At 42.5% G+C, this 144,179-nt stretch overlaps 5 protein-coding genes across 6 annotated transcripts in view; 1 reads left to right on the top strand and 4 right to left on the bottom strand.

The window, feature by feature from the left end:
* The window catches only part of LOC308302920 (voltage-gated delayed rectifier potassium channel KCNH4-like), a gene marked incomplete at its 3' end in the record, with an annotated part of 145,479 nt that extends 138,042 nt beyond the window's left edge, over positions 1-7,437 (bottom strand). The window contains 1 exon segment of the mRNA XM_080747238.1: positions 7,347-7,437. Coding sequence (XP_080603364.1) covers positions 7,347-7,422 — 76 coding nt within the window. The 5' untranslated portion in view covers positions 7,423-7,437.
* An 18,343-nt stretch (positions 7,438-25,780) lies between these two features.
* On the bottom strand, positions 25,781-38,072 carry ghdc (GH3 domain containing). Its single transcript, XM_080747881.1, has 11 exons — positions 37,899-38,072; positions 37,103-37,387; positions 35,033-35,229; positions 34,233-34,427; positions 33,632-33,751; positions 32,501-32,798; positions 31,047-31,236; positions 29,725-29,796; positions 29,484-29,617; positions 28,406-28,494; positions 25,781-27,114 (listed from the first exon to the last, which is right to left on the bottom strand). Exons 1-11 carry the CDS (start codon positions 37,981-37,983, stop codon positions 26,893-26,895), a joined length of 1,887 nt encoding a protein of 628 aa, XP_080604007.1. The 5' UTR covers positions 37,984-38,072; the 3' UTR covers positions 25,781-26,892.
* A 1,647-nt stretch (positions 38,073-39,719) lies between these two features.
* On the bottom strand, positions 39,720-50,946 carry LOC308302918 (FERM domain-containing protein 6; the record flags this gene model as incomplete). The annotated part of the gene is made up of 10 exons (XM_080747236.1): positions 39,720-39,742; positions 41,234-41,413; positions 41,903-42,077; positions 42,515-42,583; positions 43,676-43,831; positions 44,215-44,452; positions 44,570-44,628; positions 45,047-45,126; positions 49,604-49,718; positions 50,941-50,946. 10 exons carry the CDS (start codon positions 50,944-50,946, stop codon positions 39,720-39,722), a joined length of 1,101 nt encoding a protein of 366 aa, XP_080603362.1.
* Positions 50,947-62,670: 11,724 nt separating this feature from the next.
* gpam (glycerol-3-phosphate acyltransferase, mitochondrial) lies at positions 62,671-127,696 on the bottom strand. 2 transcript variants are annotated; one of them, XM_080746943.1, is made up of 21 exons: positions 127,562-127,696; positions 112,307-112,465; positions 109,507-109,626; positions 108,624-108,697; positions 104,013-104,126; positions 102,780-102,932; positions 102,353-102,452; positions 101,206-101,342; positions 97,955-98,054; positions 90,437-90,649; positions 89,769-89,882; positions 88,721-88,806; positions 84,898-84,995; positions 80,787-80,857; positions 77,794-78,061; positions 73,674-73,828; positions 72,772-72,849; positions 72,365-72,502; positions 69,196-69,385; positions 68,244-68,302; positions 62,671-67,396 (listed from the first exon to the last, which is right to left on the bottom strand). In XM_080746943.1, exons 2-21 carry the CDS (start codon positions 112,388-112,390, stop codon positions 67,280-67,282), a joined length of 2,469 nt encoding a protein of 822 aa, XP_080603069.1. In that variant the 5' UTR covers positions 112,391-112,465; positions 127,562-127,696; the 3' UTR covers positions 62,671-67,279. The 2 variants fall into 2 exon arrangements, with proteins under 2 accessions (XP_080603069.1, XP_080603070.1); XM_080746944.1 differs by having other exon boundaries at positions 72,365-72,499.
* Positions 123,853-138,571, top strand: LOC308302664 (uncharacterized protein). The gene is made up of 4 exons (XM_080746949.1): positions 123,853-123,902; positions 136,346-136,708; positions 137,361-137,498; positions 138,263-138,571. The coding sequence occupies exons 2-4, from the start codon at positions 136,396-136,398 to the stop codon at positions 138,307-138,309; spliced, it is 498 nt and encodes a 165-aa protein (XP_080603075.1). The 5' UTR covers positions 123,853-123,902; positions 136,346-136,395; the 3' UTR covers positions 138,310-138,571.
* The last annotated feature ends 5,608 nt before the right edge of the window (positions 138,572-144,179 follow it).

Below are 144,179 nucleotides of genomic sequence, written 5' to 3'. Positions count from 1 at the left end.
TTACTTGAGGATGGAATTTCTGAAAGTATTGCCAGAAATTCTTGTTTTTGAGATACAATTCAGAAATGTACCCACTACATCTATGATGAGTTGTGCTCTAACACAGTGGTTCTCAAACCCAAAATACAAAGGGAATACATAATTGCATAATTAACATCCACACCAGGGTGTCTAATGAAATACTGTCACCCTCATAGACACACGAAAACCAGAAAAAGAAACAAAACTATGGCACCACCTCTTTAAAACAGACTGGCTGCCGGCTGCTGCAGGAGGTCACGGACCGTTATCACATGCTGGGGGCGTGGCCAGGAATTACATCTCTATATTTATGACAGTAATCAGTGATGTACAGTGTTTATTCAGAAACAGGGGTCTCCATGTCTCTCCGTCTCCAAGCACTTTCATAAACAGAGACTGCGTTTTCAGGTCGGCGTGCCAATTTCATCCAATCAGCGGAGATAACTGATGCAGGATAAACAAGTGAAATTGGATGACAAAGAAAATGAGCAGACAAAATTGAAACAATAAAATCTAACCCGACGGGGTACTCTCTGCGGATTGGATGCAATTGGCAAAATGGCAACCCACCTGAACATGTGTTTCGTCACTGTCGGGCAGAAACCTCGTATCTCCAAGTTTCAAATTTGTATGTATTTTCGTAAAGTAAAGCCCTGCTTCATCACACAAGACTGTCGCACAAAATAAGTGAAAATAGCAGATCTACAAGCACACAAAGCCTTGTGATGCGAGGTGTTATTTTTAAAATGATAAATACAAAACGAACGGTTTTGGACATACAAGGTTTCCATCTGATAATGACGATTTGCTGTTTATTAGAGAGCTGGAAAGACAAGGAGACTGCTGTCACTGAATGCTCCTCAATGTGTTTAGTGACTAAACACATTGAGGGACATATGAACCTCCCTAATGTTGAACAACAGATTGCAAAAGAAGCCATTCTACAAGCTCATATCATTATAGGATAATGTCCTGAAAATGTTATCTGAAAATAAAGATGCATTGTGACCTTGTAGATCTACCTACGGTATTTTTAAGGTTTTTGAAATAGCATAGCGACATATACCCACAATAGGAAGGGATGCAAGGATTAGTGTCGAAAAATTGACCATTAACCACTTGAACACTAACCTCACCAGCCTTTCCACCGCAGAGGAAAGCCTGGTATTCGTTCCAAACTGGCCAGTGTGATCTGGTTAAGAACATTGGAGAAGTTTTATCGTGTTCCGGTGGTGGGTTTCCGGTTGGCTGTTTTTGTTCCCCCACATGATGTGAATAAATTAGTTTAGTCTAGCTGGTCGCGTCACGACTCACGAGTCAGAATAAAAGATAGACATACCAAACGATTTTTATACCAAAAGAAACCACACGATTATACCAAACTAAACACAAAACAGAGGTTCCAGTCGTTGGTTCCGGTCACCTGATGACGTAATAAATGTTATTTCCGCTCCGACCGGATCAGAAACCCGAAAAGGGTACTGATCCCAGGCTACTTGACCCCCAGCATCCGTATTCTGTGCAAAGCTTTCGCTGAAAATAGCAGATCGACAAGCTCACAGCGCTGTGGCGAAGATGATTTATGTAGAGCGAAAACAGAAAAGACCGTACTGAGCCCCAAGGGACTCAACCATATAGCAGGGGTCTTCAACAGGGGGTCCGGGACCCCTAGGGGGTCCTCTGAGTTACTACAGGGGGTCCTCCAAATTTTCCAATCCTTTTTATATTAACAACTTGAACCCTAGTGTCCATATTTTGAAAACTGTAGCCAAAAATAGCAGATCTACAAGCTATTTTCAGCAAAGAGGTTTGGTGTAGAGGGGATAAAGAGCAGACTAAGTACAGAGTAAAAGGTCAAGTTTATTAGGTAATGACGGCTCAAGTGGTTAAATATCTGAAAACACAAATTGACATGAATCCAAAATACACTGATGATTGTGCTGTCAAACGATGAAACTATATGGAATCTATGAAAAGGTTGTGGGGGTCCCTGATTCATCATCTCTCTCAGTCTCAACTAAAGGGTCCTTGGCCTGAAAACGTTGAAGACCCCTGCAATATATGGTTTAAGTGTTTGACTTCACATAACACAGAATGCCGTCTGATGCCGTGGAGTGCAAGGAAGGAGGCCCACAGGAACATGTGGGGTCAGCTGTGTGACATGTGGCTTTAGATACAATCAGCGTGTCTCAGCAGCCACAGAATAAAAGGTTATCAGTGACAAGGTGTGAAAAGGTTGGAAGAGCAGTGAATGCAAGCCTGCAGGTTTTTTGTCCTCTCCCGATAGGGAGAGGTAATTGCAATTGTAATACCCGGAATTCGAAACGGTTCTCCTATGTGGGAGACCAGAATGTATACACAGTAACAGTAGGCCTATATACCGTTCACCAATGTGGGAAATCTCGATATTCCTACGTACCATTTGTCCGACTAAAGCCCCTATCATAGTAGGCACCTCGGTGATAAGCTATCCACCGCGGTGTAGTCTTTTTAAGTCATAAAACTACAACATTACGTCATTACTTGCGGTGAAGAGCTATCCACCGCAAACCCGACACATCTCTCTGTTTTTACTATCAGACAGATCGGCCCTTCACCCTGTCCAATGATTGGTCGATCTAGACCAGTCAGTCACAGTGATAGGACTTCACCGTGACTGACTATGATGGCCTCCACTTGTTTTCTCACTTTAGGTGGATAGCTGATCACCTAAGATGTGTGGTGATAGGCTCTTCACCGCAGACTCTGATAAGGGCTTAAACATTAGGGTTAGGCTTAGGGTTAGGCATAGTTTTACTGAGGTTAGGGTTCACCAGGTTAGCATTCACCAGGTTAGCATTCATCAGTGTCGGACTAATGGGAGGTCGCAATATCGCTACGGGTCCATGCTCAAGCTCCCTCAGACCTATGTTCCCTCAGCCCTATGTTCCCTCAGCCTTATGTTCCCTCAGCCTTATGTTCCCTCAGCCCTATGTTCCCTCAGCCCAAAATAGGACCCTATGTTCCCTCAGCCCTATGTTCCCTCAGACCAAAAATCTCAGTCCCCCATGGCATTGTTTCTGACGTCTCATTGTTCTGACGCCCCATTCGTCCGATGCTGGTGAATGCTAACCTGGTGAATGCTAACCTGCCGACGCTGTTGAATGCTAACCTGGCGAATACTAACCTGGTGAATGCTGACCTGCCAATGCTGGTGAATGCTAACCCGTGAATGCTGACCTGCCGACACTGGTGAATGCTAACCTTTTGAATGCTAACCTTGTGAATGCTGACCTGCCGATGCTGGTGAATGCTAACCAGGTGAATGTTACCCTGAAGAATGCTAACCTGATGACACTGGTGAATGCTAACCTGGTTAATGTTAACCTGGTGAATGATAACCCTAACGAAAGAAGGCTAATAGCGACCGTCAGGTCGCAGTTACTATCAAAACCTCCACTGTTAGTCCGTCAGTCAGTCCGTCAGTCAGTCAGTCTGTCCGTCACACGCCACGTCACACTTTTGCCCTACTCATATCTCCGCCATCGTTGCCCCTATCCATGCCAAACTTTGCACACACACTCCTTGGCAGCCAAACCACAACCTCCACCCCTGAGCTCCAGGGACCCCCAGGGACGCCCTGCCGACGCCTGCCAAAAAGTAAAAAAAATGACCAAATAACCACCCCAACGGGGCTGCTCACGGGGAATTCCCGGGGACCACCAACTCCTTGTGCTACAGAACGGATGCAAAAGTGGTTGCAAAAGTGGTTCCTAGTGGAGGACCCCCGCCACTGCAGCGCACATAAAATGCCGTAACACGGCCTACGAGCGACCGGGACCCGCACGTCTGCACACTCCTTGACTGCCAAACCACTACCTCCACCCCTCAATTCTCACATGGCCCTCTTCTAGCGCCACCATGAGGCCGATTCTTGCAAAACACATTTTTGGACACTGCTCCTACAATTTTTTTCCCAAAATCACACAAATCGGTACACAGTATGTCTACACTCATGTCATCAACATGGATCTGTCCCATATAGCGCCTCCATCAGGCCAATTTCTTTTTAAATACATTTTTGGACACTGCTCCTACAAATTTTGCCCTAAAAATCACACAAATCGGTACACACTTGCTCTACGCTCATGTCATCAACATGGATCTGTCCCATTTAGCGTCACCTTCAGGCCGATTTTTAATAACACATTTTTGGACACTACTCCCACAGATTTTGCCCTAAAATCAGGCAAATCGGTACACAGTATGTCTACACTCATGTCATCAACATGGATCTGTCCCATATAGTGCCACCATCAGGCCGATTTTTTCAAACACAGTTTTGGACACTGCTCCTACAGATTTTGCCCTCAAATCAGGCAAATCGGTACACACTATGTCTACACTCATCTCATCAACATGCATCTGTCCCATATAGCGCCACCATCAGGCCGATTTTTTCAAACACATTTTTGGACACTGCTCCTACACATTTTGGCCTAAAATCACGCTGCGACCTGACCGTCGCTTATCTCCCGATTAGGGAGTCTTACTGGTTATTAAGGCCATATCTGTGAATGCATGGGTAACAGAGATCTCCATATATGGGTAACTGGTCCGATATATATTAATAAAGGATAACATAAATTAAAAGTTCACATATGGGTATTCCCAGATGATGCCCTGTTAGGGGAACCACACCAACAGAATCCATATATGGCCAAGACTGGTGGCCAAGACAGATGGCGCGACCTTGCCCAGTAAGACGCCCTTAATGGGACATCGGAACAATGAGATGTCGGACCAATGCCATGGCACCGTCTATTTTGGGCTGAGGGAACATAGGGTCTATTTTTGGGTTGAGGGAACATAGGGCTGAGGGAACATAGGGTCTATTTTTGGGTTGAGGGAACATAGGGCTGAGGGAACATAGGGTCTATTTTGGAATTGAGGGAACATAGGGCTGGGGGAAACATAGGGTTGAGGGAACATAAGGTATAATAAATTGTTGGGGAGTGAGGGAACATAGGGCTGAGGGAACATAGGGCTGAGGGAACATAGGGCTGAGGGAGCTTGAGCATGACCCCATCGCTACGCGCCCTCACCAATGTGGAAATCTACCCATGAGGTATTGGGCTTATAAGCTTCAGGCAGGGCTGTCAACAAGTAGGTGCCCTACCCTAACACCTGGGAGTAGGGAGAGCACCTCCAACAACTGCAGAAGTACTAGTTATTGTACTGCATTAAGATACCTTGCATACAGATCGGTAGCGCTTTAAAATAATATTGCAGGTTTTAAAAGTGACAGATTGCAGTTCTATTTCTTACAACAGGAGATAACATTATTTCACCTTTTAGGTGGGTGTTACGTGCCCTGCTTTCTTCTCTTGCACAGTTTCATGTGTGTCTGTTGTTGTTCCTTTGTGGTGTTTCTCTCACCTACAGCTCTCTCACTTCTACACAGGTGTTGTCAGTGATGTCAAAGCACCGTTCTCTTGCTTTGAAGGCACATATAGCGAAAATAGCCGACCTGTATGCTCAAAACACGTTGACTCTTCTGAGCTTCTAGATACACTATTTTCAACATACATTGTGTACATTTAGGGCCTGGATAGCGCAGTGTAGGACGGGACGTGGGTAGCCCACCACAGTGTTATTGGTCACAACACGACACATCGTGAGCTTGAGATGCTAGATGTTCACCTCAGAATATGGACACTAGGGTTCAGGGGGTAACAGTGGGCTAGGTTTGAAGATTGAATATAGGCTCTGTAGCTTGCATCATTTACATTATTACTTTACAGGGGTAATTTTTTGTAGCATAATAAAAGGCCAAGCGCTTAAGAAATATATACTGTATCATATAAGAAGTTTATCATTATAAAGATGACATTGGTTATATCATACAATGTTTTCAGTATCACTGAAATGTGTAAATCGTCACTGTCGGGTAGAAACCTTGTATCTCCAAGTTTCAAATGTGTATGTTTTTTTTTTGTAAATTAAAGCCCTACTTCATCATAGAAGAGTGTTGAACAAGAGTAGTGAAAATAGCAGATCTACAAGCAGTGTGCTTGTAGGTCGGCTATTTTCACTATTTTAAATCGTTTTCAAAATGATAAACAAAACAAACGGCTTTGGACATACAAGGTTTCAACTCGACAACGACGGTATCTGACATTGTTCCTGACATTAGTCTCTGTGTTGGTCTTGCGCTTTAAAAGCAACGAATGGCTTGAAAGCTGAAAACAGACCCTAATAAGCTACACGTCCCCCGTGCACGCACAATGTGATTGAGCCAACGTCGTCGTGCCCCAGTGCTTTGAGCTCTGGAGAGCTTTTGTAAAAACTCATTAAGAAGTGACTGACTCACTAGACTAGGCAAAGCTACAGTATAATGGTACACAATAACACCAGCAGGCTTTACTATAATGTTTACGGTCCCATTCACTGTGTGAACATCAGACCTGGCCTGGAAGGTAATTGCGCGAACAGACGCGACTCATTCAGCCGTGACAAGGCTTACTGGAGGATATCAAGGCTGTATTGACAGAGGAATAAACATGAGCATCCCATGGCATTTGTGTAAGAGGAGCCACAACCTCCCCTGAGGTGCCACAAGGTACAAAACAAGAGACACCAGTCATGCAGAAACTACACCGCTGCCTGATGCTGACATCCACCACAGTAGTTTACAGTTCAACAACGTTCTAGAACAAAACAGCCGCGAAAGGACCTCTAAATGTGGCACTTAAATCTAAGTTACGCTTGCCGAAAATACGCTTTTTTTCCACCTTTCTTTCAGTTAGTTAGTTCCCATGGGAGTTATAGCGTAACAGTCAAGTACAGCATGTATACATTAGGATTCAGTAAAACAGAATTATCCTCACTGTGGTGTGGTCACAGAGAACAGACAAAAAAACAAGCCGCTAGTAGATCTGTTTCACATCACATCACATCCGGGTTCATGCAGTGAGGCATAAACATATCAGATACTGTATATTTATTTGTTGTCCTAATACTAATCTGTTTCGTTCCCATTCCATATGGTTAAAATTCATGCAGTAACTTGTGATGGGCTTCATTTAAGCATAGATAATTGATTTTTTTAAGTAAAGTAAAGTAATATATTTTACAGTATGTTTTTTGTAAACTACATGCCAGGCAAGCATGTTCTCAATTACATTACTACAACTAATAAATAATTCCATAAGACTGTGAATAAGAAGCATGTAACATGACAAAAACGTTGATAAATAAAATGCAGGTCTCCATTTTGACACCCACTACGGCTCAGGGTAACTGCATTTGCCAGTAAACCTGTGCGAACCACATTGTGTACTTACGGGTGCCATCAAAGCGGGTGGCGATGGTGTCCAGAAAGGTGTTCTGGGGGGCCAGAAGGCCCTTCATCACAGGCATCTTGACCCAGATGTGGGGGGGCCGGCCAGCGGTCACACCATCCTAGAAGCACAGCGGGGGGCTTCTGAGGGGTCCCGGCGGGTCGCAGGGGGACACGGGGGTAACAGTGCGACGCCAAGCAGGGGACACACATCTAAAAGTCCCTCTCCACGCAACCGCGTCCTCCAAGTAGGACAATCCACCCTGGCAAGAGTAAGATATGGACGTCCAACAGCGCAGGTTTGAGAAGGATTCGGGTGGCCTGGAGGGGCAGCCTGTAGGGCAGGCAGAGAGAGTCGGTCATCAGCCTCCCATCAGCTATCCGGCTCGGCCAGGGGGAATCCAGGCCTTGGTGATGTTCAGAACCGGAGGAGGAGGTGTCACGCCGGGTCGCCCCCAGCTGTTTGTGGCTGATCTCCTCTCTTCAGCTGGAGAGATCAGCTCATCAACAGGCTGTGGGAGAAGTTATCCTTTAAGTCCACCACACTTCCCATTGATCACGGGCGAAAAAGAGGGGAAAAAAGAAAGAAAGAAAGAGCAAGGTTTTCTCTTTCTGTGGAATTCTGTATACGTCACGATTCAGCTCCCTGCCTCTGCTCTGTCAAAGATGTAGTGACTGATGCAGAGGAGTTACATCTTCTTAAGCTTCCTGGCTCGCTGTCCTCCTCTCCTCTCCACTCTCTCTCTCTCTCTCTCCCTCTCCCTCTCCCTCTCCCTCTCGCGCTCTCTCTGTCTCTCCTGCCATCTACTCCTTCGACAGCTCAGCCAATGAGATTCCCGGGTTGTGCACGTTGGCATTCTCTATAGAAACCTGTTCTCATCTGAGAGAGGGGAGGGGAGGGTAGGAGAGGGGAAGGGAAGGGAGGGGAGGGGAGGAGAGGGGAGAGAGCAAAGGAAAGATGAAAAGGGCAGGGGTAGAGGGGGGGCAGGGGCGGGGGGTGGTGAGTCCTTTTCGGAGCTGCTGACAGCACTATCGCACCCCACAGTGCAACTATCAGACTATGGGTTTTGTATGAAATGTCCACTGACGGGGAAAAAGATGGATTACCTGTGCTGTTGATCAATGCGAGCCATTGTGTTCAGCGTGACTGCATCCTATTGTTCTGTACAGTTCTCAGTGAGGGGAATCCAAGTTGGGAATCTGGAGGAAAGGAAAGATAGGTCAGCTTAAAAGACACTGCTGTGTTTTAACACACATGTACGATATACCACGCATGAACCACCATACTATACTGTACTATACAGTATGCTTGAACTATACCATGCATGAGCTATATATCATGCATAAAACCACACCATGCATGATACCATGCACGAACTATACTATAAACAAACTACATTTACCATACACTTATTGTACTATATGAATTATGCAGGAGCGGCAGTGGCTCGGTAGAGCAGCCGGATGGGATGGGATGGGATCCCGGGCTCCCCCAGAGTTTGTGTTGAAGTGTCCTTGAGCAAGACTCTGAACCCCTAATTGCTCCCGATGTGTAGGTTGGTGCCTTGCATGGTTTCCTCTGCCAGCGGTATATGAATGTGTGTGTGAATGGGTGAAATGTAATGCACAATCTACGTGAACCCCTTTGGATAAAAAAGCACTATATAAAATGCACCATTTATGTACAATAATATGTATGAACCATAACATGCATGATGAACAAAATGAACAGTTTATAATATAATATGTTTAATGTTCAAAAACCTTAACAATGTAATTATAAGAGAAGGCCAGAGCGGAATAAAATATGTATAATAATACATTTTTAAACTTAGAAGAGTGCACATACAATATTAAGACGCTGCTGAGACCTGACAGTGGCCCTCTGGTAATAGAAAAGGTACTATTTTCTGTCACAAGATGGCTTCCAATAGGAAGAAGGGAGCTGCCAATCTTAAAATACCATTCCTAGAGAGCATGTTTCTAACTTCTCACTGGACGCATTCATTCAGGCTTTCTGGAAGAATTAAGGCTCTGGAATGAAAGCTGCTGAGAGCGGATTTAAAAAGGATTTACCGGGAGATGTTTTGCTAAACACACCAAACTAACATTGTGTCTTAATTCACTCCCACCCAAGCAGAAAATAACAGCTTAGTGAAGACAAGGGATGGGAACACACAAGTTCTGTATTCCCTCCAACTTACAAGGCTCCGGATCGTTCTAATCTCCATGAGAGAAAATAAAAAGGCAATTGTTGACGTTTTTTCACTATTGTAAAGGTTGTGTCTGAATCCAGGTTTTGCTTAAAGGGGTAGACCACCCATTTTCAATATTGAACCATGTCATTAATATACCTTAGAGGAAAAAAAAATCCCCCCTTTCTGTGTTGCCTAGAACTGGAGGATTGATTTTGGAGTTATGTATTGTAAATCACACCGAGATGACATCACACCGGTGTGATTTACAATACAAATATTTATTCTAAATTCTAACCGTAAGACTAAGATTAATGGAAGCAATGGAAGATTAATGGAAGGAATGGAATGGAGAGTGGTGAGGTATTGTGTGTGTTGGCCTGTGTGAATACCGGAGGTTTTCCATCAGTGTCATTAAAGGACAACTTTGGTTTCTTACAAGCAACAAGGTTCACATTTTGGATTGAAGGATCATTTTAATGATTTTGATTTCAGTGGGTGGGAGGAGCATGCATACAAGTGGCTAAATGTGTATTATTCTTTAGACACAATAAGCCCATTTCCAAGCGGCACCACAATATTTCATGGGCAGATGTGACTTATGGGGCTAGTAGTGTTACTGTAAGCAGTAATTAAGAAATCGGCAGCTTATTGTGTCTAAAAAGACATATAGCTACATGACCCCACCCACTGAAATCAAAATCGAATATGCCATGTATGTACAGTATGTCCTACTTGTGCGCCAGCAGAGCGCGCCACGAGGTGCGCTCAGCACTGGTATTACCAGGAATGCTGGTCCCTCATTGGCTGCTAATGATGAGGTTGCCAGAAATGGTGGTCCCTGATTGGGCTATGGGCTTAAACAAAGAAGGACACAGACATACATACATGCCGATCGCAGTACTTGTGTGCTCTGCTGGTGCAAGGAAATATGAACACTTGTTGTAAAAAACGAAGTTGTCCTTTGTGTTCATTTTAACTCTGAGAGTATAATGAACGTACACCAAATGCTTTCGTACACAAATAATGGATCAATTGAGACTGAGGATTGTACTGTGCAACAATAATCGCAAAGTCTCCACAGGTCTTGTTTGACAGTATGAACTCACACTTCAGACACTCTTTTCAACACAAACCTGGTTTGCATGACAAAAGCTGTTCATGGTATACTGTAGGTATGGTGTACCACCACACCAGCTGGAAATGGAGGGGATTATTTGCAAACTGTGAGGGCATAGCGGAGGTCAGAGCAAGAGGGCAGGACAAGCAGCAGCAGCAGCAGCAGATGTCGGCCAGATCCAAGATTTTTATTTTGACATCTTCAGTGTGAGTGCAGTACAAATTATTAGATTTTGGTTCCTCAGCTTTGCATTGTAGCAGCAGCGATAACAAATAATACCGCAAGTAACAAAAAGTTATTTGATTACCGGCCGGACGGTTTGCCGTGTCATTTCCCCTTATCTAATTGGTTTTCCTGTCTCTCTCTCACTGCAGAAATACTGATACTAATACTATCAATCAATAAATAAAAGTAATAATAATAATAAAAGATATAATGTACATTAAAAACTTAAAAGCACACAGGTTCTGTGCGCATGGCTCCTACTTCTTAATTGCAACGCACTCCTATACTATCCAAACCTCCACCGGCTGTCAGTCCCTCCGTCAGTCAGTCTGTCACACGTCACACGTCACACTTTTGCCCTGCTCATATCTCCGCAACCGTTGCCCCGATCCATGCCAAAATTTCCACACAAACTCCTTGCCTGCCAACTACAACCCCCGGAGCTCCAGGGACCCCCAGGTCCCTGGGGGACCCCCAGGTGTAAAAAATGACCAAATGTGCAAAAATGACCAAATGACCACCCCAACGGGGCTGCTGCTCATGGGGATTTTTCTTTTGATTTTTTAAAACACATTTTTGGACACTGCTCCTACAATTTTTGCCCTAAAATCACGCAAATCGCTACACAGTATGTCTACACTCATCTCATCAACATGGATCTGTCCCATATTGCGCCACCTTCAGGCCGATTTTTTAAAACACATTTTTGGACACTGCTCCTACAGATTTTGCCCTAAAATCACGCAAATCGCTACACAGTATGTCTACAATCATGTCATCAACATGGATCTGTCCCATATAGCGCCACCATCAGGCCGATTTTTTCAAACACATTTTTGGACACTGCTCCTACAGATTTTGCCCTAAAATCACGCAAATCGGTACACAGTACGTCTACACTCATCTCATCAACATGGATCTGTCCCATTTAGCGCCACCTTCAGGCCGATATTTTTAACCACATTTTTGAACACTGCTCCTACAGATTTTGCCCTAAAATCACGCAAATCGCACAGTATCTCTACAGTCATGTAATCAAAACGCATCTGTCCCATCTAGCACCACCATCAGGACGATTTTGGAAAAACGTTTTTTTTGCCTATTTGTGGAGATAAGCGACCAACGGTCGCTTATCTTCCGATTAGGGAGTCTTACTGGTGTTATCCATGTGCGTATTTGTGCACTGCACACAGTATGTGTATAATTATCTATTTACAGTATATGCAGCTCGGATTTCCGGTTAGGATGTGAGCGTGAGTAGACACGCAGTAGGGTGGCTCTCTACAAAATTGACATTTAAATTGGATTAAAAGCATATTGTGAAGTAATTCAACTCGGAAGGGGAATTTAAGTGATTATTTCCCACTGTCTCATCGGAATGGCAGAAGCTCTCAGCAAGACAACATACAAGCTAATTTCACTCGACAGAGAAAGAACGCAGAGTGCAGAACAGTGGGCAGCATGACGAGTCTAGCCTCTCCAGCTAGCACGGCTAGGGCTAGCGGCAGCAACATTAGCACCTGCCTTTCTCTCGAAATGGAAAATCTTCGCCTAATTCTGACCGCATCAATTGAAGAAATGATTTCTCCACTGAGAAGAACCATGGAGGAGGTGATGGCAATCGTCGCGGATCAAGGCCAACGCATAGACGATTTGGAAGGGAACACAACAGAGCTAACTGAACGAGTCACTGCTCTTGAGTCGCTCTCTGAACAGCTCGTGACTCAGAACGATTCCCTGAACGAACGCATGGAGGACGCCCAGAACCCCTATTGTCGCTGCAATCTGCGAGTCACAAACATACCAGAAATTCGAGCGCTGGCGAAAAGAACGATTGTGTTCAGTTCATGCATTTCTTTTTTGTGCTAAAGTACTGGGAAAAGACGTGTATCCCTCCGTGCCTATCCTAGACAGAGCCCACAGAATTGGGAAAGAAAGGTCGGGGCCCCATGCGAGGCAGAGAGTGATGATTGTCCGCTGCCATTACTTTCAAGACAAGATGCGAGCCCTGAAGGCGGATCGGAACCAGCTCAAATGGAAAGGCCAAAAGGTGATGTTCTATCCTGATTATGCGGCTGCCACTGCCCAACTACGAGCCACATTTTCAGAGTACATGCATCTCCAGGGCTATACGTGCCTTTCTTTACATTGTGTGCATTTGCATTGTTTTTCTGTATGCAGTCTTGATATTCAAAGTGTCATGAGACCGTGTGCGTGGTATACAGGATGTTTAAAACACACCGGCTGCCTCTGCATGCAGACGGGCAGTCGGGCACATCGTCTGGCCTGGATGGAGGGAGGCTCACATCCGCTGATGTGCTCGGCTGTCCACAGCACACCAGTGGTTCTCAAACCTTTTCAAGTCAAGGACCCCCAAATTGATATGTATTTGGCCGTAGACGCCCATTTGAAAAGATTTGGCCAGGGACCCCAAAAGAGAAGATTTATGTTAAAAATAAAGTAATTATCAAAATTATTCAAAAGCAAAGTGACGCACTGTGAGCTTGTACAGTATATCTGCTATTTTTGAATAGCCAACATATTTAATGGACAAAGTGGTTAAACTGATTGTGATGCTACATTAATTAGTCTTGCTGGGGAACCCCCATGCATTTTCTAACTTCTTCAGTTGCCCAAGGTGAAAGAGGCGTTTCTGTGCCTTCCTCACCACACAATGGGTGTACAGGGAGTAGAGGAGGGGACTCCTGTGCTGAGGGTTAGGGTAGCAGAGGTGTTGGAGCTCATTCTCTCCAACTGGCGTCCCTCCAACAAAAAGCCCAGGATCCACCTGCACCGGCTGGGGACTACTGTGTTGAACGCTGAGCTGTAATCTATAAATAACATTCTCACATACTTTAGCAGTTCCTCTTTTTCCAGGTGGGAGAGGGCTGTGTTGTATATAGTGTTGTAGCTATGGCATGGTCCGCCTGCCAACCTGCTAATGATCAGCTCTTTCAAAATATTTTTTGCTAACCATGGGGGTGACAGCTACGGGACGCCAGTCATATAAACTGGAATTATCGTAGCGGATTTGAAACCGTGCCCTCAGAAAGTGATTGGTTGTAAATGTCAACAACAACAAAAAATCAAACCTCGGTTCGAAGTGGAGCGGTGAATCTGTGTGTGTGTGTGTGTGTGTGTGTGTGTGTGTGTGTGTGTGTGTGCGTGTGTGTTTGTGCCTGCACAACAGCGCCCCTCCTTTAACTTGTGTGGCCACTCAAGGTATTGCCAGGCTACAGACATACCCAGCCAGCCAGCCAGCCAGCCACATAGCCAGCCAGCCACAGACATACCTGTCTATTGGGAGCGCTTTCACCGCTCCAAAAACAACCGATGCCATGCACACGACTGGAATCCCATATGAAGCTGCAGCTGTGTGTGTGTGTGTGTGTGTGTGTGTGTGTGTGTGTGTGTGTGTGTGTGTGTGTGTGTGTGTGTGTGTGTGTGTGTTAGCCAGTTGAAAAACCTTGATTCACACATGATGGGGCGTGACAGTCTTGATTTTCTAAAAAGAAATCTGTCATTTTCAAAGAATGAAGGCTGCAGAAAGAGGCTGAAGACTGACAGTGGAACAATAGAACATGGTGTCAAGAATGGTGCTTAAAAACAAAACCGACTATCAGGCTCTGTCATCTCCGACATCGATCGCTAGTTGAGAGTTTGACCGAGAGAATTAAATATTTGAACATGATGTGCTTTGAAAATGTTGGCGAGTGTGGTCACTCGTGAATGATGCAATAGTGTATAGGTATTTCTAAGTGGGGAAAGGAAGTGAGTAAAGAATCTGGGTTTTGTGCAGATCTCAGAAATAAATCAAATCAAATCAACTCACCTACAATAATGCATGGTAGTGGTTGTTTGCTGAAGGAGGACATAGAGGGCTCTATTATGATCCAGGTCTTATGCCTTAACTTATTCTTTTACTATTTTGAAAAACATTTTTTAATACTTCAAATGCTGATCTACATCTGCACGTTGTGAGCTTGCAGATCAGCTATTTGAAATATTTTAAAAAAATATGTCTATATAGTAAAAAAAAAAGGCAAAGAAGTTAAGGCATAAGGCATAAGACCTGGATCATAATAGAGCCCAGAGAGTCTGCACACTGGTTAAGCTCCATAAGTTTATTGCTGGTTGTTTGCTGGCAATGAAATGGCAATCAGTCCAATATACACAAATAGAGCTACTCTTGGTGAAAACATGTAATTGAATCAGGGTAAGGAAGGAGGAAGAGGAATGGATGAAATTGCCTATGAACAGATTGCTAGATATCTATAAGAGAATAATTTGATTTACAGGTTCCAATCTGGCTTCAGAGAGTCCCATTCCACAGACACATGCCTCCTCTATTTGAATGATTACATCAAACGTGAGGTTCACGATGGTAAATATTGCGGCATGGTCGAGCTGGACCTCCAGAAGGCATTTGACACCTTTGATCACTCTATTCTGATTAACAAATTAAAAGCTATCGGTCTTGACAGCACAGCAGTGAGATGGATGCACTCTTACTTGGTGGGGAGGGGAACAGATGGTGGAAGTCAACAGAACCCTGTCCCCCCTCCCAGTAAACTGTGGAGTTCCCCAAGGAAGCATACTGGGACCACTGTTGTTCCTAATATACTGTACGACACGTCTGCTTGTGACTGTAATCTGTTTCTGTTCGCGGATGTCTCAGCACTCCTTGTCTCAGGCAGCGACATATTGCAGGTCGAAAAGGCCCTTAACTGTGAAGTAAACAAGATCGGCACCTGGCTCAACAGACTCTCAATTCACCTAAGTAAAGCCAATGTATCCTCTTTTGTATCTAGTCAAAAACTATTATACACAATTATACAATTATACACAAACAAATGTGGCATAGCTTGGAAGCCATAGTTCAGGCAGATGCACTCGAGCTTTGCATGTACACATCATATCACATTATGATGTGTCTGCAACACTGACGTGTCAAGCAGCTGACCGATTTTGGCAGTCTATTTAACCTCACCTCATTCAATGTTGTTCCTCTTGGTGCAGGTGTCACTGAAGGTTGGTACGTGCCCGTTTATTCCCAGCACCACCAGTGGGCTCTGCTTTCCCTAAGGGCAGTGGCGTCAGTTCAGAAAAAGCTAAGGTATGGCAACATGACTGGTGTCTTGCACGCGCGCCTTCGCGCGCGTGCAAGACACCAGTCATGTTGCCATACCTTAGCAACAGGCATGATGCATTTAAGTACATTCTATTTTTTTCCCCCCGTTTCTACGGTTTCTTGGGCTGGATATGGCAGCTTGGAACGGTTGTTGCATCTAAACTTGGCATGTTAGTAAACATGTCACAATTAACAATAATGAATTGCACCTGTGCAGCTGACCTGCAGAACCTGGGAATATACCATTCTGTCAAGATGGGGAGATTACAATTGTGGAGAGTGGCCATATTGTAAAATTTTGCATTTGTAGTTATTTTACTGTAATTTAACAACATAATAACCAGAACAGATAGACAAAGAGACATTCATGGATTTATATTTAAAGGTAACTTTTATTTTCCGCCCTGGACCCAGGGTATGGCAGCTGCATACCCCTGCCATACCCAATTGACGCCCCTGCCTAAGGGATCTGTTGGGCACAATCCCCATCCCCCAAAACCAGTCAACCACACACAAAAAGGAACCCCATACTCACGGTAAACACAGGTGTTATCAATGGTACTAATTAAACCACTTGAACCCCAGCAAGTGGCTCAGCAAGTGCTACCATCCAGGTCAAGTCAGGGTGCTGCTATTGTGCACGTTGATTCACTTTAGGGGCGGCATGGCTGAATGGGTAGGGAGCCCGCCTGGGGAACCAGAGCCCCTGGTTGTCCCAGGTTTGATTCCAGGGTATAGCAATGTCGATGGGTGTCCTTGAGCAAGACTCTTAACCCCTAATTGCTCACGTGCTCCTTGCAGCGAATCAGCTGGGTTGGGCTGAAAATACTGAATTTCCCTCGAGGGAGGAAATAGCTATCTATTATTGGAAAGAGGTGGGAAAAGGCTCTGCTACACTGCCTTAGTATCATTGTTAACACCTGTGCTGATCCTACAATTTCACCTCAATATGGATGCCCTGAAAAGGGTATATTTATACTTAATTGCATTGTTCTCTGCGCCTGCATTCCCCCCCCCCATCACAATAGTGACTTTTGTTTCAAGCATTTATTACACTTAAAGGTGGAGAACAAAGGCCTGGGCACTTTGAATACGCCCTCCACACGGTGCAGGTGAGCTATGTACTGTATTTGATTAGGAGGGGAAATAAAGGAGCAGTGAAAGTCCCTGGGCTGGATGGCAGACTGAAAGAGAGTAATGTTCCCCTTCTCGGATCCTATTCAGGCCCTGGTGCCTCTTCACTGTTATCCATTTTTAATGGCTTCTCATTGTCCTGCGTCCATGTACTGCATCCATCTTTGCTTGTCATTAACAAAGAGGCCAATCTATTATACATGTTCGTGATCTGCCGCCTGGTCTAATGCCACACTGCCACGGGCACAGACGAGTAGCTGTAATTATCCCAAGTACATTTCCAAACAGTTATAGCTTGATTTGGGTTGACATTTAAAAAAAAATAAAACAGACTCAAGCATTTTTTAACATATTTGTCTGTACTTTAACTTGTTGAGAAGCATCATCAGTCACAGGCCCAGTACTGTCCCACTTCAAAACTTTGCATCTAGCCAAGTTTAGTTCCAAACACCCGGACGTGAACTTGACCCACGCACTTTATCGAGGAAGCACTGGGGGCGCGACTTCTGTGCACTTGGAACAGACAAATATCCCAGAATGCATTTCACACCAACCAGTCAGCAACAATGGCAGAAGGGAGAACTCACAAAACAATCTCAAAATACTACGGTTGTTGTGTTACAAAATGTAGTTTTAAGTTGTTTAGATTATACAGTAATTTCGCTTTTCACACTTCAAATGTGAGACTGATGTATCAATATAGACTATACTTGGAAAAAATGTGCTCTTACTTTTTGCCAGACCCAGGGGGTCGGCCTACAAAAGGCTTTGTCGGTCTGTCAGTCTGTCGGTCTGTCGGTCGGTCGGTCGGTCCCTCTTTTCCTCAGTGTGCCTGTGTTTGCCTCTGACTGCTCATCTGCCCCTCCCTTCCCTTGCTCGGCTGATTGCCTTGAGTGCCGTCACCTGTACAGGACCAGCTGAGTTGAGTTGGCTGACGAGCTGCTGACACTATAAATTCCTCAGCCCATCTACAAGCTCACAAACATTTCCAGCTGCTCAGCCTATACAATCCTGTGTGTTCATGTGTTAGTTCAGTGCCATACTAGTCAAAACAGCCGATCTACAAGTTTTCATTGCGGGTCTGGCAGAACCAGGTGACCTGGTCTAGTTCTGAGAAACACACAGCTGATAAGAGCAGCGAGCTGCAGTCGGCAATCTCGTGACCTCAAGTAGAAATTCATCTCAAACTGGAAAGATGCCTTCTCTGGTATACTTGAGAGAATGTCCTCCATTTAGGCCTAGGATTATTGACTGCTTTAACTATTGAAAAATAGCAGATATACAAGCTCACAGCGCGGCACCGAGTGCCGCGCTGCGAGCTTGTAGATCTGCTATTTTTTGAAAAATCGTGATTTTTCTTTGCAAGTCTTTGAATATATCTATTTAAAAGCAAACATTTGTAACTCAAATATTTGCTTCTGGGGGGTCCCTGGAACAACATATTTTGAGATGGGGGTCCGTGGCTAAATACCTGTAATTTTGGGGGTCCTTGACATCAAAAGGTTTGAGAACGACTGATTTAGAGGAAGGATTTAGAAGTCGGGTCAAAGATCGGGTCAAAGATATTCAAAGACTTGCACACATTTTCACAATTTAAAAAAAATAGCAGATCTACAAGCTCGCAGCGCGGCACTCGGTGCCGCGCTGTGAGCTTGTATATCTGCTATTTTTCTAAAGTTAAAGCATACTATAATGGTTAAAGTGGTTAAAATCTAACGCGACTCGGGCGCGTTCCAGGTATTTGAGAGTTAAGTGAACTTGAGAAGATATGTCTGATAACGGCATGGCTTCCCTGTAAAACTGAAAGGCTTTGAGACAACTAAATGAATTATGAATTATCTGACTAAATTGAATCTACTCATATTATATGATGTAGTTATTATAATATAGCCTAAATCTTAAAATGTTAAACAAAATATTATCTTAATGTAGCAGGACAACTGCATTCCTTCATCCATTTAGATTGATATCTTGAATAATGCCTTCACCAACTATATGCTAACGTGAGATTTGTGTGCCAACATTGCGGAGCTGTGATTGGCATCACAGCATCAGCTGAGCTGTGTGGTTTTTTACTGTATGCATGTGGTCTACTTTTGTGGGACAGATAAGAAAATACATAAATACAGACACACACCCTCTTCTAGACAGCTGGCTCTTTCAGCACCACATGGGAGTTAGGATAATTTAAGAAGGGGGGATGGCTTTGTATGGTCCATGAAATTGGCTTAGTAGCCTACATGAGTAATTTTATCTTTGACGCAAAGTTGCTACTTAAAGTTATACTATGTAACTTTTTTTTATAAAACAAATCTTAAAATTGTCCTAACTGTTAAATCGCTAAAGTTTTAGAACCCCCACTCTGTTATTTTCAGCTTCTGAAGCCTTCTCTTTATATGTTTTCTATGAGTTGTGAGGGGGGGAGAATTTCCCGGCAAAATGATGTCATCTCCCACATGATACACTACCGGCCAATCACAGAGCCGATCATACACCACCGGCCAATCACAGCGAGTCTTGCTGTCTCTTCAGAAAATAGCTTCCCTTAGCAACTGTGTTTAGATTGGTGAAGGAATCTTGCATGCTACTCCCTCAATCCTGGTCTAAAAATGACGGGAGACGGCTCTATGGATTCGTATCGGCGAGGCGGTCGCGGGGGTCGTGGCGGCCGCGGACCCCCGTTCCGGTGGTCCACGGCGAAAAATGGCCGAAAAAAGCAATACCGCTACTGACCACTAGTTGAGCAGCTTCCACAGTCCAGCTTTAAAGCGTGTAACATGCTTTTAACGTGTACTGTAAGCTGTTGTAAAGATCCTGCTCAATTTTACGTTTTGGTCATGTTTATATACTTTTTGTTTTCTATACAAATAAATATCATAATTGAAGAGAAATGGGCAGGCAGTGTAATGGTTTTGGTTCCTTTTTTATGACAAGTTTGATAAGTCATGTAGGAAAGAAGAAAAAAAAAACAAGTTAACAAGAAGCAGCTTTTCCAGATTGAGAGGAAACTGTTGCTATAATCCTGCTTTGGTGCTTGGAGCAGCGGTATAGATAAGCCATGCACAGAGTATCATTCACACAAACACACACACACCATTAAATCCATCCTCCCTTCCCTCGGTAAAGCCATTGAGAAATCCAGGCCATCGCCATTCTTACATCCCTCACGCTGAACAAACGTGTGACAGAGACAGATGTGCTTGCTCGCTTGCTCTGTGTTAGTGTGTGTGTGTGCGTGCGTGCGTGCGTGAGCGCACACGTGAGCAAGAGGATAAACCCTCAAGGCGCATGAAGCTTACAGACAGAGACAGATACAGGCTCTGCTTGCGTGTATACAAACACAGAAATAAATATTACAACCTTGTAAGCCCTCATCAGATGGTTATGTGTATGAGCACGGAGCTCCATACATGGAGTTCCGTGCTATTATTTATTTGCTAATAGGCCTACATTTTGGAGATCTGTGCAAATGTTTTTGGCTTAAAAAAAAGAAACCACTCCAGTATCGCACCTGTATCAAACACAACACATGCATATCTCCTTGTATGTGCCGTTCTGTCCGTGACGTCAGTTATCACCATACATGGAGATCCATGGTCATACATATATACATACATACACACAAAGCCAAACATAGGAGCGGTTGGCACCGCTCAAAAAATGAAATACAAGGAATGGCATCATTCAGTTCTTGGTGACACCACCACCAACAAGTGCGAGCTTGTTGGTGGTCTCGAACACGTGGGCTCGAGACCAGTATGTTTTATCAGTAGGCTATGTTATGTATACCAAAGACCAAAATACCATAGACCAAGGTCATTCTCCTCAGTACAAAGGCAGGGCCCCTTAGCCAATGAGGAGCAGCCAAAGGGTAGATCTTTGTGCCCATACATGGTGTTACATGCAAGCCCACACTGTTTCGTAGGAACAGTATTTCTAGTTAGAAAGATGCAATTCTGGGGAATTGTAAGTGTAGTTGCAGTGACGCGAGGAATCCACTGGGAAATTAATTCCGTCTTACCATTTACATTATACTCTATATTGTGATGACAAGTGAGGCATGACCAAAAACATCACCTTTCTGTTGTGCAAAGGTTAACAGAAAGCAGGTTCACTTTGCTGGAAAAGAATTGTGGAAGACTTTTGTGGCCTAGTAGCAAATACTGTATTGGCATGGCCGCGGATCTGTCCAGTGGTTTGCGTTTTTGCGACACACACAGACCCTCTCAGACGGCTAGCTTCTTGCAGAGCCATGCAGTAAAAAGGTATTCTGTTCAGTGACCAGAAACAAGAATATATAGTGCCATAAAAACATCAACGCATGTTAAAATGTATCAGTTTTACTCACTTTCTGGAAAATTACCCCTTCCGTGGGACTTTGTTTTCATTGAACAGTTCTGGCCATCTGGTTCTGGTTTGTCATGGTAATTTGCTTTTGGAATTATTACGTAAAACAACTGCTTGTTCCCGAGAAAGAGAGAAAAACGGTATGTAATTTGCATCGGTAATGGAATACAAAAGGACAATTATTTCCAGTGAAAGAGGAATAAAAAACTATTTATTGCCAGACAAGTAATTACAAGAATTTTTCTTTGGCAACTGGCGCAGTGACAACCCATCAAAGAGCATTCATAATTAATGCAAAAATGAACAAAGTACATGGAGGTACAGCAGGACGGTAGATTATACATTAGGCACAAATCCATTCCGACAGACACAAAAGCCATTCAAACAGTATACTACCAGTAAGACGCCTATGGGTGAAAAGCGCAGGGCAGAATTGGCACAGGACGGAATTCATTTGCAAGTGTGATTCAAGTTACGGTTCGTTGTTTAAGTTGGACATATTTTCCCAAATATGTAAGTCTGACATCATAGCCCACTAAGTACGCCATCTAAAAGTGGTCTAATAGTGGTATAGATTTGAAAGTTTTTTAGTTGTCTAAACTTAGACTAGACGACTAATAGACTTCTAATAGTCGTCTAAATATAGACCGTCTACATTTAGACGACTATTAGAAGTCTATTAGTCGTCTAGTCTAAGTTTAGACAACTAAAAAACTTTCAAATCTATACCACTATTAGACCACTTTTAGACGGCGTGCTTAGTGGGAGATGTCTTATGTTATAGACCACATTGAGACTCACACAATATATATCCATATATGGGCATTCCAAGCTATGGGATTAATATTGATGACATCAGGGATCTCCATATATGGACATGCAAGGGGCAAGGACGGAATGTGATGTCACAACAATGTGATGTGTTAGGTCAGCTTTAGACATATATGGAGATCAGGGATCTCCATATATGGGCATACAAGGGACAAGGACGGAATGTGATGTCACAATACAACAACGTGACAACAGCTATAGACTATAGACATTGAGGCCTTACTTATCACTGACTCAGATACGGACAAGATGTCCCGGTTTTCATATTTAACTGCGACCTATGGTCGCAATTAGACACAGCATCCATACAGGCAGTGTAGTCTGTACATTAGTCTGTACAGTAATCTACATACTAGACACAGAATACATTCAGACAGTACACTATATTAAACACAGCATCTATTCTGACAGACTATACATTAGATACATCCTCACATCCATTCATACAGTAAATTATACATTAGAGAACATCCATTCGGACAGTAGACTATATTAGACACAACATCTATTAGACTATATTAGACACAGCATCCATTTAGAAAGTAGACTATATTTTAGGCACAGAATCAATTCAGACAGTAGACAAAACAGTAGATTCAGATAATAGAGTGCTGTCAATTAAACTAGGATTGAGGATTGTTCACCGAAATGTTCACTGTTATCCAACAGTACAACAGAATCAAACTAACCAGCCAATGCTCTCCCCAGGTAGCTACTGTATAGTTTGAAATGATTTAATAAAACAAAAACACCTTCTCAGCTACTGTACTATCTTTGTGAAGGGGGCCGGTCGATCGATGCATGCCTTGGCAAGGTAAATTTAGCTCGTCATTTCCTGCCTTCTCTTTTTTTTCTAATCACACTTGCAGCCAAAATAGAGCAGGGCCAGAGTTAAATCTCTGCCGAAATGGGACGTTGCTAAAAATATTAGCCCACTTTATGAATTCAGGGGCCTGCAGGAGAGAAGGATGCTGTGAAACAATACACCAGACTCATAGATCACGGCGGGATAAGCTGGCTTTATACACGACGGAGTGACTTGTCCACAAGAACCGATCTTCATGCTTGCCAGGGGGGTCGTACCAAATTCCGAGTTCCACGCTGCTTGTAGATCTGCTATTTTTGAAAAATCGTGAGTCTTTGATTTGTTTTTTTTGAAAAACCTATGTTTCTACGTTCTATGTCAGTGGTGCTCAAACTTTTTCATATGAAGGACCCCCAAAATTATGTATTTGGCCACGAACCCCCATCTCAAAATATTTAGTTCTAGGGACTCCCCCAGAAGTGAAATTTGAGTTACAAATGTTCGCTTAAAAAATACATACAGTATATTCAAAGATTTGCACACATTTTCACGACTTTTCAAAAATAGCAGATCTACAAGGTCGCAGCGCGGCACAGAGTGTCGTGCTGCGACCTTGTATATCTGCTATTTTTCAATAGGTAAAGTTTAAAATAATTAAGGCCCCTCCACCTTGGGCCCTAGTAACTCAGTCCCACTTTCCCCCCCTTGTGACGCCCCTGAAGCTAACAATAGGCTACAACCGCTGTTAGTCCAGACAGAATAGGCAATCAATTAGGCTGAACTCTGCACAAAGCTTCAGAACAGAATGCTCTTGTCGACTTGGATATTTGCCATAATAGATGTTTATCCCCTTTTTGTTGAATTAACAGTTTTGAGTTTTGTATTGTGGCCCAGAATGTAATTTGAGTAGCAGAGAAAAGCTTATGAAAAACAATGCTGATTCTAATGTTTTTTCCACTCAGATGAAGATGCAGCAGCAAAATGTTGGCCTACTTCTTTGCACTTTAAATATTTTACAAAGAACATCTGTGTGGTGCAGTGGCTTTCTCTCCAGCTTAGTCCTAGGTAGGGATGGGATGATATGATATGAACATTTCATGTCACGATTATTGTGACAAAAGAAGTCGCGATTTACGATATTATCGCAATAATCAAAATCCATTATCCTGGAGCGGAACATTTGCCAAAAAATAGCCGATCTACAAGCTCACAACGCGTCGCGACGCTTATAGATCGGCTATTTTTGGAGCGGTGAAAGCGCTCCCAATAGACAGGTATGTCCGTGGGTGGCTATGTGGCTGGCTGGCTGGCTGGCTATGTCTGTAGCCTGGCAATACCTTGAGTGGCCACACAAGTTAAAGGAGGGGCGCTGTTGTGCAGGCACACACACACACACACACACACACACACACACACACACACACACACACACACACACACACACACACACACACACACACACACACACACACAGACAGGGTATAGCTGCTCAGATTCACCGCTCCACTTCGAACCGAGGTTTGATTTTTTTAAGAGATTTGGTAGAGAGTGAAAAAAAAGACTTGTATCAAGTATGTACGTATATTATAAGTACCTTTTACCCAATATGCAGCTTGGCAAATAAAAGGTGAATTGGTCCCAGTGCATAACGGAGGAAGATATCACGATAAATTAAATCCACAATACGTTTATCGTGTTTTTTATCACTATAAACGATAATATTGCTTATCGTCCCATACCTAGTCCTAGGTGAAGTCTTCATTCTAATATGTTTTATATGGTAATGGTTTTAAGTTCCAAAACATTGGCTTAGAAAATACAAAATAATAATATAATAATTTAGAAGAAAGGGGTCTGTACTGCTAATCTTATACTGATGTTTTTGAGGGTTCATGCATGATGGGTATATTTGACACAGCATGCTGCAAGTATTTCATCTCCATTTGTGCTACTACAATAAAAGCATGAAAGTTACACCAGCTACCAGTAAGTCAGTCTTTTAATTCCGGGGTCTTCAACAGGGTGTCCGTAACCCCTAGGGGGTCCTCAGAGTTACTACAGGGGGTCCTCCAAATCTTTGTGTGATAGAAACTTTTTTTTCCTCCTTTTTTATATTAATTGCATCCATATTCTGAGAACTTTGGCCAAAAAAAGCAGATCTACAAGCTCACAATGCTATTTTTGGCAAAGAGGTTTGGTGTAGAGGGGAAAAAGAGCAGACTAAGTAAAGAGTGAAAGGTCAAGTTGATTAAGTATTGACGGTTCAAGTTGTTAAATATCTGAAAAACACACATTAACATGAATCCAAAATACACTGATGATCGTGCTGTCAAACGATGAAACTATATGGAATCTATAATAAGGTTGTGGGGGTCCCTGCTTCATCTCTCTCTCAACTAAGGGGTCCACCTTGGCCTGAAAACGTTCCTCTGATTCAATGGCCACTTAGCCACCAACACAGACACTGTCTTACATATGACAGTGGCACCCTCTGGTGGCGATTTACTGTAACAACTCCAGATTACAGCTGTGTTGCAGCAGGAAATCTATTTTATGAGTGGTTTTCAAACAGCAGGTCAGGACCCAAAACTGGGTCATAGGAGGTTCTGACAGGATCACAAAGAAAGATAAATGTAGTGGAGGAGTACTGTGGTTTATTTTTTTTATTATGGATGAAGTTGATGGGTCAATGAAAAATGATTGTCCTAGTTAAAAAAATAAAACACAATAGTAAAGTGCTGGGTTACATGTTGGGAGTGTGACCCAGACATGGTCACTACATTGTGCTGCTGTCAAGTCCAGTTTGTGGGACTGGTGTGATAAATGCTGGTAGGACAAAGGAAGTTAAATAAGCATGACTCCCCAAGGACTAGTCTGCTCTGATTTCTTTTATTTAATCGCTGTGTTTTATCAGTTCCGCAAACACATTTAATTGAAAACTTAAAATATGTGAACAGTACATCAGGGCAGAAGTTGACTTTCAGGCTTTGGGGACTGGCTTTGTAATTAATTATATTATTATTATGGAGTGAATAATATAACCGTTACAAAGCAATATTACAAAGCAACGGTTTTCCCCGTCTCTCTCAACATAATTGACCGATCGCAAGTGTGTCCTGCCATTCCCATGACACAAAATGAAGTCAAAGCAATGCTTATATATGTTAATGAGGACATGCCTGACCTCTATTAGTTCTGTGTGACAACAGAATATTATCTGACTGTACTTCAGAGCAGATAAAATCTAGACAAAGCATTTTGTCCCGTAAAAGTGATAAAACAAGGGGCAACTGTTAAAACGTTTAACAGTTACAGTAACACCTCTACATCGGTGATTAATACAATTATGAGGCCCCTGATTCAATTGATGCTAGTTTCAAGTATCCATTTGCCTTCAAATTAACGAATATTATACTGTGCATCTATCAGAATACATTTGTCAGAATCAGAAATAATTTAGGGAGTGCAACTGCTGATAACGTGGCCAATGGGCAGGTCTTTCTCGTTCAGCAACATCTCCTGCTTGGCTCGAACCGGTGAACAATGTGCTCTCCAGCGCCATATAACCACAAAGGTTCTCACTGAGTCATTCGCCTATAAAGGATCTGTTCAGGCGTTGGTGTGGGGGAGGATTTCACCCAAAAAAGAAGACGGTGACACACACAGCATTTTGTGTTCTTTGAGTGTGTCCCAATACCCTCGGCTGACGCTCAGTTGTCCAGCGAACAAGCGAGGTCTCCTACGGCACCTTTCACAGGGGCGTTAGGAAACGGTCTTTCCCAGGAGGAAGTCTGCGTACTCCTTCCTGCGCAGCACGCGGTGCATTTTGAACGTGTTGGGCGAGGTGTCGGAGAACGACATCATGCGCTTGCGGAGCTCCTGGAAGGCACCCTGGGACACCAGCTGCACCCGCATGGGTCCGATGCTGCCTTTGATACGGAAGGACCGGTAGACCGCCGAGTCACGCTGGAGACACTGGTCCAGCTGGAGATGAGGAGGTGGTTGGCAGACAGTGAGCATTTGTTTGTGTGTCTTATGTCTAAAAGTCTAGACTAGAATATTAGCCACATGAACCCTTGCATTCTTCTGATTGATCTACAAGCTCACAATGAGTCACAATGTGACATGCTGTGAGCTTGTAGATTGGCTATTTGTGTACAACAAAGTGTATATGGTTTAAGTTGTTGACACATTTCTTTTTCGGCAGATGTCAGTAAACCAACATCGTCTAAGAAGGAAAAGGGCATCTTCTCTTAACCTGCTTGTTGCCAAGAATAAAAATCGACTAATGTCCCTAATTGCCAGAATTTTACCTTTTAACGTGCACGATGTGCAGGGGTCATGCACGGATAATGCACTGATGATGATGTTTTCTTCAAATGTAAACAAACATGGCTGCCATGTTTGAAAGATAGAGCTGTTCTGGGGCATGAATCAAAACACCGTTCCAGTTCCAAGGGCAGAGCACTTGTTTTCGGTGTACTGTAGATGACGTAGGCGCGGCGTCTCAGGCGACCATGAGCCACGTGAGACACCACCGAGCTAGCGGTAGCAAGCTAGTCATCGTGTCGAGCGCTGCGACGGTCACATGAGCCGACTCAGCGCTGTTGCCAAGTTATGTGCCATTATGGACAGAATAGTAAATCGCGGTCCAGGTGAACACAACAGAGCGCTCCCTACCTCCGGTTCAGCCAATCACAAGTTTCAGCGGGCATGCATTAGCGATCACGATCATGCCGAAACGGCCAACTCGGGTAACTTGTGTTTGGCACAGGGACATATACGGCCCAAACTCTGGAAACTTGTGTTTGGCACAGGGACATATACGGCCCAAACTCTGGAAACTCGTGTTTGGCAAAGGGACATATACGGCCCAAACTCTGGAAACTTGTGTTTGGCACAGGGACATATACGGCCCAAACTCTGGAAACTTGTGTTTGGCACAGGGACATATACGGCCCAAACTCTGGAAACTTGTGTTTGGCACAGGGACATATACGGGCCAAACTCGGGAAACTCGTGTTTGGCACAGGAACATAAACGGCCCAAACTCGGGAAACTCGTGTTTGGCACAGGAACATAAACGGCCCAAACTCGGGAAACTCGTGTTTGGCACAGGAACATAAACGGCCCAAACTCGGGAAACTTGTGTTTGGCACAGGGACATATACGGCCCAAACTCGGGAAACTCGTGTTTGGCACAGGGACATATACGGCCCAAACTCGGGAAACTCGTGTTTGGCACCAAGAGAGTTAAGGTAGAGAATAATTTTACCTTGTAACGTTGCTCCTCTGACAGGTTCCTAACTCCTTTCAGCTCCACAAACACCTGGTAATGAGGGTCAGATCCTCCAATTGAATCACCTGCAACATCAGAGTCAAATTAGTTATATTATGAAGGTGCATAATAATCCACTGACTGTGCCTCAATATATGTTCTCAGTAAAATGTATACATAGTAAGCGCGAAATTCAGTATATTCAGTGGACGACAATATATGCCATCATTCTTTATTGTCAGATTATTCTGGCTACATACATCAACAATACAACAATTCTCTACCAAGGCATCTAGAAAGGCCTGAACAACCTTCACCTCCAACAAATAGTATACTTATTACAAACAAATCTCTCAACATGCAAGCTACTGCGGTATACAGGGAATTGATAGTTAACTGAATAAAAAATAAGGCAATTCTATATTTAGAAATTATATGTAAAACTTTCTCCACCTGAGCCCCTCTTGCATTTTCTTTGTGCCCCACTAGGTCGGGTGCATCCGACACTTTGAACACCTCTGCCTAAAGACAACCAGAATAACCTGACATTTATATGCATTTCGTATTGCCTTACTTGTATTTTTAGCTTATATTATTATTCTATCCTCAATGAGGAAGCTCCGAGTACAAACCACCTACAATGTTGCTACTGTTGTATTGTGTTGCGACAATAAAACACCTTGAAAGCAAACAAAATTCCTTTTACGTGTGAACATAATCAGCCAGTGACATTTCCGGTTTCCGATTCACACACAGTCTGTTAGTTGCCTGCCACTTCCGCGTTCGGAAATACGCACTAAACGCACTGGTGTGCCATGTTGTTGTTTGTTTATTCGGTGCACTCAGCACGGTGTCGTTCGGAAATCTAGTGCGCTGCGCCCCAGGTGAGCTGAGTGCACATGCTGAACGACCATACTCAGAAGATGGGGTTTGGCGGTGTGGTGCCCCTTAACTGGTCGTTCGTAAATAAGCCACACTGAGTGCAACGTCACCGCCCCCAGCACTCAATACACTGAGAGCACATCCGGTGTGCATTTCCGAACACACCCTTTAATGAAAATGTGTCCTTAGTTACCCAGGATGCCGCTCTCTGCGCAGCAGTAGTCGACCAGCTGAGCTCCGGGCCACAGGGCCACGGCCGCCTTCAGGGCTCCGAGGAACAAGGCCTCAGACACCTTCTCCCCTCGCACGCTCAGCATCTGACCACGTCTGGAAGAGATCAACCGTTAAAACGGTCACCAGTACATAAAACTGTAAACCCCAAGAAGAGGATGCTCATGCACTGTGTGCATTAGATGAGAAACGTAATATTTTACCTGTATTGAAACTCTACCAGTGGACACTGGTTGTGGAAACCAACTACTTTCACCACGTCTCCAATTCTGTATCTGTAATACAAAAAAACAAAACACTCTCAGCGGATATTGTTGGCGATTTGCTGTTCTCAAACGCCTCCCAAGTTATGAACTAGGGATGAGATCATTAAAATATCCCCAACATCCATTATTCGGGGTCAGATCTACAAGCTCACAACGCGTCGCAACGGCAAAGAGATTAGGCAAGAGAGTGAAAAAACAGACCATATCAAGTATGCTATTTCCAGGTCAGTTTTTACCAATTATAGAGGGTTTAAAAGGTACCGGATATGCAGCTCGGCTCGCTATTATGGACCCAAAAGTGATGCATTGTTTGTTTAGGGCCCTGTCGTGCCTCAACAGCTGTTCCCGTTGGGCTGCAGATAGGGTTGTTCGATATGGCCAAAAAATAAAATCTCGATTATTTTCTCTGAAATCTCGATTTTCGATTTCGATTTTTTGTTAAAAGAATAATACATTGTTTCAACTATTTTGTTTTCATTTAAAAAATGCAAGGAAATGATTTTTTTTTTTTCATTATTGTTTATTTTTTTAATTTTTTTTTTATATAGCCAAATAGCAAAATGCAATAAAACAATAAGGGTATTAATAATAATAACTTTAGTTGCGCAACAATCACATACAGAAGTTAACTTAGCGTCCTTAGTGTTTCATTATCAATAGTGAGTGACAAAACAGCCAAAACAAGCCAGCTCTTGGAGGCTGGTGAAACGGGTGAAAAAATAGCTAAGGCCGCCCCTGCACTGCTCATGCACGGAGGCGAAGCGCTTCGCTTCCCGACACAAAATTAACACAGTGACAGGGACAGTAGGAGTAGACTACAGACAGACAGTGGATGGGTAACACAGAATTAATAAGCTTCTTTCAAACTACAACAACAAGTAGACCTAAGTGTACCAGCTCAGCAGCTTTTTGTTCTGTTTGCTGCCTGCATGTAGGCTACTGTACCAGCGCGAGTGAGCGCATGCAGTGCTGTGGTGAGCTCTGCCCCGTTTGACTTGCGCTGCACGCGCATCAAAGAAATGACACATCAGAGAGAAAGTAGGTATTAATTTGGTGTCAGACCTTGTCGTCCTGCTTTAGGAGGACCGGGCTGTGTACTTTTTGCCCCGTGCAAGGCTCCAATGAGTAAGAATTACCCTAATTAAAGTGAAAATCGATTTTACGATTTCTTCTTTTTTTAAATCGTCCAAAGGAAAAAACCCGGGTTTCGATTAAAAATCGATTAATCGAAAAACCCTAGCTGCAGAGCGAGTCCTGACCTGTACAGTCCTGATGCGTTGGTGACCACCAGCTCGTAGTTGTGTCCCTCCTGCACCTCGCCCATCAGCAGGGTGTTGGGCTGCTCCTCGTCCAGGCTCCCCTCAGGCAGGAACTCACAGAACATGGAGCGTGGGCACAACAGGTAGCGCCTGGACGCGTCTTCAGGCCACAGGTTCACCCCGATCAGTCCTGCATGGGCCACCCACAGACAGTTACTACACCAACGACATCAGTCCTGCAGGGGCCATCCACAGAATGTTACTACACCAACGACATCAGTCCTGCAGGGGCCACCCACAGACAGTTACTACACCAACAATATCAGACCTGCAGGGGCCATCCACAGACAGTTACTACACCAACAATATCAGACCTGCAGGGGCCATCCACAGACAGTTACTACACCAACAATATCAGACCTGCAGGGGCCATCCACAGACAGTTACTACACCAACAATATCAGACCTGCAGGGGCCATCCACAGACAGTTACTACACCAACAATATCAGACCTGCAGGGGCCATCCACAGACAGTTACTACACCAACAATATCAGACCTGCAGGGGCCATCCACAGACAGTTACTACACCAACAATATCAGACCTGCAGGGGCCATCCACAGACAGTTACTACACCGACAATATCAGTCCTGCAGGGGCCACCCACAGACAGTTACTACACCGACAACAGACGCGTCTCACCCCACAGCTCTCCAACCCAGGGGTCTTCAACGTTCTCAGGCTAAGGACCCCTTAGTTGAGAAAGAGATGAAGCAGGGAACCCCACAACCTGTCCATAGATTCCATATGTGTTTTCAGATATTTAACCACTTGAACCGTCAATACTTAATAAACTTGACCTTTCACTCTGTACTTAGTCTGCTCTTTTTCCCCTCAACACCAAAGCTCTTTGCCGAAAATAGCCGGTCTACAAGCTCACAATGCCGTTGTGAGCTTGTAGATCTGCTATTTTTGGTTAAAGTTCTCAGAATATGGACTTTATATATAAAAAAGGAGAAAAACAAGTTTCTATCACACAAAGATTTGGAGGACCCCTTAGGGGTCCCGAACCCCCTGTTGAAGACACCTGTTCCAACCAAATAATAGCAGTAGATCTCAAATGTTTGAATTTCAAGGAGCCCCATACTGGTATGCACTAGGCCACGGACCCCCATACATCTGAGTGTACAAATGGATCTGTAATAGGGTTCATTTGGGTCTTTTTGTACACAATCCGAGTTACAGACCTGTAAGAGTCCATTTGGTTCCCAAATATTTATATTAGGGGTCCCCAGCACCCACTTGGAGAACAAGTGCAGTACCACATGCCAGCAAATGTAACTTTTTATGAGAATATTTTTGCAACTCCAGACAGAAAACCCACATGGATGTATTTGCTATGAATGGTTAGACTTGCACATCGCATGCTACTTTTGTGATGGTTGGGTTTCTACCTTCAGTAGCGGCATAGAACGGCGAGTAGAAGGGCACTCCTTCGCAGTAGTGGTCTCTCAACATCTCTCCGTAGATCTGGTTAGAACCAGAGTCCACAGCCAGCACCAGGTGGAGCTGGGGCCACAGGCGCCTGGCGATGCCCCTGAAACCCTCCTGGAAGTGGGCCCGGAGCTGGGCCGCCCTCTCCAGGTCTGGTTTCATCAAGGCCTCCAGCCTGGCCCTCACCCCTGGCTCTAGGACCAGAGCGCTGCTGACCGTCCCCCGCTCGATGTCATCCACCAGCTCCTGCCAGCGCTCCTGTAGGGGTGACATAACAGACTGAAAGGCTGGAGGGACAGCATGTGAGGGCTGAACAAAAAGACTTATAATCATGAAAATATTGAATTAGCTGTTCCCTTCAAAGTAATCTCCCTGAGGTGATTCCTAAAAGCAATGGTATAAGTGCTCAACTAATATTTGTTTAACTTCTAATGCGTCATTATAATAGATGGTTGGAGTCATCCGATCTCTTTCAGCGTCATCAGACTTTTAGGAACAGAAACATGGGGCCCTATCACTGGAATGTTTTAGATTTTCTGACAACAATTGTAACCCTTCATGAACTGACAGCAGTGTGTGAAGGAGTCTTGTCATGGTGCAGGAACCAGAGACACATAGCGCGCTATTTGACCGACAAAGATCCGGTTAGGGTTCTTTCTCCCACCTATGGGATGAACCAGAGGTGAGCTTTTCCCACCGAGAACCGAGTTGGTTCCGAACAGTAAAAGTTGGTTCGGAACGGGAACCACAAAATCCTTGGTTCCTCTCTGATTCAATCTGGTTCAATCTGGTGGAAACACAAGCCAGTTTGCGGCCGGTTCGCAAGGAGGAACCAAGGTTCCAAGAAAGTTGAACGGCACTGGTTCTTTAACCAAGGTTCTTTTGGTGGAAAAGGCCCCATAGTGAGCGACCGAGGCAGTTTCTCCTAAATATAGACAAAGTATATAAAATAGTGGTTAAAGGCCTGATTGACCACCAGGTCCAATCCCTTCACAGCACAACCTCTAATCCTCTGCAAGTCCTGGAACTTTTAGATGTTCATTATGAACATATGATATGACATTATGAGCTGCTTTATGTCTGTACTGCACCTGTAAGGCACTGAAGGCATAGAAGACAGTGGAGGCAAAGTTGGACTCCAGTGTTCCCACATTGCTGTCTTTTAGTGCAAAGAGGAGGTGGAGGTAGAGGGTGTCCTTCTCACTGGGAACCTGAAATAAGACACAAAACAGAAAACAAGATACTGCATGAAACTGACTGACTAACCCTACTGATAAAAAATCTGAGGAATAATGTTGACAAATTAATAACTGGCTAATTAAGAAGCCAAGACTATTCTTGTACGTTTTTGTGCATTTCCTCTGGCCTCTGTAGCAGTGCGACTGTAAACCACAATGGAATATATCCTGTATATATATATTATATATATATATATATATATATATATATATATATATATATATATATATATATATATATATATATATACACACATACACACTGTATAGGAACTATTGGCAAGGAGGAAAAATAAAGCATCTCAACACACATGAGGTTGTTTCAAAGGGCTTTATTTCTTGACTTGACTCTTATTCACCTGCAGCTCTGGGGAATAACAGTGTGTTCTATTGTGTTCAGGTTTGCAGACAGAAGTGTTAAAACCCACACACACATGTTAGTTGTTCCTCATACCTCGAAGGCAGGCGCGGGGGTGGTGTATAAGTTGAGCATATGTCGGGAAGAGGCTGGGGTGGAGGAGTTGGGTCCGATGGGGATGCCAGCTTCAGACTTGCGAAGAGTGGGCGTATAGAAGAGCTTGGTGGTACGTTGCAGGCTCTCTGTGGCAGGGAACGCTCTCCGCATGGCTTCCAGACACACGGCCACCCCCTAAAGGGCGCGCGCGTGCGCGCACACGCACACGCACACGCACACACACACACACACACACACACACACACACACACACACACACGTTAAAGGTATAGTTTATAGGACTGTTTTCAAGACTTCAGAAACTACAGAAAGTGCTCATTGTTCTATGACAGTGGTATAAGTGGGGCCCGGGCCCCCCAGGGGTCCTTGAGGGACTTCCATGCAGTCCCCACAACAAGTGACACTCGCAACGGTTTTAAATAATGTGTGTTTTTGCATTTTTTTATTTGCACATGATATTGATGGAATACCAACCACTTTAACCATTATTTTATACTTTGGATACTAAAGTATAGAAGTATAAAAATGGAAAAATCATAGTTTTAAAGCAATGTTTTCTTTGCTTCTGGGGGTCCCTGTGTCAACATATTTTCCTAATATATATATATATATAATTTTGGAGGTCCTTGAAATGAAAAAGTTTGAGATCCACTGATCATAGAAACACTTTTTTTTTTTTACCTTGAAGGACACTTGTAAAGAATCTGCCTCAGGTTTGAATGCATAATAAATGCTGCTCTAATCTGAAAAGAAGACACTTCTTGGGGCTTTGGACTGACCTGTAGGAAGAACTCTGTGTTGGTGTCCTTGGTGCTGAGGAGCATGGCACTGGCACCTGACGTCCCGGACGTCATGGCCAGGATGAGGGGCTTCTCCGCGATGATCACCTTCTCCTCGCCTGCAGCGATGCGTTGGATCAGCTCGCGGTAGTGGTTGTAAGTGGTGACAGGATGACGCGCCCGGAACGTGGCGCTGTCTGAAATCAGGCCAACATGACAGCACGTTGTGACGTTAAGATTATGACAACACCAGATGTTAGGTTTTTACATATTAGCCAAAGTCCCTCTATTCCTTTACAAGTTCCAACTCCCTTGCTCCTTACTGGCCTAGCGGTCCAAGTGCACACATGGGCTCTAATGAAAATCCCCATCCTGAGTCCGACGATGTTTGCTGCCCTGTCACTTCCCGTCTCTCTCTCCCTGTTTTTCCTATCCATCTCCTTGTCTTTTCCCTTGTTTTTAATCTGACCCTTTAGTTTAGCCAAGTAGGGTCCTATATAATTGTTTATGCCATGTTTTAAACCTTGTAGCACTTTGACATTTGCAAGAATGTAAACTGTGTTATAAATAAAAAATAAACAAACATCGAAAGTTGATATAGTGTAAGCCAGTGGTTCTCAAAGTGGGGACTGGTGACCCCAGGGGACCTTGAGGGGGTTCCAGGAGGTCCCCACTCCCCAGCTTCACCATTCTTACAAGTTCATGTTAATACAACTAAATTCCTTAAAATTAGAAGAAGAATATATAATTAAGTGCCTGTTTTTAATGTTACATCCATTATTTCTATTACTATTACTGAATGATCTCTTATGCCCCACTCCAGTATGTGTATTATGTAGGCCAGGGGTCTTCAGCAGGGGGTCCGGGATCCCTAGGGGGTCCTCAGAGTTATTACAGGGGGTCCTCCAAATATTTGTGTGATAGAAAGAAAAAAATAAAATCTCCTTTTTAGCCAGACTCTTGCAGATCCTGAGAGCATTAGCCGAAAATAGCTGATCTACAAGCTTGTAGATCGGCTATTTTCAGCAAAGAGGTTTGGTGTAAGGGGGAGAAGTGTATGGGGGAGAAGTATTGACAGTTCAAGTGGTTAAATATCTTAAAACACAAATTGACATGAATCCAAAATACACTGATGATTGATTGTGCTGTAAAACAATTAAAATATATATGTACAGGCATTGACACTAAGGCTTGCCCACCTGCCCCTGGCAGGTAAATAAAACGTCAGGGCAGGTGAAGTTGGCTTTCAGGTTGCCCGACAGGGCTAGTGCTCATTTGAGAGGGGACACAAATGTCTATAAACACAACACAAGATATCTGTCTAAACACCTGAACGTGGCCAGTGTGCTGTGTCTTCTGGTCTGTGGAATGTAAAATAAGAGCACTATTTACCTATAAGGTGCGTTTTTTACTGTTGCTACATTTAAAAATTAAAAATAACAAGTGTGAACCCATAGACATATTCATTCATAGCTAAAGTATTTGGTATTTGGATTTGGAGGTATTGAGGTATGACATTTTATCGCACAGCCCCAGAAAGTAAAGAAATAAGTGTTAAATTGAGCAGTAATTAAAATCTTACCTATCATTTTATAATGGACGATTTACTTTTCGGGCAAGTGGGCATTACCTTCGGGCAAGTAGAACATGACCTGTACTTGCCCGATGGGCAAGTGCCTCTGAGACCTTAGTGTCAACCCCTGATGTACCAGTGAACTGTACCGTCATGAAACTGTACCTTTTCCTATGCAAACTTCTAATAAAGTCTTCAATCAATCAATCAATCAATGACAAGGTTGTGGGGGTCCCAGCTTCATCTCTCTCTCAACTAAGGGGTCCTTGACTCCTTGACCTGAAAACGTTGAAGACCCCTGATGTAGGCATGTTGCTGGTAATGCAGTCAAGCACAGTCAGTCTACTTTGTTTTCATGTTACATCACAGACGATGAAGGTCAAACCAACCATAGCACCAACAGTATGCACATCTAATACCTGCATTTCACACAGTGCCGTGTGGAATATTTCCTAACATATAAAGTAAATATTTGAAACCTTCGGTTTTTCTCTCACCTTTGATGGAGCAGAAGTCATAGCGCTCTCCGTAAAGCGTGCGCTCGTGTTTACGCAAGCGCTTCAGCAGGGTCTCCTCCTGGGCTTGCTTCACGTTGAGCGTGTCGGCGTCCAGCTTGCGTCTCTGCCGTCTCCCCAGCCAGCCGACCACTCTCACCGCCACGTAGTGACTCAACAGGCTGCTGGCGGACCGCTGCTGGTCCCCGAAGAGATAATTCCTCCAGAGGAGAGGCATAGTCATCGCAGCCGCGGACAGAACACCCGCCGCGGCCAGCCGAACAAACCCTGTGTGTGTGTGTGTGGGTTACACAACCAACACGTTTCACATTTAAATATAATATACATACTGGGTCTGGGGGTCATTCCTTTCTTTGTAGTTTGCATATCCGGTATACAGCGGATACGGAAACGGAGTGTGCTTGCCATGTATGTTTATGTGGAAGTGACCGGAAATAGTAGGCGGGCTCTAAACCGGATCTGAGCAGTCAACAACAAATAGAAACCAGGCTTTCCACGGGTACTGCTTGCGGGAAGCATAATTTATGGTGAAAACTTGTTATTGTCTAAGTGATACAAACTTAAAATACATAAATACATGAAATAAATACAGCATAGGCCACCCACCCATGCACCAAAATAAATGACGTGGACAGACAAGTTTTTTTAAACGCTATCAATGCATCTAGAGTCACTGTAATAGTCTTCACGCTGGTGATGACTGATAATTTTGTACGAAATTAATGCCAAACATAATGGTGATTGACACTGTCTTCAATACAGCAGAGAGCAGACCCACCTTGATTGTGTCCAACGATGGCAACAGCGATGGACAGGACTGCAACGGCCAGCTGCCACGCAACGTGAAGCCACGACGAAGTCATCTGAGACAAGTGAAGGTGTCCACTGTCCAGGCAGGGACGTACGGGCTTAAAATGTTTTATGCTTTATTTGGCCTGCATTGCAGAAACGATTAAAGTTTCTTCTCCACCACTTGTGCAGATTTGTCACTTCCGTGTTTTGTTTTCAGCACGCTTCTCTGATTGGCTAAGAATACGATGGCGTCGCTCTTTAGGACACACCACCTTTCAAAAGATTTGAGCTCAGTCTCGAAAGAAATGAACATATTTTAATTAATATTGAAAGCCTGGTAGGCGAGGTTAGATATAGGCCCACATTTGTCCTGGCTCTTGATCCAACCATGTCATCCCAGTTCAAGCCTAACCTTTTCTGTATTTATTTTACATTTTGTGTATCTTGAGACCAAATTAACTGGCATTCATTTACATGGTGAAGGCCATTAATGAATTAATGAATACATTATACATTAATTAATTAATTAAAAGTTATTGAGGAGAAAAGACAGACAGACAGACTGACTATGAAAGAGTTTGGAATTTACAATGCAATAACTATGAACGGAAACAGTTTTTGGGAACAAATCTTGATGCATTCATCAACAGTTTAATGTTATTAAACCAACGTGTGCCATACATACCACACATTTCTAACACACTGTGAAGGCAACTTTGATATAAACTGTTAATTTGGAATAAATACATTAATTAATAGTATACACTAACTCTTCTTAGTACATAACCATACTGTTCTCTGCACAGCATGGAAACTCAATTATTCATAGTTGTGTGACTGTATGCCATGTGATAATTGCCAACACAGAAAGTCCAGTGGAAAGAAAAAACATAAGTTCAGTAAATTAGAGGAAGCTAGCTTGGGAAAGAACAGAGAGGGAACTTGCATGGAGAAAACACTTTACAAGATGTCAGAAACCTAAAGATGGACTGTTCCATAGAGAGCAGAGGAGATACAGAGTTCAGCCTGACACCCACCCATTCCATTCCTTACCTTTCCCAGTGCGCAGGAGCAGTTCACAGATAGACAGACAGATAAACATATAAATGTATTGATCCCTGTGGGAAATCTCAGGTGGCGTATATAGCCGAAACAGCAGTAAGCATGCATGAAACACCTGATACATACAGGCAAGAGTAGAGAGATAAGAATATAAGCTAAAACATTTAATAAAATTATATATATAAACAGACCTATAGCCATCCTGGCCATATTTCTTGACCATGTGACATGGTCTGCTAGACAACGTATATTATCATAGTGTTTATAATAAAAGGTGTCTCTTTGGGGCCTTTTCCACCTGCAAAGAACCGTTTCCGGTTCTTTCTCCCGACTATGGGATGAACCAGAGGTGTGCTTTTCCACCGAGAACAGGAGTTGGTTCCGAACCGTAAAGGTTGGTTCGGAACCGGAACCACAAAATCCTTGGTTTTTGTGGTTCCAGAGCCTGGTTCAATCTGGTGGAAACGCAAACCGGTTCGCAAGAACGAACCAAGGTTCCCAAGAAAGTTGAACCGGCACTGGTTCTGGAACCGGTTCTTTGCCGGTGGCAAAGGCCCCTCTGTGATCTTGTTGTCCTCAGTTCCCTGCCATAGAGAGCAAAACTGCAAGTGTCCTGTGACTGATTAGCTGGTTGACACACTTTGGTCGCATGCTTTAACTACTTTATAATTTTGATATCAAACTGGACAGTTATGACCAGGGCTGCTGTCATTTAAATTAACAGGTTTATTTTGTCTGCCCCTGATCATGGGTTCTTCTCTTCAACACCTAGAAAAAAAGAACAGAAATTACTCAAGTGAAACCACAGACCATTTTGTGAGTATAAGTGAAAAGAAAAATAACCACACAGAGCCTATACTGTAGATGATTTACCCACCTCCACCAAACCTGCCCTCTATCAAGGTGCATTGCCAGATGACACGTTTGGCAGAAATATATGGGGAGACGTTTTGAATAGATTATCAACGTGCAGTATTCCGGTGTCTATGGTTGAGACTAGAGTTAAACCAAAGACTGGGGGCATGAGGTTGCAGACATATACCATAGATTGGTGGTATAGGCTGTAGGGTTAGATCATAGATTGTACAAGGGTATACAGTAGGCCAGGGTTAGATCATAGACTGGTGGTATGAGGGTACAGCACCTCACCAGCCTTGTAACTTTTGCTCTCACCTGTTTCATCTCTATGGTGATGTCTGATGAAGAAAGAAAACATATACCTATATGTCATTAACCTGTCATACACAACATAGTTGATATAGTCATTCACATGCACATCTTTAAATAGTGCTAGCTATGAACAAATTCATGGTAAAAATCTTAGAAACCCACACACATTCCAACATGGTAGCTATGAACTTGTTAACTTACAACACGCTGTTTAGCAACACATTGGCCATGTCTCTGTTTAATGAACTAACCTGCCCAACAAGATGGAGGCAGAAGCAGGGATCCATCAACACACACTCCATGGCACAGCTCAGCAAGCCAGGAGATGTCTTCTGGATTGTCAACAAAAACCTCCTCTGGTTCATCCACACTTTGCTCAACTTCTGGTATGATAATCACAGATGCAGAAAGACTGAATATTGCAAATATTATGCTTCTGTTTCTATTGTAGGCTATATGCAGTGAATGACGGTTGAATTGACACAATAACTTGTGGTAAAATGAATACTAATACTACAGTTTTTTTTCTGTAATCAATTTCTCTGCAAGACAAGAAGAGCAGCTACGTATATTCCTCACACCACTATACTTTCAACATTTTATAATATAGGCAGCCTAGACAAATTGATTTAACATGTTGAATGGACCCAAAGTTAAAATGTCCACTGTCAGAAGGATGAAGAATTGAAAGGGACAGCCAAAGAGTAGTAATATATTTGGCAACAATCTGTTGACCACCACGTTCACATCGAGCGGGAACTGGAAAGCTTCTGACTTTAAGTAAGAATAATACACATGAATGGTTGTCCAATAATGCTGTGATGTCATGTAGTCACAAGAAGAAACACGGCAACTGCATTAACAGTAGGATGCCGTTAATTACTGTAGTTATAGATGCCCTAAAAACAGTTTATTTGGGGCATCCATTTTGTTCTGACTTCAACCACTTGTTCTGAGGCGGTGGAAACTTCAAAGTCAGAAACATACCAGTTGCCACTTGGCACGAGCTCACCATAATTGATGCAGTCGACAATAAATAAGCTACACTCCCCTGGAATTCACCCCTCCTGTGCCTTCTGTTCGACTTACCTATCACATGCCCCTCCTCTTCTCTGGGACAGTCCCTTGGCATTGCTCTGGGTATGGCCATTACATCACTATGATCAGACTCAGACATAGAAGATGCAAGACTCTCCTCTGCGACGCTGTGTAGCTTCCTTTTCAGGTTTGCCTTGTCACAGATATAGGCCTCTCTGTAGGACTGAGCAGCTGGAGAGAGAGATACATTAAAATTTAAAATTGTTGTTGTTATACTAGCACCTGTATAAAAAGGCTTAAACTCAGCTGCTCCTCTGTCATCTCACTCTTACAACTATTGCTGTCCCTGTGATGCACCGGACTAGCAGTATTAGGCTGAGGCGCTCCGGTAGAATTCCTTTGTTATAAATGTACTATTCACTGCAGATGAAAAAATATACTGAACTTAACTAAGGGAGATAATGACAGGTTATCCTCAGCCACATGCAAACATGAAGACAAAAATAAAATAAAAAGTTTAAATTCAGGTTCCAAAAATAATTTGGTACCCGAACACCCCTGTATGAATGGACTTGAATGATCAAAATACCAGCTCTGCAAGATCACGACGAATCGCATCACTACAGTACATGTTGTTAGCTGGTAGATTGGATATTTTGAATATTTGTCTTACATCTCCAAGTACAGTGTAGGGTCCAAACCCTACAGTAATGAACTAACCGCTTCTGTCTTCCAGCATCTGTATGTGTCTAACGGTGTGTCTGGTGTTCATGTGGAAGCGGTGGCTGTCGCTCAGATGTCTCAGGATGTGTCTGGAGTGGAAGGGAGAGGAGGTGAAGTAGACCAGCTTGGGGAGACACAGAGAGCCTATGGCATGCACCTCAAACCTCCTGCCCTGGAGGAGAAGAAGGAGCGGAGGACAGGATGACTTTTGGTTTTCTGGAGTTATCTGACAGACTTCTTAATATGTCTCTTTTAGACTACAGAGGTTAACCCTGAACCTTCCACAATCTGTGAAGTTCTGTGATGTTTTTTGTTAACTATTTTCATTATTTTAGAAGCTTTGTAAGTATAAATTCTGGGTTCTGGGTTCCCTGGAACTCTTGGTTAGTTAGTACCACCTTCTGAGCAGGACCTAAATTAGGCTCTGAGAACCTTATCTGAAATCGAGCCGTAGAGTATGGAATCAAATCTAGAACCTGTTAAATACATTTCATAACTTAGTTATGGCAGTTAAAATAAATATGTTGAAAATGATAAGAACGAATCTGGTTTAAACATTTCTTTAATTTGTGTGTCTGCGCATGTGCATGCATGTGTTAGGTGGAATACCTGGAAGGTGATTTGGTCTATATCAGTCCAACAGAAATCATATAACAGAGACTGTTTTCCCTCCACCTCCTTCAAACAGATCAGGAAAGATAGGGAAAAGGGTGTCATGTTTAATGGGAATGGCTCACGTATCAGTCTCAGACTTTTTTGACAAGGCAGAACAATTCTCATAGCACCCACCTGGTAGACATGGACACCTCTGGGTGCCAGTCCCAGGAGGATTGAGCTTTTCTTCTCTTTTTTCTCCTGTATGTGAAACACAGATAAAAAAGTAACTACTGTAGGCTACATAGAGCAGTGGTTCTCAACCTTTTCAGTCCGCGACCCACACAATAATCATATTTGAACTGGGGACCCCCCAACCTGACGAGCACTTGGAGTTGTAAGACTTTGAGGCATTACATTTTGTTTAACACTGTTCTATTGTGAAAATATCTAGCAGATCTACATGTCATGCTCACAGCGCCTGTGAGGATGTAGTTCGGCTATTTTCACAATTTCTGCCTCTAATATTTGACGATATGGCCAATGTTGATTTTAGAGGTATTAAAAGGGTCTTGAAAATCCTTAAATTATCACTTTAGAAATGTGCAGATACTTTCTATACACTTATACTGTATCTTGGTTTGTTTACTGTTGAGTGAGAAAACAATGTTTCACATTAAGCTTATCATCTGGGGACCCCCCAAAATAATTTGGGGACCCCTCTGGGGGTCCCAACCCACAGGTTGAGAATCACTGACATAGAGAAGGATGTTATAGTAGGGATGCAATGCCTAAACCCCTCATTACAAAGACAAATGCATGTTTGAGAGTTAAAGGGTTCAAAAACCATAGGTAGGTCCTACTGGTCTACAAAGATGTTGAAAAAGGTGATATGGTCAGATGAGCCATATTCTATGGCTATAGGTCCACACAATAACTATTCCACAGCAAGAAATTATCCACTAGAGGGAGTCCTTTGATTATCTGATCCAGGACTGAGGGGACATCATTCCACTAGCCACTCCCTGACTCTTCAGCACCATGGAGAGCTCCAATTCCCAGTTAGACTGTCAGCACCACTATTTGATGTACTGTATGGTTTGTTTGGAACTGATGATACCACTTGGCCCATACAGTATCTAGAGGGCAAACTCCTTGTAAATGAAAGTGACTGACCTGTCTCATTGTGTAGAAGGTGACCGGTCCGTCCTGCAGGCTGGTGGCATGTTTTATGAACTGTAGGATGGCTTGTCCCTGGGACAGACCTCTCAGCTCTCTGTGCAGCGCGGGGCTGTGTTGGAGGACAAAGTCACGGCCGCGACGCTTAACCAACTGGAGACAAACAAAAATACACACACACACACACACACACACACACATACACACACACACACACACACACACACACACACACACACACACACACGTCATATTACTGAGTGATTAACACATCTTTTTAATCCCATTTTCAACGCCATTATGATTGTCCTTTAAAGCTACAATCCAGGCTTATTATAATGAATAAAACATTATTTTAACCAATCTGTATGGTAGAGTATATCATTAAAACAATATAACTGCTTTTGCTAGCACATCTGCAGTGGTTGGAGGTGGTCAGACATGGTTGCAATGACCTTTCTCCATCAGATGGATACAACGCAAATAAAGTTTTAGATTGTATAGTGTTACATTTTATCAATAACAGAGACACGCACCCAACACGGGAAGTAATCTTCAGGATGGAAGTAATGTCCATATTTCTGGCTCCCCTCTTCTTCTCCTCCCCCTACTTGTCCCTCCTCCTCTCCTGTCTGTCTCTCCTCCAGGTCTCCCAGGTCTGCTTGCAGAGCAGCGGCTGCCAACTGGAAGAACAGCGCCTCTTGGTGGTGACTCTGGGAACCGAGCACTTTCTGTCTCATCTCGGTGTAATATAGCTGACGTTCCCTGCTGCTCCTGCAACAATGCATTAAATGACAATATGACATAGATTAGATACCGTATACTTTATTGGTATAGCTTTCTCTACTAAAGTAGAAATGTCTTTCAGAGAAAACAACAACAAAAACTCACGAAATGAGTCGCTCGCTCTCCACCAAGTACTGCACCCTCAGGAATAAGACAAAGGTTCCCTGGAAATATTGAAAACAGGATTTAGCCAGATATCAACACTCTGTCATTACTCATTTGAGAGAGTAGTAATCATTTGACCACCCTTGCATTAGAATCTTAATATAGCCTAACTTTGTATTTGTAATTTTGTATAATATACTGTAGCTATATTTATTAACATAATTGGCATTTTTTTTGATTGATTGATTATTTTATTAGACAAAAATGGAGAACATACAATATAAATGTAGTACAGTACAAGTACAGTTAAACACTGTGCCTACAAGGAACATCCCAAATAAGTCCTTTTACAGTCTTTTTTTACGTTGGAAGTCCTTGGTATTCAATTCATTGGATAGTGACGTGTAAAACTTGATAGACTAAAGATGCAGAGCTTCAGTTCAACCATCAGCATTAAGTGGTTTAGTATTGACTCACTGTGACAGATCCTCTCTTCCATTCGTTGCCAAAATACTTCCTCAGCTTTTGTTCCAAATCAATGAACAGGTATTCATCATCTGTGCAGACAACACATAAACACATGTGGTGGTGTTAACTCACTGTCAGAGATGATGACCATTGTTAAATTAAGTAAGCCTTAATTTATACTCTGTATAAGCTGTTTGTTACTTGCAATTTTGACAAGTGAGTGGATTCATTTGTGTGTGTGTGTGTATGTGTGTGTGTGTGTGTGTGTGTGTGTGTGTGTGTGTGTGTGTGTGTGTGTGTGTGTGTGTGTGCGCGCGCGCAACCGTGTACATATACAGTAGGTGAATGTACTTCTCAGGGGTAGGATCAGGGACATGCTGGGCCCCTGATTCAGCCTGGGAAAAAGAGTTGGAGAGGCCCTCATTGCGTGCTATAGAGAGAGATCTCTCTCCATAGCGCTGCTGCTACTCAAAGATTTGCCATTTCAGATCATGACAAGTGACAAGCCAGTGGGCCAATTACATGAGTTATATTTCGTCGTTGTCGGGTGGAAACCTTGTATGTCCAAACCCGTTTGTTTTGTATTTATCATTTTAAAAGTGATTTAAACTAGTGAAAACAGCCGATCTACAAGCACACAACAGCGAGGCGTTGTGTGCTTGTAGATCTGCTGTTTTCACTACTTTTGTGCGACGGCCTTGTATGATGAAGCAGGGCTTTACTTTGAGAAAAAATCTACAAATTTGAAACTTGGAGATAATGGCCGGCTTGGACCGGCCGGGAATGAACCGGCCGTTTGGGAGTTGTCCCGCTTTTCCCAATGGCCAGCACATCCCTGGGTAGGATATTGCTATTATCATTGTAAACGTTTCCTCCCTTGTAAAAACATCTCAACACTGCAGTAATAGCTTCTCCCTGCATTCCACAGTAAATTAATTCAGAGCCCCCCACACAGAGAGATGCACAGGCCCACACTACTCTGCAGCACTACTAGCAGTAGCTTGTAAGTCATTGGCTGCTCAGTGGTGCTGCAAAGTAACGAAGTACATTTACTCTCAAGTACCATACAGTGCTTAAAATGCACACTACAATGTTGAGGTACAATTGTTTTACTTTCCATTTTTGTTACTTCTACTCCACTACTGCTATTTATTTTTCTGCTATTTTACTACGATCTCGAATTCCTGGCCTTAAAGCATTAATTAATAGCCTAATTGGGGGATGCTGTGACCTTTTGCTCAGCCAGCAAATGAGAAATACCCAATAATGCCAAGGCCAATGCTGTGCCAGCTTAGATGTCAGGTGGCTGGGCGCTCATTTGCTTCCTATACGAGGTTATAAAGCAGACAGAGTAATTTTGATCATTCAGTCCTGATGCTACGTGGAGGAACATCAGGTGCTGATGATGGCATGTTTCGTGGAGAAACATGTGACGGCCTCGCCTAATGTGAGGCCAATGAACCCGACAACACACAACCCAAGGTTTGTAGTTATTTAATGTATAACTTTAAAGGATAGATAGACCTTAATTCTTTATCGTCCCCGTGGGGAAGAAAATCACCAGTCATGAAATCGTTTGACCTGCTGTGGCAAATGGCAATGCCTCAAGATCGAGCTTCGACTGACTTGTTAATTCATTTATAGCCTATATTTGTAGATTAATGAAAATCATTGTTGTAGGGCTATAATGTTTGTTTTAACAACTAAACATGCGAAAGCAGCGAAACGTGTCCCGTTTGTAGTCGACCTATATCATAGTCATCATCAGTCATCACCACGTGGCGGCACACACTACGGCCTACCATAGGATATGCATGCAATCTGTTGCAGTATGAACCCCCCTTGTAAAGAAATGTTTAATGCTATTCTTTTGAAATCGATAATTTTCACTTGTTATTTTATGCAACTAATGTAGTGTAGGCTACTTATTTACTTAAATCTCCAAATCGCCTGAAACTCGACCGATATGTAGCCTAAATAGGTCTACTTCGGCGTTCACCGTGCCGCACGACGAAATGAGAAGAATCTTCTCATTTCGTCGTGCGGCATTAATCTTCTCAGAAGATTAATACAAGCTCACAGCGCATTGTCTACTAGCACAACAGTTTGACATATTGTTAATATTGGCACTTTTATACCGTTTTAGTTGAGATGTTCCTTTGACTGTGTTGACCAGTGGCGTCAGTTCAGAAAAAGCTAAGGTATATGGCAACATGACGGTGTCTTGCACGCGCTCGAAGGCACTTGTGCAAGACAGTCATTTTGCCATACCTTTAGCAGCATGATACATTTATTTTGACATTTAATGTTATTGTTTATTTAATTTTTTCCCCCCGTTCAACGGTTTCTTGGGCTGGATATGGCAGCCTGGAACGGTTGTTCAAGTGCCACAATTAACAATAATGCATTGCACCTGTGCAGCTGACCTACGGAACCTGCAGAATATACTGTACCATCTTGTCAAGATGTAGCCTGATTTCAGACTCAGAGTCCACTCTGAGAGTGGGCAGGGTCTATGGGCTGGAACCATAGGCTGGAACCAGGCAAGTCAAGATGGGGAGAATAAAAGTGTGGAGAATATAATTATAATACCTTGTTAAAGTGACCATTTTGTTAAATTTTGCACTTGTAGTTATTTTACTGTAATTTAACAACATAATAACCAGCAAAGATAGACAAAGAGACATTGATGGATTTTATATTTAAAAGTAACTTTTATTTTCCCCCTGGCCTGGACCCGGGGTATGGCAGCTGCATACCCCTGCCATACCCAATTGACGCCCCTGGTGTTGACCTAACTGTTATGGTATGGCTGAATAGTTGTATCCTGATTAGCCAGTGGTTCTCAACCTGTGGGTCGGGGGGCCCCCCCAGGGGGGTTCGCCACATGATTTTTGGGGGTCCCCACTCCCCAGGACAGGACTTAAAGACCATTTTAATACCATAAAAAGAAGAAAGACAAAATATATTGCTGAGCAAAGCCGATTTACAAGCTGAACATAGGTATAGCTGATCTACAAGCTCAAGGTCAGGGTGGGGGGTCCTCAGTTAAAATGAATCCCACAGTCACTACATTTCTGTTAATATTTGGAAATTGGATTTTCTTTTTCTCCAGTACTGGAAAAGTTTTGGTCCTGGAAAAATATTTGGCTATGCATTGTTTTTAGCTATTGGTTTTTGTTAATAACAAACATTTACACGAAATATAGATATATTAGATACCTTTATTATCCCAAGGGGGAAAATCAGTCGCCCAGAGGCAGCACAGCAGTATAACGATATTTACAAAAGTTACACAGAAGTATGAAAAAACAAAACAAAAGAAAGAACAGTACAGTAAAGAGCAAGGTACATCAAAGAGACGGAACGAAGAATATATATAAAGTGTCAGAAAGTCATTCTCAAAGTGAAACAGCCAATTAACTTAAACAAAAAAAAAGCAATCCTTAAGCACAACTATCAATACAGTGCAAACAAAAGTGTAACATATTGAACAGGTATTTCGCTACAGGCTGTGTGACAAAAAGAAAATATCTACAAGCTCACAAAATATCTACAAGCTCACAACGTGCTCACAACGTGAAATAAAATATCTACAAGCTCACAAAGTGAAAGAAAATATCTACAAGCTCACAACGTGAAATAAAATACCTACAAGCACACAAAGTGCTGCAGAGCCTTTGTCACGTGACACCAACCTGTGCAGTGCAACCCAAGTATTAATAAATAATCCTGCAATAAATGCAAGGCAATGGACTATGGGTCGATTACTTAAGGCGGTACTACATGCCCCAAAAATATCATATGATACAGTCTGAAAACAGGGCGGAGCCGCTGACCTCACAGATACACACAACATATTGGATTTCACAATGATGTAATTGTATCTCTGCAATTTGGACAAGTCTAATGGATTACTAGGCCCCCCAAAACATAGGGTTTGACACAAAAAGAACTAGGCCAGGATACATTATGAAGGAGTTAGGGTATTTTATTTAATTCACCTTTCTGGTGGTCAGATGTTAGACTGTTATTAAGGACACCTATTACTACATACTAGAAATGTTAAGAAACCTTTTGTTGCAATTTTTGAGGGTTATGTGCTTTTTCTTTTTTTTCATAGGTGCCGCGGAATCACGCAGCGGGTCAGGTGGAGCACGAAGGGACTGTTTTGACCAGGGGCTGGTAAAGAATGATGACGGCTACAGTGTTGTCCTGGAGCTCCTCCTGTCCCGGTTCCCTCACCCCAATCCTGCCCCACCTGCTCCTGTACCAGCACAGTTTGGTATACGACGACGTGCCCAAAAATAGGGATGCCAGGGATAAAGTGGTTAAGAAGAGTTGACAGTGCAAGGTTCATTGCTTTCACCATCCTGATGGAAGTCTTGGATGCATTAGCAATTCAAGTCAAATCAACCATCTTTGTTATACATTGACAGCTATTACACCGTGAAGGTTCAATCACTAAGAACTTGGTAATATAAGGTTCAGCCTTAGTGGTTAATTTATATATAAATAAAACAACTATTTCCAGAATTCCAGTCCACGCATGCGCACGTCACCAACAGAGGCACTTATGGGAGATGTAGTCCTTATCCGCTTCCTGGGCTGTGGCGGTGCGTCGGGGCCAGAACCACTGGAGAACTACTAGTCCCAGCACACCCCGCGTCCTTCCCACTCTCTGAAGAACCGCGAAAACACAGCAGCACGTTAACAACTGTCCAGTGTGAGAACTAGCTTTCATTTTTATGAATCATTCATGATGGCAGCGCTTCAGAGAGCGATACTCAAGATGGTACAGTATATGGATCCATTATGTGTGTGCGTGCGTGCGTGCGTGCGTGCGTGCGTGTGGGGCACTGGAGATCCTCCTAGGCCAGTTCCCTCCCCCCAATCCTGCCCCACCTTTTCCTGTACTGGATAATTTTTGATTGAGGAATCAGACGTGAAGAATCCCCACTGAAGTCATTGGGTGGGGGGTTACACCAGCCACGGTGAGTGTGGGTCGATTACTTAAGGCTTCATGACATGCCCCAAAAATATCATATATGATACTGTATGATACACTCCCATCAAACTAGACCAGGACAATTAGGAAGTTCATTTAGGAACATTTTGAGGGTGGGAAAAATTCTTGGAATAGTTTTTTTGATCAAAGATCATAGTTAAAACACGCTTTATAGGTGTGGAGCGGGTCTTCAATTATTTAAGATATACAGGGTATATCCCGATCGATAATATTATTAGTTAATAAGCACTTTAAATAAAATACATTGCAAAGCCTTTGAGTCATACAATATATTAAAAGAAACCTATCAATACTCTTCACAGCAGGAGCTGTTCCGCGGAGGGCACTTCATCAACTTTCCAATTGTTGATCCCTTTGCAATGCATGGCGAGGACCTGCTCCACACCTACCGTGGGGAGGGTGCCGGAAAAGTCGGAGGAGACAAACTTTTCCTCCAGATGCTCCCGCCATCCCCCCCATTTCAATCGGAGGATCAAAGTTGTCCGCTATTGGAGAGAGTTGTAATTTTTGGTCATTTATACAAATGCTGTAAATGTTTCAATTGAGAATATGTTATGACAATTTTATTGTTATTACATACAGTTATTAAAAAACTGTGTAAAAAAGATTTTTTTTTTTTCACTGTTTTTTGTTTCTGTTCGCGCTTCCCCTAGCAAAACCAATGTCCAAGCACAGTTGACATGTTAAGGGTTTGTTTTTAAACAAGTTGAGTCGCGTTACGGAGGGTGGTATGGACTTCTGCTCAATCAAAAGTGAGAGAACCGAAGGTTTCAAATACTTACTTATATTAGCAATATTCTACACAACACTGTGTAAAGTGCAGGGATTAGACGTCCATAGTGTGTTGTTGGTATGCAGTATGCACAGGTTTGACCTTCATCGTCTTGTGATGTAACATGAGAACAAAGTAGACTGTGTGATTGACTGCATATAACCATCAGTAATTCCTTGGAGGGCAGTACATAGGTATTCCTGAGTGCTACGACATGGATAGTGAGGAGCTGCTCTTCACCCACCACAGGGAGCCTGCCCAAACCGTCCAAGGAGACCGTCTGTTTTTGACCGCTCTCCCGCCATCCCCCGACTACGATTGGAGGATCAAAATTGTCCGCATCTGGACAATCTAGAACAGGGGTTCTAAACCTGTGGGTCTTTGGGAGGTTGGGAGGTTAAGTTTAAACGTTACATTTATAGAGGGTATATGCACATTTCTAAAGTGACAATTTAAGGACGTTTTAATACCTCTAATGACAAATTAAACTGGAGCTGTACCGCAGAGGGCAGTACAGCGGATTGTTTCTTGATAATGCCTTCCACCAGGATCACGAGATCCTGCTGTACACCCACCATGGGGAGCCTGGCATGTTGTTTCGTGGAGAAACAGCATGTGACGGCCTCGCCTAATGTGAGGCCAATGAACCCGACCACACACAAACTAAGGTTTGCAATTATTGAATGTATAATGTTTAAATAGTAATGAATAGTCCTTGACCGTTGTTAATTTAAATTACTTTTCCTCTATAGAATACCTAATGGATACGACGTCTTGTTTGTGGACCAGTGGATGAGACTCCGCATTGACACTAATCTGGTAAGCGGCTGCAGAAATGGTTTGACAGTCCTGCTGCTTCGTGGAGAAACATCAGGTGCTGGCATGTTGTTTCGTGGAGAAACAGCATGTGACGGCCTCGCCTAATGTGAGGCCAATGAAAAAATGCCCCAAAAGTTGGCCAAACAGATGTATATTATCTCAGTCCACAAGCGGTCGGTCCATACATTATGAAGGAGTTGGGGTATTTAATTTAATTCACCTTTCTGGTGGTCAGATGTTAGACTGTTATTAAGGACACCCATTACTACATAGAAATGTTAAGAAACTTTTTGTTGCAATTTTTGAGGGTTATGTGCTTTTCTTTTCTTTTTTTTATAGGCAGTGCGGAGTCACCCAACGGGCTATTTGGAGCACTTTGGTACTTTCGACGATGGGCTGGTAGATCAGGAGGATGGCTACAGTGATGTCCTGGAGCTCCTAGTGGGCCTGTTCCCTCCCCCAATCCTGCCCCACCTCCTCCTGTCCCGTTTGGTGCCGTTTCAATCAGATTGCCAGATTCCCCACCGAATATATCAATTGGGGGGGAAAACCAGCCATGGTGAGTGTGTGTGTGGGTCGATTACTTAAAGGGATATTCCACTTTCAAAAAAACTTTTGGCCCCACTTATTACTACATAGAAATGTTCAAAAAAACTTTTGATGCAATTTGTTGTGGGTCATGTGCTTTTCTTCTCTTTTTTTCATAGGTGCCGCGGAATAATACAACGGGTCAGGTGGAGCATGAAGGGACCTTTCAGAGGGAGCTGGTAGGGAGCCTGCCGAAACCGTCCGAGGAGACAGGCTGTTTCTGACCGCTCTCCCGCCATCCCGCCGCTTTAATTGGAGGATCAAAATTGTCCGCATCTGGACAAGATGATTAATAGGTTAATCTAGAATACGGGTTCTCAACCTGTGGGTCTTTGGGGGGTCCCCAGATGATTTTCTTAAAATTTCGTGGAGAAACAGCATGTGACGGCCTCGCCTAATGTGAGGCCAATGAACCCGACCACACACAAACTAAGGTTTGTAATTATTTAATGTATAATGTTTAAATAGTAATGAATAGTCCTTGACCGTTGTTAATTTAAATTACTTTTCCTCTATAGAATGGCTAATGGATATGACGTTTTTCATTCCCCAAAAATATCATAAATGATACTGTCTAATCAGTGGCTGCTCCACAGGAACAAGAGCCATGAGTCAGGAACTCTGCTGCCCCCTTTGACACCGAAAAAAACAGTTTGGTGCCGGTGGCGCTGCAGTGGCGAACAAAAGGCCTGTGGGGCAGCCCCGGAAAACCTGGGACTTCCCAACTGAAGTGCTCAGGAGGGGAATGAAACCAGTCAGGGTGAGTGGGGGGGAGGGAGGTCGATTACTTTTAATTGTGACATAATCACTTGCATTGATGTAATGCTTTCAATTCCTACAGCCAATTTAATTTTAACAGTTTAAGGTGGGACTGGTCCTGCACCACGAGGTACCGCCCCTGGACCTTTGCAGTGATGTTCTGGAGACCCTCCTGATCACATTCCCACCCCCCAAAATCCTGCACCACCGTTTCCCTGGGCTCCTTTGGGAATTGTTACAACTCAGTCAAGGAGATTCCCAACAGAAGTGCTGCAGAGGGGAATTAAACGTGTCAAGGTAAGGGGGGGGGGGGTCGGATACTTAAGGTCTTATGACATTCTCATGGTCTTATGACAAGGTCTTATGACATGCCTCAAAAATTATACTGTACGTCTGAAAACAGGGCGGAGCTGCCGACCTATCAGATTGATTGGCATTTTCTCTGAATTCGCCTCTCGCACTCCCATCAAACCAGAAACCAGGAAAATGAGGTGACCTCAATATGAAATATAGATCCCCCTAGTTCAAATACATTGGTTATCACACCATCATTCATGTGAACTAGTTTGTTAATGCCCATTCATTATAATAATCAATAAAAAAATCTTTGATCATTTGCGGACTCTGTCTCCGAGCATGTCCGCCGATCAGTTGCAGTAGTTTAGTACTCAATGAATTTCAATAAATCAATCAATTCGGATTTGAATTCCAAAAATGTCACACTTCACATTTACAATAACCCGGAACAATTAAATTCAAACTCAACAATAAACCCATAAACCACTAAGTGGCTACAAAATGTCTGAACCTTAGTGTGTCCACTATTAAATCATCCACTGCTCCTTTACAGAGAGAGACTGAGTGTGAGGGTACTAATTGTCCAGTCCTACATTGTTCCTCACAGGGCAGAGGGCGTGGTGAGTATGCGTTTGTCATTGTCCAGTTCTTGGTGCAGTCAGTGTATATCACCGACCAGTACTGCAATGCTCCCAGCAGGGCAGTGTGTGTGTGTGATCATTTCCTACCACACTGAGGACAAGGACTATGGCTATGGGTCTGCCCAAGGAGATTCTAACACAGGTAGATCAGGTCTGGGTCCTTCCAATCTCAGGTAGCTCGCCTCTCCTTGGCTGACCAGAGTCATGCAGGCTGAATCAAACAGATGTCTCCAAACACAAAACATGACCTGCATAAAGCAAGGCCAGAGGCATCGCTGTGTTAATGTCTAGAACAACACCATGGTAAACAGATAAGGTTTCAAATACTTATTGGTCATAAATAAATTCAATGTTTCAAACTCACGTACAATAATTACAACAATAGTTCAACCAAAACAACATAAAATAAATCTTCAGCTCACCGATGGTAGTGTGTTCCTTACACTCAAATTAGTAATGGCAGGATCCAGCAAGTAACCATGTGAGACACTACGAATAAAAATGAGGAGTGACATTGAAAACACACGTCTTTTGAACAAATAAAATCATTACATGTTTTTTTTTATATCAACACAAAACAAACTTCAAATGACTGTTAGGCCAGTCAATCTAAGCCAAAAAAGGCCAACCCAACATAAATTGCAATAGTAATCTGACAGTTTTTATTGATCAAAAGAAACTCCTGCATCATATATTAAAAGTTGTGAATTGTATTTTTAGTGGATCAAGGTCAAACAATCTTCTTTAAGTAGCATGTGAGGGGTCGAACTAGGGGTTTTTCATGAATCTATCGATTGCACAAAAAACATTCCTTGGGCTAAAAATGGACCCCACACAAATGTGAAAAGTGATGACTAAATCATAGTTTTGTGGGGGCGTTTAGCCCAAGGAATGTTTTTCAGGCTACACAAATGCTTGCAATGGATTCAGAATAATTAAAAATCCCTAATTAGACCTCTCTCATGCTACTTAAATAAGATTGTTTTGGGGATCTTTTTTTCCTGGATAGTATGTGAATGGGACCCAAACCTGAACCCCCTGAATTGACCTTGATCCAGTAAATATATAATTCACAACTTTTAATGTTATTTGGATGACCAAATTATCATACAAACCCTGAATGATTACTATTGTAATTTATTTTTGGTCAAACCACAGATTGACTAGTCTATGTTTCAGTACTCAACTCTTCATTGAACAAACATCCTAGTCACCAGCAGTGTTGGGACATCAGATGTTACAGCAGCACATGTTAGCCACCTAGCAGCTAATGCATCCAAACACTGTTTGCCACTCACCAAGGTCTGCACATGCAATCAGCACAAGCACACCAGTGCTTCTAGATGACTCTGTGTTGCTCCTCACAACAAGATAAAGTCATTAATGTTGTGCTTTGATGCACATAACTGGCGTTAATATTCTATATTTTTCATAAAATGAAGTTTAGCTGGAGCTTGTCATCTGTGCTCTCTGCTTCTCATCTCTGCTTGATTGATTGGCATTCAGTTCACCTGCTGTCCCTGCACAGGCAGGCAGCTGGCTCTCAGGGCACTTTGATCAGACAGGTTTGGGGAGACACTGCCCCTTCTGTTTGGGCCAGCTTGCTGTCAGTCAAGCTGATACAAAGACATGGTTGGATGGGCTGATCTGAGGGGGTTTCTCTGTATATAAATTGAAGGATGCTTTAGCCCATTTTATTTATGTATTGTCAAGGGTAATCAGAAAGGTATGTTTAAAGGGGCACTAGACAACATTCAGCCTTTAGATGTCGCACTTTTGAAACACCTCTGTGGCAGATCTATAAGCTTGCAAGGAGGTGTTGTGAGCTTGTAGAGCTGCTATTTTTGCTTTTCGTCCTATAACAAAAGTGGGGGCGGGCTCTCTCCATTCCGACATGTCGCCACTCCGACAGTGACTTCTTATTGTCGGATTGGCAACACTTCCATAGAGGTTAAGGTTAGGGTTAGGGTCAGAGATAGGGTTAGTGTCTGTCGGAAAGGAGACATGTCGGAATGAAGAGATGCACCCAACAAAAGTATATAGGGCTTATGTTTTGTGGTTGATGTTTGTGTTCCAGGTGGTTTACTGTATGGACAGAGCCCTGGCTTTGGCGTCTGCCTGCCAACGCTTCAAAATCCTCAAGGCTGAGTGCCTGGCCCTGCTGGGACACTACCCAGAAGCCCAGTCTGTCGCCAGGTAATCCTTTTCATTTGACTTCATGATAAAGAAACACGAAACAATGTTTTAGCAGTTTTTTGGTTTGTTTTAGTTTGTTTTGGCTATTGATAAGGTCACAAGACATTATCACATGCCAATAGTGTTGTGTAACACTATTGTATATAGTAAAGGGTCCTTCAACCCTGGTACTCGGACACCCGTTACTGCTGGGGTCCAGGTAGGATAGAAAAACAGCAGTACGAGAGGTCTTGGCAGGATGGAAAACCATCTGTACTGGGCCTGGGTTACATTTATATGTATTTATCCTAATAGGAAGAGCTCTGTTTGTCAGTCAACCAACTTCCACCAGTGACCTTCATCTCCCATTCACAGCAGGTGGTACATGCTAAAAGCTATTAATTTCAGCCTATAGATCACATAGTTGTTCAACAATGGTTATTATAGACAGGGGAAAGCTATAACGGTTTGAACGCTGCATGGCTCCCTCCCTGCGAGTGGGCCGATGTGGCCTCCATATACAGTATGGACATTCCCATATGAAGTCCTGTTAGATATGGGCTTAATATTAATGACATCAGGGAACTCTATACTGTATATGGGCATAAAAGGGATTCTGTTAGTGTGACATCGCAGTGAAGCCAGAGCCTGATGTCAGAGCGGCAAACCCATTCTGTTAAGAGTGGTTCCCCTGACATCACAGTGACATCAGAGCATGATGTCAGAGCGACAAACCCATAGAACCACAGTGTCAGGCGTGACAGACAGACAGAGATACACACATACGGACAAGCTGTGACCGTTCACATACTAATCTGCAACCTACGGTCGTAATAACTCTTGCTTGTACTGTAAGCATATGTTTTCTCATGCCAATAATAAAGCTCCTTTGATACTGTATACAGTGACACACACACACACACACACACACACACACACACACACACAGAGAGAGATCGCATTTTGGTCACAGCACATGCTAACCAATTTGAAGGTGAACTTCAAGCAAGTTTTTGAGCTTATTGGTTTTGCAATTTTCTTTATCATTTCATAGAACCCTGAATCCTGTTCCTGGTGGTTGGACACTTCAATGGGCCCCAGGACAAGAGCCCGCCATTCCAACCCCCCAGTGTTCTATACCAGGGGTCTTCAACGTTTTCAGGCCAAGGACCCCTTAGTAGAGAGAGAGATGAAGCAGGGACCCCCACATTTTCAGAGATACCATATAGACATTTTCAGAGATACCATATAGTTTCATTGTTTGACAGCACAACCATCAGTGTATTTTGGTTTCATGTCAATGTGTGTTTTCAGATATGTAACCACTTGAACCGTCAATACTTAATAAAGTTGACCTTTCACTCTGTACTTAGTCTGCTCTTTTTACTCCTCTACACCAAAGCTCTTTGGCAAAAATAGCCGATCTACAAGCTCACGCCTCGCGCAAAGTTCTCAGAATATGGACACTAGGGTTCAAGTGGTTAATATAAAAAAGGAGACAAAAACGTTCTGTCACTCAAACATTTGGATGAACCCCTATAGTAACTCTGAGGACCCCCTAGGGGTCCCGGACCCCCTGTTGAAGACCCTTGTTCTATACTTTGCTATGTTTTTGCTACTGTTTTTCAAATGGACCCCTTACGGGTCCATTTGGTTTCATTTCCAACCGCCATTAGTTTCATTTTTTACTCCTAACTCTCAAGAGTAAAAATATTGTAAGAAGTCTACACAATTAGAGAATGTAGAAGAATTGTTATGTTAGTAAAAGAGCGATATATTGTGTAAATATAATAATTTTTTGACATAAACACACCTCTGAGTAGGGCATTCACGAAGAGTGATTTTTAGTATTCGAATTATTCAACCTCAAAGTATTCGAATATTCTACAGGAAATATATATACATTTTTTCATCCAATAAAAACGAGCAATTCTCAGTCTAGTAGTGACAGTTGCAATTGCTGGCTCTTCCTCCATCATGACATGGAGTTTGCCGGCTGGGCGCAGTTTTTCCCACTGGTAATTAGTTCCGGGAGACGAAACGTGACGCATGACATCAGTATAGAGCATTAACCAATTAATCCACCAGGGTCATTGACAACTCACTCTTATGACTTCCTATCTAGGCAAGCTGTATAAACCATTAACCCTCGTAGGGTCTTCGGGTCACTTTGACCCGGTTTTCAATTTTCAACATCAAGAAAAAGTATGTTAAAATATGTTTTTATCCATGAAACTTCTTCTGCTTGGCTTATTTACTGTACTAAACATGTGATATGAAAATGGTACATGTCATGCATTTGCAACACCCCCCTGTATCAACATATAACACCCAGGGTCTTCGGGTCACTTTGACCCGGCCATTCAAAGAGTATGCTAAATGGCTAATATTTAGACCATTTCTTTCTGAAAAAACATTGGACATATGGATTTTTGAGTACATAATTTGCTCACCATTACAAATTACATTGATAACAATTCATTCAATATTATCTCCGCCAGGCCGGGATGGCCAAAGGTGAGGGATTATGTTTTCGTTGCTTCTGTCTGTGAACAGCTAATCTCAGTCACCGCTGGACCAGTCAGCGTGAAACTTTACATGTACTCCCCCGGGAGGCCTAGGAAGATATTCAACCCCAAATCGTCCTGTTATAGCGCCACCATGAGGCAGAATTGAGCAAAACAAGTTTTGGGGGATATTTACAATACCGATTTTCTCTGGTCATTTGATCAATGTCATGGCCTACAGTATGTGTCACATTTTCTATTCAGATTGGCCACGATTCCAAAGATGCTTACGATTTTTGCGGGAGTGGCACATTTTGCTACCAAATGGGAACTTCATCCCTATGCCACTTTACAAATTCCAAGTTCCACAGCATTCCGACGTGATTTGTAGCATTTCTTTTTTATTTTATTTTATTTTGAGTAGCCAATTATGGTTTACCCTCTTTTTCTCCCCAATCCAGTCCTTATGCCAATTGATTCCTCCCCTATGTTGTCACTGCTGTTGTATCCTACCGAATCACCTGACAGTGAGGACCCCCCACCGAGTGGACGTAGGGCCTTCGCCCTTCGTCCTACTCCTCCCTCCCAAAACCAGCTGCCGCCCAGCCTGGCTGTAGGAATACATGTACAATTATCAACCTCTCCGCCCAGCTTCCCTTCCCTCGAACAACAATTGTGTTTGCATAGATGCCCCACGATTGATTCAAATCCACAACCTCTGTGGCAGTGACACTGTGCCATCAGAGCACCTGTAGCACTTTGTGCAAATCAGAATGGGACAAGAAATATTTGACATATAGTTCTTGATCAAATGACAATAGGGATAATATGTACCAATTGGTGTGAGATTTGGACAAAGTCTATAATATAGACTTTGTCCAAATCTCACACCAATTACAATATTATTGTAATACCAACAAGATATTTTGCAAAGATCAGTCTCATGGTGGTGCTATAAATGACAGATGGAAAAGATTTCTAGTGGAGTTTCTTTCTAGGCCTCCTGGGCGTATGTGTGCCAAGTTTGATGCTGAAGTGGTGCCTGAGATTAGCTGTTCACACAACAGCCTGATGGTGGCGCTATAAGAGGCAAATGTGAAGAATTAGGGGAGGAGGTTCTTCCTAGGCCTCCCGGGAGTGTATGTGTGTAGTTTCACACTAATTGGTCCAATTTGCCTGAGATTAGCTGTCCACAGACAGAGGAGTGAAAACATAATCCCTCACCTTTGGCCATCCCGGCCTGGCAGGGATAATACAAAATATTTATTGAATTGTTAGTAAAGTAGTTAATAATGACAATCAAATTGTGTTTAATATGATTTTTGGGGATTTCTAAATACTTTAGAATGGTTTAATATGAGCCGGGTCAAAGTGACCCGAAGGCCCTGGGTGTGACTAAAACACGAGGATCCTACGAGGGTTAAGAAATACATTTTCTTAAAAAAAAAAAGAGGGAATAAAATAAAAATAAAAAATAACCGAATATTCGACTTCCGTGAACAACGTCGAATAGTGACTTTGATATTCGAATATTATGTGAATGCCCTACCTCTGAGAAGAGCCAGACCAAACAGATGGAGATCTTCAATGCCAAGCAACTCTGACACATGACTCAATGTTTCCTGGCCTGTAGCTTTCACCTATACACACACACACACACACACACACACACACACACACACACACACACACAGATGCAACAAAGGTGGGAGGGAGGAAAAAAAACACAATTAGTTGCTGTGCTTGAGTAAAGTATAGCTGTATTTTACTTCAGAATATTTTTTACTTTGCACTCACATATAGAATTCACGTTACAGTTATTATTCTTGGGAATACCGCGGATTGTTTTTGTAGCATTTTATAGCAGTCTGAACTGTAATGCAATAACATATATATTTTGTTATTTTATCTAAATGGTTTGACGATGTAATTCTTACTTGATTAGATTAGCACTCAACAGAAAACACAAGGTTTTAAAGAGTGCACGTTTTAGACGGCTATACTTTACAAATGTAATTTCACATATCTTTAGAATTTGAAATTGTAATTCAGCTTACCAGAGTAGTTTAATACATATTTTAACTTTGACTTCATTATTAGTGTGATTGCTGTAGGCAACCAAACTGTTGTTCTTGTATTTTTGTTTTTGTTTCATCTAGAGTAAGTCTGGGTTTCCGAGGCTACATCTAGAGTAAATCTTTTTTCTGTAAACCTGTTTCACCCAGAGTAAACCTTTTTCCGTAGTCTGTGCATTATTATCTTTAAAACATATATAATATGCATTTTTTGCATTTTAACCACTGAATCAAAGTCACACTACCCCAGTTTCCCTTACATTTAATATGAAATTGACATGATCCTATAGCTTAATTTTAATTAAGAAACTCTTACCTCGACAGTGAGGTCCAGTTGCTCCTTGTCGGCTAGCAAGATGCACAGCTGTCGCTGCCGTCTCCTCCTCTTCATCATGTAAACCTGTCAGTCACAGCCACTTCTTGCTGGCTACTTTGTGTCTTATTTCTTACTTCCTGTACTTTACTAACTGTTCATTCCTTTATTGTTATTGTTTACTGTTGAGGCTTAGATGTGTCTCTTGACTTGGACCTGTCCTGTGTTTCAGTGCTGCTATGATGACTGAATCTGTCCATCCATTCATCTAACAGCACTCTCTCCCCCTCTGTCACTTTTTAATTATACTTGCTGTCCTCCTTTCTTACTCCCATCATGCTCCCTCCCACCCTCCCTCCCTCCTTAGGGTTAGGGCAAATGGACAGCATTAGGTATGTTTCTCTCTTTATTTGGAGCCTAGAATGAAATGCCAAAAATAAGAAAGCCAGGTTGAAAGTGGATAATGCCTAATTTATAGTTTGACCATCACTCAATATGGTTGTACATAGTGGTGGAAGAAGTACTCAAATGTTTTACTAAGTGGCAATACCACAATAGAAAAATTCTCTTTTACAAGTAAAAGGCCTGTTTTCAAAATTGTACTTGAGTAAAAGTACAAAAGTAGGCTATTTGCCTTAATATGTTACCCTGAGATGTGGAGGAGTAGAAGTAAAAGTATTGCAAATTGGAAATACTCCAGTAAAGTAAAAAGTAACTTAAAATTGTACTCAAGTACAGTACATGTATTTAGTTACTTTCCACCACTGGTTGTACAAGCATAACTTGGCCTACTACAGTAGCCACTAACTTTCTCTGCCTCCTTCTAAGTTGGGTCTGGGTCCCCCCGCCCTAGTGGTCTTTGAAGGGCTTCCGGGGTCCCCCAGGCAAATTAGGAAAGGTTTAAACATTTAAGCCCCATTAAAAAATCTAAAAGATCTTTACAAATCTCCTCTTATGGGGGTACCTGGCACAGAAGCTTTTCAAATAGGGGTTTGTGGCCAAAAACATTATCACTTAATGGGGGCTCCTTGTTGACATGAAAATGTTTGAGAGGCACTGCTCTAACCCGTCTGAAATAAACCACAGAGAATCATCAAGCTGTTAAAACACATTTAGAGATTCACAATGAGATACATTTCTGTTACGTAGCTTTTCTTTAAAGGATCCCTTGTTATTAAGCCTTATACATTATACCATAATACATTATAATTGCCTCATATAACTTAAATTACAAATTATAAACCTTAAACATTTTATTTATTTGAGTTCATCTTTAACTCAATATAATAGGGGCCACTCCTGTCGTAAGTTGATGATGTGTGGTCCAGGCCTATGGTAGTGCCAACTAAAAAATGACTTAATACTTCCAAAGGTTCATATGAGCATCAAAGCAACAAGCATACATTTTACATTCCATGGGGCTGGACCACACATGGACAAATGAACATCATCAACCTGTGACATTTGAGTGAAAGATGAACTCGTTCATTCTAAAAATATATTATATATATTTTAAAGGTGTTTTTAATTTAAAATATTAGTTATAGAGGATCCTTTTAAAGACATCCAGAGATCCTTTTAAAGACATCAAACTATGCATCAATGCAGCAATTAATCCTCTCCTCCAAAATAAAGACAGACCACAGGCACCATTGTTAATCTAACATTAATTTATTTAAAAACAAAACCTAAACATGTCAACTGTGCTTGGACATTGGTTTTGCTAGGGGAAGCGCGAACAGAAACAAAAACCAGTGACATTTGTTCTTTTTTTTACCAGTAGCTGGTGATTCGACCATAACGGTAAACTCAAGAGCTCTGGTTTTAACTCCTTAAATTACTTTACATTGAGGGATTTTTATGTATTTATTGGCCACTCTATGTGGGCCTTGTTAACTGTCATGCACACAACATAACAAAAGAGAAGAAAAGAAAAAATATATATATACACACACAAGAAACACTACAGTGCATTAAAAAGGCATCCTGCACCTACGGTGCAGAGATTTTCTTATATGCTACAAATCGTGGTGGTTATTTTGCATCAGTTTGGATAGTTACTCTTAAAATGGTTAAGTAGCGACACATTTAAACCGCCTTTCAGAATTGATCAGAGAAAAAAATAAAACAAGATTATTGTGCACATTGAGTAATCTAAAACTGTCACATTGACCATTCTGGGGGACAGGGGGGGAAGAGAGATACATTCAAGAGCAAAGCTGACTTTGCTTCCTACATCGTTCTGCTCGAAAAGAAAGTATTCACACATTAGACTGCAAGATACATTTGTCAGGTTAAGTAAAGAAGAGTTCACATCGAAGTGCTGATGAGATTAAAGGCGACCAGCAGATACCGTATACTACGGTACGGTATCGTGGATGTTATGTATCGGTGGAGGAGTCCCTCAGGGGTGCACGTTGGGGTCCTTTGCATTTCTGGGTTCAGTATTGCTTTACAGCGCTATAGGTGCTCACAAGGAGCTTCGATAATGCCAAAAATAATCAAGTGACAACTGATCGAAGTCAAGTAATTGTGATTTAATATTGTGCCCACTTATTTTTGTTCCCATTTAAAAAAACATACTTTTCCATTCAACAACATACAGTACCTTTGATGCACATGACTTACTGGTAACACATTATTTCAACACCACACGGCACATTTCATATTCTGTGCCAATTTAGATTAAAATGTAGATAACATAATGCAATGTTTGAAATCTACCTAGTTATTTTTTTTTTACATATTTTTTAACGGTTTTTAATCTTTCACGAAGATGTATTTCACATAAATATCCCCATCTCAATTTTTCCAGGAAGACTGCATTGTCCTAGGCAGGCTTGCAATATTCACAAAGCTGTATGAAGGCGACTACATTAATTTAAATACGTTAATTCTAGCCTTCGCAAGCCATGGTAATAACATTAAATAATAATCATGTGTGTGCAATTATGTGTGATTTAACCTTGTAGTCAAGGACTACAATTGACTATTTTAGTACATCCATTTTGGAGACTAAATGGTTGTTTTCATGTAGTGTAAGGTTTGTATTACCCAACCTTTCCTTACGAAGATACTTCTTTAAACATCCACTGAGCTTTATACTGTACATACTCAAACACACTCCTTTCTTTGCTTATCAGCCGTGGGCACATGGAATTGAGTTACATGTAATATTGCGAGCCCAGCGTAAAGTTGTACTCTATCTGATTTTGAAGTTAATTGAATAAGCAAGTTTATTGACTTGCATTGTTACAATGAGGTGGCTGTACTCGGGTAAAAAAAAAAAAAAAAAAAAAAAAAAAACATTACATCACATGCTGCACAGATACTGTGCAGTCTAGGTTTTCTAGCAACATTTCAAATTGAAAAAACATTCACTTTATGGAGTTCAAAAATAATATATAACATTTGTCTCAAAATATTGAGACAAATGACTCCAGTAAATGTTCTACTGTATATTTTAAAAAAAAAATCCACCTACAACCCTTTGAAGAGTTTGCTGCATTGTACCATAGCCTAAAAATGAGTTATGGGCACCAAAAATGTAAATGTTCCATCAAAGTGAAATGTTGCTTTAGCAGGAAACATGAGGACAGACAGAGTGAGCTGTCTGTTAACCACTTAACCCCCATATGGTTGACTCGAGTCCATCAGGGCTCTATGCAAGTGTCTTTCTCAGTTTTCCGTTATTATGCTGCGACGCGTTGTGAGCTTGTCAATCTGCTATTTTCAGGGAAAGCGTTCCTCACAATACGGATGCTGGGGTTTAAGTGGTTAAGCCCTATATACTTCATCATACAATGAGTTGCGAAAACAGCGACCTACAAGCATCACATCGCAATACGCTGTGACGCATAATGACCCATAAAGATATTCCCAAAATAGGGACACCAACAATATTAAAGTGGTTAAGGGCTACCGTACCATCTGACTAGCAGAATCTGTACCACTGTTCAGTTTGCATATAAAATAAGGTAAACAAAGGAGGAAACATGTCTTTCATTTCTACTAAACTAAGCAGTTTGTTCACAAGATTTTTAGACAGGTTAGAGTCTTGCTCCTCCAGGAGACATTGTTTGTCTCTGCATGTTTAGCAAATAAAATTGAACACTCGGTAGATATGTATCATGTACAGTTACAGTACAGTAGCATAGAATCCAGTTCATGTCTTAATGCCCAACTACAAGAATGAAAACTTCCTTTTTTTCCTTTAAGCAGTGCAAATGGAGGCTATTTGAAGTTGTGCTATAAAATATATTATACAGTGTCTTGAGAAAATATGCAACTGTCTGCTGCTGCTAATCCCAAAACCACCCATTTACCAACGATGATGCAGAACACAAGAATACTACTCTACATCTGTATGCCCAACATGTCGTTGCTGTCGGGCAGAAACCTCTTATCTCCATATTTGAACTTTTTGTGTTTTTTAGTAAATTAACACCCAACTTGATCACACTACAGCTTCACACAAAAATAATAAAAATGTGCAGAGCTACAGTAAATGCTCGAAATGTGGTGCGAAGCGACACACTTTGAGCTTTTCGATCGGTCACTTTAGCTATTTATATTCTTTAGTCATGAAAAGTGACAGTTTTGGACATATGAGGTTTCAACCAGACAGAGACGCGATACAGTGCCTTGAGAAAATATGCAACGGTCTTGCTGCTAATCTCAAAACCAACCCATTCCCCAACGATGATGCTGAACACAGCAAGAATTGCTAATGCACATACGTCCAACATTATGCTCTGATGATAGACGTAATCTGCTCTGTAACATTCATAGATAGATAGATAGATAGAGAGATGTTGGGAATCCACCCAGGTCAAACATTCTCTCCTCTCCAAACCCATGACAATAATATAGAACAAAAAATAAATGCATGGGTGCATACAGTACACTTGGATGCTAGTGGCTCAGGCGAGAAGACTAGTATTTTTGCATCACTGAAATGGCTAGTCGCTAAATGTTTGTAGATGTTGGTGAAGGCATACAGTAAACTCAAAATAATTCGGTATGTGGGGTTGGGTATTCGTATTAAATTATTCATTTGATATTACTACAACACTGTTGCAGGTGTTAGAAATCATGTACTTGTGAAGGTCTGCCATCTTCTAAGAGGCATGTCCTCACATAATTGTAATGTTTTTTTCCCCCTTCAAAATGTAAGCTTCAACTCTCTATAATACTGGGCTGCTGAAGAATGTGACATTGCAAATACAGTAGAGTAGGTAGAGTTAACCTAAAAAATGTCATTGTTGATGGTCAATGCTACCAATCATCTATGAGGAGTATTCTTGCTTGTGTACAGCCAATGGCAGTCAACTTTGTGTGATGCTCATCCACAAGATGACTGGAGTGAATCCAGTGTCGTATTCTTGATCCTAAAACCTCAAATACCACTCCAATTTCACCAGCAGAGGAAGGACAGAGAAAGAGGACAATGAGTAACTGTACAGGGATCCTTATACATTCTGTTGAGAACCCGACCGATGACAGCTTTTTGGGTCTGATTGAATGCTAGACCAATGGTTCTCAAATTTCTAAGTGTCAAGGTCTTCCGTTAACTCTGACAGTTAAGTAGTGTCTGAGTTACAGACTTGTAAGGGTCAATTAAGACCCCCCTAAAAGGAAACCAGAGAGCCTCTAGAATCCACTTTGACTGATATATATAAATAAATATTAATTCTATTTAACCACTTAAGCCCTTTAAAACAATTTGTAAAACATGGCCTAAAAGCTTGCAACATAGTGCAGCGCAATGCGCTGTGAGCTTGTGGAATGAGTATTTAAATAAAATAGTAATAATAATTTAAAGAATAGCCTGGGACACCAGGCTGAAAGTAGTTATACATTGGGACACATTGGCTGCATAATTGCCGTTATAGAGGAAGAAAAGGAAAAATAAATCATGCAATGGCTGATATATATCAACCAAACGTATGTATCGGTCGGGCTCCAGCTATGTTCTACCTCCGTCTTCTCATCAAAGAAAAGTTTTCACAATTCTTTTTTTTCCTTTTCTTTTCTAGCTGCACAGTTCTATAAGACAGGGCGACAGACAGGAAAACCTTAATGGAACATACAGTAACAGGGAAGACTTCAAGTCATCTGGCTAACAGACAACGGTTAGCGGATTTTGCGTGAAGGCACTTCCTGGTAAAGCTTTCCACAGAGTAGCACCTGGGAGTGGTTTAGAAGTAGCCGGTAGAAGCCCTTTGATTGGAGGGGAGCATGGGTTTGTGGGCGGGGCCTGGGCGGTCACAGAAGGGTGAAACCAAGGATGTAGTGCAGAAGCTTGTTCCGGTTGGCCTGAGGTAGGAAGGTACTGCTCAGCTCCACGGTCGTCACGCGGTTCTCTCGCCTCTCTTTTAGGACCTACAAGGCAAAGGCAGGGTTATTATAGCCTAGTTCAGTGGTCCTTTTCAGGCCGCGACCCCCAAAATAATTTGAACTGGGGATCACTAAGAGTTGAGGCATTACATTTTGTATAACACGGTTCTTTTGTGAAAATAGCAGATCTACATGCTCACAACGACTCGCAACGCGAGGCGTGATCATGTAGATTGGCTATTTTCACAATATCTGCCTCTAATAATGGACATAGGGAATGCTTGCCTATGTCCATTTATGCCCATATATGGAGATATCTGTATCTGTCTGTCTGCGGCCATTTTATGCCCATATGGAGATCTCTGTATCTGTCTGTCGGGCGGCCGAGCGCCTAGTCGGGGACCGGCCTACTCGGGAACGATGTAAATAGGGATTGAATACCCCACCCTTTAATGCAAACCCCATTGTACCTGTTAAGGACTAACAACTGGAACACAATCTTATATTAAAATTGCCAAGAGGTTGGCCGAGTGCACAGGCGGGCACAAACTTTAACATGTGGACCTGCGCGGCGCACCGTTGCTCCAATCCGCACCAAACGTGGCACTAACACTGTTCAGGGGTCTGCCATCACAACAGCCACACCAGGGGGGTCCTAACATGATTTTTTTTTATCAACATAGGACTAGGTTTGAAGAATCTAGTTTCTATACAATCACAGAATGTAAAATAACATCTGTAACTATCTGTACATATTTGTATAAGGTGCAATAGCATTTGGTACAACGTACCAATAGATCGTCTCTTGTTTTTTCATATACCAATATATTTTCATAAGCTGGTTAATCATTTCTTCTACTGTAATAACATTGGACTCAACAAGTTCTCTTACCCCCAACTCTTTGAAAGTCCTCACTGTGTTCTTGACCAGGTAATGGGTTGCACTTTCACCTGAAAAAAAAAACAGACATTCAGGAATCACCGGGGAGCAATCAGCAGTAGGGATGGACAATTAATCTGTCATCATATCGTGTTAGCCAGGAATTTCACATGGATGCATCCCTAATCACCAGTGTGATCAAGAGTTTTTGTCAGCAATCCATTATTTGATTTAGAATAGTAATAATAATTGCATGATCATTACCTTTTGTAGTGTGTGTGAATAACTGATGAACGATGTTTGACTTCATGCACAACAACAAACCACATAAACATAGTGATGGATTGGACTTGAGGCTCCAGTGTTCGGGATGCAGTGTTGATTGTTTGATAATTTTAAACAGTACAAGTATAGTCAATACAATAGAAATGCAGTACAGTTAAACCCTGCCTAGGCCCAAATAAGACCTTTTACAGTCTTTTTTTACATTGAAAGTGCCTGGTATTTAATTCATGGACATAACAAATATCAAGCAAAGAAAACATTCAAGCATTCGCAGTTATAAAAACACTATATGTACAGGATAGGGGAAACAAGGGGGTGGAGCTAAGGTAAGGGGAGGGCTCTATGGGAGAAGTGATAGCTACCTTCTTCTCTGGCCTCCTGAAAGGTGAGTTTTCAGGGCAGTTTTGAAGGATGCCAGCGAGCTACATGTTATAAGGCAAGGAATTCCACTCCTGGGTGGCAGTGTTGTAGAAGGAGAATTTACCCGTATTTGTCTTATGGGTTTGTGTTATCAGATCATTGTGTGCGCTCCCTCTGGTGTTGTGGCTGTGGGTATCACTAACTTTTTGGAGATGTTTGGTCAGATATGCAGGGGATGGAGGGCAGATTTGCATTGACTATTTTGAAAGTCAATCCCATTTTTAGTTGTTTAACCCTGTCTGTTAGTGTGTGGTCGTACCGTACGCGGCGATGCCCCTCTCCGTTCGGGTCAGCAGGTATCTGAAGAGCTGCTGCGTGTAGTCGGCCTCGGCCATGGGCTGACTCAGGCTGTGGACGAAGATGGCCGCCCCGCTGTAGGCCTCCAGCACCGGGCTGAGCAGCCGCTGCAGGAACACAAAGAACTCCTGGGGCTCCGACGACGTGCTCACCTAGTGGACGGAGACAGAGAGACGATGAAAAATAGCAGATATACAAGCTCACAGCTTGGCACCGAGTGCCGCGATGTGAGCTTGTACGTATATCTGCAATTTTTCAATAGCTAAAGTATAAAATAATTAAGGTCCCTCCACCTTGGGCCCTAGTAACACAGTCCCACTTTCCCCCCCTTGTGACGCCCCTGGCGATGAATCAAGGTCGACCTGAGCGGATTTGTCTGGAAATGAACAACGTTTTAGTGTTTGATTTTTGATGCGTCTCGTCTCTCTCCCATCGTCTCTAACATACAGAATGATTATAACTAGAAAGATGTGATTCTTGGAAATATCAAGAATGGTTGCCTATTTATAGTAGGTATTGTGATGTCACGTGAAGCTTGACCAATATAGTAGTAGTAAATAGTTTCTCCGAAATGTTGGGTGAGTTGCACTTTCCGACGTGCAAAATTTCCCAACTCCAATTCGGTCTAATGCTTTTCAGAAGTCGCGAGGTGACGTCATTTTGTAGTCGAACCGGACCTTTTGGACAGTATGGACAGGCCTTGAGGCTGCTGTAACTTCAGGTAACGGCCTATATGGGCATGCCCCATACGTAGTATACCGTACAGTATGGCTGCTGTAACTTCAGGTAACGGCCTATATGGGCATGCCCCATACGTAGTATACCGTACAGTATGGCTGCTGTAACTTCAGGTAACGGCCTATATGGGCATGCCCCATACGTAGTATACCGTACAGTATGGCTGCTGTAACTTCAGGTAACGGTCTATATGGGCATGCCCCATACGTAGTATACCGTACAGTATGGCTGCTGTAACTTCAGGTAACGGCCTATATGGGCATGCCCCATACGTAGTATACCGTACAGTATGGCTGCTGTAACTTCAGGTAACGGTCTATATGGGCATGCCCCATACGTAGTATACCGTACAGTATGGCTGCTGTAACTTCAGGTAACGGCCTATATGGGCATGCCCCATACGTAGTATACCGTACAGTATGGCTGCTGTAACTTCAGGTAACGGTCTATATGGGCATGCCCCATACGTAGTATACCGTACAGTATGGCTGCTGTAACTTCAGGTAACGGTCTATATGGGCATGCCCCATACGTAGTATACCGTACAGTATGGCTGCTGTAACTTCAGGTAACGGTCTATATGGGCATGCCCCATACGTAGTATACCGTACAGTATGGCTGCTGTACCTTCAGGTAACGGTCTATATGGGCATGCCCCATACGTAGTATACCGTACAGTATGGCTGCTGTAACTTCAGGTAACGGTCTATATGGGCATGCCCCATACGTAGTATACCGTACAGTATGGCTGCTGTAACTTCAGGTAACGGTCTATATGGGCATGCCCCATACGTAGTATACCGTACAGTATGGCTGCTGTAACTTCAGGTAACGGCCTATATGCAGGCATGCAAACGTGTAGCTTTTCGGCGAAAATCGCCGTTTTGAATCCAAATTGGTCATTTGTGTGAATCGTGCAGATTCGTTGAAAAAATGTTTAGGGGGGTGGGGGGGTGTCGTGTCGTCAGAGCAGCAGTGAGAAGAGGAGCGTTTATTTCTTATTCTCGGCGCCGTCCATTTTGTCAGGACAATGGTGTTGAAGGTGGAAGGGGAAGTGGGTCGTTTTGTTTTTTAACAAATCAAGCGCTCCCTGAGTCCCTTCTCTTTGTGACGTCGTCGTCAGCTGGCAGCGCTCAGTCAACAACACTGACTGCACTCAATGCACTGACTGCGAGCCCTGACAGAGGCAGAGCTGAGCGCTCAAAGCTTGCAAAGACAGTTGCCGTAGTTGTGGTGTGACTGTGGACTGTTTGATTCGCTTGCATCGCGGTCGTGCGCTATTCTGCATCGATGCGTGATGTGATATTATCGGTTATAGCCTTGTTGATTTTACGATGATTCGCTAGCTTAGCCACATGCTAACGCTAGAGTTGCCGTGACTTCTTCCTACAGAAGGAGGAGGCTGAGACAAGTCACAAAAAGTCTGGTCTCTCAACTTAAGAACGGACTAACTGAGCTCGAGTTACAAGTGAAAAGGATCGACCTTTTATTTGACGATGATGGCTAGCTAGATTGCAAAAAGTCAGCCAGGAGAATCCACTAAATGAATCATTTGTGACTGTGATTTACAACTGTTTCCCAAACACTGGGCCGGGACCCATGTGTGGGTCGTGGACACATTTTTATGGGTCCCTTCATTTTTGGTTTCCTACATTTCGTTTTTAATTATTTCAAAACATTTTCAAAAAACATTCCCTCCCCAAAAAAGCTAAACATTTCATGATTAAAAAAAAAAAAAAAAGTAAATTACTTTTTTAATTTCATGAATAAATAATACAAAATGATATAAGAAATGAGCTTAGAAAACAAATAGGCCTATTTAAGAAGTAGTTAAAATAGCCGATCTACAAGCTCACAGTGCACATTGTCACTTAATATGTCTTTAATAAACAGGCATTGTCTATGCCTGTTTATTAAAGACAAGTCCCTAAATATTAAGATATTCCTATAACTACCGGTATATCTTTAGGCTATATTATTGTAGATTTAATTTTCTTTATTATATCTAGAACAATTGGTGGTAGGCAAGAAGTCCAATTTTGCTGCATACCGGTATGTATGATATGTATGAGTAAGTCACTGTTTAACCGAGTTAGAAACGTGCAAATTCAGTAAAAAAAGGTCCAAAATTTCGCGCCGCGCTATGCGCGGCGCACATTTTATCCCCATAAAAATGTGTCACCTTTTTCACCTTGGGGCTGTTTGCATGTCTGTATATGGGCATGCCCCATACGTAGTATACCGTACAGTATGGCTGCTGTACCTTCAGGTAACGGTCTATATGGGCATGCCCCATACGTAGTATACCGTACAGTATGGCTGCTGTAACTTCAGGTAACGGTCTATATGGGCATGCCCCATACGTAGTATACCGTACAGTATGGCTGCTGTACCTTCAGGTAACGGTCCCTCTGCTCCTCCCCAAAGTCACTGTCCTCGTCCTCCTCGTCACTCCTCCAGGACAGCGGCTCCGGAAACTTCTTGGGCCAGGGCTCCTCTGTGGGGGAGGGGCTGAGCTCCTCCTGGTCCTCCTTACACACACACACACACACACACACACACACACACACATTATGATGAGACATACTTATGAGACACAAGGGATTAGACCAGTGTTTCTCAAACGTTCACATTTCAAGGTCTCCCCGTAACTCTGACAGTGTACAAATGGAACCAAATGAACCTGCAAAGAGCGCGCATTTTTCTGCTGTTAGTTCTATTAAGTGTTGAACGCTTAAAGGAGAGACTGTGTCCCATATCACCAACGAGGAACAGAGTGCAGTTATAATGAGGAACTGACCTCTGCCACATAGAGGACTCCATACTGGATGAGCCGGGTCACAGTGTCATGGAACACCTGGTAGATGGTCTGACAGGGCTGGAGGATGGAGGAGAAGAGAACACATTAACACAACACCTGGTAGAAAACGAATCCAGTGGTTCCCAAGCGGTGTGCTGAGACAAGTCCTAGTGGACCTTGGGATTTTGTGAAAAACTATCATTGCGATATACAACTACCGGTACACAAAAGGTGAATAAATACACAACAAATAGAGTTGAGTAGCATTGCATTTTCTTGTGTTTTATAACACCAGTGATCTCTTGTGAGGGTTGTTCAGATGAGGGTCAGTGTAATAATAGTAAAGACCAATGATTATCAATTATGGGGTCCATCCTAGGCATGACGATGTTTGAGAACCACTTGTTTCGGGGGGGATTCTGAGGGACTTACCGGTAGGGCTGTCACGACATTTTACATGGCGATTGTCACTCAAATAATTGCAATTAACGATTTAATTGTGTTTTTGTTGTTGACGATTACATTTCTGTTTGGCCTGTAGGCTTTGTAAACCCAAGTAACAAGACATTTTGTGAAATAAAATGTCGCCAACCAATCTTCAAGGACGATGATACACGAAAGAAGAAGTTGCACATGGCAGATATGACACATAACCTAAATATACAAAGTGACATACAGTATTTGACAATTTTATACTTAAAAAAAGAACATTGATAGTGGAAATAGACGATCTACAAGTAGATCTACTTGTAGATCGGTTATTTCCACTATTTCTGAAAATGTTTGAAAACATATCAACATTTGTCAACATGGAAACGATTATGACGATTATGACGATAATGTCAAACAACAGCGATGGGACGGTTATTATGTGATACCTGTGACGGGCCTACTGTACTCACCGGGGCCACGGCCACTTCGTTGGTGAGGAAGTGGGAGAGGCTGGCGGCCTTGCGGATCAGCCTCTCCTGGCTGAGCAGGAGGCTGCAGGGGTCTGCAGACTGCTCAGGCCCCGCCTCCACCGCCAGCTCTCGCTGCAAGGCCAGCACACAGCAGGCTGCATGGGGGGAAGAGGACCACTTATCAAATCCCTACATTCGACCAACCAACATTCCAATGGTGAGACACACTTCCACACACTTCAAACTGTATCTACATTTACAATATCTGACAACACCTCTTATAAACACACACACCAGGACAGACTAACCTGGACGCTTTGCGCTGTCAACATTTTATACATTTAGTCTCTCTGCAGGACCGTATAGTTTGTGTTTTTATGCTTATTGCACAATTCGCAATTGCATCATCCATTTTGTCCTCCAACGCGAATTACATCACAAATGGGCGTCAACAAACTAGCGTGAGAGAGAGAGAGAGAGAGAGAGAGAGAGAGAGAGAGAGAGAGAGACTCCAATTACACCTCCTTCAGAAACACAGCGAGAGGGAGGGGGGGAGGAGAGAGAGAGAGAGAGAGAGAAAGAGAGAGAGAGAGAAAGAGAGAGAGAGTTCTGACGTAATTCTGGAGAGCAGATCTGCAAGCTCACAACGCCTCGCGCATCGAGGTGTTGTCTGCGTGAAGATCTGCTGTTTAGATCTGGGCCGGAATGTGAAGGTAGTTACACAACATATCGTTACCCAACGAATTCCGTCCCTGGATCCATGACGCCAGGCCCCACACACAGTAATGGAGTAACACATTTTCTCGGACACCATCTCATGCAGTGCTGCCTCCTGGACGGATTCTTTTCAGCATCACAAAACAGCACGATAATCACAACGTATTTTGCAAAGCTCCGTATGTTTCCCTCATTTCATTCTGGTAGGTAAGTACAACCTTAAGTCTACCTCATAACAGCTGGCTTCAATGTTTTGCGTCGGGAAGCGAAGCGCTTCGCCTCCGTTTACAATCAATCAACATCTCCGTGCATGAGTGGTGCAGGGGCGGCCTTAGCTATTTTTTCACCCGTTTCACCAGCCTCCAAGAGCTTGCTTGTTTTGGCTGTTTTGTCACTCACTATTGATAATGAAACACTAAGTTAACTTCTGTATGTGATTGTTGTGCAACTAAAGTTATTATTATTATTATTACCCTTATTGTTTTATTACAATTAACTATTGGGATATAAAAAAAAATAAAAAAAACAATAATAATAAAAAAATCATTTCCTTGCATTTTTTAAATGAAAACAAAATAGTTGAAACAATGTATTGTTTCTTTTAACTTCTTTTTAATTCTTTTAACAAAAAATCTAAATTGGAATCGAAAATCGACTTTTCTGAGAAATACATAGATATTTTATTTTTAGGCCACATCGAACAACCCTACTTCAATGTCATGATGTTTATTGATTGATTGATTGAAGACTTTATTAGAAGTTTGCATAGGAAAAGGTACAGTTTCATGACGGTACAATTCACTGGTACAAGGTCTACTAAAAGGAGATCCATGAAAAGACTAAGCTTATTTCCACAGGAAACCATTTAAGTATCTCATATAACATTGTTGCCTAATCTAGGAGCACACTGAAGATTGTAGGGCCACGCTGATGTTAAAATAACGTAGGTAAAGTAGAGTACAGTACAATACGGTACAGTCAGGTACAGTAGAGTACAGCAAAGTACAGTACAATACGGTACAGTCAGGTACAGTAGAGTACAGCAAAGTACAGTAAGGTAAAGTAGAGTACATTAAAGTACAGTACAGTAAGGTAAAGTAGAGTACAGTAGAGTACATTAAAGTACAGTACAGTAAGGTAAAGTAGAGTACAGTAGAGTACATTAAAGTACAGTACAGTAAGGTAAAGTAAGGTACAGTAGAGTACATTAAAGTACAGTACAGTAAGGTATAGTAAGGTACAGTAGAGTACATTAAAGTACAGTATAGTAAGGTACAGTAGAGTACATTAAAGTACAGTACAGTAAGGTACAGTAGAGTACATTAAAGTACAGTACAGTAAGGTACAGTAGAGTACAGTAGAGTACAGTAAAGTACAGTACAGTAAGGTACAGTAGAGTACAGTAAAGTACAGTACAGTAAGTGGATGGATGGATGGATGGATGTGGATGGATGGATGGATGGATGTGGATGGATGGATGGATGGATGTGGATGGATTGATGGATCGATCGATGGATGGATGGATGGATGCATGGATGTGGATGGATGGATGCATGAATGGATGGATGCATGGATGGATGGATGTGGATGGATGTGGATGGATGGATGTGGATGGATGGATGGATGGATGGATGGATGGATGGATGTGGATGGATGGATGGATGTGGATGGGTGGATGGATGTAGATGGATGGATGTGGATGGATGGATGGACGGATGGATGGACGGACGGATGGATGGATGGATGGATGGATGTGGATGGATGCATGGATGGATGTGGATGGATGGATGGATGTGGATGTGGATGGATGGATGGATGCATGGATGGATGGATGGATGGATGGATGGATGTGGATGGATGTGGATGGATGCATGTATGTGGATGGATGGATGCATGGATGGATGGATGGATGTGGATGGATGGATGTGGATGGATGGATGGACAGATGGATGGATGGATGGATGGATGTGGATGGATGGATGCATGGATGGATGTGGATGGATGGATGGATGGATGGATGTGGATGGATGTGGATGGGTGGATGTGGATGGATGCATGGATGCATGGATGGATGGATGGATGGATGGATGTGGATGGATGTGGATGGATGCATGTATGTGGATGGATGGATGCATGGATGGATGGATGGATGTGGATGGATGGATGTGGATGGATGGATGGATGGATGGATGGATGGATGTGGATGGATGGATGGATGGATGGATGGATGTGGATGGATGGATGTGGATGGATGGATGGATGGATGGATGTGGGTGGATCACTGCTGCAACGTAGCTGTGAGCGCCTGCGAAGCAGGCGCGATCTCTAGTAATGTACAATTTAGCAGACGCTTTTAATCCAAAGCGACTTACAATAAGCAAGATAATATGTCAGTACATCAACAAGTGTAACAGGGAGTTTATTCCACAGTTTGGGGGCCAAGAGGGCAAACACAAGTGCCCATTTTGGATTCAAAATGGCAACTTTTGCCGATAAGCAACAAGTTTGCATGTCTGAGACCTATCAGGACGGTCATTGATCTTCAGATCCTAACCCATTAAGACCTGAGGCTGATTCTACAAATGCCTTCTAAAATCAGTAGTTCTCACCTATTCAAGATTTTTCAAAAATGTTCAAAAATAGTAGTACAAACTTGCAAAAATGCTTTCCCGCGTTCAATTTATTTTTCGCTTGAATGTGACAAATATAACATATTCTCCAATATTAAAATCCAGCTGCAGTGGCCTTTTGCAACATTTATAGTAAAGTTATCTGGTGGCACAGAGGCTGTGTGTGGAGGAACTTTGAGCTATGAGAATCACACAGGTGAAAAATCATGATTCATGATTATTCTTCAGAGGGGCTTGCTGATGTAGTCACCCATTCCATTTTTGTTTGACGGGAAGTTTTTCGTTGAAAATGTGCTATATAAATAAACTTTGATTTGATTTGATTTGATTTGATTTGAACCCCCTAGAGAAATGCAACTATACAGAATCGAAGAGACAAAAGACGCAGGAACTACAGATCCTTCTCAAAAAATTAGAATATTGTGTGAAAAAGCATTGCAGATGCCCTAGCACCCCAAATCATAACCGATTTCGGAGACTTCCCACTGGACTTCAAGCAACTCTGACTTCAGAAGGTTGACATTTCTCTAATATAAATCCTTGTTTTGAGTGGTCTCGTGTAATATTGTAATATTTTGAAATATGGACTTTTGATATTCATGAGCTGTATGCCATAAGAATTCAAAATCTTAATAAAAAAAGGTTTGGAATAATTCACTGACTATCCAATGTATCTAGAATATATGAAAGTTTGAAGAAATGTATGAAAGTTTCAAGAAAATGTACTTTTACACAATATTAAAATTTTTCGAGAAGGATCTGTATATACGTACCGATGATGGCGTCGGAGATGAAGACGTGGAAGAGGCCGTTGCTGTAGAAGTTGAGCTCGAAGAGCGCCTGCACCGTGTGGCTGGGCGCCACGGTGAACTCGCCGTTGCGGTTGGCGCTGCTGGTGACGTTGACGCAGTTGCCCAGCAGGTGCAGCGCGTGCATCACCACGTCCTCCGAGTTGCCCGAGAAGCCCAGGTCAAAGTCCCGCGAGAGGATCTCCTCCTTCATGTTGAAGAAGTCCTCCACCAGCTTGGACAGAACCACGCCCTGCATGCAAGGGATGTGCAGAGCAGTGTTGATTAACCCATTTAGAGCCTAGAATTTATTGAATGCTTTAACCAGTGAAAAATAGCAGATCTACAAGCTCACAGCGCGGCACCGAGTGCCGCGCTGCGAGCTCGTAGATCTGCTATTTTTGCAAAATCGTGATTTTCTTTTTGCAAGTCTTTGAATATATCTACTTAAAAGCGAACATTTGTAACTAAATATTTACTTCTGGTTGGTCCCTGGAACAACACATTTTGAGATGGGGGTCCGCGGCCAAATACCTTTAATTTTGGGGGTCCTTGACATGAAAAGGTTTGAGAACAGCATGATTTAGAGGGAGGATTTAGAAGTCGGGTCAAAGATCGGGTCAAAGATATTCAAAGACTTGCACTCATTTTCACGATTTTTCAAAAATAGCAGATCTACAAGCTCGCAGCGCAGCACTCGGTGCCGCGCTGTGAGCTTGTATATCTGCTATTTTTCTAAAGTTAAAGCATAAAATAATGGTTAAAGTGGTTCAAATCTAACGCGACTCGGGCGCGTTCCAGGTATTTGAGAGTTAAAACTATGACGAAAAATGTTTGTCGACTGCGTTTCTTTCACTGATGAAAACGAAATTAAAAACGAAATAAAAACTAAGCTGTGATGACTAAAACTAAGACTAAATATATTGACAATTTCGTCAACAAAATAAAAACTAGACTAAAACGTTAGGGAGGGACTAGTGCTGAAGAGAGTAATTTTATGTTTGGTTGCCCTCAGGTGTTGCGAGCCCGCAACACGCTCACAACGCGTCGCACTGCAACGCGTTGTGAGCTTGTAGATCAGCTATTTTCAGCGCACACAACCAAGTGTAAAATCAGTCATTACGATGCCATCAAGGCCTGCCAAAATACATTTTGGTTGACTAAATCAATTGTAGATTTAGTTGCCTAAAATCTTATGATATTTAGTCGACAAAAATTAGACTAAAACTAAAACCTTTGAGGGGACTAAATTATGACTAAAACTAAATGTAATTTTATTCAAAAGACTATGACTAAAAGTCTAAAACTAAATCAAAATTCGCTGTCAAAAAGAACACTGGTGCAGAGAATGTTAGAGAGGCAGGGGCTGACATTTCTAAAAGGGCCTTTTGGTGAAAATATCGAAAATAGCTATTTTCAGTACTTGATACCACACTAAGCATAATCAAGTGAATACTGGAGATGTGGCGTAACGGCATGGAGGGCAATTCTTTCAACATAAGATTCTGCATTCAAGTTCAGGAGAGTTTGGAGTTGGACAAGGCAAATTCTCTTGAATGCTGCTATCAGGTATGGCATGGAAAGGGGGGGATTTACATTTCTTTCGCCATAGTGAAAACGGCATTGATAGTGGAGAGGGCACTTTTTACAGACGGATAAAAGGGCAAGGGCTCACGCCCAATTTTCACGTGCCTGCTGCACACACAGCGGGGGGTGGGGGGCGAGCATGTAGGCAACTAGTCAATAAGTGGATTTACGTGCACAGAAACCTTTTTTTTAAATCATACTCCAAACCCATTTAGAACGGGTTCACATTATTGTGTATCATTATTTTATGCGTTAACTATTGAAAAATAGCAGATTTACAAGCTGGGGGCTTGTAGATCTGCTATTTTTGAAAAATCATGAAAATTTGAATTTTGACCCGATTTTTTGTCCTTTGAATCCTTCTAAGATTTTTTGAAAACCTATGTTTCTATGTCAGCAATCTGGCTATAGCCATCGTCAAAGAAAAGGTCCTTTTCACTTAAATGGAGCTCAGTTAGTCTGTTCTTGAGACTACTATGTCAGTGGTTCTCAAACCTTTTCATGTGAAGGACCCCCAAAATGATATTTGGCCACGAACCCCCATCTCAAAATATTTAGTTCCAGGGACCCCCCAGAAGCAAAATTTTTGTTACAAACGTTCGCTTTGAAAATACATATATTCAAAGATGTGCACACATTTTCACAACTTTTTCAAAAATAGCAGATCTACAAGCTCGCAGCGCGGCACTCGGTGCCGCGCTGTGAGCTTGTATATCTGCTATTTTTCACTGGTTAAAGCATTCAATAATTCTAGGCCTAAATGGGTTAAATAGACATGCAGACACTATAGCCTTAATATGATATTGGGATTAAGGACTTCATTGCCATAAACCACACACTTTTTTGGAGGCTATTAAAGAAAAAAGAAAGAATTGGAGGCCAATTTAAGACATTTTGGAGGTCAACTAAAGAAAAACAGAGCTCAGACACGGATATTATACCTTTAGCAGGGGATCACCAAAAATACCTGATATAACATGACGATGACCTGTATCAACATTATGCAAGTAACCCTCTCTCTACTCAATGAAGGTTAAAGTAAATGTGCAACAATGCATAAAGGACATGAGCAATAAGTCAATATTTGGGTTGTCCTTATTCCAAGCAATGGTCATTTCAGTACTTGTGTTCGCTGACAGGCACTTGCAGTACTGTGCCTCTAGAGGGCAGCGGCACAACACTGTTGTACACAGACAGCAGTGGTGTGCAGTAGATATAAGGTGCAGGGGGAGAGAGAGAGAGAGAGAGAGAGAGAGAGAGAGAGAGAGAGTGTGTTCAGTGAAGTGTGGGGGGGTGGAGGAACACGAAAGAGGAGAGGAGAGGAGAGGAGAGGAGAGGAGAGGAGAGGAGAGGAGAGGAGAGGAGAGGAGAGGAGAGGAGAGGAGGCTTACCGGTCGGTGTCTGTATAGTAGAAGACAGGCCACGATGTGGGTGGACATGATGGCTGATGACTTATTAGCCGCTGTGAGGGAGGGGGAGGGGGACAGGAAGAGGACACAGTGAATGACCCAATATGGTCAATGACACATACTGTTAAAAAAAAAAGTAAAAAAAAAAAAGCAATGGATCCCATGGGTACATCTTTACCCACTAAGATTAAAGGACAACTTTGTTTTTTTACAACAAGGGTTCATATTTTAGATTGTAATTAGAGAAAAGAAAAAGTGAGTGTTAAAATGTTTTCATTTGCTTCGTTCTATTGTTTTATCGTGTTTACCGTGCTAAAATGTGGGGCATGTGTACGCATGGGGGCATGCGTACAAGTGGCTAAATATGTATTTTTAGACACATTAAGCCAGCAGTTTCTTTATTGCTATTTACAGTAACACTTCTAGCCCCCCTAAGTCACATCTAACCATGAAAGATTGTGTTGTATCTTGGTAATGGGCTTATTCTGTGTAAAATGACATATTTAGCCAATTGTACGCATGCCCCCAACCACTGAAATAAGAATCTCTAAAACAATAGAAAGAAGTAAATGAAATCAATTTAACACTCATCTTTTATATTCTTTAATTACAATCTAAATTATGAACCCTTGTTGTAAAAAACTAAAGTTGTCCTTTAAAGGAGTAGTTCACCCCCGAAACGACTTTTTTTCTATTGATTACTCATGCCATGGAGACTTGAGTTCAATAATATTTGTCGCATTCCTAAGACAATAATTTGATTACAATAAATGTACATTGATTCCAGATGGGGACCCGAATGCATTTGGGTCCCCACCCGGAATCAATGGGGGTACATTTACTATATCCAAATTTTTGTCTTAGGAATGCTACAAATACAAAAACTAGACCAGGTCAACCTGGTTGTGCCAGACCCCCTGTCTGTCATCATCATTTATGACATCATGCCTTTTGTAGGCATGTCATCATCATGTCATCATCATATATACCCTTTATATAGAAAACCCGGACAGACATTTGCTTATGTAGGCCTACCCATTTCATGGGTCTGGCAAAAAAATATTATTGAACTCAAGTCTCCATGGCATGAGTAATCAATAGAAAAAAAGTCATTTGGGGGGTGAACTACTCCTTTAAATGGGGTTAGGGTTAGACTAACCCCATTACACTTGACCCCAGCCACTGAGGAACACAAGTTGACCTCAGGCAGGGGACAGGCCCAATGGTCACAGAACACAGGAGACTGTGTGCATTCTCAGCCCTTTCCATTTTAAAGGACCCCCAGTTTGATATGAAACCATTATGTGTCCCAACCGTCAATCATTTAGCCAGGGACCCCTGCGGGTTCCCAGACCTCACAATGAGAACCAGGGCACTCAAGCAACTTGCCAGTAGGGCTGTCACGATTATGACATTAACAATTTAATTGTGTTTTTGTTGTTGACAATTACATTTCTGTTTGGCTTTTAGGCTTTGAAGTTGCACATGGCAGATATGACACATAACCTAAATATACAAAGAAATGAAGGACATATTTGACCACCTTATACTTAAAAAAGAACATTGATAGTGGAAATAGCCGATCTAGAAGCTGACAACTGAGCTTGTAGATCGGCTATTTCCACTATTTTTTAAAAATTATGAAAACCATTATGTAAAATAATCGCGATTATGTAAAACAATTGCGATTAGACGACACAACCATCTAATTGTGACAGCCCTACTTGCCAGAAACCGATTTTTTTTTTACGTAGCGGAGCAGAATCCCTGCCCCTGACAGTATTTTGGCTCGTATATGGACAGGAGGATAACGGATGAGTCATTAGATTTATTGCACTGCCCCGGCCGGATTGTAGCTGCAACTCCCAAGTCATCAAGAGCAACAAAAAAAAGGCTTGTTTTCAGCTTTGAGGTGGCCTTGGCTCACATTTCTGCCCTGCCCCGTTGACATCTATCTACGCCCTCCTATCTCCTGTAACCAGATCACAAAACATAGGTCACCCTGCTCTTGTTTTAGCCCTGAATCAAAGCCTCCGCTCGCCGTGTGCTTTCAAGCACATCCCATTCATTAACTGCATTCCTCTTCCTGTGAGTGTGTTTATGTGTATGCACATGCACATGCTGTGCATTCTTCTTCCTGCGTAAGCACATGACGTCACTAACCATTTAAACCCTCTTGACTTGCCAACTGGACCTGGAGTTGTACTTGGACTGCTTTTTTCTCTATTGCACCAAATCTCTTTGCCAAAAATAAATGGGTTAAACCGTGCCATTTAACTGGAATATCACCCTTGGTGCATTCAGCATCACACCTTCCCCCTCGACACGGCTCAGGGATTGGTCCTGTACCCAGTAAAAATCCTCAGTGTTCTTTTAACTCGGAGAGAGAACCACTTCTCTCTCTCTCTCTCAGACCTTTTACTGGTCTGTAACTCAGGGAGTGTGCAAAAGGAACCAAATGGACCCCCTACAGGGTTCATGCGGTTCCATTCTGCACACTCCCAGAGTTAAATAAAGGCCGGTGCTTTTACGGTGTGGTGACGCCACATTAAACCTGTTCTCCCTGGCTTTCATTCATTCAGCCGCATTCTCCTCCGCTTGCTCCGTGTTGTTTTCTTCTTCTTCTAAATCTCAGCCAATCACGAGCCTCCCAGCCGGATGGCATGTTGTTTTCAGCCAATGGCTGCGTCAGGGGAGGGGAGGGGAGGGGAGGGGAGGGCAGCCCGGAGTGGAATTGCAGTATCAGTGGTGCTGCTCATAAATGTTTTACATCCCCCGCCGTGCGCTATGTTCAAGATGACCACCGTTCACACTTCTCCGCTGTCCCGTGCACACGCACGCGTACGCACACACACGCACACGCACACACACACACACACACACACACACACACACACACACACACACACACGCACGCACACACACACACACTCTGAGCATCCTTCTCTCCTTCTCTCTCTCTCTCTCTCTGGCTCTTTCTCTCATCACTTTAACTGACTTACAGTATGCTGTAGTGTACAGCAATGGTTCTCAATGTGGGGTATGTTGACTCTGGGGTCCTTGGGAGGTGGGGTAGTTCCAGGGGGGGGTCCTCGGCTGAAAGATTGATAGTAGATGCCTGTCCCTTCCATTTGTACACTCTCAAAGTCACTGTAAACTAAGGGGTTTACAGTGACTGGGGTCTCGGAGATGGAACATTCTATAAAATGGGGGTCCATGGCCTAATCATTAGGCCACGGACCCCCATTTCAAAGAACAGGCCCTAATGCATATCAAATGGGGGGGAATCAGAATCACTGCTGTACTTCATGGAGCTTAATGTGCACTACAGTACAGCTCTCCTTCCATGGAACAGATCTGTGGAGCGCGGCTGAATCTGATCGTTTTCAAGCGGATTGAATGCACAGGACACCACAGCGTCAGGCCAGTCCTTTTACACGGGCAGCTACGGCACGGTACGGTGCACGTGCGGGCACGTTGTGACGTGGCGTGACGTCATTAAAATACCTGGACCTATTATTACTGGCATTTTGTGAGAGGATTGCTAAATGTTAAATGTTTGGCAAAAACATTGTTTAAATATTGTGTGAACTATTGTGTTGAAAGAACATGTTTTTGAATGATTTTACAGCCAAATCCAGGGCATTCATTCACCTAAAGAGGGTGAAATTGTAAAATAAAAATAATAATAGAATAAAAATGAAATTTCAGAACTCAACTCCATCTCAACTATGAAAGCAGTGACACATCTTCAACAACAAAGAAACCTTGATTGAAAAGGAAACGGAAACACTTCATCTTTAACAAAGAGACACGCACAGGAAAGTCGCAGGTGTGGATTTAACCTCACAGGTCTGTAACTCGAGAGGGTATACCCTCTCTCTCTGAGTTAAAAGTTAAACACTCAGGACTTCACTGTGCGGCGCTGCCTGGCCAGACTGGCCACTGGTCAGCTCTGATGAATAAAACAGCATGGTGAAAGCTCTGGCTGAGACTGAGAGAGAGAGAGAGAGAGAGAGAGAGAGAGAGAGAGAGAGAGAGAGAGAGAGAGAGAGAGAGAGAGAGAGAGCGAGAGAGCTGACGGGTTCCTTACTGAAGAGCACGTGTTTGGCCAGGTTGGCGATGACTTGGCGTCTGCACGGTTCGTCGGCCTGTTCCTCCTCCTGGCCCTCAAACTGCACAGCGTCAGGCCTGAAAAGGACACACAAAACCTCCTGACAAGTAGCATTGACTATAAAGAAGAGGAATTAAGAAGAGTGGAAGTCCATGGACAATAAACTTGTATTTTATTAGACGTTGAACTTGAATTATAAGTCTTACATAAGATTCACACGTTTAAGGACACTGGGGTTTTCACAGTTGGTTCCAACTCTTTTAAAAAAGTGCTTATGTAAGAACATACAAACAAAATGTTCTCTCCCCCCCTCTCTTTCTCTCTGTTCTCTCTCCAGCTGCTTCTTTCTCTCTCTCTCTCTCTGTGAATATTTTCAAAAGTACACAGTAAGTAAGCCCCGAGGCCCATACGGCTGGAGCCTATCTCCTGATTCTGTAGCGTGAGGCAGCTTGATGTACAAATACACCCAGGGGCGTCACCGAGTGCCGCTTCTGCGAGCTCGTAGATCTGCTATTTTTGAAAAGTCGTGAAAATGTGTGCAAATCTTTGAATACCGGTATATGTCTTTTTTAAGCGAACATTTGTAACTCAAATTTTACTTCTGGGGGGGTCTCTGGAACAAAGTATTTTGAGATGGGGGGTCCGTGGCCAAATACATATAATTTTGGGGGTCCTTCACATGAAAAGGTTTGAGCACCACTGACATAGAAACATGGGTTTTTCAAAAAAAACCTTAGAAGGATTTGAAATATTCAAAGATTTGCACAAAATGTTCATGATTTAAAAAAAATAGCAGTTCTACAAGACAAGTTCACAGCTTGTATATCTGCTATTTTTAAATAGTTAAAAGTACCCAGGGCCCCGAATTTGGTGCGATACCCCTGGTCCCTGGTCCCTGGTCTTTGGTATGACCTGGCCGGTGAACAGCGCAACCATTTCAAAACTTGCTTCCATTGTATGGTCTCTCTCTCTCTCTCTCTCTCTCTCTCTCTCTCTGTCATTCCTGGCCACTGTCGCCAAATGCTGGCTCAGGGGGGAAACGGAAACCTGCCAAAACGTCAAGTTGCAGGAGTGCAAGAGCAAATACAAAGTATGATTCAATTGTTTAATTAACACATATGGTGCCAACCCCGAGTTTCCCGAGTTTGTATTGGTACTAGTGCTGTGCCAACCCCGAGTTTCCCGAGTTTGGGCCGTTTTTGATTTTTTTTTTCAAAAACATTTTTTTCAAAATTTTTTTTTGGACCTCCAGAAATGTATTAGGCATGATCGCGATCGCGAAATTGCATGTTTAACCCCCATACCAACCCATTCTTTCAAACATGGCAGCCATGTTTGTTTACATCTGAAGAAAACATAATGGCTGATAATAAATCATGAATGCCTGAACGGATTTCCAAACGGATTTTTTTGTTTGAAAGCTGTGAACAGCATCTACACACGTGGTGCATCATCTAGGCATGGGCGTGCACTTTTTACACACTTGCACAATTACATGGAAGTCTATGGTAACCATGGCAACGCGAGACATTGAAGAGAAAAAATCATTGCAACATAAGTGTTAACACACTGATCTGTGCAGAATAGTAGTAGCCATCATGTAGGATTTGCTTTCATTAAATTGTAGTTTTAACTTCACAAGTAATAGTTTTTATGCTCAAGCAATCAGGTTGCTTAACGAAGAGATGAAAGCGAGACCTAGGTAGTCATGTGCACTGTACGCAGTTTTTAAACTGTACACTGTTACACTGTATGGTTTTTGTTGTTTTTGGGTTGTCTTGGGTGAGTTGTTGTTGTCTTGTTGTTGTGGGTTGATGTTTTTGTGTGTAATAAGGCTGAGAGTGCTCCTGGCACAAGCATTTCATTGTATGTCTGTACCTGTATGGATATGCATGTGACTAATAAACCTGAACCTGAACTGAACCTGAACAAACCCTCCCTCACTTGCTACAATAATGTTAATTAAATCATCAATCAAAACATGAAACCTTTATGCAAATCGACATTAACATCCAGCGAAAGTATTACGTCTCCCACTGAGATGCATTAATATCTAATTAACTGATTGTACAATATGCTTGTATCAAATATAATGGTGTTTTATATTGTATGCGGTTTATTATGCCTGCAGGTGCCAGGAGTTTATCTTCTCTTAAAGATGGAATATCCAGGACTTCCGGCATATTTAATACCAAAAATAAGCATTTTGTATGACTAAGAATATGTATTGAAGGAGGCCTATCCTAACAGGAGTGCAGTTGTCCAATATTAACGTTCCTTCCTTTAAACCACTAACCACAATTTAGCAAGTTGAAAGCAGTGGTATTTGGAACAGTTGAAAATGGAACCCAATGCCTCCCTGCTTGGCACTCAGCAACATAATAGCAGGGATGGGACGATATGATGTAATGTCATGATTATTGTGACCAAAGAAATTGACAGATTAGATATGCTAATAAAAAAATAAAAAATAAATGAAAATGTGTGCAAATCTTTGAATACATCTTTTTCAAAGCAAACTTTTGTAATTCAAATCTCTGCTTCTGGGGGTCCCTGGAACAACATATTTTGAGATGGGGGGTCCACGGCAAAATACATGTAATTTTGGGGGACATCCTTGACATGTAAAGGTTTGAGAGCCACTGATTTAGAAAAAGGATTTAGAAGACAATTATAGAATCGGGACAATATATTCAAGACTTTCCACGATTTCTCAAAAATAGCAGATCTACAAGCTCGCTGTGAGCTTGTACATCTGCTATTTTTTAAATAGATAAAGCATGAAATAATGGTTAAAGCGGTTAAAATCTAAAAGTGACGCAGGTGCGGAACCATTTAAAAAAAAATGGATTATAAGTTTAACAATGCACAAAATGGTGTCGGCGGTGCTAGCGTGTTTCACTTTGTCTCAATGCGGTGATTTATTGTGCCGGGGGGGCCACGTGAAAACGTTCCCAACAGTAATCCATATGGCTCTGTCATGCTGTTTAAATATAGCACCAATATAATGCCTGCCCAAGGGGACAGGCTGCTGCTGCTGCTACGGCACAACAACCCCATCGTCAACTTCACTTCATAAAACAATTCTGTCGGTAATGCTTCATTTCCATTCCGCTTAGTCGACATGAATGCCCGTTTTGAACTCAAGACTTCAGCCTTTTCTGTGGTGGTGGTGGTAGTGGCGTTGTTGTAGTTGTAGTACAACACAGAGAAAAAAAACCCTGAGTCGACTGAACAACGTACGACAGTTGAATCAGCTGTGCTGGTGTGGGGGGCCGCCTCCTGGGGGCCCATCGCGGGGCCCCAGAGAACTGGGGACAGAGCAGTGTTATGAGCAGCACCCCACTGTGTGCTCTTGATGCTCAAGGCCAGGGCACAGTGTTGGCATCCCGTAGGGCGGGGGACAAATTAACCTCCAATGGGAGAGAAAGACTGACACTTCTGCAAATTATCAGTGACCTTGATAAAGATGATGATTAAAAAAACAGTACTGAGTACAGTATCAGTAAAGGTCACTCTTTTTCAAAAGAAAACACCCAAGAGATTATTATTATTATTTGTTCTAGAGTAGAATAAGCAATTCAGAAAAGCATCTCTCTGCTTCAGGACCTTCGATTGTTTAATTGTTGTCATTCAGGAGATTGTTGATTGTTCAATTATCTAAACTAACGTATACGCCTGATGTGTTTGTCTCTGCTCTCCCTCTCTTCTGACCCTGTTCTAACATGCCTTTGATTTCCTATGAATCGACATTACAGTACATGGATTCGCATGCGATGTAATGTTGCGCGTGCGAACATACTCTGCAGAGATGATGGCTGGGACCAGGCACTGTTCCAGGGACAGAGTTGGAGGTATGTTACGACTTCTCTGGGACTCCAAGTACTCCTGCAGACAACCATACAGAATGAAACACAGTACAGGAGAGGTAAGAGTAAAGCCCTTTGCACACAGGACAGTTGCGTTTTTTTCGTTTGCGGCATGAATAAAACGCATTGGATTTGGTGTGCAAGGCTGTGCGGAATCGGCGCTGTGGATCCCAAAAGGAGTCATAAAAGGAGTGATGACTTTTTTACCGCATGCGACAAGACGCACAAATCGAACTGGTTTCGATCGAGAAAAAAACGCACGGCCGCAGCCACTCGTCGCACGGCTCATTCGGATCCGGTGTGCATGAGGTCGTAGAGAATTATTGTTTTCTTTAAAAAAAAAAAATTGTCCGTTTAATCCGTGCGGATAAACGCGCCTGTGTGCTAAGGGCTTAAAGGTAGAGGTAGAGGTAAATAAGAATAAGGATGAAATAAACTAAAACAATGAGTAAAAGATTGAATAAAAGATTGAAACACTAAAATGCTGAATGAATGCTTAAAAGGACAACTTTGTTTTTTTACAACAAGGGTTCATAATTCAGATTGTAATTAGAGAAAAGAAAAGATGAGCGTTAAAATGTTTTCATTTACTGCTTCTATTGTTTTAGCGATTTTAGTCATTTGATTTCAGTGGTTGGGGGCATGAGTACAAGTGGCTAAATATTTCTTTTTAGACACAATAAGCACCCATAAGTCACATCTGCCCATGAAAGATTGCAGTGCATCTTGGGAATGGGCTTATTGTCTAAAAAGACATATTTAGCCACTTGCATGCAAATCAAAATCGTTAAAATCACTAAAACAATAGAAAAAAGTAAATGAAAACATTTTAACACTCATCTTTTCTTTTCTCTACTATCTAAAATATGAACTCTTGTTGTAAAAAAACAAAGTTGTCCTTTAAATGCTGGCCCTAGCAGCGGATCTCGCAGAGTGAATATGTACTGTACTGTATGTGTGTAGGTGTGTGTTCTTCATCACCTTTAGGGAGAAGGGCTGTGTGAAGTCGACACGGACACAGCCATAGTTCTTCCTCAGCATGCGGAACACACCGCAGGCCACTCCCCACAGACTCTCATTCTTCTTGGGTTTCCCCTGGTGGTGGGACATCAACATCATTAATATTAATGCACTGTTACTGTAGTAATCCAGGGCTTTTGTGCAGCACGCTTTTAAAAGCGAGTTAGGGCCACACACAGTGCTGTCATTATCAAATAACAGCACGTGTTATACCAACACACTGAATTCAAACAAGTAAATCGTCGTGTGGAAACCTTGTATGTCCAAAACCTCTATTTTTTGTGTTATTATTTTAAAAATGTTTTAAAATAGTGAACATAGCCGATCTACAAGCACACAACGCCTCGCGATGCGAGGCGTTGTGTGCTTGTAGATCTGCCATTTCCACTACTTTCGTGCGACACTTTTGTATGATGAAGTAGGGCTTTGCTTCACGAAAAAACATGCACATTTGAAACTTGGGAGATACGAGGTTTCTGCCAGACAGTGACGAAATGCAAGAGCTGTCCGAGAGATTAAGGGAGATAGTAGTCAAGTCTGTGTGTGTGTCTCTCACACACACACACACGAACACACACACACACACACACACACGCACACACACACACACACACACACACACAGCTCACCAGCTGCTCGCTGTTGTAGTTGCCCTCCAGGATGCGGTCGTAGGCGATGCCCACCGGCACCACCAGCACGTCCGGGATGGCGCCGGTGCTCAGGGTGTCCACCACGATGGACAGCATGCCCGCCCGCGCCGGGGACGGCTTCCCGCTGCGGGAGCGCGTGCCCTCCAGGAACACCTCCAAGAACTGCTGCTGACGCAACAGCTCCTCCGTGTACTGGAGTGGACAGACAGAGGCACACACGTTTAGTGACACAGAGACACACGCGTTCAGGGACACAGAGACACACGCGTTCAGGGACACAGAGACACACGCGTTCAGGGACACAGACGGAGACAAGCGCATTGAGAAAGACAGACCGAGACAAACGAAATTGAGAAACACAAACAGAGACGAACGCATTGAGTTTTTACAACTCAGGCATTTTAAAGATGCTCTTATACAGAGTGACTTGTTTCAAAGTGCAAGTTCCTAGTAATTAACCACTTAAGCCCTCTGCTGTGCCTTGACCTACAATGGTGTTGAATAGGAAAATAGCAAATCTACACGCTCTCAACGTGTCGCAATGTGACATATTGTGAGCTTGTAGATTGGCACTATTTTTGAAAAGGTTTGAATTTTGCCTGTGTTGAAAGCAGTTAACCAGCTCAACCAACAGGAAAATTAGTGTGTTAAACAAAAAATAAATAAATAAATAAGTGCTACACAGTAAGTAGGATAACCAGTACCAACGTATTCTCAGTCTCAACACCTCATATTTTATAATTTGGTCAGGTACCCTCGCCGTCCGATGCTGATACAGAGAAGACCTTTGGTGTACCATGTTTACGATGATGGAATGATCATAACTGATTCCCACACTATCGACATGCAACTGGTACAGGGCTGAGTCAGAACACCCGCTTTGTCAACATTTTCAACTCATTTTCAATAGTTTCCTTGTCCTCAATCAGGTCCGCATTCTGTTGTCAATCATGTAACAGCACATGTCTCCCATAACCACCATTTCAGTCATTGTGGAAGTTCTATACAGAACCATGTCTGTGCCTGAAATTCAAGGAAATACAGTAAGGAAATACAGTAACATTCAGGCCCTGAATGTTACTGTATTTCCTTGTTTCCATCGAGTGCACAGTAATACCGGCCTTCACCTGCTGCAATATCACCACAACACATTGAAATGTCATGCAAAGACAGGATTAAAAGACACCTCTTTATTCAACGATACAGAATATTACGGAACACAGGTGGTCTGAATCAATGAGCAACATCTATGGTTTGAGGGTGAGCACTTTTGTAAGACTGTTAACCCTTTTAGTGCCTATCCCGAACTAGTTTGGGATATTCGGGATCAAAAACAATTTTTTATTTGCTATTTTACTTACCCCGAGCTGCTTGGAGCAACGTGGGTGGTCCCGGCTCGCCCAGCGCTCACCAACGAGAGACGCTAGATGCTCCGACGATTTATTCCATTGAAAATGGTTTAAAATAAAGTTTAGACCCCCCCCAATGTTCACCAAATGTTCATTGTAGGCGGCGCGACGTATTCCAGGGTGCCTATCCCGAACATGTCCGGGATATTTAATAAAATGAATTATTTTATCGGAGGCCTCAACGAAGCCCCGGTCTAGACGTCCATCCTTGGCCGGGACTTAGACTCGGCCATCCACGGGCCGTATTCGCGCTAACGGCCGAATCGCGCCGCCCACTCCAATAATAAATCACATCTTTAGACAGGATTTTCTCCGGATTGTGTCCCCAGACCCAAAGAGAAAGTTTTTTGCGGCTGAAATAGCTTTAGATCGGGCTTCTAAATGGGTTAGCATTTTGGCTACGTGTCAGCTAGCTTCCTCCTCTGGACACCCATAGGATTGACCGGAGTGAAAACTCAAGCCAGTTGGGAGAGGGTCGACGAAAGCTATAAAGAAGGTCAATGGAGAAATGTCTGGCACTCTAGCACCCCTTGTGGCCGGATGGCACTGTATGAGTTAAACACAAAGCGTCCAGTCGGTATTTGGGGGGTGCACCAAGACTGACAGGACAGTCAGATATATACAAGTGTCAGAATCGATTAAAAGAAAAGAAAAGTCTTTGTCGGTCTTGTCCATGGCTACTAAATAACATAATCTAGCATTTATCTAAATCAAGGGTCTTCAACAGGGGGTCCTTAGAGTTACTACATATAACAGGGGGGCCTCCAAATCTTTGTGTGATAGAAACTTTTTTTTTCTCCTTTTTTATATTAACCACATGAACCCTATAGTAACTTTAGAGGGGGGAAAAGGAGCACACTAAGTATAGAGTGAAGGTCAAGTTTATTAAAGGAGTATTCACCACTTTTCAACCTATCTTCATATAATAGGTCCTCACTAATGTTCATGATAAAATAGCACAATTTTATTTTATCCCCCTTTTTTTCATAGGAGTTGTGGGCGGGTCAGAAATCCCAGTGACATCATCAATGGGTTATCCAAGCTAATAGAAACGGCGGCCTTTCTATTCCTGAAAAGCAAGCCATTGTTCTCGCGATAATAAAAATCGCCCACAACTCTCCTAGGAGACCCAGACTGAGTAGAAAAAGATTGTGCTATTCTATCATGAACATTAGTGAAGACCTATTATATGAAGACAGGTTGAAAAGTGGTGAAGTCCTCCTTTAAGTATTGACGGTTCAAGTGGTGAAAACACAAACTGACATGAATCCAAAATACACATATCTCTCTCAACTAAGGGGTCCTTGGCCTGAAAACAGTGAAGACCCCTGATCTAAATAACACAACTAGCATATAAATAAACAAGCAGGAAAAGCATCAACCGAGGATAACAGCTGTGTCAGCATAGCACGCTACGCAGTCAGACTGCGACTGGAAGGTCAGAGTTCGGTCACCCGGCGTTGGACGCACGGTTTCACCTTACACTTGCATACTCGCCCTCCACACACACACACACACACACACACACACACACACACACACACACACACACACACACACACACACACACACACACACACACACACACACACACACACACACACACACACACACACACACACACACACACAACACACACAAACACACGCAGCGAGGGCCCCTGCTGTGTCACTGCTTGCTCCTCAGTACAGTATGTACAGTACTGTATACTTACACAGCTGCGCGAGGCTTTGGAGAGCAGGAGGAGACTTTGACTATGAAACAGAGATGGGGTTGTGGCATTTACAGTTAGCTGGGAAGTAAGATGATAACAATTGTGTTTTCTTCTCGCTCTCCAAGGGCAACTGAGAGCATAGATTTTAAAATGTTCACCCCATTGCCTGTGGCAAAACTTTAATCCCGTTATTTTAACACTGATTGACAAAACAATGCATACAAGAATGATATGTTACCTGTGTTATTATACCTGATACCACAATGCTAAAACAAGCTGTACTTTAGCATATATCCATGAATCGAGTCAGACTACTTGGTTCAGTTGGTTGCAGTGTGATGTTTGTCTTTTAAGCTATTCAAAAGTATCGTTCAGTCTTCTGAAAATAATAGATTATATCCTCATATACACACCAAAAAAAAAAAATAACAGCTAAGTTAAAGTAACTTTAACACATCTAGTGCCTCTTAATCTGAAGGTTGCTTGGTGCCTCGGCGCCACGCAGTTTCCTCCATAGGCCGCCGCTATTATTTTGAAGGGCTGGAAGGGGGTTGTTTTTGTTTTTTTGGATTATCACTTGACGGCAACGATTACATCATCTAGTCACATGACAGTGTGGGACAAGAAGAGGAAAGATGGCTGCGCCCTGCCTTGTGCCTTGTTTACATTTAGATCTGCTGCAAAATGTCTCAAAATGGCTATTTTGTTTAAATGAAGTTTCTTTATGGGCCTCTCCATTGACTTAACATTGAGGAGCTTCACTTCGCGTGCACGCCCAACGTGCGTTGTAAACAAATCGCGGACATTGCCGATGCGGGCGGGACCGGAGCGACGTACAGTAAGTAATAATATCTTTACTGTATATACAGTAAGATTCACAGTCCTCACCGTCAACGGCGCCATGGTATTAACCCTTTCAATGACGGTGAGCACCGTCAACAGCAGCAGAACAGTTAAGTAACAAGTGTAGTAGAATACCTGTAATGTAAATGCACAGTGGACAGGTGCATGTAGGATGCAGTTGTTCTGGTGAGATAAGCAGAGTGACTGTCTCCAATGCCTGCATGAGTCTCAAGTACAGTAACATCCTCTTATCTACGAGCTACCAACACACAGCCCTTCCATTTTACTGCGCTTAAACGTTTCCCACTGTGAAGTATTGTACAAAAACTAAGTAGCTTATAATGGCGAGGCCATTAATTAATTCAATTGATTCCGCTTAGTCAGAGAAGCTTGTTGGACCACATTATGCAAATTGGCTGTGCACACAGAGTACACACAGTCAGGGTTTAAGTCATTTGTCATTTTGTCAAGACCTTTGCTCTTTCCGAAAACAAAAGCACTGGCGACGAGGTCTTTGTATGTGATGACTGAGGCTGAGTTATGAGGGTTGGGTTCCAGCAAGTTCCCGGTTCATTTCCTGCATGCTTCTTACACAAGTTCCCTTGAGCAAGACACAAAACCGCTAGCTATCTTCCTTCTGCAATCTAGAATTATTGAATGCTTTAACTACTGAAAAATAGCAGATATACAAGCTCATAGCACGGCACAGAGTGCAATTTTTGAAAGATTGTGTTTTTTCGCATTTTGAATATATCTTTTTTTAAAGTGAACATTTGTACCTTATACAATATTTTGAGATGGGGGGTCCATGGATAATACATGTAATTTTGGGGGTCCTTGGCATGAAACATTTTGAGAGCCACTGACATAAACATAGAAGGATTTTGAAGACATTCGTAGAATCGGGTAAAAAAAAAAAAGCATAAAATAATAATACGCAATAATTCGTACCCAGTCTAAATGGATTAAAGGGTGCGTTGTTATTTCAGTTATTTTTGTTATTTGTATTTACTATTACCACTAGAGTTAAGCCCTTTGCACACAGGCGCGTTTAACCGCACGGATAAAACGGACAATATAATTTTTTTTAAAGAAAACAATGATTCTCTATGACCTCATGCACACCGGCTCCGAATTAGCCGTGCGACGAGTGGCTGCCGCCGTGCGTTTTTTTCTCGATCGAACCCAGTTCGATTCGTGCGTCTTGTCGCATGCGGTAAAAAACTCATCACTCCTTTTATGACTCCTTTTTGGATCCGCAGCGCCGATTCCGCACAGCCTTGCACACCAAATCCAATGCGTTTTAGTCATGCCGCAAACAAAAAAAACGCAACTGTCCTGTGTGCAAAGGGCTTTACTGTACGTCATTGATCTATTTCGCTATTTTGTCTTGTTGCTACAATGTCGAGGAGCCAAAACCAAAGAATGTTACTCACGTATTCCTGTAACAAATACAATCTGCTTCAGCCAAACATTTTAAGATGCTCTACATGCCTAGGAGATACACTAGCTGTGGGAGGAATGAAGGATAAAGCCACTCAAGTATTATAGTTCTGTCAACATGCATGGGATCAACTATGATGCATGTGCTGGAAAGAAACACAACTGAGAATCTTATTTCTGTGTCACTGGCACTACTTGAAAGCGTGTCTGCTATGTCTTCAAAAACATATTCCAATTATTTTTCCCCCCGTCAATAAAAAAAAAGGCTTTTGGCAGCCGTATACATTGAAACTAGAGTGTCCCAGCCATGGACTAATACCATTACATAACAAAGCCTTTTGAAGCACAGCGGCGCTAAGTGAGCGAGGTCAGCTACACTCGTATCCATCCCGTCACCCGGGCAGACCACAAGGGATAGAGATTAGGGCCAAAGCCCGGGGGGCTTCAACCTCAGAGGCTGTTGTTGAGACACTGTCAACTGATGGACTGGCAAAAGCAAATACACAATATAGGGAACATATGTTGCACATTCACAGAGCAACCCTCAAATGCACAAACAAACACACGCACGCATGCATGCGTGTGCGCACACACATTCATGATTTATTCATGTCCACACAAGCGGGTACAAGAACAGAGTCACAAATAATACACAGTGCCATACAAAGTACAGTCAGCAGATAAACTAACATTTACTGTAACTTTATTTGCAGGACACTTCCGGTTAAAAGCAGACATACAAGCTCACGTCGCGTCGCAGATGCAACCGTTGTGAGCTTGTAGATCACTCTCGGCTGCGGCGCCGGAAGCTGCCTGCACATTCTGCGCAATGCACAATGGGATGTTGGAAAGTTGTGGATAAGTAATGTCGTCTTTGCCGTAATTTGGCGGCTGCCAATAATAGAAGAGACATCACGTCAGACGTTTGGCTGCTTTTTTGGGGGCATCCCAGGTCGCTAAATTGCCAAAACAAAAAAACAAGTAGACTGCGCCTATAACCTAGTCGTGATGGTATCGAGGAGCGGCTGGTATTTAATTACCGTACTTTGATCATAAAAGCCAGAGTCAAAAGGTGCAGGCCACTTCAAGGATAGAAACTGATTTGCAGCTTTCATTGACAACAACAACATATGGTGTATTAGCAGAGAGATGTGCAAAGACTCCAGGATTATCAGTGAGTGCAGAGATGAAACATGAAAGGTTTTTGACACACAGGAATGTTTGTGTACGTTATCAGTGACGGTGGAAAACTGTTTGTACATGCCCTCTGTTACGAGGTCAAATAGTTGTATGAGGACGTGTCGTGCTATGTTAATCCCTTTATAGGCATGTGCAGCCTTTCAGAATGTGACGTGTGACATAGTTTCTGTAACCGGCAGCCCTGTGGTGTGATGCAAACAATGAGGCACACGGGTAGAAGCAGGGACGTGCTGGCCATTGGGAAAAGCGGGACAACTCCCGAACGGCCGGGCCATTAGGAAAGAAATAAAAAATAAAATGTCAGCCTTCGTTCCATTTTGGGTGCTGGGCGGCCAACAAAGTAAATCGTCACTGTAGGGCAGAAACCTTGTATCTCCAAATTTCTAATTTGTACATTTTTTCACAAAGCAAAGCCCTGCTTCATCATACAAGGCCGTCGCACAAAAGTAGTGAAAACAGCAGATCTACAAGCACACAACGCCTCGCGGTGCGAGGCGTTGTGTGCTTGTAGATCGGCTGTTTTCACTAGTTTAAATCATTTTTAAAATGATAAATACAAAACAAACGGTTTTGGACATACAAGGTTTCCACCCGACAACGACAAAATTTAACTCATATAATTGGCCCACTGGCTTGTCACTTGTCATGATCTGAAATGGCAAATGTTTGAGTAGCAGCAGCGCTATAGAGAGAGATCTCCCTCTATAGCGCGCAATGAGGGCCTCTACAACTCTTTTTCCCGGGCTGAATCAGGCACCCAGCACGTCCCTGGGTAGAAGGGTAACCTTAGTGCAGCAGCACAGTACAGCGCCTACTGTACGAGAAGCTGGTACTCTGTGTGCAGCCTTAAATCACTCTAGTGAAGTTTCAGGGACTTTCGGGACTTACCGCGTGCAAAAGTGATCTGTACAAAATGTCTTTCTTGCCGTCCCCCGTCTCATCCAGTTTCCGGCGGATGAAAAAACCTCCCAGTTTACGGATCAACGTGCTGCAAACAGGAGATATAGCAGATTATAACATGTATATGTATCATCAGATTAATAGACACACATCCTAATCCTAGTGTTTTAAACCAGCAGCTATTTTAGGCTAAGATATTAAGTGTAGAGCGAAAACAGGACACGGCCTAGTACAGGGCTCTGGGGGACTTCAGTCAAGTCGGGTACTTTAGTCCAGTGGGTCTCAACATGTGGGTCGAGACCCCCATGGGGGTCCCCAGAATTATTTTGTGGGTCCCCAGATGATTAAAGTTATACTGTGTAAGTTGCTCAACTAGTGGTCAGTAGCGTTATAGCAAACCGCGGTCGCGTCTGCTTTTTTCGGCCGTTTTTCGCCGCGGACTGGGCCTTCACACCACCGCGTCCGCCTCGCCGGCTCGCCCGCCTCGCCACGCATCCGTGGAGGTGTCTATTGTCCCTCTGCGGACCGGTGTTGGGGAGTTTTACAGGCTAGACTTCTAGACCAGCGTAAACAAAGCTGTTGAAGCAAGCTATTTCCTGAAGAGACGTGATTGGCCGGTAGTGTATCATGTGTGTATGATCTGCAATGTGATTGGCCAACGTATACACAACGTATACGGATGATGCAGATGACGTCATTTTGCCGCGAAATCCCGCCCCTGTCACGGCTAAGTAGAAAACATATAAAGAAAAGGCTTTTGGGGCTGAAATTAATGGAGTGGGGGTTCTAAAACTTTAGCGATTTACAAAATGTAATGCCTCAACTCTTAGTGCTCTTCAGGTTCGGGGGGGGTCCCCAGTTAAAATATGATTATTTTGGGGGTCGCGGCCTGAAAAGGTTGAGAACCACTGCTTTAGTCGACTAAGTGTATTGGGAGTTAAATGGCTATTGCTGGACTCTATATCAGTATGATCAGAAGGTTACATTGAGTGTTACTTTGTTTAATGCTTTTGACAGATATTACATAATAATGCATTTTTGTCAATCAGTCAATGTGGGTGGGGCACAACAGTGGATGAGTGCATAATGCAGCGCTAGTGGAAAAACATTTGCAATGCTCCTGGCCCAATTCTGTCTGAAGACCTTTGAGGCATGTCCTTGCCCTCTCTCTGCCTTCAGTTTCCTGTCTCTCTGCAATGTTCTGTCTAGAGCAGGGGTCTTCAACGTTTTCAGGCCAAGGACCCCTTAGTTGAGAGAGAGATGAAGCAGGGACCCCCACAACCTGTTCATAGATATATAGTTTCATTGTTTGACCACACGATCAACATTGTATTTTGGATTCATGTTAATGTGTGTTTTCAGATATTTAACCACTTGAACCGTCGATACTTAATAAACTTAAGCTTTGCCTCTTTCACTGTACTTAGTCTGCTCTTTTCCCCCTCCAAAGCTCTTTGCCGAAGAGGCAGCGAGGCGTTGTGAGCTTGTAGATCTGCTAAAAACAAGTTCCTATCACACAAAGATTTGGAGGACCACCTGTAGTAACTCTGAGGACCCCCTAGGGGTCCCGGACCCCCGTTGAAGACCCCTGGTCTAGAGTCCATAAGAAAAACACCCCAAATAAAGTTCCAGATTTGCTAGAGTCTTAGTAATAACTGCCAATGGATGGATTTAGTGGATTAGTTATGGCATGCAACTTCCTAAATCACACTGAAAGAGATTAATAACCTAGCTATTTGGACAATACTGGGGTTACATTTCCTGGTTTTCAACCATGGAATGCAGGGATTCATGAGGGAGTTTCGTTTTGTCCCCAACAAAATTACGGATTATTAGGAAACAACATGAACACTTGAGGGTCTGTAAGTTTGAGTGCACAAATCTCAGAGTTACATTTTAACACTGAGTAACAATGTGCAGATTGGGATGGAAAAAAAAGACTGGGGGTGCTTGAAATGATAAAAGGTTTGCTGCTACAGAACTCCCGGAAAGCCTATACCAGGGGTCTTCAACCTTTTCAGGACCTAGGACCCCTTAGTTGAGAGAGCGATGAAGCAGGGACCCCCACAAACTTTTCATAGATTCCATAGTTTCCTCGTTTGACAGCACAATGATCAGTGTATTTTGGATTCATGTCAATTTGTGTTTTCAGATATTTAACCACTTGAGCCGTCATTACCTAATAAACTTGACCTTTTACTCTGTACTTAGTCTGCTCTTTTTCCCCTCTGCACCAAACCTCTTTGCCGAAAATAGCCGATTTACAAGCTCACAAGTGAGCTTGTAGATCTGCTATTTTCTGCAGTTCTCAGAATATGGACATTGGAAGATTTGGAGGACCCCCTGTTGAAGACCCCTGGCCTACACGGCACTGTCTCCTGAGCCCTGTACACCACACAATGTCTGTCAGGCACATACGGTACTACTTAGAATCCTATTTGAATAGCGCAAGCTGATAGGCTGTGATCAGATAAGCTGTGAGACAGCTGATGTCACCTTATGGCATACATAACCCTGGGTCACACACACCTTGGGTCACACACTGAGCCTATGCTAATCCGTTTCCTTTCAACCCGGCTCTATGGCCCATTTCACTACTGGTGGATGTGAGTAGATTAATCCCCTTCTAAGTGATGATCTCTAGTCTAGTCCGGGCAATGGTATATCATAAACATGCTTCATAAAAGATGACACTGCTGTACAAACAAAGTACAGTAAAAAAAAAAAAAAAAGAATAGATTTTTTTTTAAATAATTTTAAATAATAATTCAAATAATGCTTGTTGATGAAACCCTACCCCAACCCCCACAATAACTCACATATAAGTATGAGACAATGCGCGCACGCACACACACACTGAGGCTAACTAAAAGGTGAGCGACGAAAAGATTTTGTCCAGTATACAGTATAGTTTTTTGGTTGGATTTTTGAAAGTGAGAGTTAAAGCAAAATGGACCCTGTGTGCTGTGAATAATGAGTTCCAGGAGCGACGCTCGCGTTAACTTAACTATAAAAACACACTTCCCAGTTCACGTCAGAGAAGCTCCACTGCACTGCGACTGAGTGACAGGTCGCTCTGGCTGGTAAATACGTTTTATAGGGAACACTAAGCTAAGCTACCCCCGTTGCAGGACTATATCCGATTTATTTTTGTCATAAGACAAAATATGAACATTTTTTTTGTTCCGGCTCACAGCGACCGACCACCACTGCACTTGGATTAAAAGAAGAAGTCTCACCGTAAGATAGGTATGTTGAGGTTGTTTCCGGCGGCGATGTGCGGGGCTTTGATGTTGTGACAGAAGAGGATGAAGGTGATGAGCAGGTAATCGATGTGAGACTTGTGAACGGGGAGGAAGACCAGGGGGACGTTGTTCTGCACACACAAACACACAGTGGAAACACACAACACAGTCAAATCCTCATGCATCCATAAAACACAAAACACAGTCAAATCCTCATGCATCCATACCTTTGACACTGTACAAATGGAACCAAATGGACGGGTCCATTTGGTTCCATTTGTACACTGTCAAAGTCAATTAAGACCCCCATAAAGGAACCTAGAGACTCCTTGAAATCCACTTAAATTTAGGCCTAGAATTATTGAATGCTTTAGCTATTGAAAATGCTTTAGCTATTGAAAAATTGCAGATATACAAGCTCACAGCGCGGCACCTAGTGCCGCGCTGCGAGCTTGTAGATCTGCTATTTTTTTTAAAACGTGATATATACATATTTTTTCTTTGAATATATCTTTTTGAAAGTGAACATTTGTAAATCAAATATTTGCTTCTGGGGGGTCCCTGATACAATATTTTGAGATGGGGGGGGTCCCTGGAACAACATATTTTGAGATGGGGGTCCGTGGCCAAATACATGTAGTTTTGGGGGTCCTTGGCATGAAACATTTTGAGAACCACTGACAGAAACATAGTTTAAAAAAAAAGAAGAAAAAAAGAAAGAAAAAAAACGTAGAAGGATTTAGAAGACACTTATAGAATCGGGTCAAAATATTCAAAGATTTGCACACATTTTCCAGATTTTTCAAAAATAGCAGATCTACAAGCTCGCAGAGCGGCACTCGGTGCCGCGCTGTGAGCTTGTATATCTGCTATTTTTTATATATTTAAAGCATAAAATATTGCGTAATAATGTGTTCAGGCCTAAATGGGTTAGAGAAAATGCCTTACACATCCCTTACATGTACATTTAGGTCACTTACAGTAAATACATCTGAAACTAAATTAAAAGCAATATTATGTTTTGTACTTTCTCTTATGTACCGAACTATGACACACAAAACAAAGTGCTTGTACAGGCATATAAGATCTATTGATTTGTGATTCTCTTAGTTAGTGTATGCAGACGCAGTATATACTGTACCTCCGTAGCAGCTTTCTTCACCATCTCCAACTGCCCCTTGTGGATCTGGATGCTCCAAAAGAATCCATTGAAGAGCTTGAGAAGAACCCAACCTGTCAGTCTGGGAAAGAAGATACGGAAACATAAGTACAAAAGCCAAATGATCTTTCCCAACGGCATTATCTTAGACATTTTTTTATTATAAATATATATATATATATATATATATCCAGGTACTGCAGGTTCACTGCGCACAGATGAAAAGGCAGAATCCCCAAATCTTGCAGATACGCTACTATTTTGGGCTCCCTGCACAAATAATATTTACCTTGTACTGATGTATGATATTGGAATTTCATGTATTACATTGTGGACTATCCACTAATCCAGCAAGTTTTATTTGTCATGGATGTGTGGTTGGTTGGTTGGTGTGTGTGTGTGTGTGTACCTGATGATAGCTGGGGAAACGTTGGCCACCATCTCCTGGAGGAAGCCCCGTGCTTTCCTCCTCATCCCTCTGATGGCCTTCTGGTCCTGGGCAGACTGTACGCCTCCTGACCCATCAGAGTCTATGGCCACCTCCACGATGGCACTCTCCACCCTGGCACACACCAGAAGGAAGCACACATCTGAGTCTTCTAGAGCACCGTTCCACAAACTGGGGGTCCCTAAATTATTTTGGGGGGTCCCCAGATGATTAGCTTGAAGTGCAAGTCATCATTTCTCACTCATCAGTAAACAAACCCACGTAAAGTATACGTTTATACAGGGTATCTGCACATTTCTTAAGTGACAATTTAAAGGCTTTCAATACCTTTTTAATACCAAATTGGCTACATTGTCAAATATTACAGGCAAACATTGTAAAAACACAATTCCAAGAGCTTGTCAGGGTGGGGGTTACCCAGTTCAAATATATGATTCATTTGGGGGTCCATCCATCCATCCGTGCATGCAAACATAAAGAATATATCTACAAAAAGTGTGAGGTGTTCTTAACCACTTAAACACCAGCATCCAGAACATTGCAGATCGACAAGCTCACGTGTCGCACTTTTGTGGACTTGTCGAATTGCTATGTTCAGCAAAAGCTTTCCCCACAATAACAAAAAAGACATAAAGCCCTGAGGGACTCTGGTCAACTGTATGGGGTTTAAGTTAAAAGAAGATGAGGTCCGCACACACTGGAATTAGACAGACTCCTGATGAGGATCCTTGTGATAAAAAAGTAGAGCTTATTTATATTTTCTTTTATGTACTGTTGTTTGTTCTGCAACTGGGCAGTTGGATGTGCAAGGAGTTCAGGAGGAGGCACGCACATCCCACAAAATTTGTTTCAGGTGCTGGACAAAAATACGTACTTAAGAGGAAGAGGAAAGTCCGCACACTGAGTCGTAGCTCCAGGAATAGTACTTTATTCAATCATGAAGGACAACGTTTGGACCTCTGTCGAGTTGGATGTGCAAGCCATGCACTATCCCTTTTCGTCCATTTTTGTCAGGTGTTGTGACACGAACACTGAGTTCATGTCAAAGAGTTTAGACTTGGGACAGCAAGTTAACTGACAGCTCAAACAGCACGCTTCAACTGCCCTGCAATCAATGCACGCTTCCCCACTTTGTTCTGCTGCCTTCCTTCAGCCACATCCATCATGAGTTCATCTCCTACACCTACTGTATACCTGCTGTTGTTGAGCACGTTTTCCACCACGTTCCTGGCAAACATGTCCTTGTTGACGTCTCTCTCCAGCACAAACAGCACGTAGCTCAGCCTGCGCGCTAGCCAGCCCCTCTGCCTGCAACACACGTTAAGATAAGACACATAAACACACACATATTATGCACAAACACCCCTATACAGTAAGTAAGTAGTATATGAGTTATGAACTATGTGTTGTTATGTTATGTTTGGTTGGCATCTATTACATACATGATCAGCAATACCGTAACCATTGTCTATATCACTAAATGTACTTTTGTGTACCGTTATTATGTTTGAAAAGAATGGGCCATGAGGTAGCATGACACAAAAATAAAATCATTCATTCATTCATTTGCACGCACACACACACGCGCACGCACGCACAAATGCACGCATGCACGCACGCACGCACACACACACACACAAGATTACTCTGCACACGTGCACGTGTTTGTGTGCTACATGCCAGATAGACACATACATTGTTCTAGTGACCGTCAGGCATTACAAACACACACACGCGTGCCGAGCACACACACGTTACGGACCATCAAACTAAAGGAAGGGTTTCCTCCTGCTCTCCTATAACAAAAGAATACTTGATTGTCTCCTGCTGTTTTGTGGTAACCGGGCACCCGTCCAGAAACCGGATAACAGTTCAGAGAGGCCTGGAGACATTCACTACCACAACACGTTAGCTGACAGCTCAAACAGCACGCTTCAACTGCCCTGCAATGCACTCTTCTCCAATTTGTTCTGCCTTCTTGAAGCCACTTCCATCTCTGTGAGCTTCATTAACCACTTTCAACCTGGTGCCTCTGTTTTAGGGACATGATAGGGGAAAATTCTAAGCGCTTCAAATTTTTCAATGTAATAATTATTGATATTTTGATAGTATATTGTTTAGACTGATCCTAGGTTCTTGGTTTACTCGTGAACCTAGTTTACAGCCATACTGTCTCTCTGAGGTATACGTTTATTGTTTACCTTACTTGTAAATTGCTCTGCTAAATGCCTAAACAGTAATTAGTAAAATTGTAAAAAAAAAAAAAAAAAATCCAAAATAGCAGAACTGTGCAGACCAACGAGTTGAGCTTGCAGATTGGCGATTTTTGCAACTCATTATATGGATCTTAAAGGATACATATTGTCTCATTTTATGAGGAAAAGAAGCTTGGTTTTTATTTCTTGCTGTTGCTTACAGAAACACAGGGGAAAACAGGGAAGATTGCTGACTTTAATGTCACAATGTATCATTGTAATCATAATGACCACATTTGCATTCATTAAGCTGACATATACAAACATAATATTGTCAAAGGGAACTAACATTTTTGATTATTTATTGTACCTTATGTGTTTGTACTGTACACTGGCCAAAGATTGTCTCCATATAGGGTAGCATGTTCCATGTACTTTTATATATCTTTATAGACCTGTGAGCTTCTCCGAGCTATTATTTTTCGATAGAACCATAAAGTAAATTAATTCGCTTCATATTAACTCACTTACTGCCAATTTAAAATGCCCCTCGAGTGGCACTAGTGCCAGAAGCCTCCATAGACTCCCATGTAATTTATAGTGCACAGATCATGCACGCCCATGCACAGATCATGCACCATGTTTGTGCAGGCTGTTCACAGCTTTCAAACAAAAAAAAAAGATTGGAAATCCGTTCAGGCATTCATGATTTATCAGCCATAATGTTTTCTTCAGATGTAAACAAAAATGGCTGCCATGTTTGAAAGATGGGGTTGTATGGGGGGTGGAACATGCAAAATCGCGATTGAAATCATGTTTACTAGATTTAATTGGGTCCAAAAAAAAAAAAAAAAAAAAAAAAAAAAAAATTTTTTTCTTCTAAGTAAAAGTCGCCCAAAGTCGCTTGGCAGGGAACTCCATAGTGAGAAAGTTGCTCTAAAAGTCGCCTGGCACTGTATGAGCTAATATGTAAGCAATTTACCCCGAGTGAGAGGACATTATGCTCTGATAATGTCCTGTGTGAGGGGGTGATCGGACGAGGCGAAGCCGAGTCCGATAACACCCTCACACAGGACATTATCAGAGCATAATGTCCGACCCCGAGTGGTAAATAGCTTTTCTACCACTTTTTCCCTTATACATGAAAGAAAACACATAGTTGTAACTTGCAAGGATCTTAAGTTACAATCATTATTGCCTATAAAACTTCCGCGAGACAGCAGATAGTTCCACCAACAACATCTTCTACTCACCAACAGATGGCGCCAACTCCATACTAATCCATGCGTCTAGCTTACAGCTAAGCTAACGTCAGTTAGAAGTACCGTTCCGGCCGTAAATAGAGGCTGTTCGCTTCCAGAAAGGCATAGGTTCAGAGAAAAGGGGCTTTAAAGTTGGCGGATTGCATTGGATCCAAATAAATCGGCGACTATAGCATGCACGTTAGTAAACATAGGACCGTTGCCACGGTCATTTGTTGGTTGGGGGAAAGGTGTTCCGACTACCTCCTGAAGTCCCCGGATGTACACTGAGGCGCATTGATCTCGGACAAGTCCTCACACAACTTTGCGGCAGTTGTTCTGTCATAACCTCCGGAATTTAGCCAATCAGAATCCAGTATTTGAACACGTGACTCGAAAAAGTGGTAGAAAGTATCACAGACTGGGATTATGTTTAATGTGACTGTGTAGAGAGTAAAGAGATGCAGTACTGCAATGGCCATTTTATTTTGCCTATTTTCCCTGTCTTTACCAGTGTGCTGCGTGAAAGAAAACTGTGATTTCGAACAAAAAAGGTTCCAACTATTTTCGGAAATCTTGTGAGGTCCTGATGTTTTATCTGCAACAGACACCAGGATTAGATAATCGAGCTGCAATGCACGCATCACTTGCCCTTAAGTATTGTCGGTCTCAAACTAGATAGAAAGATGCATTCTCTGCTAACAAATATATTTTCCCCATGCACTCAAGTTCCTTGCGTTCTCCGGGTTGCGTTCACCTGGCTAGTGCCTTTACTCACTTACTTGAAACAAGTGAGCGCCGTTAACTCTTAAGGAAATTAACGATGCTCAATTCACGTTCGTTAGTTGCAAACGGATACGTTCAGACAGTTCACAGTTCGCTGAAAACACGCTCACTATTGGCGCATCGCCTCATTCATGCACATCACTGCAAGAGGGTGTGTTTTACACGTGCGTGGGCCAGTGTCTGCTAACAAACATGATCAATTATTCATCCTTTTAACCCTTTTCACTGCCTCCACATATAGAAATGTAAACACAAAAGAAACCACTTCACCAATGGGTCACCTCAGGCTCTGCATTACATCATCACGAGAACTAATCACAATTTAAACCAGGGGTCTTCAACGTTTTCAGGCCAAGGACCCCTTAGCTGAGAGAGAGAGATGAAGCAGGGACCCCCACAACCTGTTCATAGATTCCATATAGTTTCATTGTTTGACAGCACTATCATCAGTGTATTTTGGATTCATGACAATTTGTGTTTTCAGATATTTAACCACATGAACCGTCAATACTTAATACACTTGACCTTTCACTCTGTACTTAGTCTGCTCTTTTTCCCCTCTACACCAAAGCTCTTTGCCGAAAATAGCCGATCTACAAGCTCACAACGCCTCGCATTTGTAGGGCTGTTCTGAAATAGTATATAGTGGTGTCCTCTCCTCGATTAGAGATATAATATTCAGTTGCAAGTTCCAAGATGCCATGATGACTAGACCAACGACAACCAGACCATAAATAGGTTCTCTCCCCTTCTCCAACTACAGATGTTAGACTGACAGGTTTACTCACGACAGGCCAGTGGCAACACATTTTTGTTTTAATGGAGCTTCCGACCTCTTCTATGAGGTCTGCCTACAGACAAACACACACACACGCACGCACGCACGCACGCACGCACGCACGCACGCGTGTGCACACCAAGAAGACTACTGACTCTGACTTTTTGGCAGACTTGGTGTATTTTAGGCTCAAGGGTCATCTGATTGTGGGGGTCAATAAGTGAAAGCTAGCCAGAGACACAGGTTGACTTAATCAGACAGGTTACTCAACTCTAGGACAGATCATGGATGGCTGATGTCTAGGGATGGGACGATAAGCGATATTGTGGAGATTTCATTTATCGTGATATCGTCCTCCGTCATGCACTGGGATCAATTCACCTTTTATTTGCCGAGCTGCATATCTGGTACCACTTAAACCCTCTATAATTCTTTTAAAAAACCCACTATAATCTTTTATAAAAGTCTTTTTTTCCACTCTATATCAACTGTCTTCGCCAAAAAATAGCCGATCTACAAGCGCACAACGCGTCGCGTTGCGTTCTGAGCTTGTAGATCTACAATTTTTTGGCAAATGTTCCGCCCCAGGATAATGGATTTTGATTATCGCGATAATATCGTAAATTGAGATTTCTTTGGTCACAATAATCGTGATATGAAATGTTCATATCGTCCCATCCCTACTGATGTCTAACACTGGAAGAAGGTGGCAGGAGATATGATATAAATTGATTAATAGATGGATAGATCTTGTTTTGATGGTGAGGATGACATTAATGTACATGAATTAGTGTTCTCTTGATACCTGGTGTGGGTCTCATTGATGTAGATGACATTGCGTAGTCCCAAAGAGGGAATACTGGCGTTGAACAGCTTCTCCTTGGGGACACAACAACAACAACAACAACAACAACAACAACAAGACACAGTACAAGTTAAGTCATCAGCTGAAATGGAGATTTCTATTAGTGGCTAGTTAGTACATGTACTGTAACATGAGTAGTACTGAGAGTTACAGGTTTCATTTATACTTTGTCGCTTTTATTTTAAATTCCACTCCAATTTACATTTTTGCCGGGTCAAAACCTCTCCCTCCACTAGCTAGCTAATATCCATGAGCATATCTATGTCATAATTCAAACCATACAGACAGACAGACAGACAGACAGACAGAACCACGCGTACACACACACACACCACGCCGGCTACTGGCTGTATTTTAGCAGACAATGAATGTATTTTAGGCTCAAGGCTCATCTGATTGTGGGGGTCAGTAGGTGACACCTCGCCAGATACAACGCATAGCTATTTCCACCTCCGTCAAAAATAGCAGACAAACGTGGTGGGTTCATAGTGCCTATCCCGAAGATCATCGGGAAATAAAAGAAAGGCGGTAGAGTGCTTATCCCGAATATGATCAGTGAATATACAGTATAGAGTATAACATGTTATGTCCGCATTTTTTCATGGCAAAATAGCGCTCCAATGATAGATTTCTGCTGGCAATCGCTTCTACAGTGTCCTTACATAAAAACATCCGGGTTAAAGTTAAAAAAAAAAGTGAACCAAAATGTGCTAATTTTCATTCTGGCTTTTCAAAATAAGAGCGCCCGCCTATGGGAGGAAATCCCGGCACTCTACGGCTGAGATCCCTTCAAAATAAAAGGCACCTAATGTGTTTAACATACCTGGCTCTGTGGGGTACAGGTGTGACAACATCGGCCCACGAAGGGTCTCTTGCGGTTCAACAGTCCCTCCTTCCACGTGCTGCTCACACAGCGCAGCACTGAGGGACTGGAGCTGCGCTCCTGTACACACGCATATGGAGAAGAACCTCATCAGCCAAGCAACTAGGTACGTTTACTTATATATGTTTTTAGTTTTTTGCAATCTCACATTCTAGAAATATTGTACTTTTGACTTCACCACATTTCCAAGAAGGGACACTTGGGACCAAAAATATGTTATGAATTAACCACTTAAAGGAGTAGTTCACTCCCAAAATGACTTTTTTCTTTTGATTACTCACGCCATAGTAGACTTGAGTTCAATAATATTTGTTTGTATTTGTCACATTCCTAAGACAAAAATGTGATTCTAGTAAATGTATCCCCATTGATTCCGGATGGGGACCCGAATGCATGGTACTGGATGGGGAAACTGTCAGGATAAATTGACTATAATCAAATTTTTGTGAAGTCTCCATGCCGTGAGTAATCAATAGAAAAAAAGTCATTTTGGGGGTGAACTACTCCTTTAAGCCCCATTTCAAATGTACTGAAAATAGCTGATCTACCTACCACCTTGAGCTTGTAGATATGCTATGTTCACTATTTTTTATCTGAAAATGTACTTTGCAATTTGTACTTGTTTTGAATACATGAGTATAAAAAAAGAATATATAAGTATTAACTCTTTTACTGCTTCGGACGTTCCCGTTGGCCCCAATTTTGACCCCAGCTCGTTGCCAATACGAACGCTCGTTCTTTTACCTTGTCTGATGACTGTAAGCTGATGAGGGGTCGCGCGGGTGTGTACAGTAAAAACATCTCCCGTAATGCTGCTTTCAAATCTCCACCACACGTAAACATCCATGATGTCCAATTCACTTCCTGGCTGTTCTCTGTGGACCTGATCTAGATTATGCATTTCTATGCTCTGAACGACGGCAAGCGGAGTGGCCCAATTCACATCCATTCTTTGCATAAGGCTGCCCTCTGCCGCCAGCTTGGCTAAAGCACACATATAATAAATAAAAATTCATATATATATATATATATATATATATATATATATATATATATTTTTTTTTTTTTTTTTCTTTTTTTTTTTTTTTTTTTTCCGTGCAGCTCATAGCACGGAGACAGCCCTCGTCCGGGTCACTAATGACATACTGGTGGCATCGGACAAAGGCTCCCCCTCACTACTCATCCTGCTTGACCTCACTGCAGCTTTCGACACGGTTCAGCATGACATCCTCCTCACCCGCCTTCACTCCATCGGACTCTCTGCCACTGCTCTAACCTGGTTTCAATCATACCTCACTGACAGAACTGAGTGCGTTTCCTTGGGTAAGAAACAATCCCGGACACACACGGTCACCTGCGGTGTCCCCCAAGGATCCGTACTCGGCCCCACACTGTTCACCCTCTATATGCTCCCCCTCGGTCACGTCATCAGCAAACATGGTATCTCCTTCCACTGCTATGCTGATGACACTCAACTATATCTAAAAATAAACCCACCTCCCCGCAAACCAGCCACCACCATCTCACTCACCACCCCCGCAGAACAGCCAGCACCTTCTCCATCTTCCACGCTGACCACCTGCCTGGAGGAGATCAAGGCGTGGATGAATCTCAACTTTCTTCAGTTAAACAGCTCAAAAACAGAGGCCATGCTAATTGGCACCCCCCACCAGATCCAATCATGCACCATCACCAGCATCTCATTCTCCGGTCAAAATCTCCCCCTCTCATCCTCAGTCACCAACCTGGGGGTGAAAATGGACCCACAACTCAATCTTGAGACACACATTAAACACATCTGTAAGACCTCATTTTTCCACCTCAGAAACATCTCCAAACTCCGCTCCACACTCACTCAACCAGACGCTGAGAAACTCATCCACGCCTTCATCTCCTCCAGGCTGGACTACTGCAATGCCCTACTCATAGGGATCCCCACCAAGAGCCTCCAACGGCTACAATATATACAAAACAGTGCTGCCAGAATCCTGATGCGAGTACGAAAGTTTGACCACATTACACCCATCCTCCGTTCCCTTCACTGGCTCCCCATTGCTTTCAGGACACAATATAAGATTTCCCTCCTCACCCACCAGTGCATATACGGAAATGCACCCCCCTATCTTAAAGAACTTCTCCAACCAAAACCAATCACTCGAAGCCTCCGCTCCTCCAATACCAACCTTCTCCTCATCCCAGACACCAACCTCCGCACCATGGGTGACCGGGCCTTCAGCTCTACGGCCCCAAATCTGTGGAACTCCCTCCCCGACCACTTGAGAGCACCACAGTCCACTGACGTTTTTAAAAAGGGACTAAAAACCTACCTTTTTAACAAAGCGTTTTCTTAATTTTACTGGGACTTGCCTTCTTATTATTTTATTTGTTTTATTTATTTTGCACTTGCCCTGTGTTGCTTAGTTTTAACATTTTACCTTGAAACTGTTTTAGTAGCCTATTACAAACTGATTGTCTGCCATTTTATGCCTTGCTTTTAACCTTGTAGCACTTTGAGATTCTCTGAATGTAAAGTGCGTTATAAATAAAATGCATTATTATTATTATTATTATTATTATATATAAAATCGTTTGGAAGTAATGAATAGATCTTTTTCTTTAACATCGCAAAGGTAAGCTGCTTTTTGCTGGCACCAGCCCCAATAAATAAATAATAAATCTGGCAGTAGAACTGTTAAAGGTGGTAAAGACAAAAGCCTCCAGTCAGGAGTCCGGGACTTACCGAGTCATCGCTGGGAGCTTTCCAGCGGTTAACTCCTTGTTCTCCACTGTTGACCTGCAGCAATAAGCCGTCTGAGAACTCCATCTCCTCTCCTCGCCTCTCTCTCTGTTCCTGTCCTCTCCTCTGCCTCTAGATCCCACACCAGCAGCTAGCAGCACGCTGGAACACATGCCAAAGACAAGAAAGCATTACAAGCAGGCAGAGGCGTCACAAGGGGCCGGGGGAAAAGTGTGACTGAGTTACTAGGGTTCAAAGAAAAATAACGCACATCCTCCGTTCTTCGGTGCCGAGCTAAAACTGCCAACGCAGTAATACCAGGAACAAAGAAAGTAGCTCGCATTCACTTTTTTGGTCGCTCCAAACATTTTTTGACAAGCAAAAATAGACGTTTCGTCCTGTTAGGGTCTTCTTCAGTATAAGTACTGAGTTACTATAGGGCACATGGTGGAGGGAGGGGCATTAATTATTTTATACTTTAGCTATTGAAAAATAGCAGATCTACAAGCTCACAGCCGCGCTGCGAGCTTGTGGATCTGCTATTTTTGAAAAGTTGAAAATAGTGTGCAAATCTTTGAATATATGTATTTTTCAAGCGAATGTTTGCAACTCAAATTTTGCTTCTGTGCGGTCCCTGGAACGAAATATTTTGAGATGGGGGTCCGTGGCCTGGTACATATCTTTTTGGGGGTCCTTCACATGAAAAGGTTTGAGCACCACTGACATAGAAACATGGGTTTTTCAAAAAAACCTTATAAGGATTTAAAATATTCAGACTTCAATTCAAATTTTCAAGATTTTTCTAAAATAGCAATAACAAGCTTGCAGCGCGGTGAGCTTGTATATCTGCTATTTTTCAATAGTTAAAGCACAAAATAACGCATATAATAATGCGTTCGCCCTATGAAGAACATTCATGGGGGGAGAATACTCGTACCCAGGGCCCAGAAATTGGTGCGACACCGCTGCATGCAGGGATCTGTTATTGTTAATACATTACAGGCACCCTTTGAGGCAAAACAGTGTACAACACAACACACACAGCTGCAAAGGCTGCAAATCCCTAATAGATGTTGTCCGTGGCAGCCCCATATGGTCTGTGTTGTCAGATATGATTTAACACCCCCCTATATATACAGTCTAGCTGCAGGGTACGATCCAACCCTACAACACTGCCCACAAAGTGTAATAGTCTGTCCCTCTTGTCCCTACAACAACCTGCTGGGCACTGCTCCGAGTGTCAGGACCACAGATTAAGTGCCCCTTAGGACTGGTAAATTAATATTCAAATCTCGAATATTCCACAATGTATCAAGTTATAAAAAAACAAAAAAATATATTATTATGTTTTTATAACTTGATGCAATGTTTTTTTTTATTGTCCCTGTCATCTTTTTTTATTGAATGTTAATAACATTCAATATTAATACAAATTTAATTTCTGAGGAATGTTAACAGCCCTAGTAGTAGCACTAGAACATTTTTTTGTGTCAGCATTTGCTGCCTATTTAGATTGTTATGAGATTTAACCTGTGGTTGGCTGAATAGGGATAATGCAGCTCACCTTGCACTAGAGCTGGGAAATTAACCGAAAATATATATCGAAACCAACATTTAGAACCAACAAACGACTTCATCGTGCTCATGTAGGTTTAATCGATTAATCGAGAAGCAGGGTTTCCCCCTCTTAAATATCAAGAAATCAACACAAATAAATCTTAATAGATTTTTCATAATCAACCAAATCTGATTATACTTTGTTGTGCAATGGTGGCCTACAAAACACACTGAAAACAGCCGACCTACAAGCTTGTAAATCGTCTATTTTCACTATGGGGAAACACATGTTAACTCATCGTAATTCGAGTTGTTTGAAATATCACCCAGCACTACATTGTACTTTTGAAGTCACTCTGGATAAGACTGTCTGCTAAACACCTAAATTGTAAATAGTTGTAAAAAACAAATTGTTCTGACCTTTATGTACTGTATAAAGTAGGTGTGGTGAGACTTCAAAAGTACTGGGATAGGCTGGTTAGTTGGGTATACTGTAGTGTAAGTCACAGTCACTGACAAACTATTTTCTAAACCTCCTCAAGATCCCCTGGCATGGGCGTCTTCAAAGTAAACCCGTCTTTGAAAATCACTGATTCATTCAGTTCAACTTCAACAGTGTTTACTTAATGCACTGTGTGCTGCTAGGACCAGCTATAGGACTAATTATTATAATTTCTTGTTGTGATTTTCAGTGTTGTACAGTATGACTGATATTGCGGTCATCTCAAACTGATTGAATTCTTATTCACGGACATGAAAGGGTGTAAGATGACTACTTTAATTCTCTGTAGAGTAAGTATTCTTGCCTTCCTACAGATAGAGGAATGCCCACGAATGCATAAATATGAAGTCATTCACATTCATGATCTAACCTGTCCGCCAAGTTTATGTGAATACACCCTGTGTCTAAATGGCTGGCAGGCTCGGTTCTATGTTTGGAATGTATTGTTACATAATGACTACCACCACAATGATTAAACTGCTTTTGAAATAGACCTTTGAGAGCATCAGAGTCCTGACAAGTGACTGTGCAAGTGACTCAGACAGACAGAAAGAAAGAGAGGATTGGAGAGAGGAGGGAGAGAGAGGAGAGAAATAGAGACAGAGAGAGAGAGAGCAAAGAGAATGGAGAGACTGACTGACACTGACGCTATTCATTTTCTCTCCAGATAGACTCGCACCGTAACACAAAGACATCCTTATAGTCTCTCGGCCATTGGACTGACTTTGCTTTCATCTTTAACTCCTGTTTCTTCTGCCTTTTGAGTTGTGCCAGAGCTACCCTGAACGCAACATGGAAGCTCGCCAAAATATACGTACGCTGTGGTGCTTACTGCTGGTTCCACTAAATAGATAGATACCTTTATTATCCCAAGGGGGAAAATCAGTCCCCCAGAGGCAGCACAGCAGTATAAGGACTTTCACAAAGTTACAGAAAAGTATGAAAAGAATAAAAAAGAACAGATTACAGTAAAGAGCAAGGTACATCCAAGAAAAATAATGAAGAATATATATACAGTACACAAAGTGTCAAAAAACTGTCAATGCTCAACGTGAGACAGCCAACTTGAACAAAAAAAAGCAATCCTTAAGCACAACTATCAATAAAATACAGTGCCCAAACTAAACATAATTATGACCCACCACACTGTATTTTATTTTCCTTTTGTGTGTGTGTGTGTGTGTGTGTGTGTGTGTGTGTGTGTGTGTGTGTGTGTGTGTGTGTCAAATTAATAGTAATTAGATTTTCTTTTCCACCAGAAAGTCAGAGTGATTCATCAGGGTTGCATTCTGTTACCTTGCATCACCTGAGGCCATCATGGCCTAGCAGCACTGTGACTGTCACAGAGATTATTCACACCGTTTGGATGAAACTTGGCAGATGAGATAAGGGTAGGTAGGGTCAGGACCTGTGATACTACCATACTGTATATAATTATTCACGGTCACGTTCACAACACAAGGTCAGAGTTCATCTCTGACTCTATGCCTTGAAGTTAACCAATGTATTATTCACCCATGCAGGAGCTATTTTTTTTTCTCTCGAGGTAATCTACAGTAGATTTATAAGAATTGGGAAAAGCAGAACTGAAATCATGGATTGCCACTCACTGACTTTGGGCGAGTTCCTCACTATCAAACCAGAGATGTATACTGTAGCCTGCATGAGCTGGGTTGAAGGACTGGCATACTGTACATGCAAGATATTACATTTTACTCTACTCCATTTGTTGATGAAGAACCAGACAATTTATTGGATTCTTTAATACAACTCAGATTTTAACCTAAAATTCACAAAGTATTGTATTACGATTTGCTTAAGTAGTAAATTAACAATCTAAGGAATATATTTAAAACAAACTCCTGAAAATATATTCATTTTACAGTGTAATAAATGAAATAATTCACCGACACAATGTTTCACTCCATGCTTGCCCTTCAACTAAAAGTACACTTTTAAGACATTCTGAACTCGCAATTAAAAAGCCTCACTGTTATATATGCATGCCTGTATTATTTATTCAAATCACTTTCCCCATCTTTGTTTTCCTCCCACAGCCACTGTAGCAGTCTGGCTCCCGACAGGTTTCAGACAGAGTCGTGATCAGGGGCGTCACAAGGGGGGTAAAAGTGGGACCGAGTTACCAGGGCCCAAGGTGGAGGGGACTGGAATTATTTTATACTTTAGCTATTGAAAAATAGCACATATCCAAGCTCACAGCGCGGCACTTGCAAGCTTCCAGGGAGGGTGTTTTTTTTTTTGTGCGTCTTGCCGCAGCACCCTTTCTTGTTTATTTTTAATCTTTTTTGCTAGTTGTTTTTATCGCTCTGACCTTTGGACACTGCACTATTAGGTTGTGTTAGTAATTTTCTTTTAGTATTTCTGCTTGTGTTTGACTTGATGTAGAGATACTTGTTGCACTAACTAGCATTGACTGTATGGTCACTTTGATTTGGGCACTGTATTATTTTTTGATAGTCGTGCTTTAAGACACTTTATGTATATATATTATTCGTTCCCTTTCCTGTTGTACCTTGCTCTTACTGTACTTACTGTACTCTGTACTCTGTTCTTGTTTTTTCTTTTTATCTTTTTCATACTTCTCTGTAACTTTGTAAATAACCTTATACTGCTGTGCTGCCTCTGGGCAACAAATTTTCCCCCTTGGGATAATAAAGGTATCTATCTATCTATCTAGCTTGTAGATCTGCTATTTTTTAAAAGTCGTGAAAATGTGTGCAAATCTTTGATATATATGTATTTTTGAAGCGAACATTTGTAACTCAGATTTTGCTTCTGGGGGTCCCTGGAACTAAATATTTTGAGATGGGGGTCCGTGGCCAAATACATAATTTTGGGGGGTCCTTCATATGAAAAAGTTTGAGCACTGTCCACTGACATAAAAACAGGTTTCTCAGGATTTGAAATTTTCAAAGACTCGCACAAATTTTCAGGATTTTTCAAAACTAGCAGATCTGCAAGCTTTTTCCAATATCTAAGTATAAAATAATTACGGCCCCTCCACCTTGGGCCCTAGCAACCCAGTCCCACTTTTCCCCCGCCTTGTGACGCCCCTGGGTATCAGACAGAGTCGTGATCACACTGCCAACAGTGCCACCTTGACCTTCGTTGCGGTTTGAAGGTCTGCCGTCAAAAACAAGTGAAATCCTGTTCCACGTACGGCGTACGCCCCCACACCTGTCAGAGGAGGCTGCATGGCCCAGGGGTCCCCGAGGAGGCTCTCTGTTTGGAAGGACACAGGGAGGGACCACAAGGACGGCAGTGACAGAGAGGACTATTATTTTCTAAACCCACACTTGTCCTTTGTGATCCTGTGCCACGTTTGTCATGCAATACGCCAGTGCCAACCAATTGGTCAGTCTGTGGGCCGAGGGCCTTTTCCCTGTGGTGTCACACGTGTCAGGTTGCACAGTAGCGTGGAGGCCTGGTACGCACGTGCACGCGCGCACACACACACACACACACACACACACAAACACACAGCTATTAATTTACCCACATGCTGTGCAGTGTACACACTCACAACGCGGACACGCATATAGCCTACCGGTATTTTAAGCATTTGTATGTAACCGTGTAACCGACTGTGGAGGCCTGGTACACACACGCACACAAGCGCGCGCACACACACACACACACAAACACACAGCTATTAATTTACCCACATGCTGTGCAGTGTACACACTCACAATGCGGACACGCATATAGCCTATTTTAAGCATGTGTATACTATGCATGTAACCACAAAAGACTACACTTGTTCCATGAGACACTCAGACACGTGGAGCAGGGCTCCAGGCCTTTTCCACTTTTCTATTCAGAGTAGTAGAATTTAGAAAGGTCCTACATTCACACTGTTCAGCTTGCTCTGTTATCAAGTCACTGAGTGTGATGATGGAAGAACAAAGAAACATGGAGGTATTAAACATGACACGCACAACATACTGTACTGTACACACAGTAGGGTGAGTCAGATTCACTTTAGGGCGGAGTCAGATTCACTTTAGGGCGGATTCAGATTGGGTCCGATTGATTCGAACTGTTCCTGAATACGATTGCCTGGTCCCCTCGCTGGTACAGCATTCACATTGGCCAAGATTCTTCCATACCAGAGTACACTTTGTTCAGCTGTAATGGTTCCTATGTGCCTCACAGGGGCGCTGTGGAATATGGGGCTTTGGGAGATAGAGAATGTCATGTCACAGAAGAGTCCCTTGTGAGAGTTTAGAGCGAATAATAAAGTTTGACTGTCTTCCTGTCGTTGTCTTGAGTTAAATAAGTTGAAACTGCCCTTATTGTCACTTAGTGTCACTTATAGATGCACTGAAAACATGATAAACGACCTAGAACACTCAATAAAACAATAGACACAGGGCAAGATATCAGTCAAAGAAAGTGCAGAGTGCAGAGTACAATGAGTTAGAATAACTGTATTCTAACAAATTCTAATGTACAGTAGGTTAATCGAATAATCGAGAAGCTGATAATACTTTGTTGTTCAATGGTGGCGTACAAAAATAGGCCATCTAAAAGCTCACAGTGCGTGCCGTGGCACCATGATGCATTGAGAGCATGACATATAGATCTCCTATTCTTCCTATTCTAATCCTATTCGAGGCAAAAATCGCAACTTACAGTTCAGTACTGTCATCATCAAAGCAGTCTGTCCATCCTCAACAAACACTACTGGTGGAGGCGCACTGTACCCTTGGGCAAGGCAGTTGCTATCCCCAGAGACCAACAGTAAGGTACACTGTGTCTGTTCTTCACAGCTCCCTGGTGTGAAGCTTCTAATGTATTGTACAGTAATTAGTCTTACACATGACACCTACAGAAGGTGCTGCTGTGTGTGCCGCGTTCAAGAATTATGCTGCATGTTACTCCGCTCACGTTGCATAATTATTATCGAATGGCAAAGACATACCGGTTGTGCTGCTCTCTACACCCAACTTGTGTTAACACCATGTTGAAAGGGGTTAACGGACCAAGAAGAATGCACATTATGTTGGGACTTGGGAGTGTGGTGGCCATATTATTGACTGAAGGAGGTGCTAGAGGAAAGGCCATGGGGGTCACCAAAATCTATAGGATTCATCTTCTGCATAGCATGAAGCCAGCCGGTAGTTTTTAAGATACTGTATCTTGTTTGGGCCATTGATGGATGGACGGACAGGGAGGCAGAGAGACAGACAGACAGACAGACAGACAGACAGACAGACAGACAGACAGACAGACAGTCATGTCACAGACCGACAAATGCCATCCTTAGTTAACACACTGCAAGCAGGGCTTAAGAAATAATCTTTAAACATATATTAGTATATGGAACAGAGAAGTGATAGCTTCTCTTATCCCAGGATTTACTGGCTCTGCCTCAAACTACCCAGAATGCACTGAGAGCCTGTGATGAACAGGATATACAGAGAGTACACAGAGTGAACAATCCTCCCAGTGTCATTTTGTCCCAGGGACATTTTCATGGTACACACGCACTAGACACACCTGCAATCACTGCTGTCACTTAAACCCGTAAGGGATGTTACAAATAAAACACACGCACACTTAACACACTTAACTATGACAAATTACACGCATGACTCCATTCCACTGCCTGAAACTGATCCAGCTGCAGGCGAATGGGTGAAATGTCATGACAGATATTACACAAAGGGGCAAATCCACATTCTCTCAAGAACCCCCCAAAATAGAAACATAAGTTTTGACATGGTTTTGGGGAGATACCAGAAGTAAATCAGGGGTCTTCAGCGTTTTCATGCCAGGACCCCTTAGCTGAGAGAGAGATAAAGCAGGGACCCCCACTATGTATTGTATAAAATTGTATAAAATATTTTTGTAGATTTCTGAGACAGCTTAGACTTGTTTGACAGCAATATCATCAGTGTAGGTTGTTGGTTTAATGTGTATTTTTAGACATTGAACGACTTGAACCAAAACGGACAATTTCATTTTTTTTAAAGAAAACAATGATTCTCTACGACCTCATGAACACCGGATCCGAATTAGCAGTGCGACAAGTGGCTACGGCTGTGCGTTTTTTAGCAGATATACAAGCTCACAGCGCGGCATCGAGTGCCGCGCTGCGAGCTTGTAGATCTGCTATTTTTGAAAAGTCGTGAAAATGTGTGCAAATCTTTGACTATATGTATTTTTTAAGCGAACGTTTGTAACACAAATTTTGCTTTTGGGGGGTCCCTGGAACGAAATATTTTGAGATGGGGTCCGTGGCCGGTAACATGTCATTAGGTCGAACACCCTTTGGATCGACCACCAAACTCTAACACAAACCCTAATCCTAACCTCAGTAAAACTATGCCTAACTTTAACCCTAACTCTAAACCTAACCTCAGTAACCGTGACGCGGGTGATTATCTAACCTGCCGACGCTCGCGGGTGATTATCTAACCTACCGACGCTGTTCGACCCAACAGGACTTCGACCTATGGGGCAGTCAATACATTATCATTTTGAGGGTCCTTCACATGAAAAGGTTTGAGCACCACTGACATAGAAGCATAGGTTTTTCAAAAAACCTTAGAAGGATTTGAAATATTCAAAGACTCGCACAAATTGTCATGATTTAAAAAAGAAATAGCAGATCTACAAGCTTGTATATCTGCTATTTGTCATTGGTTAAAGTACCCAAGGCCCAGAATTTGGTGCGACACACCTGAGCAGCATTCCTGCAGCAGAATGAGCACTGTGTGTAGCCATGCTGTCAACCTTGGGGCAGCCAGACGATGCAGCCTTGTCAAAGGCCCTTAGTCAGGGCTTTAAGCTTGAGTCATCATCACAGTGGTTGGTTTCAAAGGGCTCCTCCTGCTCTCTGTGCAGTGCTGCAGTACACAGAGCAAACTCATGCGGTACAAACGCAGAGGAGGCTGAGGCTGCCTCCCTCTGGGTCCATCCAAAACCGGCGTGTTTTAAAGATGGGTTTCATCACTGTTCTATACTGGAAGAGACCAATCCGCTCTGTACAGTGTGTCATACGAAGAACAGTGAAAAGAGCCAATCTACAAGCTCACAGTAAGTTGTGACATGCTGTGAGCTTTTTTATTGCGACCGTAGATCGCAGATTAGCATTTGAACGGTCACAGCTTGTCCGTATGTATGTATGTATGTATCTCTGTCTATAACGCCTGATACTGTGGTTCTATGGGTTTGTTGCTCTGACATCATGCATTGACGTCACTGTGATGTCAGGGGAACCACTCTTAACAGAATGGGTTTGCCGCTCTGACATCACGCTCTTGTTTCACTGTGATGTCACACTAACAGAATCCCTTTTATGCCCAGGAGTTCCCTGATGGCATCACTATTTAGTATTAAGCCCATATCTAACAGGACTTCATATGGGAATGCCCATATATGGAGGCCACATCGGCCTCCATATATATATACATAACAAATAACTGAGTAAGCATGTACATGGATCTCCATATATGGGTAACTGGTCCGATATACATCACTGGCCAGATGGCCAAGAATGTCGCCCTGAGGCGTCTTACTAGTTGTTGAAAGTTTAGAACATTTTTGATTTATAACCTACAGTACACTTATATCAACATCTCCTAAACACAGGGACACCACGTTGAAAGGGGTCAAATAATACTCCAAAAAACCTGGCATGGTGTGGACTTCTATGAAGCCATGCGGTTCCTCAAAATACAATAAAGCACCTCTTAAGGTGGCTGCACACTAATCAACTAAGTCAAGGAATGAGGGAGTGAGTCAAATATGCAAAAATGAACAAATGAAAAGGTATGCTAAAAATAAACACGAGAATTAAATCTTCTGAATTCCTTTATTGCTCTGTCCATAACTGTGCCTCTCTCGTCCACGTTCTTCCTCTCTAATGTCGGTCAATGAACCTCTGAATTCAATTTGGTTCAATGGGCCTCATGGGAAAGCTATTTAACAAACTGTGTTAATGCATCAGCAAAAAACAAGATTATCACTGCTTGGGAATAAGCACGGAACATTTTCATTGCAGAAATAATGTAATCTTCAAATGCTAGCATCGACGATAACAACTGCACACCCTTATGTAATTGCATCATGATGTAATTATACAATGTAACAAACTGTGTGAAAAGTCAAATGGCTCACTAACTTTTGCATTTACTGTTGTTGGTATTTAGGAGTTAATTTAAAAGCTGTGTCATTAATTGCGTGTCATTAATTGGACACAGCCTGATACTGTCATATAAAACAGGAATCAGTGGGGAACACTTCAATTGAGGATATTCATCAACCCTCAGATCCTATCATTATGCAGGACTGCCTGTTATGCAAAACTACATGTGCAGTGCATTATGCAAAAAATAGAAATAGTCCACATCCACATACAGTACATAGAGTCCAGCATTTTTTCAAGTCAGGTACATAGTAGGCCTACAGCGGCTGATTTCTATTTAGTTGCGGCATCACGTGTGTGCGCTGTCGCGCACAGAAAATAGCAGATCTTACAAGCACACATCACGTTGCAGCACGAAGCATCGTGAGCTTGTAGATCTGCCCATTTTTTGTGTGTGTAACTCAGGCTCAAAATAATCAGGGGGAAAAAAATGACTGGCGCTTCTCATTAGTTTGGAAATGGGTCAGAGTCGTCAGACTCAGGCGGGACAGTGAGGCACTTTCTGAATGAATACTCACGCGCGACGCGCGCGCACGAGTGTGAGTGCATGTTTTTGTGTGAGCCAAATCGGGGGTTGGGGTGGTCTAATCTTCTCCTGTACCGTGAATAACAAGTAAAAAGGGGGGAGGCAGGCAGGCACACACATGCGCAGCTGTTGCCCAAAACACTCTGGCCCTGATGGAGCTGCCCGGCCAACAAGCTATGTATGAATGAGCTCCTAGGCATTGTGTCCTGTCCCAGGGGTGTCACACCAAACTCTGGGCCCTGGGTACTTTAACTGTTGCAAAATAGCAGATATACAAGCTCACAGCGCGGCACCGAGTGCCGCGCTGCGAGCTTGTAGATCTGCTATTTTTGAAAAATCGTGAAAATGTGTCCATACGTCTTTGAATATTTCAAATCCTATGTTTCTATGTCAGTGCCGTGGTGCTCAAACCTTTACATGTGAAGGACCCCCCAAAATGACATGTATTTGGCCACGGACCCCCATCTCAAAATATTTAGTTTAGCAAAATTTGAGTTACAAATGTTTGCTTAAAAAAAATACATGAGCTGTGAGCTTGTATATCTGCTATTTTTCAATGGCTAAAGTATAAAAGAATTAAGGCCCCTCCACCTTGGGCCCTAGTAACTCAGTCCCACTCCCCCCCCCCCCCTCCTGTGACGCCCCTGTCCTGTCCTATTCTAAAACGCAACGGGCCGCTGGCTGGCTGGCTGGCAGGGCAGGCGAGGAGAGAAACCAGCTTTTTCAATGGGGTCAATGACCGAGAGTACTCCGAACGGATGGGGTGACTTTGACGGAGGCAAAGAGGGAAAAAAAACTGCTTAAGGTTGACATGCTGTAAGGATTAGGGAACAGTCAGGTGAGTGTGTGTGCGCCGGCCATATAACACGATATGCAAGTTTCCATTAGGTCTGGTCAGGCCACAAACCGCCTGGCAAGAAGCGAGCCCTCCCTCCTTTTCGAGATTATAGCGGCAATAAACACTGCATTTTATATACAACTGTATAGCCCACTGTTAATCTTGAACATAGTGTTATTAACATGCTTGGCAAAAGCCTGCTAGCAAAACAAAACAAAAATCCATAGAACACACTAGGGATGGGACGATATGAAAATGTGATATCACGATTATTGTGACAGAAGAAATCGCGATTTACGATATTATCGCGATAATCACACATCCATTATCCTGGGGCGGAACATTTGCCAAAAAAATAGCAGATCTACAAGCTCACAGCTTGTAGATCAGCTATTTTTTAGGAAAGAGATTTGTTAGAGAGCGAAAAAAATACTGTATCAAGTACGTATATTAAAAGTACCTTTTACCAATTATAGAGGGTTTAAATGGTACCGGATATGCAGCTCGGCAAATAAAAGGTGAATTGAACCCAGTGCATGGCGGATGACGATATCACGATAATTGAAATCTCCACAATATCGCGATAAACGATAATATCGCAGATCGTCCCATCCCTAATAAACACCACATTATTATACAAGCTGAGCCCACCGTAATCTTGGAACCTAGTGTTAACATGCTTGGCAAAAGCCTGCTAGCAAAACAAAACAAAAATCCATAGAACACCCGCAAAGCTGAGAAGAGAACTAGGCTCTGGGGATTTAGAAAGTGGTGTGTTCTCGCTCCTCTGCTGTTAGTGCCAGCCTTGCACCACACACACACACACAAGCAAGCAGTTATATGAGACAATGGGGCCTTAAATCCCCCACTTGCCATAAAAGTATGTCCCCTCCACCCACTTGTCATATAAGCCCCCCATAGTCCCACACACACACACACACACACACACACACACACACACACACACACACACACACACACACACACACACACACACACACACACAGTACATCAACAACACTTCTTTCTCCCATGTGTGAACTGTTTCGACAAAAGAAGGCTAGAGACTGGAACACAACCACCCTAAGGACTACAAACCAAGGATTGACATCTAGACCTATACTGCACACATACAGTATGAAATAGAGCTGCTACCTTTAAATGCATTTTGAGAACAAATAATGCTGCTATTTGTTCCAAAAGCTTTATATACCCTGTACAGTATATACAATGTCACAATGCGACATATAGCTCCGTTTACACAATGCTGTACCCCCTCCAACTGTATATATGATCCCCATTTTCAACTGTTTTTGAGCGGTGGTCACACCGTCTCCATAGCGTGGCCGTGTGTGTATCCGTGTGTGTGTGTGTGTGTGTGTCTGTCTGTCTGTATGTAGCCTCTGGTGTATGTAGCCTGAGTACCCTGGGTGACCAGAGAGGTGCTGTTGAGTCTAGTCTGCCCTAAGCATCAACTGCAATAGCAGTGGCGGCCTGAGTGACATACATGCATGCATGCATGTATGCATGTATATTTGTTTTGCTGTTGCGCAGCCTCCACGACCACCGCTCAGTTCACACGGGTGTGATTTTTATTTTATTTGTGACACTTGCTTTGGCAATGTAAACGTATGTTTTCTCATGAATCTTGAAATGAATTGTGTGTGTGTGTGTGTGTGTGTGTGTGTGTGTGCGTGCGTGCGTGCGTGCCTGCCTGCCTGCGTGCCTGCCTGCCTGCCTGCCTGCCTGCCTGCCTGCCTGCCTGCCTGCCTGTCTGTCTGTCTGTCTGTCTGTCTGTCTGTCTGTCTGTCTGTCTGTCAGTGTGACACAATGAGATTGCTGAAAAGCCTACTACTGTATCTTAAACGTAGAGGTGCAGTAGATGGTGCTGCTACAGTATATAGCAGAATAAGCACAACAGCACAAGCACGAGCCACTAGGGCATAGCCTAATGAATCATAATTTGGCCACCCCCGCCACGGGACCGGCCTCCCCCCACACAAACACACACACACACGTACGTCACACACACGCACACACAGGCTTCACGGTCAACTCAAGTGACAGGAAGACCTACAGTAGTATAATAGTAGGTTAATCCGTCTCCCGGCAGCAGCCTCCAGGCTGTCAGGGTGTCTGAGGACTGCAGTGGTAATAAGCGGGTCAAACAGTCCATGCATGGTGACGGTGGTGGTGTGACACTCAGGGTGACAGATGGGACGCTGGCTGGACGGCTACTGCGGCGAACAATGGCACAACAAACGGACCTATAGGCTGCTACTACTACAGGCTATCACTGACTGAACGTCGCTTGCTGGCCACGAATGTTGGGATGTTTTCTGTTTTGGTTACGCAGAATTCATCTCACTTTTTAAACAATACAAGTGAATAAAATGTGTCCTAAAGCATTGGTTCTCAAAGTGGGGTCCGGGGACCCCCAGATCAGCTGTCATTGAGGGAGTTCCAGGGGGTCCCCCCCTCTAGGAACCAAATGGACCCTTATGGGTTGTTAACTCAAGAGAGTGTACAAATGGTTAAATTAAAATTGATTTTACAATATATAGATCAGGGTCCCAGAGATAGAACAGGGTCTCAGAGATAGAAATGCCATTAGATGGGGGTCCGTACAGCCTAAATCCATGTCAAACTGGGGGTCCTTGAAATTAAAATGGTTGAGAATCACTGCTATAGAGCCGTACAAATCCGCTCTTATGGGGGTCCCGGTGGCATATCTTTTCAAATGGGGGTCCGCAGGCTAAATAAGAGTCAATTTGGGGGTCCTTGTACATGAAAATGTTTGAGAACCACTGTCCATTTTTTTAAAGAGATGCGAACGAAGACTAAACGGTTTGCTTGCATGGTCGTCACTGCATCAATAGGGTCATCATCATCATCTGTGCCTTTGGTGTAAACTGACAGGACCGGTCAGTCATGACTCAAAATGTCAATATATCAACATAATAATCAACGTGCTCAGATTAGTTTTTCTTCTCCTTTATGTATGCTATGTAGTTCCGTTATTTTTCGTCATAACAGAAATCAGGGGAGGAAACATAACAGCCAAAACAAACGACTGGTCTGGTCTGACACCTCATGTCAAAGGACATGAGAGGGTAGCACGGCAAGTTAGCCCGCACCGCGTTGTACCGAGGCTGGTGTCCTATCGAATTTTGCAACGGCGTATAAGGACACCGTTACTCCAGTGTAACTAAAGGTTGCCTGTTTTGTATTTTTTTTGTCGGGAAATTATAATTCATAAATACGTCCCCGGGTAAACAGTAATAGAATCAAGGTCATCTTACGGCCATTTATTGTGCAATAATGTTAAATAGTGTTCAAGATACTTTCACGAATCACGATTCATTAAGAAAAATGCGATAAGAAAATTCATTTTCAGACACGTTGTTGTAACCTGAGCTGAATGGACAACATGTTAGCATTTGTACTGCTGACCAATGTATAATACACAACCTCCGAAAAACAACATAATCTGTGACATAGCTACAACACAGTAACGACAGCACAGCAATGAAGCAACCCCTACGGAGTCACATAATTCGACAGGTCACCAATGTCGACGCAACGCCGCACGGCTATCCCGAATAGCCTAAATGTGCCTTTATTGTTAAAAGACGAGACGCGTTTTCTTTTCAACGTACCTTGAATGCAGCTTCACGTTGAAACATGTCTGAAGAATCCACCGCTCAGAGAAACAAAGTGCGTCTATCCGTGTCTTTCACTGTCGCTGTCCTTGACTTGAGAGCAGCAGCAGCAGCAGCAGTACTCCAGCAGCTCCCATTCACTGTAGCGTAACGTTGTGTGTGTTTGTGTGTGTAGTGTCTAGTGCGTGTGACTGTGCGTGCGTGCGTGCGTGCTGACAGTAGCAGAGTGACAGCAGGCTGCAGTATACTGCTGCTGACAACTGTTGTCTTCTACTGCACGACCGGGAGAGGGGGCTGTTTGTCGCCTCAATTCCTCCTAGCCCTGAAACATCATGACGAGCGTATCTCACGACCGTCATGGATGGACCTCAAAATGGTGTTGCGCAGTTTTGCCAATTTGGCACATACGTCGGCGTCTTCAAAGATTTCTAAAAAATGAAGTGCTTACAGAAGGCTCACGCATGTCACAATATGATTCGCTCGAGCAGGATTACCCGTATCTTCCGTATTGTTTAATAAGAAACATTTTAATCCGATTTGTCGCCATTTTCTGAAAAGGTTTTAATGTATCAGAGTGCAGTACACCTTCCAACCGATGGGGTCTTGTTGAGAAAAATCTGAGGAAATGGCCGTCGATCAAATTAAAATGCTTTTTATTAAACAATAAGGAAGAAACAGGTAATTCTGCTTGAGCGTACCATATTGTGACATCTGTGAGCGTTTAGTAACCCCTTTATTTTTGACATTTGAACGTGTGTTTAGACGTACGTGGCAAATTGGCTTAATTGTTCAACACCAGGCTGAGATCGATCTATGACAGTCGTGAAATACGACCGTCATGTTTCAGGGCTACTCAATTTCTTTCCTTGCTTGTTTTGTTTGGGCCTTTTACAGTCTGCTCTGCGGTTTGGACTTGGACTGGTGGTAAGATGAGTTTGATAAATGTAGGTCTACGACTACTACTTACTATGGACACTGGACAGTATATGAATATGTAGAATGCTAAATGAAACCTAGTCTTCCCTGTACTCTCTTTTCCAAACTATTCCTTAATTAGGCTAATTGGTCGATTGGCTGATTGATTGGCTGATTGATTGATTGATTGATTGATTGATTGATTGATTGATTGATTGATTGATTGATTGATTGATTGATTGATTGATTGATTGATCGATTGATCGTGTGTGTGGGGGGGGTGCGTATATTATAAATCAAATAGGCTATTGGAAATAAAACTCTCTGAACCACATAAACCAACTATAAATAGTAACACCATGTTTCTATCATACCACCACCACAATGGTGATTGATTGATTGATTGAATACAGTTGCAAATAGTACAGTGGTAGGGCCTACTATCTTACCATGATTGCTAAAAGGATAACACGAAAAGCCATTGTTTCCATTGTGTTCAATTCATCGAGACATTTAGAGACAGGGTACAATAATATACAATAATAATCATGACATCATCAACACTAGCAATACATTTATTTATACATTGATTATCTGATATCAGGGTATATTATGGTGTATATATGCAACATGATTATGAGAACAAAACAGTGACCCAGACATGACTACATCAGGAAATCCAAAGCACAGAGGACACTTCAGATATAATTATTCAGTCTATTATGGGAGCATACATAATGACCTTGAATAATTTAGGCAACATTGTACAAACATGCCCAGTAGATGTCCTGGTTTCAATACCTACAGGAACATGTAACCATGGACATACATGAATGATAATACACATTGGTTCAATTGTAAGAGAAGTCTTCCCTGTGGTTGCATGTAGTATTGAGATCATGAATCCGGCACCCGGAACACTTCTCTTTGGGATAGCAACTTGGGGAGTTTACGCCTCAGGGCAGTGCATGGTGTCTTCTTCTAAGCATAATGTAAAGATGCAAAGGAACAGTGGCGTCAGTTCAGCCAAAGCTAAGGTATGGCAACATGACTGGTGTCTTGCACGCGTGCGAAGGCGCGCGTGCAAGACACCCAGTCATGTTGCCATACCTTAGCAACAGGCATGATTTGTGCTCAGCGATCCTCACTTTTAAACATATTTTTGTTTGGCCAATGTATGCCTTTCCACAAAGACAGGTAAGCAGTAATAGCCGGGGATCCAGTCCCTCAAATTGGGATAGGACCTGTGATGTTCTGCCGCACTTTTTATTTCTGTTTTATCTATTAGTTTGGTCATTAAGGTCCACAGAATGTTGGCCAGCCAAAACAGTGAAAAGTGGGGAAAAAAGTGATGACTCATCACTTTTGACTGTTTTTGGGGGCCAATATTTTGCCCAAGGAATGTTTTTCATGCAAAACAAATGCTTGCAATGGATTCAGAATGATGAAGAACCCCTAGTTTGACCCCTCACATGCTACTTAAAGTAGATCTTTTTTCTTGTTTTAATATTTCTAGTGGAGTCAATGGGACAGTGAATATACAAATGGCCATAACTTTTTATGGGTTAGGGTTAGGGTTAATGTTTCCGGCAGAGCAGGCCGAGCAGGCCTCTCATAGGACCTTAATGACCAAACTAATAGATAAAACAGAAATAAAAAGTGTGGCAGAACATCACAGGTTCAACCCTATTCCTTGAGCTTTTGGGCATGTGGATCCCCGACTATACCATGTTGGTGGAATTGCAATTGATAAAGCGTTTGTGCTTGAACGTTTTAACTGTCAAGAGGATGTGAGAAGAATTTGCAATTAGTGGCATCGTGCACACCGTCCACATGATCATCTATATTAGTTGCCCTTGAGGGACAGCCAGGTGGAGTGCTCAGGGCTAGATGATGATGAGTGAAGCAATTCGTCTCTAAGGGTTGGGGCCCGTCTGTGTGCAAAGAGAGGAGAATGGCTATGTTATTGAGCATACTGTAGGTTCTATGGCTGCAGAATATAGGCCAATGTTTTCATATTATTTGTTTAATCTGGTCTTTACATCTTTGTTGTGCTTACTTAGATAATTGCTCCTTGGTCAGCGGTAATCTTAGGGCAGGGGTCTTCAACGTTTTCAGGCCAAGGATTCCATAGTTTCATTGTTTGACAGCACAATCATCAGTGTATTTTGGATTCATGTCAATTTGTGTTTTCAGATATTTAACCACTTGAACCATCGATACTTAATAAACTTGACCTTTCACCCTGTACTTAGTCTGCTCTTTTTCCCCTACACCAAACCTCTTTGTCGAAAATAGCCGATCTACAAGCTCACAAAGCCTCGCAGCGCAAGGTGTGTGAGCTTGTAGATCTGCTATTTGTGGCTAAAGTTCTCATAATATGGACACTAGGGTTCAAGTGGTTCATATAAAAAATGGGGAAAAAAGGTTTGTACCACACAGAAATTTGGAGGAACCCCTGTAGTAACTCTGAGGACTCCCTAGGGGTCCCGGACACCCTGTTGAAGACACCTGTCTTAGGGTAACCTCTGTGCAGAAATCGGTTCCTCATGACAGGGACTTTGTTGTTTGAATTCTTCTAGTGAGGAGCAGTTTCGTCTAAGGCGAAGAAACTGCCCTGTGTGTGTGTGGATATTACGTTATAGCTAGGTGGTTGGAGCTGAAATGTATAAGGTATTTCTTTCCATGGATTTTCTATAGATTGGGGTTTGGATTTTGTTCGGATGTCTTTGAGAAGATGAGATTATGATTTTCTATATTCTTTTCTGTGTAGTTCTTTCTGTTGCACTGTTGTTTTGTGCAGTTGTTTGAGTGCTGAGTGTTTAATGGACTACAATGGAAACAAGCCTCTGGCTTTTAATAGTTATGTTTTCCAATGTAGCCTAGACCTGTATAAACATGGTCAATAAAGTATTCAATCAATCTCTCTCAAAGTCTGCCCTTTTGGGGATAAATGGTTGAAAGGGCTGGAGGGATAATCTTTTTGTAATGCTCCTTTTGGACCACAAGAGGGTGCCGTCTTACTAATACTTTAAGAGGCATGTACTGTAGGTTGGCCATACTTACTGAAACACATTTTAGAGTGCATATTGCTCACTCAGTATCCATTCAATTGCATCTTTTATGACACTGACATGCTTGTGAAGGGGAGATTCAGTTTCTAATAATGTATTCATTGAAGTCAGTGTAAAGGGCCACAAAATATTATCCCCAATACATTATTATAAACTGAATTTATTAATTTGGCATTTGTGTGTGCAGTAAGTAGCCACAGTACAGTACCTTGGTCAAGAAGGGCAATGGCAGGAGAATATGTAAAGATTTACGAGAAGTCAGAGCACCCCATGACGACCTGATAGAAAGCTCACACAGGAAAACCACACTGCACAGTGTTTCATACGGGGCTCAACAAGACTGAGGGTACACTCACACTGTATACGTTCATTGTTCATCACATAGAGGATGTAAGCTAGTTTACAGTAAATGTCTACATGTCAGTGGTTCTCATGTCAGGACCCCAATTGATATGTTGTTGGCCGAGAGTATATGTTGCAAGGGATCCCCATAGGAGAAGATTTGCGTTAGAATTTTCAAAATGATTCAAAAGTTTCACATTTCTTCAAGATTTTTTCAAAATGTTTAAGAATAGACAATCTACAAGCCCACAGTGCATCGCAATGTAAGCTTGTAGACTGACTATTTCTAATAGCTGAAGCATAAAGATTAAAATTGTCTTATTGATTTTGATACTGTATTTTGCTGGGGACCCGAAGGAACCCCTTCAAGAACCACTGGAGTCCTGGACCCCACTTTGAGCTACTTTTTGAGCTATTGTTCAATCAAACCAAATAACAGCTTACTGTTCAAATTAGCAAACCCTGAGATTGAATCCAAAAGACTGCTAACTGAGGACCTCACACAGGGCTGCATTCGATAATGTGATGCATGCACACATTCTTTTGTTGGCAGATTTAAATGTCCCGAATTGAAATTAAACTGTATATCTGCATGTTGTGTAGACAATTAATTTAAGGAGCATACATGTAGAATATACATGTAGTATATTGATTGCCATGCAGTTAAGTGTGTACAGCACTGCAGCGACCAAAGAAAGTAACTGCAGAGAGCTTCAGAGGACATCCTGTCTTACAGCCCATCTGACTCTCTGTGCACGTGCACACGCACACACACGCACACGCGCGCGCGCGCACACACACACACACACACACACACACACACACACACACACACACACACACACACACACACACACACACACACACACACACACACACACACGCATGCAAACACACGCACACATACACACACTTTACAAAAGCGAGACTGTGTTCACTAAATTAACAATTTTGGCATATCTTAATCAAAATCACTTTACAATTATGTATTTATTCAAGTACAGTGTAAAGGGATATGTGACTTACTTGTGCCACACTAAAAGGAAAAACACACCACACAGCCCTATGTTTGAGGCTTAGCTGAAGTGCTGGAGCTACAGTTGAGTTGTACTTTTCTTATCCCCTTGGGCAAATTTGTCCTCTGCATTTGAGACATCCTATAAGGACTTATAGGAGCAGGCACAGTGGTTCTCAAAGTGGGGTCCAGGGACCCTCAGGGATGGGGTTCCAAGTGGACCATTATGCTGCGTTCACACAGATAATAAAGCTACAGTCTTCCATTCATTTTCAATGGAACCAGCGACATGAAGATACAAAAATACATCTGACGTTTGTAGCTGCTACACAAAGTTTAGCTGGCTTCAACTTCAGTTACAAAGCGACAAATATGCTGTGTAGCTTTGTATCTATATTTTGTATCTGCTAGTGTGAACGCAGTATTACTGGTCTGTACAGTCTCAGAGAGAAGGGTCCTTAAAATGTAAACGTTTGAGAACCACTGGTGTAACATCCAGGCCAAGACAACTCCTGTTATTGACAGCAGCCTACCTCGCGGTTAAGGGCAATGGTAGGAGTGCATACAGTAGCTCACTAAGAGTGAAACTTGAAGTATTCACTGTAGTTTCATACAGGAAAGCCACTCTGCACATTGTTTCATAAGTGCTCACATGTATTGTAAGTCATTTGGTTTCAGAGTGGTGGGCTGCTGAAGGTGTTGGCTTGCTTGCTTCATTGTTCACACATATAAGAAAGCTATTTTCTTGTCTATATACTGTTGCTGTCGAGTGGAATGTCCCAAGCTTTTTCATTGGTTCAATATTTATAAAACCCACAGACACACAACCACTTTAACTTTTACTTAAAACTATTTCAAAAGTAGCAAAAAATAGCAAATCTAAAAGCTCACAACATGTTGCATCTTAACTCGTTGTGAACATGGAGGGTGTTGTGAACAGGGTGGGTGACACCAGAGGTGAGGTGACAGGTTGGGTCTGGGATTTTGCACTCTTCCTAAAGTTATTCTGATGTAATGTTTATATAACATTTCGCTACAATATAGCTAATATCCATACAAAATGCAAAGGGAGGAAAGTAAAATAAACTGACAAGTATAAACTTGCAACATCATAATATTTAAGGCTCATTATCTTACTCAAGTTTACCTACACCATGTACCGTAAAATATACATATCTGTCCATCACAGGCCAAATTCATAATTGAACGGGGTCACAAATTAATATGCTGCAATTACAGGTGTTACTATCTGTAAAAGTATCAATACTGCAATGTAGAAATACTCTGTTACAAGTACAAGTCCAGAATTCAAAATGTAATTGAGTAAATGTACGAAAGTATTGGCATCAAAAAGTATCAAAAGTAAAAGTACAAAATGTTTGAAAATAGCAGATCTACAAGCTCACAACTTGAGCTTGCAGATCAGCTATTTTCAAATAGCCAGATATAAAATGGTGATTAACAATGTACGTTTAATAATATTATAATTTATATCTGAAAAGTAACTAGTGATAAAGTTTTCAAATAAATGTAGTAGAGTAAAAGTACAATATTTGGATCTGAGATGTAGTGGAGTAGAAGTAAAAGTATTGGAACTTGGAAATACTCAAGTAAAGTACAAATAACTCAAGATTGTACTTAAGTAAATGTACTTAGTTACTTTACACCACTGCCTATGACTATGTGACTGTAACTAACCACAAAAAACGTGCGGAAGCTTACAGTAGATGAAAATGAAAATATTCCACTCAGTTTACCAATCACGCTTTGTTTATCGTTCAGTAGGAGTCTGTCTGCTTGTCATATCAGTCTGAAAGAGCTTTGTCCCTCATGCCACCGTCAGTCATGGGAATGCTACATATGATTTTAGCTGTTCTACTGGGTAAACCTTCATTCTTTTTTATTATAATGATTTATGAATATGAATTATGATTGAATTCTTAGGGTGCTCTTTGATAATCCAAGAAATAAAATGAGCTGTATAGGGTTGTGCAATTAACAAAAATATATAAATCGATCATTTGAATCAATGACCGACTTTCCTTTTTTGTATTTCTTATATACTCTGTATCAACAAATCAACATGAAAATGTTGAATATAATTATTTTATGTAAAGAAGAAGAAAATATCAAAGCACTCAAAAGTAACAGAGAAGAGGGCGTAAAATCAATGTACTTTAATCATGTCAATTACAATCATTTAGTAATAGACATGATTAAAGTACATTGATTTTACGCCTCTGTTCCTTTTTAAAAATCTCTGTTGAGGACCTGGTTGATCTCTGTTGAACTAAATCAATTAGTCTGATTAACCACTTAACCCAATGTTACTTTGTTGTACAAAAGTGGAGTACAAAACATGAGGAAATTGTCAATCTATGCAATGTTGTGCACTTTTAGATCTGCTATTTTCATTATAATATACGTATATACATGTAAGTAGCAGTAGTTGGTCAGAGTCTGCCTGATGACGAAAAGCCTTACATACTGTATATCATTTCTTTTAACGTAATTAAGGCAAAAGTTTTAAATAATCGTCATATTGATAACCACAGCCCCACGCTGTGGTATTCTTTCAAGCAACAGTGTTCTTTATTTTACTGTGGAGTTGAAGTGAGCATTATTATTATATCGCTAATTTGGTGGAAAAGAGTTTTAACTTTTCAAAGTAAAAATCAATACAGCAATGTAAAAATACACTGTTACAAATAAAATTCTGGTAATGATATTTTGAAAATAGCAGATCTACAAGCTCACAACGCGCTACAGTACATTGTGATTGATGCGTTGTGAGCTTATAGATCAGATATTTTAAAATAGCCAAAGTATAAATAGGGCTGAAGTGGTTACTGTATGTTTTCTAAATAATTCAAACCTACAAATTAACTAAAAAAAGTTTTCAAATTATTGTAGTGGAGTAAAACTCCAGTGTAAAACTGAGATGTAGTGGAGTTTAATACAAAGTAAAATTGGAAGTACTCAAGTAAAAAATAAATAAAAAAACGACCTCAAAATTGTATTTAAGTACAGTACTTACTGTACTTACTCCGGAACCCCTAGGGGGTCCTCACACTTACTACAGGGGGTCATCCAAATCTTCTAATCCTTTTTATATTAACAACTTGAACCCTAGTGTCTATATTCTAAGAACTGTAGCCAAAAATAGCAGATCTACAAGCTCACAGATCGTCAATTTTCGGCAAAGAGGTTTGGTGTAGAGGGGAAAAAGAGCAGACTAAGTACAGAGTAAAAGGTCAAGTTTATTAAGTATTGACGGTTCAAGTGGTTAAATATCTGAAAACACAAACTGACATGAATCCAAAATACACAGATGATTGTGCTGTCAAACGATTAAACTGTATGGAATCTATGAAAAGGTTGTGCTTTACACCACTGTTATAATGTAATATTTTACTTTTATTTCTGCTTTTGCAGGTGTTCTGTACACCAGCCAGGATGGCATCATCTCTGCATTAGAAGTGGAGATGAGAGTCAGCCCAGGAGACAACGTCACACTGCACTGTGACTGCAGAACAGACACTGGAGTTTACACCGTGTGGTTCAGAAACTGCTCTCACAGGAACCAGCCTACTCTTGTGTTGTCCACAAAATCATACGCTCTGTTTCGGAGCGTTATCCCCTCTCAGTTCCAGATCAACTGGAACCAATCCAGCGGATCCTATGATCTGCTGATAAAGAACGTAACTCATTCTGACCTGGGTCTCTACTACTGCGGAACCCAAGATAGTACTGAAAGGCTGTACACGTTTGGAAACGTCTCCACAATGATTTTATTCCGTAAGTGATTTGATCTGTTCCTTTTTATTTTTACGTTTATATGTAAAATGAATTTGGACACTCTCCAAACAAATAGAATTAATATATCCATGGTAGGAATTATATAGCTTGTGGCATAGAATATGATGATGGATGGTTGACTAAAATTAACCTACAGATATGTCAATGTCAACACGGGGATAATATTACCAGTAAGACTCCCTAATCGGGAGATAAGCGACCGTCAGGTCGCATACACAAACTTTAGAAGGCAATCGTAGCCAATCACTAGGGAATATGGGAAATGGGACAGACCTTAGAGATACTGTTGAGTATTTTAGCTTGTGACAATGTTCTATTATTTGTACATACATTGAAGAAATGATATTCCCATCGTGTTCATTTGCGCTGCCTCACCTTTAGAAAACCTTTAGCTATTCCTATATCTCTAGACTTGTTTGCATAGCACACAGGTCAAAACTTACAGGCAAAGATGATACTGAGTAATATTTCTATGAACTTCTGTTCATAGAATACTAATACAGTATGATATTCAATGGATGTGTGCTGTTTAATGTCAGATATAACATTTACATGAGCTAATAATGATTAGACCGTATTGCAATAGTACTACTAATACCATATTATGGCATTATTCATCCAATATAAACAGGTTATTCTCTTAAAGATCTGGATAAGAGTGACAGCAGTGAGAACTGTGACTGCACTGTGGACTGGCTCCTATTAATTCTCTCCAGAGTTCTGACCCTCTTCCTCCTGCCAAGTGCCTACTATATTGGAACCATCCGTGGTAAGTCATCATTTAGATGAAAAGTGGGAGCCATGGCACCCTAGGGTGCCGTGCCCAAGTCCAGTGGTGCCGTTTAACCACTTAGACCACTTATTAATTGCACTGTACTTGGTGCATTCTTTTTCAATCTTCTCAGAATGTCTTACACGACACGTTGTGAGCTTGTAGATCGGCTATTTTCTGGCGAATGTTCCCCCCTAGAATAGGGATACTGGGGTTAAAATGAATGTGATTAAATGAAAAGATTCAGTCTGTCATGATGGAAACATATAGTCTCTCAAGTTTTCCTTGTGACATACTTCTTACATCTGACATACGGTATAAATGTAAGGTGCTGTAACACTGTAATTCAGGGGTGCCGTGGATTAAAACGTTATTTATAGGCTACAGGGGTGCCTTGAGCCAAAATGTTTGAGAACCTCTCATTTAGATTCAGCCAGAATCATTGTGAGAGAGGATCTTTACTCTGTTTTGGCTTACAATTATGTAACAAATGCACTGCATTGCACTGGACTGCACTGCACTGCATGCACATATAAACGGGGGCACACGCACGCACGCACGCACACGCACGCACGCACACACACACACACACACACACACACACACACACACACACACACACACACACACACACACACACACACACACTTTCTAAAAAAGTTGATAAAATTTGAATTGTGATCGATCTGATATATACACTCAAATACTTGCATGATCAGTCTGATAGATTTAGCTGTTCTCTCATCTCTCTTCATAACCAGAGTCCAACCGCAGAAGGAGAGAAGAACTTAAGAGGAGCACCGACTGAACCAGGAACAGATGATTCATTTGAATCACAACTGTGACCCGGAAATCTCTGGATGTTGCATACAATAGATATGTGTATGCTTACATTTTATGTCTGCTTTATAATGCTAATGCTGCACTTACAGTGCATGCACTTACAGTTCTAATACCTTTCAGGTTAGGAGGATGCTGTTAAAAGTGCCAATGGAAGACACAGTTTATGTATATTGTATATATATATTCCATCTCCATATTTATTCATCTCCACCAAGAAATTCTTCCATTCAGCCCTGTCAGCCCTGTGTGTCAGTCTGCAGCTAAACTTGGATTGCATATTAATTTCCAAGGAGCTCAATTTAATTTCCAAGGAGCTCAAAATACATTGAGTGTTACATTGATAACATTCATTGATAATTCCTGTTTCCTCTCTTTTTCATTTTCCTCACCTTAATGTTCACTTTCCTTTTATTTTCTAATTGCTTTGCACATTATTATTAAGAGTAGATTTTGAACAGAGCGACCCTGATGTATTTTCTAATGAGCCTCTGCTGACCTCTAGTGGAACAATTAAGACATATAGGTCTACCAAAAAGCCATTACTGCAGCACTGGCAACCAATCTGAAACTAAACTAATCTCTGTGTATAGGCATAAAACTAGGGGTATGATTTCAGATATGTCATAGACATCACACTGTAGGACTTTCACATAACATAGATCTCCATATATTGGTACCAGGGGTCTCCATATATGGGTGCTGGTACTGGTGCGATACATACACATCACTGGCCAGATGGCCAAGAATTGCCCTTTATAGGGCGAGGTCGCATGTCGCCCTGAGGCATCTTACTAGTTATACTATTCATACGTCTCAGTGTAATGCACCAAGTCAAACGCACCATTATATGAAAATGATTCACCAATAAACTGATTCTGATAAGAAACTGCAGCAGGGAGCAAAGTATTTTCCATCTCAAGTCTTCTTTCAATTAGAATTTCAAACACCTTGAGGAATAATTTCCTTTTGTGGAATGAATCATTTCTTTACGCTGCTGGCGTCTTTCAAATCACATGCATGCAGTAGATTAGACAGACTGTCATGTGCGTGACATGGGATGTGAGGGTCATTCATCCTTGTGATATGATGACAATATGAATAAAATAATATAGTGTCAAGACGTCACGTCATATTTATGAGTAGTTTTCAATTATGATACACAAGGTCCCCATATCTATAAACGTATGTAAGGATGGTCTGCTAAGGATTTAAATAAACATAGTTAAGAAAGAAGTTGAAGCAAAACAGAAGAAAGACAAAAGGACAAAGAGAAGAGAGCTCTTTGAAAGGATTTTTGAACTTTTACCAGACGTTTTACTTGTAACAGACTATTTCTACATTGCGGTATTGCTATCTGGGATCTTGAGAGTCTTCCTAAAAGGAAATAAAATGGATGTGGTGCATCCCACGCTAGGTGTGAATGGTCCACACCATGAAGTACTGCAGCTGTACTACATTTTCAATACTCAATTCTCTCATTCTGAACTGATGCAATGCTGTTTTTATTGCTGACTGTGTGTAGTGGAGGCGCTATCTGTGGCATGGTTATTGTCTGAACTGTTATCTATTCTCGGCTATTGACAAACCAAGCAGATTCTAGAAACGGTGAAAAGTTAGAATATTTAGAATCTTCTAATTTTAAGAAACAGAGAGAGAGTGGACACGCATGCACTCACGCACACACACATGGGGTGGCTACAGGGGCATTCATTATTGTTTGTTACCAAAATTCATTAGGCCCTGCTCTAAAAAAGCCCCCATAGCCCCCTGCACGCGTGCACGCACGCACGCGCACACGCACACGCACACACACACACACGCACACGCACGCACACACACACACACACACACACACACACACACACACACACACACACACACACACACACACACTGACACACACACACTGACACACACACACACACTGGCATGGCCCATGGAAGGCACAGTTTACATTTCTCCATTGTAATCTCCAGCAAATCAGTAGGCTATTCACACATTCATCACACGCATGCATGCATGCATGCATGCAGATGTAGCAGCACTGCTGCCACTCTGTTGCAGTGGAGGACCTAATCCGTGCCACTGATGCGCGCGCGCAACGATCCGTCACAACGCTGCGGGAGATAATAGAAACCCTGAGACAGCAGCCCTGCCCGCATGCCTTCTTCTGCTGCTGCTTCCTCCATCCAGGGGCGTCACAAGGGGGGGGGGGGCTGCTATTTTTTAAAAGTCATGAAAATGTGTGCAAATCTCGGAATATATATTTAAGCGAACATTTGTAACTACATTTTTGCTTCTGGGGGGGGGTCACTGGAACTAAATATTTTGAGATGGGGGGGTCCGTGGCCAAATACATATCATTTTGAGGGTCCTTCACATGAAAAGGTTTGAGCACCACTGACATAGAAACATAGTTTTTTTCTTTTTTTAGGAGGACTTGCACAAATGGACTTGCACAAATGTTCACGACTTTTCAGAAAATACAAGCTCTACAAGCTTGCTGTGAGCTTGTAGATCTGCTATTTTTCAATAGTTAAAAGCACAAAATAATGCGTAATAATAATGCTCTCCCAGTCTAAATGGGTTAAACCCCCCTCCCCCATGAAGAACATTCATGGGGGGCCCGCAGTGAATCCTTGTACCCAGGGCCCAGAATTTGGTGCGACGCCCCTGACTCCATGCATCCTCCATCCTCAAGTGCTGAGCTGTTCATTTCTTCAACATGGATGATGGATCATTTCTTCTTTTTTTCTCCACTTAAACCCTCCTCTCCTAATCCCGACCTTCGCTGCCAGTTCACCAGCTCAGAGGCCTTGTGGTTATCGTGTTCACCCTGTGATTGCTGGAAGGTCTGCAGTTCATTCAATCCCCGGCCCGAGTCACACCAAAGACTATAGAAATGGTACCCGACACCTTCCCTGCTTGGCACTCAGCATCAAGGGTTGGATCACTTGGATGGGGGGTAAAAGTCCCAGTGATACGTATGTCCAAGTACTTGTGGCCGGGGGATGTGCATCATATACCACCTCACTTACTACAGAAAGCTGCTCGAGGTGTCCGTCTGTCTGTCCGTCCGTCCGTCCGTCCGTCCGTCACACACGTCACACGTCACACTTTTGCCCTGCTCATATCTCCGCAACCGTTGCCCCGATCCATGCCAGATTTTGCACACACACTCCTTACCTGCCAAACTACAACCTCCAAGGACCCCCGGAGCTCCAGGGACCCCCAGCTCCCTCGGGGACCCCCAAGTGTAAAAAATGAGCACATGTGCAAAAATTACCAAATGACCACCCCAACGGGGCTGCTCACGGGGCATTCCCGGGGACCACCCACTCCTGGTGCTCCAGAACGGATGCAAAAGTGGTGGCGCCCCCAGTGGAGGACCCCCTGCCACTGCAGCTCACATAAAATGCCGTAACTCGGGCTAGGAGCGACCGGGAGAGCCGGGGCCGGTACCTATTCGTCTGCCTTGGCGGCGCGGAGACCCCACCCCTCATTTCTCACATGGCCCTCTAGCGCCACCATGAGGCCGATTCAGATTTTGCCCTAAAATCACGAAAATCACTACACAGTATGTCTACACTCATGTCATCAACATGCTCAGGAAGATTTTGGAAAAACAAATTTTTGCTCTATTTGTGGAGATAAGTGACCTACGGTCGCTTATCTCCCGATTAGGGAGTCTTACTGGTGGTATAGAAACAGGAGAGGGGCGCCTGCTGGCCTACTGGTCCAGGCGCATACCACTTAGGCATGGATGCCTGGCGGCGTCGCCGGGTTTGATTCCCGATCCGGACAACCTTTGCTGCATGTCACTCCCCATCTCTCCCCCCATTTCCTGTCAGTCTACTGTCTAATCAATAAAGGCATATAAGCCCAAAAACAAATAAGGCCTAGAATTATTGAATGCTTTAACCAGTGAAAAATAGCAGATATACAAGCTCACAGCGCTGCGAGCTTGTAGATCTGCTATTTTTGAAAAAGTCGTGAAAATGTGTGCAAATCTTTGAATATGTATTTTCAAAGCGAACGTTTGTAAATTAAATTTTGCTTCTGGGGAGGTCCCTGCAACTAAATATAAATATTTTGAGATGGGGGTCCGTGGCCAAATACATATCATTTTGGGGGTCCTTCACATGAAAAGGTTTGAGAACCACTGACATAGTAGTCTCTCAAGAACAGACTAACTGAGCTCCAGTTAAGTGAAAAGGACCTTTTCTTTGACGATAATTTTCACAATTTTTCAAAAATAGCAGATCTACAAGCTTGCAGCTGTGAGCTTGTATATCTGCTGTTTTTCAATAGTTAAAACATAAAATAATGATACACATAATGTGTACCCGTTCTAAATGGGTTAATTAAAAATGAAAACAACAATGACTGTCCCAATTGAGTTGCAATTCAGAAGCTTTTATCCACGAGTTTCCAACGTCCCATCGTGCATTGCGCAGAAGGTGTCCGGCATTTCCGGTGTCGCAGCCGAGTGTGATCTACAAGCTCACAGCCGTTGCAACTGCAACGCGACCGACATGAGCTTGTATGTCTGCTGTTAACCGGATGTGTCCCACAGATAATTCTACAGTAAATTCTTGCGGAAAAAGGTAGATAGGTGTTTCTATAGGCTTTTCATAGCATAGTGGTTCTGCAAGCAAGTCAGAGTCAAGGAAATCGGACTAGAGCTGACGTGTTGTTAGCTTGAACATCCATCCCTTTCACCATCATCGTAATACGGAGTATAGATTTGGTTTAAACTGGCAGAATCCTGCGGCCAATGTGACCAATGTCAAAAGAATACTTTCCTCAATTCTTATCCACGGCCAATCTTTAGGCCTCCTCGGTGTAAACAAAGCCCTTTCCCCTTTTTCCAATCATTCGTTTCCTCTAGTCCCTTCCATTTTCAGTTATTGCAAATCCCTCCTTATCATCATCATCCCTCTATTCTCACTCCACTCTCCTGTTCTCTCTCTCTCTTGCTCTCTCTCTCTCTCTCTCTCTCTCTCTCTCTCTCTCTCTCTCTCTGTCTGTCTCCTCTGGTTGTGTTGTCTTTCCTCCCTCCGTTTTGCAGGCTCAGCTCTGTCCTTGGCTCTCTGTCTCGCTCTCTCTCCCCGTCAGCTTCAGTCTAGCCCCGGGGGGTTTGACTGGTGCACTTGGTCCGCATGCCAGAGCTCCCATAAGCATCTCTCACCATCCGCGTTTGTTTTCCTCAGTGCTTTAATCTGTTTATACCATTATGTCTATAACTCACTCAGTCTCAGTCAGTCTCTCTCTCTCTCACCCCACACCTCTGTCTCTCTGCCATCCTGGCTGTTTGTGCATATTATAGGACTTTATAACACAAGGGGTTGAAGGTACAATTCCCGCATCAGGGTTTCAGCCCTGCTCGTCTGTCTTGGGTGACAGCGAGAAGAGCTGCTGTGTCACAGCCATCAGCATATAGGGATGAGCCACACGGTTATACTGTCGCTGTCGATGAGCTGGTTGGTGTGAAAATAACCTCCCAGCTTATATGAGCAGATAAGGAAACGTATGTGTGTATGTGTGTGTGTGGGGGCCACAGCCGTTTGCCAGTTCGTTAAGCTTTATGGTCGACACGCAGTGAGCTCTCAGGAAGGCGAGAGAGGGAGGTTGGGCTGGTGGATGAGGTGAAAAGGAGGGTATGGAGGAATGAGAAAGGGTGAGAAGAAGCGCACAGATGTATTTTCAGCCTGAGAAGGCTGCATACTTAACTGAGGATAATATTACAGCTGTAGGGAGCCACAGGCAAGCTGAACCCCATTTCATCCACCGCCGAGAGATGCTTATTAATGCGCTTCCACAGCAATGTATCTC

This window comes from Nannobrachium achirus (genome assembly GCF_963921795.1).
Source record: "Nannobrachium achirus genome assembly, chromosome: 18".
NCBI classification, from domain to species: Eukaryota; Metazoa; Chordata; class Actinopteri; order Myctophiformes; family Myctophidae; genus Nannobrachium; species Nannobrachium achirus.
This window is presented reverse-complemented; position numbering and strand designations above follow the sequence as displayed.

Bases quoted from the DNA above. Each gene is read 5' to 3' on its own strand.
- ghdc (XM_080747881.1), bottom strand. From the start codon at position 37,983: ATGACTTCGTCGTGGCTTCACGTTGCGTGGCAGCTGGCCGTTGCAGTC. The intron at 33,752-34,232 runs GTATGAGGAACA...GTCTTATTTCAG, and splicing joins CCCCCGCGCCTGCCTTCGAG to GTTCCCAGTGAGAAGGACAC. The intron at 29,797-31,046 runs GTCAGGACTCGC...TTTGTATTACAG, and splicing joins AACGCATCAGGACTGTACAG to ATACAGAATTGGAGACGTGG.
- gpam (XM_080746943.1), bottom strand. From the start codon at position 112,390: ATGGAGTTCTCAGACGGCTTATTGCTGCAGGTCAACAGTGGAGAACAA. The intron at 89,883-90,436 runs GTGAGCTGTGTG...TCCCACCACCAG, and splicing joins ACTACAACAGCGAGCAGCTG to GGGAAACCCAAGAAGAATGA. The intron at 69,386-72,364 runs GTACAGCAGCCA...TCCGTCCACTAG, and splicing joins AGAGGGACCGTTACCTGAAG to GTGAGCACGTCGTCGGAGCC.
- LOC308302664 (XM_080746949.1), top strand. From the start codon at position 136,396: ATGAGAGTCAGCCCAGGAGACAACGTCACACTGCACTGTGACTGCAGA. The intron at 136,709-137,360 runs GTAAGTGATTTG...CAATATAAACAG, and splicing joins CTCCACAATGATTTTATTCC to GTTATTCTCTTAAAGATCTG. The intron at 137,499-138,262 runs GTAAGTCATCAT...CTTCATAACCAG, and splicing joins CTATATTGGAACCATCCGTG to AGTCCAACCGCAGAAGGAGA.